Below are 144,179 nucleotides of genomic sequence, written 5' to 3'. Positions count from 1 at the left end.
GGGCCAAGCTTCCTGCCATCCAGGATCTCTATACCAGGCGGTGTCAGAGGAAGGCCCTAAAAATGGTCAAAGAATCCAGCCACCCTAGTCATAGACTGTTCTCTCTGCTACCGCAAGGCAAGCGGTACCGGAGCGTGAAGTTTAGGTCCAAAAGGCTTCTTACCAGCTTCTACCCCCAAGCCATCAGCTAATCATGGCTACCCGGACAATTTGAATTGTCCCCCCACCCCACCCCCTCTTTTACTCTGCTGCTACTCTGTTTATCATCTATGCATAGTCACTTTAACTCTACCCACATGTACATATTACCTCAATTACCTCGACTAATTATTACTCCCTAATGTTATTTTATTTCACTGTTGCTCTTTAATTATTTGTTATTTATATTTTTTTACTTAACACTTATTTTTTCTTAAAACTGCATTTTGGTTAAGGGCTTGTAAGTAAGCATTTCACTGTAAGGTCTACTCCTGTTGTATTCGGCGCATGTGGCAAAGAAAACTTGATTGGATTTGATAAGGTATTTCTGTTTTTTATTTGTAATACATTTGCAAAAATTTCAAAAAAAACTGTTTTCGCTTTGTCATTATGGGGTATTGTGTGTAGATTGATGAGGACTTTACATTTTAAAAAATCCATTTTAGAATAAGGCTGTAATGTAACAAAATGTGGAAAAAGTCAAGGGGTCTACTTTCGGAATGCATAGGTCCGCTATTACAGGACTAATAAAGGCCCAGTGCACTACTTTTGTGAAAAAATATTGTTTTCAAAAAAAAAATATTTTCTCCATATGTTTCAGGGGATGCTGCAGCATCCTCAGCACCCCTACTTCACGTGGCTATTGAAGGGTTATCTAAAAGGTTAAGGTTAGGGTTAGGTGATGGGTTAGCTAACATGCTAAGTTGTTGCTAATTGGCTAAAATGCTAAAATCGTCAGTGATGAGATTCAAATTCACAACCTTTGGGTTGCTAGGTTGCTAGACATTCACATTATATGCCCACCCATCTGTCTTATGTAACAATACCAAATGTAACAAATTATAGAAAATTGAGTGTCTTATGTATGTTTACTATGTGACGTCTAGTATATGAGACCAGGCTGTCCAGACCGGAAGCCTGGCACCTTTTGCTTGACAGCAGCTAGGAGAAGCAGCGAGCAGCGAAAGAAGCAGTCCGCAAACATTCAGGAGATATTATTGTTGGGTTATACAGATGGATATTTACACCGTTTTATGGAATCGTTTAAATTTCGTTTGGCGAGCTGAGGCGCAATTTTAAACAGCTTTCCTGAGATGTCACAGAATATCATCATTGCATATCTTCAATCGCATATCTTCCTTGGCTTCGTGAAAGGAATTTAGATAGAAATAACAGACGATCATTTTCACAAGAAATTTGCTCTTATTCATTCAAGCAGGATGGTGTCAAACAGTTTCATATTCACTTTGGTTATTGCTGTGGGATGGGAAGTTATAGGTGAACCACAAACTCTACCTTCACCCTCAACGCAGCTAAATTCAACATCATCCATCCACGGTGGAGATTTGTCAAATAATGGCACAGATCAGACCGAATCAAGAATTTCATCAATATTACAATATCTTCCTACTCTTAAAAATATTGTAATTATTATCTGCGCGCTAACAGCTGTTCTCATCACGTGCTTGGTAATCAAAGTGATCAGGTAGGCTGATTTATGTTTACACCAATAGGCTACCAATAACTCTATAGGCAACTGTATTATCCTAATTATATATATATATATATATATATATATATATATATATATATACATATACTTCTACTGTAATATACTATTCTTCTATGAAATCGAATTGAAGCATTCATAAAGATCTTACTTAGATAACCTAGTATGTGCGTCATTATTGATTCTGATCAGGCAGTATGTAATAGGCAAACAGGGGATGTGTCTTGGTGTTCTTTATATTGCAGCAACTATCATATTGTGTCAGTAATTGATTTGGTAATGTCTAAATATGTTAAACAACACTACATTAGGCTACATCAGCGATGCCATAATCAGTCCCCACACCAGGTGGGCAGTAGGCCTTAACCACAATGCAGGTTCACATTTATTGTCATGATTCTTACCCTGGAGGCACAACTGAGCGATTTCCGCTGGATGGGCCAGCTGCAAAGTAAAAATGGGCTATATTGTAAAAATGCATGAAAACAAGCTTTTTGGTCTTAATTTAAGGTTAGGCATTAGGGTTAGCAGATTTCATGACTTTGTGGCTGTACCAGCTAGTGACCACTCTGCAGAGCTGCCTCCAGAACAAGATTCATGACGAAAAACGCTAACCTGCAACCACAATACACTACTTTAATCCTGTCCATATGGCAAAGTAGCCATGTCAGGTTCGTCTTGGTTCCAAGTGAGAAACTGCACACCTCGGCTGTGTTTACACAGGCAGCCCAATTCTGATCTTTTTTTCTTACAAATTTTTATTTTGACCGATCAGATCAGCTCTTCTGCCAATAATTGGGGAAAATATCAGAATTGGGCTGCCTGTGTAAATGCAGCCCTCTTGTCATCATGTCATTATCACAACCCTTCTCTGTTTTGTCATAGATCTGGAAGGAGAATCAGAAAAACACGAAAGTATGACATAATCACTACACCAGCAGAGCGAGTAGAGATGGCTCCTTTGAATGAGGAGAATGATGATGAAGAGGACTCCACCCTCTTTGATGTCAAGTACAGGTAGGCCTACTCTCATCAGTTCAAGGCGGTCTGAACTTGAAGTGAGGGAGCACCAAAACTTTTCACAAACCCACAAGAGTGGTATAGCCACTGTTTATGAGGATGCTTTGTATTTTTGACCTTTATTTATAGCTCACTGATTATTCCTGTTTCAGAAGTTTCACAAATATTTCAGTGTCATTGATTAACTCATTAGATTAATGTTATAGATATGTTTTTGTCAGATCCGTGAATGGGTAACTTTCTCTGTGATATGTTCAGTTCGTAATGCAAAACGCATGTGCACTGAGCCCTTCTTCATACTATCTCAGTTAAAAAACATAAGGACAAAATTAGAGCATACGGAAATGCGTCATATTGGCTTTTTTGTGTAATCTCCACTACTTTCATTGCCAGTGCTTAAGCAAAATTAAACATTTTACAAGGTAACAATAATGTTCTTCCCTTAGATGTTTAATCATGAAAGGTTTCTGTGTGGAACTGCCACACACATTTCCCTTGCCATAATTGCAAATTTAGAAAATGTTTGAAACTGGGATATTTAGATTTTAGACTGTCTGCTTAATAAACACTAAATAACGATAAACATGAAAGTGGGAACTGTTTGAGCTCAACCTAATACGTTCAATATCATCCATCTAACATGGGCCGCGACCGGGAGACACATGGGCGGCGCACAATTGGCCCAGCGTCGTCCAGGGTAGGGGAGGGAATGGCCGGCAGGGATGTAGCTCAGTTGGTAGAGCATGGCGTTTGCAACGCCAGGGTTGTGGGTTCAATTCCCAGGGGGGGCCAGTATAAAAAAATATGTATTCACTAACTGTAAGTCGCTCTGGATAAGAGCGTCTGCTAAATGACTAAAATGTAAATGTAAATGTAATGGTTCGGGAAGTTCTTGGAGTTGACTGAAGCTATGGTTGCACTTTATTTCACGGTAAAGTATTTCATAGCTATTAGCTAAGAAATGACATACGAAAATGTTAATGACATAGTAATAATATATAAATTACATATGTTTCATTGTGAACAAGCACCACCATGTAACATTTGGTACCAGGTAGCCTAGTTCCAATGATACCAGTGTTAAATTATTTGAGGTAGCCTACTAGAAAGTATCCATTGCTACTAAAATACCAGGGATAATGGAAAAAGTACTGTAAAATAAAGTGCTACTGGTTTCTGCACAGCCTTACATATGTTGGGACTGCTCAGTCACATATGCTTTCATGTGTAGCAACATTTCAAGTGTTGACATTAGGGTTCTCCCATCCGTCCTTTCAATTGTTCTTTGACACAGTCCCAACTTCCTGTGAGGAAGATATGGCCTCCTGTTTACCTTACATTCTACAGTATGCTTATAAGTCAAACTCAGCTCAGCAAGGCTATTTCCTCCCACACCCAGTGGACAGTAGACTTACAAAAGCAAACAGATCAGTAGTAAATCAATAGGTAGTATTTCTAAACATTGTTCTTCTCCTGTAAGATTTGGGGTTTGTTAGAAACCTGATAGCTTATGTTGATTGAATAGGAAGCCAGGTCTGTCCGATTCTACAGTATTCACAACTTGAAATCATTTCACACTAAACTATATATGTAGGCTTATTCTGTATTTTCACTTGTTTTTCAGGTGAATGCCAGCATTAAACAGAGGATGTTGGATTTTGAAACCACCATTTTCTCCAGTGGGAACACAACCCAAGGATATGTGGCCTAAAGCTGTCTCCTAATGTATTCAGTCTTTGGTAACTTCTGTCAAGTCTAGTCAAGTTAAATCATCTCACCCAATATTTGCAGAAGAGGTTAACCCTGGGGATTTATTTTCTAGAATGTATTCTGATTGTAAACATGCTGGATTTACAATCCTTTTGTACACATCTTACACTTCTAACGCAGAACCCTCCTCATTAGAGGGATACTGCCCATAGCTAGCTCAGTAAATGCATTTATTCTTTAAGCTAAAGCTAAATACATAGAGAACATTTGATGGCTTCTGCTTAAAGGCAATCCTCTGTCTGTCCTCTAATGCTTATGTTATATTAGTCACTGTAATATTAGATGCATTCCTCAGATCATTATTTTCATATGTATGGTTTGCACACTGAAAAACAGTTATTTACTAGTTTGGTGCAAAAATAATTTTAATTGTCAACTATTCGGCTATTCCAAATATTACACTAACCACTAAAATGTGCATACACTGTATACCGTCTGAGGCTTTCTGTCCTCTGTCTCGTGGTTCGTTTGTGTGCATATCTTTTACTGTATGTGATTGAGAGTCTCTCATTTTGCTGCTATCTCTAACCTGGGGTTGGTTAAGGTTTTAAGTGCATATGTTTTGTCACAATGACAAACAAGTATAGTGGAAAACAGGTCATAGAATAGACTTTGCAGGGTTTTGAAAATAATTGTACGTTTCTCAAAAGCTGGATTGTAATATATATATATATATATATATATATATATATATACACACACTACTGTTCAAAAGTTTGGGGTCACTTAGAAATTTCCTTGTTTTCGAAAGAAAAGCTATTTTTTCCCCCATTAAAATAACATAAAATTGATCAGAAATACAGTGTAGACATTGTTAATGTTGTAAATGGCTATTGTTGCTGGAAACGGCAGATTTTTAATGGAATATCTACATAGGCATACAGAGGCCCATTATCAGCAACCATCAGTCCTGTGTTCCAGTGGCACGTTGTGTTTGCTAATCCAAGTTTATCATTTTAAAAGGCAAATTGATCATTAGAAAACCCTTATGCAATTATGTTAGCACAGCTGAAAACTGTTGTGCTGATTAAAGAAGCAATACAACTGGCCTTCTTGAGACTAGTTGAGTACCTGGAGCATCAGCAATTGTGGGTTAGATTACAGGCTCAAAATAGCCAGAAAAAAATAACTTTCTTCTGAAACCCGTCAGTCTATTCTTGTTCTGAGAAATGAAGGCTATTCCATGCAAGAAATTGCCAAGAAACTGAAGATCTCGTACAATGCTGTGTACTACTCCTTTCACAGAACAGCGCAAACTGGCTCTAACCAGAATAGAAGAGGAGTGGGAGGCCCCGGTGCACAACTGAGCAAGAGGACAAATACATTAGAGTGTCTAGTTGGAGAAACAGATGCCTCACAGGTCCTCAACTGGCAGCTTCATTAAATAGTACCCGCAAAACACCAGTCTCAACATCAACGGTGAAGAGGCGACTCCGGGATGCTGACCTTCTAAGCAGAGTTGCAAAGAAAAAGCCATATCTCAGACTGGCCAATAAAAAGAAAAGATTAAGATGGGCAAAAGAACACAGACACTGGACAGAGGAAGATTGGAAAAAAGTGTTATGGACAGACTAATAGAAGTTTGAGGTGTTCAGATCACAAAGAAGAACATTTGTGAGATGCAGACCAAATGAAAAGATGCTGGAGGAGTGCTTCATGCCATCTGTCAAGCATGGTGGAGGCAATGTGATGGTCTGGGGGTGCTTTGGTGGTGGTAAAGTGGGAGATTTGTACAGGGTAAAAGGGATCTTGAAGAAGGAAGGCTATCACTCCATTTTGCAACGCGATGCCATACCCTGTGGATGGCGCTTGATTGGAGCCAATTTCCTCCTACAACAGGACAATGACCCAAAGCACAGCTCCAAACAATGCAACAACTATTTAGGGAAAAAGCAGTCAGCTGGTATTCTGTCTTTAATGGAGTGGCCAGCACAGTCACCGGATCTCAACCCTATTGAGCTGTTGTGGGAGCAGCTTGACCGTATGGTACGTAAGACGTGCCTATCAAGCCAATCTAACTTGTGGGAGGTGCTTCAGGAAGCATGGGGTGAAATCTCTTCAGATTACCTCAACAAATTGACAACTAGAATGCCAAAGGTCTGCAAGGATGTAATTGCTGCAAATTGAGGATTCTTTGACGAAAGCAAAGTTTGAAGAACACAATTATTATTTATATTAAAAGTCATTATTTCTAACCTTGTCAATGACTACATTTCCTATGCATTTTGCTATATTTCCTATTCAAACTAATTTAATGTATGTTTTCATGGAAAAACAAGGACATTTCTAAGTGACCCCAAACTTTTGAACGGTGCATTCGGAAAGTATTCAGACTTCTTGACCTTTTCCACATTTTGTTACGTTACAGCCTTGTTCTAAAATTGATTAAATAGTTTTTTTCTACTTATCAATCTACACACAATACCCCATAATGACGAAGCAAAAACAGGTTTCTAGACATTTTTGCAAATGTATTAAAAATTAAAATCTGAAATATCATATTTACATAAGTATTCAGACCCTTTACTCAGTACTTTGTTGAAGCACCTTTGGCAGCGATTACAGCCTCAAGTCTTCTTGGGTATGATGCTACAAGCTTGGCACACCTTTATTTGGGGAGTTTCTCCCATTCTTCTCTGCAGATCCTCTCAAGCTCTGTCAGGTTGGATGGGGAGCGTCGCTGCACAGCTATTTTCAGGTCTCTCCAGAGATGTTTGATCGGGTTCAAGTCCGGGCTCTGGCTGGGCCACTCAAGGACATTCAGAGACTTGTCCTGAAGCCACTCCTGCATTGTAATGGCTCTGTGCTTAGGGTCGTTGTCCTGTTGGAAGGTGAACCTTCGCCCCAGTCTGAGGTCCTGAGCGCTCTGAGAAGGTTTTCATCAAGGATCTCTGTACTTTGCTCCGTACACCTTTCCCTCGATCCTGACTAGTCTTCCAGTCCCTGTCGCTGAAAAACATCCCCACAGCATGATGCTGCCACCTCCATGCTTCACCATAGGGATGGTGCCAGGTTTCCTCCAGACGTGACGCTTGGCATTCAGGCCAAAGACTTCAATCTTGGTTTCATCAGACTTGAGAATCATGTTTCTCATGGTCTGAGAGTCCTTTAGGTGCCTTTTGGCAAACTCCAAGCGGGCTGTCATGTGCCTTTTTACTGAGGAGTGGCTTCCGTCTGGCCACTCTACCATAAAGGCCTGATTGGTGGAGTGTTGCAGAGATGGTTGTCCTTCTGGAAGGTTCTCCCATCTGTACAGAGGAACTCTGGAGCTCTGTCAGAGTGACCATCGGGTTCTTGGTCACCTCCCTGACCAAGGCCCTTTTCCCCCGATTGCTCAGTTTGGCCGGGTGGCCAGCTCTAGGAAGAGTATTGGTGGTTCCAATCTTCTTCCATTTTAGAATGATGGAGGCCACTGTGTTCTTGGGGACCTTCAATGCTGCAGAATTGTTTTGCTACACTTCCCCAGATCTGTGCCTCGACACAATCCTGTCTTGGAGCTCTACAGACAATTGCTTCGACCTCATGTCTTGGTTTTTGCTCTGACATGCACTGTCAACTGTGGGACCTTATCTAGACAGGTGTATGCCTTTCCAATTCATGTCCAATCAATTGAATTTACCACACGTGGATTCCAATGAAGTTGTAGAAACATCTCAAGGATGATCAATGGAAACAGGATGCACCTGAGCTAAATTTCGCATCTCATAGCAACGGGTCTAAATACTTATGGTATAAATAAGGTATTTCTGTTTTTTATTTGTAATACATTTTCAAAATGTTTTAAAATAAACCTGTTTTCACTTTGTCATTATGGGGTATTATGTGTAGATTGATGATGAACATTTTAATTTAATCCTTTTTAGAATAAGGCTGTAACGTAACAAAATGTGGAAAAGGTGAAGGGGTCTGAATATTTTCCGAATGCACTGTATATATGTATATTTGGATACACAAACAGTATTTCATATTTTTTTATCAATACGACCTTGCAAACATGTTTCGAGTCCCCAAGGAATAGAGACAGGGTCATTTTGCATGTACAGTGCTTTTTAATTGGACCATACCTCAGTAAATGTACACTACCCCTAAACCTAAAACCCATTGTTGAACATAAATTACCATTGAACTCAGGTGACCTTGTCTGGTTAACCAGTTTTGTTATCTGAGAGCACACTACACTATCAACTACAGTACATATAGGGGTTTTCAGGCAACGCAAATGAATTCCATTTGAGCTGCCTGATAGTCATATCCTTGTATGCAAATAATGAACTTTCTTACATTTTTCAACAAGGTTAATGTGTAGTAACCAATATTGGATAGCAGCAGCGTTTTGCATACAATCATTACAAGTACATTTTCTATTATGAATATGTATAAAAAGCATATGTTATATTTTCAGAATACAATGTATTGGTTATATTCACTGTTATTATATGTTCAAAAGTAACACCATTAGGGAACATAACACTTTCTGTTCAGTCTTCCTATGCCACATTGACAGACGGCGCATGATTTAAAGCTGTTAACTTGTTTTCCATTTAGATTGATATATTTCAGAGTCCAGCTTGGATAGCTATTTCATATTTCAGTCATCAGAGTATTTTTATTTAGATAATTTGTGTGTGATTAAGTTAGCTTCAGTTTTCAGTAATGTACAATTGGCGTTTTGTTTCTTTGATTGTATTCTTGATGTATTTGTTTTAGATATTTTGTTGCTGGAACATTTCCAACTTTATTGTCCCTCTCCTTCTCAGCAATTTATCTCTTCTACAATATCCTCTCCAAAAGGATAATAGTGTGAATGTTTTTGATCTTCAGTGCAGTGTTTGAATGTACAAGCAATTTATTTTTGGGCTTATGTCTTGAAACAATGTTCATTAGAACTTTATTGAGAACTTTTATTTGAAATTAATCATCTGGTTTAGGCAGCTTTTCCTCTTGTAAATGAAATGAAATCTGCCATGCTATATGTAGACCTTTGCTAATTGCCCTCATCCCAACTCTAAGCCAAAAAAGCCAAAGTAAGAAAACCAATGTTTAAAGCAAATTTTGTATACGCTTGGTTTTTCTGTCACAGTAAATGTAATTGTTATCAACCCACTGGCTGGCTCCATGGTTTTCCATTTATATAAAACATTAACCAAATAAAATGACTCTCCCCTACCATCAACTATTGTCACGTACGTTAAGGAACGGGACGGACCAAGGTGCAGCGTGAAAGGTGTACATGTTTATTAAAGAATAAACACACGACACAGTAACCAAAATAACAAAACTTAACCGTGACGGTCCAAAGGCTAACACACAAGCCTAAACAGGAACACAACAAGATCCCACAACACAGGCAGGAAAACTGGCTGCCTAAGTATGATCCCCAATCAGAGACAACGAGCGACAGCTGCCTCTGATTGGGAACCACACCCGGCCAAACATAGAAATACAAACCTAGAATATTCACACCCTGACCAAACTAGCTAGAGTTCTATAGGCCAGGGCGTGACAGTACCCCCCCCCCCCCCCCCCCCCCCCAAAGGTGCAGACTCTGGCTGCACAAACCTGACTGAATAGGGGAGGGTCCGGGTGGGCTTCCAGCCTCGGTGGCGGCTCTGGCTCCGGAGTGGAGCCGCTGACCGGAGCTGGCTTGGGCACCGGTGGAATGGGCACGGGTCGTGCCGGACTGGCGACGCGCACCACTGGCTTGGTGCGAGGAGCAGGAACAGGCCAGGCCGGACTGGCGACGCGCACCACTGGCTTGGTGCGAGGCGCAGGAACAGGCTGGGCCGGACTGGGAACACGCACCACTGGCTTGGTGCGAGCAGCAGGAACAAGCCGGGCCGGACTGGGAACACACACCACTGGCTTGGTGCGAGGAGCAGGAACAGTCCGGACCGGACTGGGAACACGCACCACTGGCTTGGTGCGAGGAGCAGGAACAGGCCGGGCCGGACTGGGAACACGCACCACTGTCTTGGTGCGAGAAGCAGGAACAGGCCGGGCCGGACTGGGAACACGCACCACTGGCTTGGTGCGGGGAGCAGGTACGGGGCGTACCGGACTGGGAACCGATGCTGGAGGTCTATGACTGTCTCCGTCCTTTACACTCCGCGCCCCGTCCTCCTCCAGTGAGGACTCCTCCTTGAGCCCCCACGAGTGCAGTGGTCGGGGCTCCTCTCTGTCGCTCCCCGACCACCCTTTTAGCCCCCCCAAATTTTTTTATTGGGGCTGTTTCTCCTTCTCCACCCTGATCCCTTTCAGGGCCTCCATCTGCCTTGCCAGATCCTCTCTTATCTCCCGCCAAGTCCATACTCTCTGCTCCTCCTGGGCACGCTGCTTGGTCCATTGTTGGTGGGATCTTCTGTCACGTACGTTAAGGAACGGGACGGACCAAGGTGCAGCGTGAAAGGCGTACATGTTTATTAAAGAATAAACACACGACACAGTAACCAAAATATGATCCCCAATCAGAGACAACGAGCGACAGCTGCCTCTGATTGGGAACCACACCCGGCCAAACATAGAAATACAAACCTAGAATATTCACACCCTGACCAAACTAGCTAGAGTTCTATAGGCCAGGGCGTGACAACTATCTCCTGTATTGGTCTGTCTGCTAAGACATGCCATTGTTTTTATTGAATAATTGTAGTGAAATGTGACAAATTTGTACTTGGTCTGTACACATTTTTGCTAAACCAGGGTTGTATATCAACAATACCCTCCCTTCCTCTCTTGGGACTCTGTCACCATGTTATACACCTTTCCATTAACTTTTCCTCCTTCCTGTAACATTTAAACCATTCCTGTGATACTATAGATTCACTTTCTTAGAATGAACCATTCTGTTTGAAATGAGCCTATTTCAACATATTTACAAAGGCAATTTTAGTATGGTGTCCTTCCAAAACAAAAAGCACTTTCAGATCCAACACAAGAATGTGCATCAAAGAAATTTGAACAAAAAGTTGACTGTGTGTTTCAGAGGGTGTATATATAGACTTCAGAAGGGAAAACCTCAAAATAGAATACCAAAGAATGATCAAAGAATGATCATCACATTTCGACAGAAGGATATGTGAACATGTCTTCAGTATGTCCCACAAGCTGTGATCCCAAGGCCGTTTCAGGGGTAATTCATTTAGTAGTATTGGTCACAGACCGTTTCTATTTTTGCAAAACACAGACATTCTTTTAGGAATAAATGCGTCCATTACTCTGGATGGCCCTCTGACGTCTATAGTAAGACTATATCTATGTTTAACTTAATTGGCAGCGTAATAAGAGCAACATGTAATTCTACAGAAGCATCCTGTCAAAACAACACTTTTTTTGCAGACAGATCACATGTGTGAGCGCACATGAGAGGCTGCGACTGGAGTATGCCACACTACGAATATTTTAAATACTTCTACTAACTTCTATTAACAGAGGCATGTTCCCGCCGTGGAAGTAAACATTTTCTACAGTGTTGAACATCTTGCCAAACCTTTGAAACGACTTTTAGAATTAAATATAACTTTCTTCAACACAGCTCCCATGAGCTAGAGTTGCAGATAAACATGGTAATTCTGCACAGACTGCAAAATATTTACACACATTTCATCTGAAGTCCCAGTTTTGTTAAGAAACAATTATTTCCTTGCCTGAAAGATGTTCACATTATATGTTGATAACAAGTCATCTGATGATTATGATGTCCAGTTGATGGAGATATATTCTTCTCCAACACAATACTATAAAACATTTTCACAGGAACACATTCCTACTTATTGATGATTGGGGCATTTAGTAAAACAACCACAAAACAAGCACAACCTTCTGAATAACAGCAAAGCATTAGCCAATGTCAACCCAAGTTCTTAAACACACCTATATTTGGAAATTGTCTTAAGAGGCACATTCCAAAAAATACATGGTCAAAACCTGGTTGAAGATGTTTGCTGTTCCTGTGTTAACAGTAGTGTGTGAACAGCTGGGTGTGTTCCCTGTTGGACTGTGTTATCTCTTAAACTCTTTCCATACCAGTTGAGTGCCTCTTTTCAACATTACTGCGTTACACTGCCTCAGACTGAGCACCCTAGGTAAACTAATAATAGCCAATGTCTGCCCTGGATGACTGGAGTCCTGTGGCTTGAAGAGGTTCCTCTCACAAAGCAACTGGTTGTTGTCTACAACACTTGCTGTGGCCTCTGTAGATCCTCTATAGGATCAATTTAATAAGCTGTGAAGGTGCTGAAACCATCTTGTTTCTGTTTTGATTACAAATGTTCTTTCTTTTCAACCATTTAGCCATTTCTGTGTGCAGCTATTTCTTAACTCCAAATTGAATTAAATGAATACATTCATAAGTGAACACACTATATTCAAAGACTCATTATACACCAAACTCCAAACAGAACAGAAGGAAAGAAATGCAATTATGTCTTTCCCTGTAACACAAAAACAGTTTCCATGATGAGGAAGAAGTCAAGGCAAGATAAGAAACTAGGCCTACACCTACTGCTTCAATGATCAAATTCCCAATTTAAGGTGAGAGCTCACAAACCATCACAAATATGAAAATGATCATGTAGTTGAACCCATGTTCACTAATTAAAGGTACTATAGGTAACAATTCAACAATGAACTGTCTCTTGTTGTCAAATTGACTGGGGCCAGCAAATCTTGTGTTGTCAAATTGTCTGGGGCCAGAAAATCTATTTTCAAATTGACTGGTCCGTTGTTGAATTGACAACAAGAGATTTGCTGGTCCTAGTCAATTTGACAACAAGAGACGGTCTGTCTTTTATTGATCAATAGGAAGCCTGCACCATTAGAATGCAATTTTATGTGAGCCCAATAACATTTTTGGGGAAAATATTGTAAAACACTATCATTTCACTATTACTGTAGATATAGTAAGGATTATGTATTATGATGCAATTATATTACATATAGTTCCTTTAACAAATTATTGAGGATAAATGTACTGTTCATAATTTTCCCTGTGAAGAAGTGCTTCCATCTTGTGGTTCAACCAGTGCCCTGCAGGCTGGTGTTCCTGCCTTCAATCTGTCTAATATGATGTCATGATGTCTCCAACAGTACTGATGAAGTAGATTTATCGTATAATTCAAAGGAATAATGACCAAAATGTCAGGACAAATTATTGACAACTTAGTAGTTCAATTCACATTCACAATGCCCTTGGAGGAAGTCTTTATAAAAGTTGTAATTACATTAATTTTACATGACACACTCACCATGTAAATGCAGTAACATTTTCAGTCTTCTCATTGACACAAAAGCTGTCTACCAACAGCAATTAGGTTGATTTAACAATGAACAAAGCAACAAGTGTCTGTTTTAGGTAATTTTCACAGGTTACTGTAGAAATGTTTTAAAAATTATTCACTGCTCATGTCTCTTGTAGGGCAACAATGTGAGCAAATTAGACATGCAGTATCCTACATAGTGTCATTGAACTCAACTATAGCTTCATAAAAGTGTCCTGTAACAGTTTCATACAGGAAGTATTTCCTTTGAGATGTCCGTGTCTGACAGACATCAATTGAGCAAGAGGTATTTTCCCAGAAGCGTATGGGTCATTTTGATGGCAATATACACAGAGTATACAAAACATAATTATTTCCATGACAGACTGACTAGGTGATTCCAGGTGAAAGCTATGATCCCTTATTGATGTCACTTGTTAAATCCACTTAAATACGTGTAGATGAAGGGGAGGTGACAGGTTAAATTATTTTTAAGCCTTGAGACAATTGAGCCATGGATTGTGTATGTGTGCCATTCAGAGGGTGAATGGGCAAGACAAACAATGTAAGTGCCTTTGAATGGGGTATGGTAGTAGGTGCCAGGCGCACCGGTTTATGCCAAGAACTTCAACACTGCTGGGTTTTTCATGCTCAACAGTTTTCCTTGTGTATCAAGAATGGTCCACCACCAAAAGGACATCCAGCCAACTTGACACAATTGTAGGAAGCATTGGAGTCAACATGGGCCAGCATCCCTGTGGAATGCTTTCGACACCTTGTAGAGTGCATGCCCAGACTAATTGAGGCTTTTCTGAGGGCAAAAGTGGGATGGGGGGGGGGGGGGTTGGGTGCAACTCAATATTAGGAAGGTGTTCCTAATGTTTGGTATACTCAGTGTACATTCCTTGCTGCTTTTTTAGATTACATTCCTGCATCACAAGAGCCAGTGTTGAGCCGCAGCGCCCCCTGTCTGTGGAGTGAACTCAGTGTCCTGAACTCCAGTGGCATAGTATGTGGACTGGCATGGGATGTGTACTCGTAGGTCAGAGTGTCATAGTAATGGTACTTGACTGGTATCCCCTGTGAATCCCGAGGGAAAGGCCAGAAGCCGTACAGGTGGATCTCCTCACAGAAGCGGGTGGCCATGGTGTACATCAGCAGACCAGTGGTGGGTCTCTTGATCTGGACGTTGTTAGTCAGCCAATACCTGACGAGGAAGAATGAAGAGGGAGAGTAAACAATCAAAAGGTCTTTCATGGCACCCAAGAGACCTGACATCTGAGAAAGAAATCTCAGATGTCTTAAGAAGAATGTATAAAAATCTTAAGAATGTTTGTTTTAGGCTAGAGCTATTTCTTTATCAGTCAGTGTTCAAAATGTTCCTTAATATCTGAAAAATTATCTATAGAAACTATGAAACTAGCATACACTTGTAAAGACGCCACAGTCCTATGATGGGTAACACATTGCAATAATACATTAGTGCTAAAGACTATCTGGTAGACTTCATCCCTGATAAAGAGGATGAGTGCATTGAAGCCAATTTCCATTAGAAAGCACTGAACACTCTGCATTCTTAGCTCTACAATGGCAGTCCACTCACCCTTGAATAAGCCCCTACAATAAGCACCCTTCCCTCCCTATGTGGTGGCTTTCACTCAGATTTCTGGGTGGATACATGCTTAGGGGCCAGTGGGCTCGAGTAGAGGAGCTGAATTGTGATAAGACAGAGGGGTCTGGGGCCTGCAGTAACAAAGCAAGCCCCATCTGGTCCTCTCACTCACAGCCTGGTCTACCAGGACCTATAGATACTCTCCTAGCAGTGGACTCTCTGGACTAGCAGGAGGTCAATGGTGGAGCCAAAGGATGATCTATTTAAAGGGCATCTTGTGCTCAGAGAAGCAGAAGCCCGGGGGAAAGTATTCAGTTTGGCATACTGAGCATTTATCAAAAACCACTATAGCTAAAATGTCATAGACATGCACTGCATTTCATTAGCGTTTTCCCTGCATTTCAAAACATGTATTGCCCTTTCAGAGAAGATTCCAGGCTTTTTGCCTAACTATACTACAGAAAATACCAGCCCTGCTGATCCTGGCTAACTGTCCTCCTCCTTCAAATCCAACAGCAGGCTGAGAGACCAGCAGCAGTAAACAGCAGTAAGTTGGTCACCAACGGCCTGTTGAGTAGCTCTAATGCTGTGTTTAAAAATAGCAGGGGACCTGTGAACTGCTACTAGATTAGTGGCTACCAGGCCCTGGATTGAGGAGTTCACAGGTGTACAGACAGAATACATGCTGCAGTGTCACAAAGGGCACATGTGTTCCCTCCTTGTTTTACCCTCTGACAGCATGGAGAAGGCGCAGTGAGGGGAAGGCGGTGTGCACATCCACCGTGTGCAGCAGGATGAGACGGATGGCCCACTCCACCCTCTCCTCTCCTCCCTTGGCCATGAAGGCTGGGATCCACAGTACGCTGCCGCTGAGGCCCCGGAGCCGCTGCAGGAAGCGCTCCCTCCACTGCTCACTGGCTAGGTCATGGAAGGCCCGCTGAACCACCGACGGGTTCATGGTCACCAGATTGGTGCGCCGCCCCACATCCCCAGCATACTCCTCCACTGGCGCCAGGTTACATCTGCAAAGAGACATGCATATAAATTATTATGCTATCACTTAATCCATTTGATTAGTCTGCCAGAAATATTGAGGTCAAACCCCAGAAGTCATAAATTGGCCATATCCTACTGTCCTCCAGAAACTAAACTCTAAACTCCACATACACTCATTTAGGTAGCTTAGACATTGTTCAACATGCATTAGGGACATAATCAGTCATCTAAAAATAACTCCATACCAAACACACCTAGCACAGGGTTGAAAACCTTAATGAATGTATTCCATGTCATGCTGCTGTGTATTGGTATGGTGTCCAAGGAAAGTTACTTGACTGACCTCAGTAAAAGTGATTACTATACAGTACCAATGCACAGAGAGATAATGACCTAAAATGAAATAAAATGTCCTCTATCTATGAAAGTAGAATATGAGGCTACTGTGAGGCCAGAGGTGGGTGGAGCTGAGCACTGCTGTGAGTAGCGACATTATCTCCCTACCTGAATACCTCAGCAAATCCCTCATCACTCCCTCCCAGCTAACTGCCCTTGCTAAGCCATGTCTTTCTCTGCCAACTCATCCTGACCTGTCTTGCAATTTCCCTGTTTATCTGACACTCCAGCAGAAAGGGGGTTGGGGATTTACTCTTCAACCATAGATGGGTCGTTCCACGAAATTAGTGCCTTTTGCGTCCATTTGATAATGTATTAATTTTTTTGTACTTTTACCCCTTTTTCTCCCCAATTTTTGTGATATCCAATTGGTAGTTACAGTCTTGTCCTATCGCTGCAACTCCCCTACGGACTCGGGAGAGGCGAAGGTCGAGGGCCATGCGTCCTCCGATACAAAACCCTGCCAAGCCGCACTGCTACTTGACACACTGCTAGTTTAACCCGGAAGCCAGCCGCACCAATGTGTCGGAGGAAACACCGTCCAGCTGGTGACCGAAGTCAGCTTGCACCCAGCCTGACACAAGGAGTCACTAGAGAGCGATGGGACAAGGAAATCCCGGCCAGCCAACCCCTCCCCTAACCCGGATGACGCTGGGCCAATTGTGCGCCGCCACGACCGACTGTGAAACAGCCTGGGATCGAACCCGGGTCTGTAGTGTTGCCTCAAGCACTGCGATGCAGTGCCTTAGACCGCTGCGCCACTCAGAAGGTGTTCCTTTGATATTTTAAGTAGAAATTGTGAACCTGTTATATTAATTCAATAAATCTGATTTTTTTTTTATATGATTAAAGGCTTGCTAAAGTGCCACAATTCAGCATTTTGACATGTCCCTTCATCAACCCTGTGTCACTCCTAGGAACATTTCCACTCACTTAATACAGAAATGTCTCCAAGTTTCACCATCATTGTAAAGCCCTAGTTATTTTGTTTCTTTGACAAAGTCAGTTCTGAAGAGTATTATTTATTTCATGTGATTTGTGATTCATTTATGTCTGTCCCTCATTTTAAGGTCAACCCTGTTACGTGAACTAAACTCTTGTTTTAATATGGTGAAAGTATTCCTTTTTAAATATTTTATTCAAAAGAAACATTGAACATTTAATAGTCAAATCATAGTGTAAAAGCAAATGAGCTGGTTCTCCTCTTTTCTGAAATTTTCTATTGTTTTGTGGTGAAAAACAACGCGGGTCGAGCAAAACACATCAACCCTGTTACCCATAGATAGACAGGCTAGAAGTGTTACAGCAAATTCAATTTTTTGTGAAGCAATTGAATACAAGCTTCACAAAAAAAATGAATTTGCTGTAACACTTCTAGCCTGTCTATCTATGGGTAACAGGGTTGATGTGTTTTGCTCGACCCGCTTAGTTTTTCACCACAAAACAACAGAAAATGTCAGAAAAGAGGAGAACCAGCTCATTTGCTTTCCATTCCCCGTGTTACATGGGGATTTATGGCTGATTTTAAGATGAAATCGTCAACCCTATTACAGTCAAACCTGTTACTTTATTTGGTTCTTAATAGGCACTTATTATAGCCTTTTTTTTTTTTACTTCTTGAGATGGGATAACTTGTTTTTTATTAATTGAAGAAGTGCTCTTTATGACAGAATTTTTTTGACCAAGTTACACTTCTCAAAAGATACCGAATTGGTGGAACGACCCAGAGGCATATGGCTCTCAGTGGCGTGTATTCATGGTTGCCAAAAAACATCTAAAATAATGTATCTTTCGTCTCTCTGTGTTTCAAAAATGTTCTTCAATTCGCAAGAGGCTGAATGTACACTACCAGTCAAAAGTTTGGACACACCTACTCATTCAAGGGTTTTTCTTTATTTTTTTTATTTGTTACATTGTAGAATAATAGTGAAGACATCAAAACTATGAAATAACACATATGGAATCATGTAGTAACCAAAAAAGTGTTAAACAAATCAAAATATATTTTATATTTGAGATTCTTCAAATAGCCACCCTTTGCCTTGATGACAGCTTTGCACACTCTTGGCATTCTCTCAACTAATGCATTTCAATTAACAGGTGTGCCTTCTTAAATGTTAATTTGTGGAATTTATTTCCTTCTTAATGCGTTTGAGCCAATCAGTTGTGTTGTGACAAGGTAGGGGTGGTGTACAAAAGATAGCCCTATTTGGTAAAAGACCATATTATTAAGCAAAGAGAAATGACAGTCCATCATTACTTTAAGACATGAAGGTCAGTCAATATGCAGTCGCAAAAACCATCAAGCGCTATGATGAAACTAGCTCTCATGAGGACCGTCACAGGAATGGAAGACCCAGAGTTACCTCTGCTGCAGAGGACAAGTTCATTAGAGTTACCAGCCTCAGAAATTGTAGCCCAAATAAATGCTTCACAGAGTTCAAGTCACAGACACATCTCAACATCAACTGTTCAGAGGAGACTGTGTGAATCAGGCCTTCATGGTCGAATTGCTGCAAAGAAACCACTACTAAAGGACACCAATAATAAGAAGGGACCTGCTTCGGCCAAGAAACACGAGCAATGGACATTAGACCGGTGGAAATGTGTCCTTTGGTCTGGAGTCCAAATTGGAGATTTTTGGTATCAACCGCCGTGTCTTTGTGAGACGCGGTGTGGGTGAACGGATGATCTCCGCATGTGTAGTTCCCACCGTAAAGCATGGAGGAGGAGGTGTTACGGTGTGGGGGTGCTTTGCTGCTGTGATTTATTTAGAATTCAAGGCACACTTAACCAGCATGGCTACCACAGTATTCTGCAGCGATATGCCATCCCATCTGGTTTGGGCTTAGTGGGACTATCATTTGTTTTTCAACAGGACAATGACCCAACACATCTCCAGGCTGTGTAAGGGCTATTTTACCAAGAAGGAGAGTGATGGAGTGTTGCATCAGATGACCTGGCCTCCACAATCCCCTGACCTCAACCCAATTGAGATGGTTTGGGATGAGTCAGACGGCAGAGTGAAGGAAAAGCAGCCAACAAGTCCTCAGCATATGTGGGAACTCCTTCAAAACTGTTGGAAAAGCATTCCAGGTGAGAGGAGGATGGCATTGGCGTTTCTCTACAAGTAGGGCGAGTCAACATGTTGTTACTGTATTAGACTAAGCATAAGTGATTTGATGATGTTGAAATTATTAAGTTGAAATGGTGCTGGAATAGTGGAGGCAGCTCCTGTTTTCTTTGCGACTTGCGGTAACTCTCCGTGGTTCTAAATCAATAGTTATTAGTGGTCCAAAAATGTTGGAAACATTAACTTGTTGAGCATGCTGTAGGTCATGTAACTGTTTGCTACATGCAATATGCTTTGTGGACTTCACCGGACAGAGGTTGCTCTTCGGTTTTGTGATGAAACAAAGGTGTGGTTTAATTTATTATTCTTATTGTCTCGGCCTTAGGCCTACAGTTGAAGTCGGAAGTTTACATCCACCTTAGCCAAATACATTTAAACTCAGTTTTTCACAATTCCTGACATTTAATCCTAGTAAAAAATTCCCTGTCTTAGGTCTGTTAGGATCACCACTTTATTTTAAGAATGTGAAATGTCAGAATAATAGTAGAGAGAATGATCTATTTCAGCTTTTATTTCATTCATCACATTCCCAGTGGGTCAGAAATGTAAATACACTCAATTAATATTTGGTAGCATTGCCTTTAAATTGTTTAACTTCGGTCAAATGTTTCGGGTAGCCTTCCACAAGCTCCTCACAATAAGTTGGGTGAATTTTGGCCCATTCCTCCTGACAGAGCTGATGTGACTGAGTCAGGTTTGTAGGCCTCCTTGCTCGCACATGCTTTTTTATTTCTGCCCACAAATGTTCTATAGGATTGAGGTCAGGGCTTTGTGATGGCCACTCCAATACCTTGACTTTGTTGTCCTTAAGCCATTTTGCCACAACTTTGGAGTATGCTTGGGGTCATTGTCCATTTGGAAGACCCATTTGCGACCAAGCTTTAACTTCCTGACTGATGCCTTGAGATGTTGCTTCAATACAGTGGGGAAAAAATGTATTTAGTCAGCCACCAATTGTGCAAGTTCTCCCACTTAAAAAGATGAGAGAGGCCTGTAATTTGCATCATAGGTACACGTCAACTATGACAGACAAAATGAGAAAAAAAATCCAGAAAATCACATTGTAGGATTTGTAATGAATTTATTTGCAAATTATGGTGGAAAATAAGTATTTGGTCAATAACAAAAGTTTCTCAATACTTTGTTATATACCCTTTGTTGGCAATGACACAGGTCAAACGTTTTCTGTAAGTCTTCACAAGGTTTTCACACACTGTTGCTGGTATTTTGGCCCATTCCTCCATGCAGATCTCCTCTAGAGAAGTGATGTTTTGGGGCTGTCGCTGGGCAACACAGACTTTCAACTCCCTCCAAAGATTTTCTATGGGGTTGAGATCTGGAGACTGGCTAGGCCACTCCAGAACCTTGAAATGCTTCTTACGAAGCCACTCCTTCGTTGCCCGGGCGGTGTGTTTGGGATCATTGTCATGCTGAAAGACTCAGCCACGTTTCATCTTCAATGCCCTTGCTGATGGAAGGAGGTTTTCACTCAAAATCTCACGATACATGGCCCCATTCATTCTTTCCTTTACACGGATCAGTCGTCTTGGTCCCTTTGCAGAAAAACAGCCCCAAAGCATGATGTTTCCACCCCCATGCTTCACAGTAGGTATGGTGTTCTTTGGATGCAACTCAGCATTCTTTGTCCTCCAAACACGACGAGTTGAGTTTTTACCAAAAAGTTCTATTTTGGTTTCATCTGACCATATGACATTCTCCCAATCCTCTTCTGGATCATCCAAATGCACTCTAGCAAACTTCAGACGGGCCTGGACATGTACTGGCTTAAGCAGGGGGACACGTCTGGCACTGCAGGATTTGAGTCCCTGGCGGCGTAGTGTGTTACTGATGGTAGGCTTTGTTACTTTGGTCCCAGCTCTCTGCAGGTCATTCACTAGGTCCCCCCGTGTGGTTCTGGGATTTTTGCTCACCGTTCTTGTGATCATTTTCACCCCACGGGGTGAGATCTTGCGTGGAGCCCCAGATCGAGGGAGATTATCAGTGGTCTTGTATGTCTTCCATTTCCTAATAATTGCTCCCACAGTTGATTTCTTCAAACCAAGCTGCTTACCTATTGCAGATTCAGTCTTCCCAGCCTGGTGCAGGTCTACAATTTTGTTTCTGGTGTCCTTTGACAGCTCTTTGGTCTTGGCCATAGTGGAGTTTGGAGTGTGACTGTTTGAGGTTGTGGACAGGTGTCTTTTATACTGATAACAAGTTCAAACAGGTGCCATTAATACAGGTAACGAGTGGAGGACAGAGGAGCCTCTTAAAGAAGAAGTTACAGGTCTGTGAGAGCCAGAAATCTTGCTTGTTTGTAGGTGACCAAATACTTATTTTCCACCATAATTTGCAAATAAATTCATTAAAAAATCCTACAATGTGATTTTCTGGATTTTTTTTCCAAATTTTGTCTGTCATAGTTGATGTGTACCTATGATGAAAATTACAGGCCTCTCTCATCTTTTTAAGTGGGAGAACTTGCACAATTGGTGGCTGACTAAATACTTTTTTCCCCCACTGTATATCCACATAATTTTCCTTCCTCATGATGCCATCTATTTTGTGAAGTGCACCAGTCCCTCCTGCAGCAAAGCACCCCCACAGCATGATGATGGCACCCCCCTGCTTCATGGTTGGGATGGTGTTCTTCAGCTTGCAAGCCCCCCTCCCCCCTTTTCCTCCAAACATAACGATGGCCATTATGGACAAACAGTTCTATTTTTGTTTCATCAGACCAGAGGACATTTCTCCAAAAAGTACAATCTTTGTCCCCATGTGCAGTTGCAAACCGTAGTGGCTTTTTTATGGCGGTTTTGGAGCAGTGGCTTCTTCCTTGCTCAGCGGCCTTTCAGGTTATGATATAGGACTTGTTTTACTGTGGATATAGATACTTTTGTACCTGTTTCCTCCAGCATCTTCACAAGGTCCTTTGCTGTTGTTCTGGGAATTATTTGCACTTTTCGCACCAAAGTACGTTAATCTCTAGGAGACAGAACGCGTCTCCTTCCTGAGCGGTATGATGGCTGCGTGGTCCCATGGTGTTTATATTTGCGTACTATTGTTTGTACAGATGAATGTGGTACCTTCAGGCGTTTGGAAATTGCTCCCAAGGATGAAACAGACTTGTGGAGGTCTACAATTCTTTTTCTGAGGTCTTGGCTGATTTCTTTTGATTTTCCCATGATGTCAAGCAAAGAGGCACTGAGTTTGAAGGTAGGCATTGAAACACATCCAAAAGGTACACCTCCAATTGCCTCAAATGATGTCAATTAGCCTATCAGAAGCTTCTAAAGCCATGACATCATTTTCTGGAATTGTCCAAGCTGTCGTAGCCGGCCGCGACCGGGAGACCCATGGGGCGGCGCACAATTGGTCCAGCGTCGTCCAGGGTAGGGGAGGGAATGGCCGGCTGGGATGTAGCTCAGTTGGTAGAGCATGGCGTTTGCAACGCCAGGGTTGTGGGTTCGATTCCCACGGGGGGCCAGTATGAAAAATAAAAATAATGTATGCACTCACTAACTGTAAGTCGCTCTGGATAAGAGCATCTGCTAAATGACTAAAAATTTAAAAAATATGTAAATGTAAAATGTTTAAAGGCACAGTCAACTTAGTGTATGTAAACTTCTGACCCACTGGAATTGTGATACAGTGAATTATAGGTGAAATAATCTGTCTGTAAACAATTGTTGGAAAAATTACTTGTGTCATGCACAAAGTAGATGTCCTAACCGACTTGCCAAAACTATAGTTTGCTAACAAAAAATGTGTGGAGTGGTTGAAAAATGAGTTTTAACGACTCGAACCTAAGTGTATGTAAACTTCCGACTTCAACTGTATATATCATGGTGGCAAGGCATATGAACTAACAGGTTATAGAGCAAACAACGCAATTATCACGTCACATAGGTTGTAATATGGCTTTTTTTCTGACTTGGCTTCTCCAGTGATTTTACCGACACATCTCTACTGATGGTTCTGCATATCCAGAGGATGGTAGATCAATGACACAAAGGCCCTGTAATAACAGCAGCGGCAGCAGCTGAAGTTACACAAGGAGGATGGGGAAAAATCCCATCCCAATGTGATTAGTCCCAATTATTGTCCAGGAATCAAAAGATCAGAGATATGCTATGATTCCCCATCCAAACAATCCATGTACTATTGATAGGGTTTCACATATTTCCCAATTCCCATTAGTTAGTTCAGATACCTTTCTCTTCATCATAATCACAATGCCTTGCTGTACTGGGGACACAGTAAGGCAAACTGGATTTCTTCCCCCTGTAACATTGCAATGCATATCTGTACTTTGTTGTTACTGACAGACAAACCGGTGAGTAGCAATAAATAACCCACTCACAGAAAGTTGTTTGCTGACACACTAGCACAGAGCAGCATTGACGGATGGTTTCAGACAGACATTCTCCCCTGGTAAATGAGTGTAGCAGTCCTAGGAATTAATGGCAGTGCTTCTCTAAAGCACCTCATTACATTTTGGGTAGATAGCAGTAGCTTTTTAAAATGTCACATTTACCCAGCAGATATTTAATTGCTGTAAGTATTGCTGCTCATTTCTAAAAGCCTGCAAATCATCAAACAAACTTGAAGGTAAAAAAAGTAGCAGGTATTTCAAAGGTGTGGACAATGTGTGTTCTAGCACAGTGTTCAATCCAAGGGACTGTACTTACATAAAAGTTAGATGAGTATAAAGATGAATAGTGCTTTATAGAGAGTGCCTCATTGCTATCCTGAATATTTCCCTGCAAATGCAGCGATAAATTAACAAATATTTCCCATTTATACAAGAAGATTGCTTGATTAAATGGAGATGCCTTAACGCACTACTGAAAATCACCTGTATCAATTCAATTTATGGAATAGCTGTTATGGGAACCTCACCTGATAACAAAGTCATGGGAGTCTATCTCTGGCCCACAGCTGCTGTTGAGTAGGATCCCAGAGTTCCCTACGATGGCACAGCGTCTGTGGTGCTGGTTCTTCATGGGGGACGCAGTGGGTAGCAACCGGTACAGGTTCTCTGAGATGTTGGTAGTGCTCTGACGGTCAAAGATGTAGTGGATGACATCTCCAGGTTTCAATGTGCCTTTCAGAATAGAGATGTCCCTCTCTGGGTCAAAGAACCTCAGGATGTTCTTCCTATAGAAGGAAGAAAGTAATCCATGAAGGAATACCCAGTTTATGGGAGTGTGAGACCTAATGGAGACCAATACAGAAGAGGATTGTAGGCCTACCTGATGAGGCTGGAGAGGGTTCTGTTGAAGGTCCAGTTATCTGAAGAGAGCCTGGTGGTATTATTCAAACCTGAAGGAGAAGCAGGGCTCTTGTCCTCCCCTTCACTGATTAAAGGTGTAGGATTGGCTTTCACTGCTACATTTCTACAACAGGACAGCAAGGCATCCATTAGAAATGAAAGGCAACATGACTTTGATACATGTGATATGAGAACTCCTATCATCACTTGAAAAAGCAGTGTGAATGAACAACCATGTACTGTGTGTAAAGCCATCCAATGTGTAATGAAAGCCATATAGTCAATTTCATGCTTTTGTTAATTAGATACTTATTTTCAAACCCCAGGGAAGTTCTATGTTTCTATCACTTGTACATCAATTGTGTGATTTATCAATTATTTTAATTAGATACACACAATTCTGTAATCCATGCAGCTTTCCCAAATCCCATAGGTCTTACATGTTTCTATGGAAACAAGCAAATTCATGTTTTTTATTAGGTTTCTTTCTCTTGCTTTAGGGCAAAACCCAAACAGAGGATAATGAAACTGCTGATATGTTCATGTGTATTAAGTCTGTTAATTATTTTACATGTCTGCAAGCATATGAGCTCAGAATGGGAAGCAAATAAAAGGCTAGAATAACAGAATTGATGAGTATTATAAAACCAGAAGGCAATTGAAGAAGGAGCAGATCAGCCTGACAAACCTGTTGGGCTTGGGGATGAGGCTGTGCAAGTACAATGTTCTGGAACCTCCAATATTCCTAGACCAAGAAAAAAGTTATTATAGCCACCATCAGAATAATTCATAATATTATTGTCAGATGAATGGAATCGTGCAGAACATGAAGTGTGAGGGGCAAGAGGTGGTTTAATCAAATTCCAGGCATCACATATAACTCAGGCTGTCAGAATATGGTATCCATGACTATGCTCTTAATGTGTATCCAGATGAGCAGTAGGCTCATCACATTGACGTGAACGTGAAGGAGAAGAGCATGCATCAAAACGCAGTCAGACCGTGAAACAGAACAGCTATTACGTTGGTGTAACACTGAAACATGTGTGCTGAAGGCCATTCATGTCGTTAAAGAAGCATGTGAGCAAAACGTGTCATATGATCCCTGGTAGAGCTGGGTACCTCAATGTCTCAGGTGTCTTATGAATATACCTGAGGGGAAAAACAGGACATGCCAACTGATCTACCAATCTGACTGTTACCGGTGCTTGTGAGTTTGGATAAAGAGGTGTAGTTGGTCAACATTGCTTAAACATCCTCTATAAATATTGTATAGATCAACCTGAATTGTATATCATCGGTACACTATGAGTAGCATGGACTACTGCTCAAGATAAACTACATAATTATTGCCTTTTATGACCGCAACATAAATTTATTAAAGAAAATTCTATTAAGTTGGCTAACATATCTGCTTCAAAGTCCCAACTCTCACGGGGTGTGTAAAACTATAAAGCACCAGCAATTAAATTAGAGCAAGCACACAGTACCATAATACTACGGCTCAATTATGTCCAAAAGGAGGTTGCAAATGGAGTGTGTCTCAATTAAGTATGTACAATTGCATCTTGTGTTAGTTATTACAGAGGCAAGGAGAATCACTAATATGCCAGGCAGCGGACAAGGAGCCAGGAGCATTCAGTCTGCTCAAATGAAGGTGACAGGCCTAGCTGTGCTATCTGGGGAGCAACACAACTATTCTATTGTTCTTGGAGTGGAGAGATGTACCAATATAGGCAAGCTCCTTCATGAAACAAACTCATTCATAGGTTATTACTATGTAATTACCTTATACACATGATTATTATTGTGTAATTACCACCATCAATTTGTAATAAATACCTGGTCATCTCTCTACCGTAAAATAAAGTGCTACAGTACCAACTGTACCAGCTACTTAACATTTACAGCCACAAGAAGCTCGAGTCTTGTGCAATCAGAAGGCAGAACTGTATCTTCCAAGCTTCAAGAGTTGTATTTGTGTAAGATAGAGGATTTCTGATGCAGGGCTCAGTTATGTCTGGAGAAAGGCAAACTGTTTATTTAGTCTCCAGTCTGTTGCTCTCTCAGTAACAAATCAAACAGTAATCTCCTATCCACACATCCACCCACCAAACAGCCCTCTATACCATAACATGACTGGAGCTGGAGTGCAAACAGGATACACTGAAGTGTTGAACAAAACCACCAAGCGCATGCCATTTGTCAAGAAGCCCTGTGGTGCCTCAACTCAGCCTGATGATGCAATTGATTCAAGGTTTGATGTGGAAAGCAAAATGGGCTTCCAATTATTGGACTGGTTCCTTTTGATACAATGGCCTGGTCTATTGTGTTAGTACCTCTTCTAAAATAGTGACTATACACACTGTTTTTATTATGAAAATGCAATAGAATTAGAGCAAAATCCAGTTGACACAGCTGTTAGACAGTACATGTCACGCCCTGGCTCTGGGGACTCTTAAATGTTGAGCCAGGGTGTGTAGTTTCTATGTTGTGTTTTCTATGTTTAGTTTCTAGATCGTTTAGATCTATGTTGGCCAGGGTGGTTCCCAATCAGAGGCAGCTGTAGCTCGTTGTCTCTGATTGGGGACCATACTTAGGTAGCCTGTTGGCACTAGTGGGTTGTGGGATCTTGTTCCGTGTAAGGTATGTTGTTTGTGTGCTACCTTGGACTTCACGTTTCGTTTGTTGTTTTGGTTGTGTGTTTATTCGTTAAATAAACATGTTGGCATATCACGCTGCGCCTTGGTCCTTCTCGTTCGTAAACGATCGTGACAGTACAGTATTCTTCTCTGAAGAGAGTTAACAGTGTAGAGTTACACTTGAAACTATCTGATTACCAGTCCATTCTCTCCATTCTAGGTAGCCTACTTTTGATTACATTTTACATTTTAGTCATTTAGCAGACGCTCTTATCCAGAGCGACTTACAGTTAGTGAGTGCATACATTTTTCATACATATTTTTTGATCCCATGTGTTAGGACTACCCTAGTTTTGTAGGAATTATTCCATCCATGCACCCCATAAGTAAAGTGCCAAGATTACACACGCACACACACACACACACACACACACACACACACACACACACACACACACACACACACACACACACACACACACACACACACACACACACACACACACACACACCTAGGATCTACTATATAATGCATGGAGGCTACACTGCAGACAAATTGGTCTTTGTAGATCCAGGTATAGAGCGTCTGTTGAACATATGTCGTCAATTGCATTAGGCTATTATACTGAGATATCACAAACAAAGGGAAAGCTAAAGTGAAAGGTTCGATTAAAAATGCAAGACTAGATGTACAGTAAAGAAATAGGAGTAGAACGTATCAATACATGCACAGGGGTTTGTAACATTGAAATAGACACAAATTAAGAGTTTATTTCCAAAACGCTATATCCCCCAATTCTTCACATTTGTGTTTTTTTAACAGAAATGATTGCTCGTGTGTGTAAAATATTACTGTTCTCAGATGTTTTATTCATAGATTTTAAATGTGTATAATTGTATTTTTTGTTGTTGCAAAACGCTATATATCCATTGTTTAGCTGAAATTGAATGTTTGTATCCTGAATATTTGACTGTGATACTTTATGTGGTTGTCTCACCTAGCTATTTTAAGATGAATCCACTTACTGTAAGGTGTCCTGGATAAGAGCATCTGCTAAATGACAAAAATTTCAAATGTAAATGTTTTACATACAGATCTCATATTACTGTATTATTATAAAAAATAATAAGAGTATTGATGTCACAAATGTAGCCTATCATTTGGTACATTTATTTGTTTAAATGTAGTTATTTGTTACATTTGACTGTGTAAAACCTAGCAGTACTACTTATTTATTTGAGAGTTAGGCTGATATATAGCATTTTGCAAAAAAAAACATGATAATCTGAAATGAAACCATCAAGCAATAGATTTTAAACAAATACATGTCTGTCATTGAACAACCCCATACCATGATTAGACAGTGAAAAAACACACATTAATCTCTTTCATAATATCTTTAAACAATAAAAGCTAATTTACCAACGTTTCAGAAAATGTATAGCGTGTTTGGAATGAAACTCTGCAAATGTATCCCAACTGCCTGCAGCCTACTGGAGAAATGTTAATGTTAGAGGAGCACTCAATGTCTTCTAAAGTTCTACTGAATGAGTGAAGATAACGCAGAATCTAACATAATTTGAACATGAACATAAGATTAAATTCCTTTGAATAATGCATTTTCAGATCTAGATAACACGTGTATTGTGCAACAGAATTCATGAACAAAACGAATCAGAAAGCACCGCTATACTTACGCAATTTCTTCCTCGATTTCAGCAATATCAGCAATGATCAGAAATATGACCAGCAGTGTTACAATTCCAAACATCACCGTTCGGAATTCTAACTGCATGACTGAGAAGGCTGCAGAACTAATCCAAGCGACGCTCAAAAATCTAAATCGATTGATACATTATCCTTTTAATCTCTGAAATTTATAGATTTTACTCAATTAAACTAAATTACGTCAACCAATATTCTTCAACGTTAATCTTGAACGAAGACCATTTGTCTCGGAACAAATCCCAGGTTGATATATTTTTATAACGTATTTTTTTCTCTCCCTTTTTCGCAACCGCAGCAGCACTGCTTTCATTCTCACCTCAATTCCCCAGTCAAACTTTGAAAGCTTGTGGTTGAAACTACATTGCGATTGAGATACGAACAATATGGAAAAGACCATAAACCTTAAAGGTACAGGCACTTTATGGCTTTCTACGGTAGGGTAGCCTAAGGCTGCTCTTGGAGGCTTTAGGCTGCTATTGGCTACTATCTATTACCTTTGTCTGATCATCATTGAATTGGGACTCAATATTGTTGCAGGACTTTGATAACCAGGATCAAGGGACCACCTGGCATTAATAGACTAACATATGTCATCAAATTAATATTCACCTTCTATATTCAACCATTCATCATGTGAATAGCATTATAATAGACACATAATAATATAATATGTCATTACTGCCTTTGTGAGCTCAGGTTTGTTGAGATAATGTAAAAAATAATAATCTCATTTTGTATCATAAAGAGGTTTATTAGGTAGCCTTCTGGTGTCATCATATCATAAATTGTCCTTTGAATAGCTTTCTGTCCTGTCTGAGTCTTATTACTGGCCTCGCTCCAATATGATCAATGCAAAACCTTTCAGCTTTCAACTGCATGGTTGTCTTGTCTTATTTATAGTCATGTTGAGTCGGTAAAAATTGTCAGGCAGATGGATGGGTGAGGGATTGAAGACCTAAGAGAGGAATTAAATAGAGCAGGTTCTCAGATCATAAACATTTGCATATACATTTTGCCACTTTACTGGCTCAGCGTACTGGTACTCTTTATTTTATTTATTTCATAAACCAATGGTGCTCTTTCAGCACAGCATTCCAATAAATCTGTAAAGTGACATTGGAAATGGAATGCTCCATAAAACCTTTTAAGGATTTTGTTGCATGGAGTGATATGGGTTGTATGGGCAGTGGTACTGAGGTAAATGCATATGATTTTCTACAACTGTGAGTCAGCACATACACATCCTGCAAAGTATTTCTAAAAGACTGACAAAAAGTGTCTCCAAATTATTCAAAACTTTCAGCATTCTGATATTAGCAGACAGCCTGTCAATACTGCACCACGTCCGTTTCTCTGTCTGGTTTTGCTTCAAGTCCACCACTTTGAACACAAACAATATAAGATATTCAGCTGTTGTCTGTTATGCAGTGGGAATAACAACACTGACCTTGATTTAAAGTCAGTTATAAAATATATTATTTTTCATCCTGTCATAAGAATAAGGACAAAAAAATCAATTGACATGTAAAATGCACAATCACTCAAGCCGAGCCTGGTTGATTCTTCAACAGCACCTACTTGGCAGACTCCCAAACAACACTTTTAGAGTGATCAGTTTGTATGCATCAAAGTCAAGAGCAGGTATTGGGTAGCAATCAGGGTTGTTGGGGGGAGTAACTGTTGGGGAGTAATTGTTTGCGGAGTTATTCTAAGCAAGAAAGTAATCTCAAGTTGTCACGATCGTCGTAATAAGTGGACCAAGGCGCAGCGTGATATGCGTACATCTTTTAATTAGTACTTTACCACTATGAACAAAACAACAAAACGAAACGTGAAGTCCTCGGTCATAAAACACAAACCTACACGGAACAAGATCCCACAAATGACAAGTGCACAACAGGCTGCCTAAGTATGGTTCCCAATCAGAGACAACAAGACACAGCTGCCTCCGATTGGGAACCACCCCGGCCAACACAGAAACACACGATCTAGAAAAGAACACATAGAAAACAAAACATAGACACTACACATATAAACTAACACCCTGGCTCAACATATAAGAGTCCCCAGAGCCAGGGCGTGACACAAGTTTGTTGTATAAATTCAAAGTTCTGTTGTAGGATAGTGGCTTGTTAATGGGAACTCTATACAAATGATCTCATCAGCTCAGAGCAGTGCATGGTGGAGTAGCAGCTGTTTAATGTGGAGGGAATTTCATGATTAATTAGCCTCATTCAGGAAAATGAAATTGAGTCAAAAGATTGAAATAGAAATGAAACGCAATCAGAGGAACTTTCATGGCTGACCCAGAGAACAGCCACTTTATTTCATTGTCTCATCGTCCTAGCTGTTGACAATTAAAATGGTCAAGGGGATACACCAGTAAGCATTTTACGTGTCAGTTGTACCTGTGTGACATAACCCTGGCTACAGCCAAGGGCTGCTGTAGGGATTAAAGTTGTGGATTAGCAGTGTCCTCATTAAAAGACTTGCTGTCTCTTTTAATGTGTGCAAACATTAAAATATATTTGGAATCACATGCTTCGGGATTTAAAACGGAGCAAACAAGGCTTTCCAGATGAGATTAACTTGATATGTGTTTTTGAGCTTGGTGACAAAATATTGCAGGCATTCTTCTTATTATTCTTATTCTCTATGCATGTTGTGGTAACTTAAACTAGCTAAATAGATAATTTAAGGCATTGTAGGTAAGGACAGGTCAATTTGTTGCCTACCAGTAGACCATGTACCAGCTCAACATGCTTGAACTCCATGTTTGAATCATGTTTAGACCCTGTTTGAATCCCAAAACACTCATAGACTAAAGAACTGCTTGAGGAGGCTGAACTTAATTAATGAGATTCATGGATCTGTTTTCCAAGAGAGGAGAGAAATGCCAGTACCACAGAGCATCAAGTGAATATCCAGCACTGTGGTCGACTGCAATTTCACATTTTCTCTGCTCAGTCTCCATTGTCTTTCACGCATGTCCATCCAATTGTACTCCAGGGAGCAATAGGCATTCATTTCTTCAACTGTAGCTCATAGACCACATCTGATTTCATGAGGCACTCGTCCCATGGCTCTAAAGCAGACTTGGATTCAAGAACCAGCAATAACAGATGCAGTACATCGCCCAAACCACATACTGTAGCCAAAAACAGAGTGATGAGTCTTTCTTTACATCGCAACAAAGCCAGTTTACAGAATTTTGTGGGCCATATCTCAACTATGCAAACCTCTCTGAAATCAGTCTCTGACCTCTACAGTAACCCAATTAACATCAACCTCTCTTTCTCCTTTCTATGTCACCCAGTCAAGCTCCATTGGGCCAAAATATAAACATTATTTTGAATATGAACGCCTGAATTTAAGTGTGATGCTAAAAATGGTAGTTTATCCTTATTTTTTGTTTGCACTTTGCAGTTTGAAACGGTCATGTTTTGTGATGCTGTGTTTGATTCACAAGGGGAAGCATTCATTCGCTTGATAGCACCGGATGGGATAAACAAGCCTGGAGACAGGAGGCTTGTCATGCATGGGTTTTACTTTCAAAATACGTTTTGTTTGAAGAATGATAAGTGCGTTTGTGGGGCTTTGGTGTGTTTAACATCCCGAGTGTGATACATGTCGAGGAGTGTGTTCGTAATTGAGATGCCTATGATGCTGGAATCAATATCATTGGTATTCATGAGCCTCTCTCCTTTATTGAAGGGTCTCACTGGGGTGTCTGACAAAATGGTGGCTAAAACCCACAGTGGAGAAATCAACAATCTATATCAACAATTGGTTGGAATTACCAAAACATTTGACATGTTTACAGCAGCAATCAGTTGCTTTTAGCAGTGAACTCCAAGTTGAGAATATGATGATTGTTGTCCAAGGTAATGCACTGTGAGTGCACTCCTATAGCTCTTGACATTTGTAGCTCTTACAAATTATAATTACAATGAGATCTTTGATTACGAAAACACTTATCATAGCAGAAAATACTTAGTCAACAAAATCAAGGGGTTAATTAATGTAATTATCAGATACAATTGGGTGGTTTAAGATGTATTGTGTATGTGTAAAAAATACTAAAAACCAAGATAAAAGTTAGTGTTTGAAGAATATCCTGAAGATGAAATAGAATAGGCATTTACATTTAAAAAAAGTTTTTTTTGGGGGGGGGTGATTTGCAATCATAAAAGGCCTGGAACTACTTCAATAGGCTAGACTTGAGGGATATACTTCTGCTACATTACAGAGGCAGTAGTTTGATTTATATAAAAAAATGAAATATAGCATATACTTTCACAAACTAGAGGCGCAGGTCTTTGGAGAAATTAGCTTCTACGATGAATCCCCAAATGAATTATGTGCAGTGTGATACAATAGCCTAGCAGCTGATGGATCACCACACACACACACACACACACACACACACACACACACACACACACACACACACACACACTGTTAAAATATTTTTTCTCAGAGACCATATTACTCTACAGTGTTGGATGTCCACGGTGTTGGATGTCCATTGTAATCCTCGATTGCATGCAGTTGTTTACTGTGGTACAAGGCCAATGGTTTACACCTGAGGGAAAAAGCAAGATATCTGTCAGCAGGACAAAAGAGCTATTCCTTCCTGTCGATTCTTACAGGAAAACACTTTATCTTAAACCAAAGCAAATGTGTATGTGTGTAGAACCAATGACTGAATCCAATGCTTTACAGATCCAGTGGTAACAGTGTTGTGTTCAATACTTATCTGTGTATTGTAGTCTGACCGTAACCCTAATTTCCTATGGGTCTGGTCTTGTTTGTCGTTGATAGGGATGACAGGAATTGATGATAGTGACAGTTTGTGCTATAAAAATAAATAGAGTCGCTCGCTCTATAAAGTGCATTCGGAAAGTATTCAGACCCCTTGACTTTTTCCACATTTTGTTTCGTTACAACCTTATTTTAAAATGGATTAAATTATTGTCAATCTACACACAATACCCCATAATGACAAAGCAAAAACAGGTTTCTAGACATTTTTGCAAATGTATAAAAATAAAAATAAACAGAAATATCACATTTACATAAGTATTCAGACCCTTTACTCAGTACTTTGTTGAAGCACATTTGGCAGCGATTACAGCCTCAAGTCTTCTTGGGTATGACGCTACAAGCTTGCCACACCTGTATTTGGGGAGTTTCTACCATTCTTCTCTGCAGATCCTCTCAAGTTCTGTCAGGTTGAATGGAGATCATTGCTGCACAGCTATTTTCAGGTCTCTCCAGAGATGTTCGATCGGGTTCAAGTCCAGGCTCTGCCCGGGCAACTCAAGGACATTCAGAGACTTGTCCCGAAGCCACTCCTGCGTTGTCTTGGCTGTGTGCTTAGGGTCGTTGTCCTGTTGGAAGGTAAACCTTCGCCCAAGTCTGAGGTCCTGAGCGCTCTGGAGCAGGTTTTCATCAAGGATCTCTCTCTACTTTGCTCCGTTTATCTTTCCCTTGATCCTGACTAGTCTCCCAGTCCCTGCCGCATGATGCTGCCACCACCCTGCTTCACAGTAGGGATGGTGACAGGTTTCCTAAAGACGTGACGCTTGGCATTCAGAACAGAGACTTCAATCTTGGTTTCATCAGACCAGAGAATCTTGTTTCTCATGGTCTGAGAGTCCTTTAGGTGCCTTTTGGCAAACTCCAATGGAGTGAATGGAATGGTATTAAACTAATGGAAAACATGTTTGGTGAGTTCGACACCATTCCATTCATAGCGTTCCAGCCATTACTATGAGCCCGTCCTCCTCAATTAAGGTGCCACCAACCTCCTGTGATCTAGACTCTAAAAGGGTTCTTCGGCTGTCCCCATAGGATAACTCTTTGAAGAAACCTTTTTGGTTCCAGGTAGAAGCATTTTGGGTTTAACATAGAACCCTTTCCATAGAGGGTTCTACCTGAAACCAAAAATAGTTCCTATGGGAACAGCCAAAGAACCCTTTTGGAACTCTTTTCTAAGAGTGTAGAGTAGAGTGATGATTAGCTCTAGGGCGCCTGCCTTGCACTCTCTTCCCCTCCACCAGTGTTAACTCCGTTCATCTGTCATGGCTCAAAAGAGAATCTAAGCCATATCAATAAGAACTCTAATCTACTTAACAAGCAGACCAGATGAAAGCACTGTGCAGTTGTCCGTTCACATTTTCAAAAGACACTCAGCATAGATCAAGTACAAAGTACCAACACGTCATGCATATGCTCTCGGAAGCTATTTAAATATATTCTGACTGAAACCGCAATCAATCACTACACCTATATTTCTTAATCATTTTAGGACCTGGACATCAGTATAAAGAGGAGGACTGATTGAGTCCTTTAGACACATTAAATCTACAGATCATTCATTTCTCTGCCTACACGTACAGTGCATACGTTAGTACATACCTTTTCTCTGTAAATAAATAAAGTGAAAATGACACCATGTCTGGTTTATTTTCTGAAAAATATTTTTAATTCCAGAGTAAAATAAATGATATCTTGCCATACAAAAAAGTGTAAGAAAAGGGACAATGCCAAAACTTTAACTGTAGAGAAACTGGAAAATAAGAAGTTGTGCCATCAAGCCTTGAGGGTCTTCAAATAAATATGTCAAGGGATAACAAAATAAGATTATCACCCATTGCATGTAAATTACTCCAAGTACCTTTTGCTAGACTTCACATGCAGATTCTGCATGCCCTAAAGCAACAAGCAGTGCTACTCTGCCCTAGGAAAAGCACTGGTTTAGTTTTCTCTGCTCTTATTCATTGTTTGTTTCTTATTCCTTTCTTGTTATGACATTGGCTCCCATCTGATATGTGATGCAACTAAACATTTTTTAATAATTAAATCTCAAATGATTATATTATCATCTCAGTTTAGTTAACTCTAATAAAACATTCTGAACCTCACAAGTACAAATATATAAACTCTAATATTCATTGTTTAGCTTGAAGAGATACGGTATGTCATTATAACGCACACAAAAAGACTTGTTGATTTCTTATCTGGTAATCCCTCATATTAAGAAATATTAGGGTTTAATAAACTAAGCAAATAAAAAGTTAAGAAATGTTTACAACATGAAGACCCTTCAGAAATGAGTCTGCAAAAAGACAGACATACAGTATCTCTTTCACAATGATAGAAATGGATATGAATAATATAAGATAACTCATAGAAAGACTAACTGTATTCTATGTTCATATTCGAAAACAGTGTTTCTGTTCCAGCAAGAGCACTGTTTTTGTACAGTGTATGCTGACATTAACACCATTTCAGCTACTACCACTGAACTGCAATCTGACACTGAAAGCATACAGTAACTTTAGACTATCATCCTATATAAGCGTTCTACTTCCTCTACTATATAGAGTACATGAGAAAGCACTCTGTTCGTTTCATCAAAATAAAACGTAAATTACGCAACACCGAATGACACAACATCTCTTGATTTGTATATTCTTGGCAACGTGAAGAAACGTCCTATCATTTACACATATATATTGGTTCCCTGATGGAACGAGATGTAACACATAGTAATACTGACCGAACAGGACATGTCATTTTCACTGACTGGATCCATGTTATACTCGAGCAAGTATGGCGCCCATAACAGTAGCATAATACTGACCATCTAATCACCTAGGAGCAGGACAGAGCCAGACAGTAGTTCTCTTCTACTAACAATCACAACAGAGTTCACTGGCACTGGACGACATCCTCGCTGATAACACCTCTACAAACAAAATGGCCTCTATCAAAAGTTACCAATTTGGAGAAGAGAGCAGCAACAGTCTTCCAGGGCCTGGATAGGACTTCAGATAAAAAACGTTCTATCATTTAATAAAGAAAGAAAGACGATAATCCTTCAAGAGAATTATGAATGTAGCAGATAGTCCTGTTGATGGTTCAGAAACTATAAAACCGACTCCATATTTTCGCACCACTCATGGTCCTCTAGGTTGTATATAAACTTTGTCCTGTTTGGGTTCTGACTCCCATCCTTCATGTTGTCCATTGTGAGACTGGAGGGGAACAGTTCGGTTGGTGTCGTATAGCCCTCATGATTTTTGATGTATTTCTTATAGTTCTTGCGTAAACAGTACCAGGTGGTGGTGTACAGAATGAAGGCGGTGACCTTAAGACCGATGGCCAGGCTCACGTACAGATGTCTGTAGGCGATATTGTCGTACAGCAGGCAGGCTCCCTTATCCCCACACTCTGTACTCCAGAAAAGGCATGTTGAGTCAATCCCAGCACCAAAGATCAGAGGAGGGGGGATGAATCCTACAAAACAAGTGAGGAGAGGATTAGAGCAGCAGCACAAGCTTTTCATCTCTACAGCTGGAGAAATCAATACTGTATCCTTGACATCACACCAGTATTGGTTAACAAACTGTAGCATCTGAAACCTCAGTATGTTTGATTTATAAACAAAATAATGTAATAGTGCAACCTGACTAGTTCAGATGCAAGTATAACGGTACTGTAACTTACCAAGTAGTCGCAGCAAGAGAAACAAAACTCCAAGAGCATATGATTTCAGCTCAGGGCTCACAGTCCTAGGAAGAGAAGAGACAACAGTATTTGTTAGACACAGGAAAGAGAGAGCTGTCTCTGAGTAATGTAAACCCTCTCTACATTTTGACTGGGTTCTACTGGGCAAGTTTTAGCATGGTGGTAAGGTGAGTGCAAGTTGTGTTACCTGATGAGGATGATGACGGAGGGTGTTTGAGCCATAGAGCCGATCATGCAGCAGGCACAGATGACACAGAGGAAGGTGAGGAAGGCCTCCTGGCAGCCTGGACTGGGACACTTCCCTGGGACAGCTGTGGCCATCTCGCTGTCACTGGATATACACGTACACCCTGTCAGATTCTGAAGACAGGGGAATAGGTGCATGTGACAATAAGCAAGATTAAAACAGAGACAACAAAACAGTCTCCCATCTCTCTATCTGTAGGTTGTTGGGGAAATGTGGATTCACCAATGGTGGTGGCTCTGTTTGTGCAGTGTTAATAAAAGCCCAGAGATTTTATCTGTATAAAGGTACTGCACATGATAACACAAAAAAAATACCTATAATTCATAAAAGTGAGACGGGTGTGATGCACACTGAATGTGATATGAATGTAAAGAACATTCATCCACAGCCTGCTTCGGTTCACTACATGGGGAGAAGCATCTGACTACAGAGCAAGGTGTAACAATGGAGACCATATAGCCCAGGGATGGGCCACTTTGATGGGGGTGGGGGTCACAAAAGATCTGAACTCATCATGAGGGACCGCAGTGGCTCGCGGGTCTGTGTACCCACATCCATACCTACACATGCAGTCAACTGATTTGTGCAATCAATCTATTTGTGCAGTTAATCTACTTAACTCTCTTAGCTGCATAGAAAAAGTGTTGCAAGTTTTCTGCAGTTCTACATATTTTGGCATGGGGCGGAGATAAATTGGGCAATTTTATAAAAAATCTCATGCAATTCTACTAATTTTGCCATGGGGCAGAGATACTTTTCTTTCAGTTTTGTAGCTAATTTCCTGCAATTGTATCCATTTTACCATGAAGTGGAGACATTTTAGTAGTTCTAAAGCTCATTTCCTGCAATTCTACACATTTTGACATGACTTATGCCATGTTAATATGATATCTGAGTGAGAGTGTGTCACGTCTCCTCCTGTTGCTCCCCTCCGGTGCTCTGATTCGCTGGTCTACTGAGCCACCGGTCTGAGCGCACCACCTCGGCAACACCAGAATGGAAACCCAACGCACCCTAATCACCTCCAGTGCACCTGCACCTCATCATCTCATCACCACCCCTATTTAGCCCTGGACTGTTCTGTATGATTGTTTAGCTTCGTGTCGTTTACTCTATGTTTGTTATTTCTCTTTCTTATTGTTAAGTAAACCTTGACCTTGTTAATTCCTTCGTCTGCCTCTTCGTATCCTCAGTACTCGTCACAGAATCACACACCAAACGGAAATTGATGCAGCAGGAGTTTCCCAGTGCCTCGACCAGCACCAGCAGCAGCTTGTCCAGTTGAACGCCACCATGCAGGAAGTGCTCCAAACTCTGCATAATCTACCCAGCGCTCCGGTTCCACCTCAGGGAGCGGCGAGTGCCCCCAATCCACCTGTTCCCGTGCTATCACCCACTTCTGCGGGAACCCTCGCCCTACCGGAGCACTATGACGGTAAAACTACTAAATGTAGCAGCTTCCTGCTACAGGTTTCACTTTATCTGGCGTGTCAGCCTGGGGCATATCCATCTGACCAAGCCAGGATAGCGCTGGTGATTTCGCTACTTAAAGGAAAGGCGCTGGATTGGGCCACGGCAGTCTGGGAAGGAGAGGAGGCAGTGGCGTTTCCCTACCCCACCTTACTCGCTCGGTTCAGGGCGGTGTTTGATCATCGCACGGAGGGAAAAGATGGGGGTGAGCGTCTCCATCTACAACAGCGAGAGGGGCCCGCGTCCGAGTACGCGCTGAGCTTTCGCACAGTGGTGGCGTCTTCCGGCTGGAATGAGCGTGCTCTGCGCACGGCCTTCAGGAGAGGCTTACGGGAGGACATCAAGACGGAACTCGCATGTCGGGACGACGAGATGGACCTTGATACCCTCATCACCACGTCCATCCGTCTTGACGACTTGTTGAGAGAGAGACGGCGTTCCCAACACCTCCCGGAGCCTCGACGCTCACCCCATCTGAGCTATGGAAGCCGCCCTGCTTCTGAGTCCTCACCCATGGAGGTGGGCAGCACCTCCTACACCACCACGGACCACAGGTCTCCTGGCGGCTCCCTATCTAGGCAATATGACTCCCGTCGCCGCTCCGTGAGTGTTACGTCAGCTCCTATCACAAAACCATTGTTTTTAGTTCCCATAACGGTGACTGTTTATTCCTTCTCTTCCACTTCTACTGCTATGATAGATTCCGGATCAGCGGGGAACCTTATAGATAGGGAACTGGTCTCTGAATGGGGGTTGCCCACCGTGCCACTGCCATCTCCGCTACACGTCACCTCACTGGACAATAAACCCCTTGGATCAATCAATCAATTTTATTTTATATAGCCCTTCTTACATCAGCTAATATCTCGAAGTGCTGTACAGAAACCCAGCCTAAAACCCCAAACAGCTAGTAATGCAGGTGTAGAAGCACGGTGGCTAGGAAAAACTCCCTAGAAAGGCGAAAACCTAGGAAGAAACCTAGAGAGGAACCAGGCTATGAGGGGTGGCCAGTCCTCTTCTGGCTGTGCCGGGTGGAGATTATAACAGAACCATGCCAAGATGTTCAAAAATGTTCATAAGTGACAAGCATGGTCAAATAATAATCAGGAATAAATCTCAGTTGGCTTTTCATAGCCGATCATTAAGAGTTGAAAACAGCAGGTCTGGGACAGGTAGGGGTTCCATAACCGCAGGCAGAACAGTTGAAACTGGAATAGCAGCAAGGCCAGGCGGACTGGGGACAGCAAGGAGTCACCACGGCCGGTAGTCCCGACGTATGGTCCTAGGGCTCAGGTCTCTCAGTTGGCTTTTCATAGCCGATCATTAAGAGTTGAAAACAGCAGGTCTGGGACAGGTAGGGGTTTCGTAGCCGCAGGCAGAACAGTTGAAACTGGAATAGCAGCAAGGCCAGGCGGACTGGGGACAGCAAGGTGTCATCATGCCCGGTAGTCCTGACGTATGGTCCTAGGGCTCAGGTTCTCAGAGAGAAAGAGAGAACGAGAGAATTAGAGAGAGCATACTTAAATTCACACAGGACACTGGATAAGACAGGAGAAGTACTCCAGGTATAACCAACTAACCCCAGCCCCCCGACACATAAACTACTGCAGCATAAATACTGGAGGCTGAGACAGGAGCGGTCCGGAGACACTGTGGCCCCATCCGAAGAAACCCCCGGACAGGGCCAAACAGGAAGGATATAACCCCACCCACTCCGCCAAAGCACAGCCCCCGCACCACTAGAGGGATATCCCCAACCACCAACTTACAATCCTGAGACAAGGCCGAGTATAGCCCACAGAGGTCTCCACCACAGCACAAACCAAGGGGGGGGCGCCAACCCAGACAGGAAGATCACGTCAGTAACTCAACCCACTCAAGTGACGCACCCCTCCCAGGGACGGCATGAAAGAGCACCAGCAAGCCAGTGACTCAGCCCCTGCAACAGGGTTAGAGGCAGAGAACCCCAGTGGAGAGGGGAACTGGCCTGGCAGAGACAGCAAGGGCTGTTCGTTGCTCCAGCCTTTCCGTTCACCTTCACACTCCTGGGCCAGACTACACTCAATCATATGACCTACTGAAGAGATAAGTCTTCAGTAAAGACTTAAAGGTTGAGACCGAGTCTGCGTCTCTCACATGGGTAGGCAGACTGTTCCATAAAAATGGAGATCTATAGGAGAAAGCCCTGCCTCCCGCTGTTTGCTTAGAAATTCTAGGGACAATTAGGAGGCCTGCGTCTTGTGACCGTAGCGTACGTATTGGTATGTACGGCAGGACCAACTCGGAAAGATAGGTAGGAGCAAGCCCATGTAACGCTTTATAGGTTAACAGTAAAACCTTGAAATCAGCCCTTGCCTTAACAGGAAGCCAGTGTAGGGAAGCTAGCACTGGAGTAATATGATCAAATTTCTTGGTTCTAGTCAGGATTCTAGCAGCCGTATTTAGCACTAACTGAAGTTTATTTAGTGCTTTATCCGGGTAGCCGGAAAATAGAGCATTGCAGTAGTCTAACCTAGAAGTAACAAATGCATGGATTAATTTTTCTGCATCATTTTTGGACAGAACATTTCTGATTTTTGCAATGTTACGTAGATGGAAAAAAGCTGTCCTTGAAACAGTCTTGATATGTTCGTCAAAAGAGAGATCAGGGTCAAGAGTAACGCCGAGGTCCTTCACAGTTTTATTTGAGACGACTTTACAACCATCAAGATGAATTGTCAGATTTAACAGAAGATCTCTTTGTTTCTTGGGACCTAGAACAAGCATCTCTGTTTTGTCCGAGTTTAAAAGTAAAAAGTTTTCAGCCATCCACTTCCTTATGTCTGAAACACAGGCTTCTAGCGAGGGCAATTTTGGGGCTTCACCATGTTTCATTGAAATGTACAGCTGTGTGTCATCCGCATAGCAGTGAAAGTTAACATTATGTTTTCGAATAACATCCCCAAGAGGTAAAATATATAGTGAAAACAATAGTGGTCCTAAAACGGAACCTTGAGGAACACCGAAATGTACAGTTGATTTGTCGGAGGACAGACCATTCACAGAGACAAACTGATATCTTTCCGACAGGTAGGATCTAAACCAGGCCAGAACTTGTCCGTGTAGACCAATTTGGGTTTCCAGTCTCTCCAAAATAATGTGGTGATCGATGGTGTCAAAGGCAGCACTAAGGTCTAGTAGCACGAGGACAGATGCAGAGCCTCGGTCTGACGCCATTAAAAGGTCATTTACCACCTTCACAAGTGCAGTCTCAGTGCTATGATGGGGTCTAAAACCAGACTGAAGCATTTCGTATACATTGTTTGTCTTCAGAAAGGCAGTGAGTTGCTGCGCAACAGCTTTTTCTAAAATTTTTGAGAGGAATGGAAGATTCGATATAGGCCGATAGTTTTTTATATTTTCCGGGTCAAGGTTTGGCTTTTTCAAGAGAGGCTTTATCACTGCCACTTTTAGTGAGTTTGGTACACATCCGGTGGATAGAGAGCTGTTTATTATGTTCAACATAGGAGGGCCAAGCACAGGAAGCAGCTCCTTCAGCAGTTTAGTAGGAATAGGATCCAGTATGCAGCTTGAAGGTTTAGAGGCCATGATTATTTTCATCATTGTGTCAAGAGATATAGTACTAAAACACTTAAGTGTCTCTCCCGATCCCAGGCCCTCGCAGAGCTGTGCAGATCCAGGACAGCTAAGCCTTGGAGGAATACGCAGATTCAAAGAGGAGTCCGTAATTTGCTTTCTAATGGTCATGATCTTTTCCTCAAAGAAGTTCATGAATTTATCACTGCTGAAGTGAAAGCCATCCTCTCTTGGGGTATGCTGCTTTTTAGTTAGCTTTGCAACAGTATCAAAAAGAAATGTTGGATTGTTCTTATTTTCCTCGATTAAGTTGGAAAAGTAGGATGATCGAGCAGCAGTGAGGGCTCTTCGGTACTGCACGGTACTGTCTTTCCAAGCTAGTCGGAAGACTTCCAGTTTGGTGTGGCGCCATTTCCGTTCCAATTTCCTGGAAGCTTGCTTCAAAGCTCGGGTATTTTCTGTATACCAGGGAGCTAGTTTCTTATGACAAATGTTTTTCGTTTTTAGGGGTGCAACTGCATCTAGGGTATTGCGCAAGGTTAAATTGAGTTCCTCAGTTAAGTGGTTAACTGATTTTTGTCCTCTGACGTCCTTGGGTAGGCAGAAGGAGTCTGGAAGGGCATCAATGAATTTTTGTGTTGTTTGAGAATTTATAGCACGACTTTTGATGCTCCTTGGTTGGGGTCTGAGCAGATTATTTGTTGCGATTGCAAATGTAATAAAATGGTGGTCCGATAGTCCAGGATTTTGTGGAAAAACATTAAGATCTACAACATTTATTCCATGGGACAAAACTAGGTCCAGAGTATGACTGTGGCAGTGAGTAGGTCCAGAGACATGTTGGACAAAACCCACTGAGTCGATAATGGCTCCGAAAGACTTTTGGAGTGGGTCTGCATTACTAGCTGCATTACTAGCTGTTTGGGGTTTTAGGCTGGGTTTCTGTACAGCACTTCGAGATATTAGCTGATGTAAGAAGGGCTATATAAAATAAAATTGAAAATTGATTGATTGGTCTGTGGACTTCTCCATGTGAATATTAAAATCACCAAAAATTAGAATATGATCTGCTATGACTACAAGGTCTGATAGGAATTCAGGAAACTCAGAGAGGAACGCTGTATATGGCCCAGGAGGCCTGTAAACAGTAGCTATAAAAAGTGATTGAGTAGGCTGCATAGATTTCATGACTAGAAGCTCAAAAGATGAAAACGCCATTTTTTTTTTTGTAAATTGAAATTTGCTATCGTAAATGTTAGCAACACCTCCGCCTTTGCGGGATGCACGGGGAATATGGTCACTAGTGTAACCAGGAGGTGAGGTCTCATTTAACACAGCAAATTCATCAGGCTTAAGCCATGTTTCAGTCAGGCCAATCACATCAAGATTATGATCAGTGATTAGTTCATTGACTATGACTGCCTTTGAAGTGAGGGATCTAACATTAAGTAACCCTATTTTGAGATGTGAGGTATCACGATCTCTTTCAATAATGGCAGGAATGGAGGAGGTCTTTATCCTAATAAGATTGCTAGGGTGAACACCGCCATGTTTAGTTTTGCCCAACCTAGGTCGAGGCACAGACACAGTCTCAATGGGTATGGCTGAGCTGACTACACTGACTGTGCTATTGGCAGACTCCACTAAGCTGGCAGGTTGGCTAACAGCCTGCTGCCTGGCCTGCACCCTATTTCACTGTGGGGCTAGAGGAGTTAGAGCCCTATCTATGTTGGTAGATAAGAGGAGAGCACCCCTCCAGCTAGGATGGAGTCCGTCACTCCTCAGCAGGTCAGGCTTGGTCCTGTTTGTGGGTGAGTCCCAGAAAGAGGGCCAATTATCCACAAATGTTATATTTTGGGAGGGGCAGAAAACAGTTTTCAACCAGCGATTAAGTGCTGAGACTCTGCTGTAGAGCTCGTCACTTCCCCTAACTGGGAGGGGGCCAGAGACAATTACTCGATGCCGACACATCTTTCTAGCTGATTTACACGCTGAAGCTATGTTGCACTTGGTGACCTCTGACTGTTTCATCCTAACATCGTTGGTGCCGACGTGGATAACAATATCTCTATACTCTCTACACTCGCCAGTTTTAGCTTTAGCCAGCACCATCTTTAGATTAGCCTTAACGTCGGTAGCCCTGCCCCCTGGTAAACAGTGTATGATCGCTGGGTGATTCGTTTTAAGTCTAATACTGCGGGTAATGGAGTCGCCAATGACTAGGGTTTTCAATTTGTCAGAGCTAATGGTGGGAGCCTTCGGCGTCTCAGACCCCGTAACGGGAGGAGTAGAGACTAGAGAAGACTCAGACTCAGACTCCGACTCGCTACATAATGGGGAAAACCGGTTGAAGGTTTCTGTCGGCTGAATGAGCGACACCGGTTGAGCATTCCAACAGTATTTCCCTCCAGAAGCCATGAGAAAGTTGTCCGGCTGCGGGGACTGTGCGGGGGGATTTATACTAACGTTACTGTCTGTACTTACTGGTGGCACAGACGCTGTTTCTTCCTTTCCTACACTGAGATTACCCTTGCCTAACGATTGCGTCTGAAGCTGGGCTTGTAGCACAGCTATTCTCGCCGTAAGGCGATCGTTCTCCTGTATATTATGAGTACAGCGACTGCAATTAGAAGACATCATGTTAATGTTACTACTTAGCTTCGGCTGTTGAAGATGTTGATGAACCATGTCCAGATAAAGCGTCCGGAGTGAAAAAGTTGAATAAGGGAAAAAAGTTGCGATGGAAAAAAGGAAAATAACGTAAAGTTGGCAGCTAAAACGCACAGGAAAATGACTCTTCTGTCTCGGGATAAACGTCCGGGGTGAAAAAGTTTAACGAAAAAAGATGAGTGAGGACAAAACTAAAAAGTTGGTAAATTTGTTGAACACAGAGATTGATTAAACGTTTATTAAAAGTAAAACGTGAATAGTTTGGCAGGTAGCCAAGTAGCAACAAACAGCACAGCAGCACGGAGACAATGCGGAAGCGAGACGGAATGGCAGAGCACAGCAGCACGGAGACAATGCGGAAGCGAGACGGAATGGCAGAGCGAAGCACTTCTTCCACAAGCGATAGGAAGGATCAGGCACCATTACGCACGTCACTCTCCCCATCACCATCACCATTCCCACACTACCGGAGCACCACGAGGAGCTGTCATTCCACATCGTCACATCACCCCTTCACCGGATCGTCTTGGGATTGCCCTGGCTCAGACTACACAACCCCACCATCAATTGGAACACCTCATGCCGAAAGACCTGCCTGCCGGTGGTTTGTTGTTCCACGTCAGTGGAGAGTCCGGCCTCCATCCCAACATTCCACGTGAGTACGCAGATCTCTCTGATGTCTTCTCTTCATTAAAGGCTACGTGTCTCCCTCCTCACAGGCCCTGGGACTGCGCCATTGACCTGCTGGAGGGACAACACCCCCCGAAGAGTCGCATTTACCCCCTTTCCATGGCGGAGACTGAGGCCATAGAGAAGTATGTGGTGGAGACCCTGAAACAGGGGTTCATCAGACGCTCTACCTCTCCTGCCTCCACCAGCTTCTTCTTTGTGGCCAAAAAAGACGGAGGACTGAGACCATGCATTGACTACAGGGGGCTGAACGCAGTCACCACCAAGTACCGGTACCCCCTCCCTCTGGTTCCGTCGGCCATCGAGCAGCTACGAGGGGCCCGATACGTTACCAAGTTGGACCTGAGGAGTGCCTACAACCTGATCCGAATCCAGGAAGGAGATGAGTGGAAGACGGCATTCAGCACTACCTCAGGCCACTATGAATACCTCGTCATGCCCTACGGCCTCGCCAACACACCTTCTGTGTTCCAGTCCTTCGTCAATGACGTGTTCCTGGACATGCTGAGTAGACAGGTGGTGGTGTACATCGACGATATCCTGATCTACTCGGCTACGTTCAAGGAGCACGTCAGGGACGTCCGACCTGTCCTACTCCGCCTCCGGGAACACAGCCTGTTGGTGAAGGGGGAGAAATGTGAATTCCTCCAACAGGCCATCTCCTTCCTGGTATACCGGATCAGTCCTCAGGGGGTGTTCATGGAAGGAGTGAAGACGGACGCCGTCAGGTCATGGCCAGTTCCCACCACCATCAAGGGCCTACAGAGCTTCCGGGGCTTCGCTAATTTCTACCGGTGTTTCATCAGGTCCTTCAGCTCCATAGCCGCCCGCTCACCTCTCTCCTTAAGGGTGGGCCTCAGAAGCTGGCCTGGAACCCTCAGGCTGACGCTGCCTTCAAGAGACTGAAGGAGAGGTTCACCACAGCGCCCATCCTAAAACACATGGAGGAATGGAGACACTGGCTGGAGGGCGGAGGGCTCCTTCCCCCTCACTACCGTGTCTCACCCACTTTTCATGTGTCTCTCCTCAGGCCGGTGGTTCCTGGTCCTCTGGCGGATGCCGTCCCCCGGGGTACGCCTCCTCTGCCCCTGGACATTGACGGGAGTCCGGCGTATGCGGTGAGGGACCTGCTGGACTCCAGGTTCCATGGGGACGGCTCCATTACCTGGTGGACTGGGAGGGGTATGATCCTGAGGAGAGGAGCTGGGTTCCGGCTGGGGACGTTCTGGACCCCAACCTAATTCGAGACTTTCGACCGGCCCGCTCCTCGTCCTCGGGGTCGTCCTCCTGGCCAACGACGTCCAGCGGCTGGAGCCGCGTGTCCAGGGGGGGGTGGGGTGGGGGGGGGGGGTACTGTCACGTCTCCTCCCGTTGCTCCCCTCCGGCGCTCTGATTCGCCGGTATACTGAGCCACCGGTCTGAGTGCAACACCGGAATGGAAACCCAACGCACCCTAATCACCTCCAGCGCACCTGCACCTCATCTCATCACCACCCCTATTTAGCCCTGGACTGTTCTGTATGATGCTGTGTGTGATTGTTTAGTCTCTTGTCGTTTACACTATGTTTGTTATTTCTTTCTCATTGTTAAGTAAACCTTGACCTTGTTAATTCCTGCGTCTGCGTCCTGCCTCTTCGTATACTCAGTACTCGTCACAGAGTGACTAACAAAATCAATGGGGCCCGGTCAGTATTCGGCCATAATGACTACAGGTTTAGATAGTCTAGCCAGCTAACTTACCAATCTAAAAATTGTTAGCTGACATGGCTAATTGAGTGACTGTCAGTGACTGACATAACAAGAGAAACTACTGATGTACAACCACAGTAAGTTGAGACCCTGACTAAGCTCCAAAAAACACAAAGGGAGATGAGGATGGAAGGCTTCCAGGGTTATGACCTAAGCCGGAGTGGGGTAGATGCCTGTACTTACTGTTGTAGTGCAGCCTGCGAAGCAGGAGGACAGGTAGGTGACTCCGTTAGAGCCGCACACTGGGCTGACTGAGGAGGTGTAGCAGTTACAGTTACTCATGCAGGGGACCTCTGGTTTCTCGCCCACCCGCAGTGTCCTGGAGAGGGGGAGAGAGAGAGCTGTTTAGACTATTCTGTGTACATATCAGGAAGGAATAAACAGCACACGTTTCTGTAGCTACTATATATCTAAATGAGCAGGTTTTAATTGGTGAAAAGCACATTTATGTGGAACTAGACAGAATAAGCTATTATGCTAAATGTGGCTGACTTTGTTCCCACTTTCATCAAACACCCTTCCCCCAACAGAAGCACTGCTATTACATATGCTAAACCAGTGGTGTAGGTACAGGCTGTTCTTACTCGTTGCCATAGGCGACGGTCACCCCAGCGACAGGCCCTGTGTCACAGCCAAGGAAGAGGAAGGAGACGTAGCAGGCAGTGGAGATCAGGTTGACCAGCATGGCCATGCGAATGGCCCCCAGCGCTGAGAGGTTCAGCTTCTTGACCAGAAGCCCCCCCAGGAATATCCCCAGACAAGCACAGGGGATGGCCGTCATACCTGGAGAGAGTTAATACCGCCAGGTTAACCTAATCTCCTTCTCATGTACTGTACTGATGCCTCTCACTGTACTGCTCAATGTGTACTGTGTGGCACCAGGGGGCTGTGTGTATGTGTTGCGTATGTTTGTGTGTGTGTGTCGTGCATGTGCTTGCAACTGGCCCTCACCTAGTAGTTGATTGGCTGAGGAGGTGGTAAGGTTAAACTGCTGCTCCAAGTACTTCCCCAGGAAGGCAGCGAAGCCAGCCACCACACCGATCTCCATACAGGCTGCCAGCGTGATGCAAGTGAACACCGGGTTTGACAGAAGGTGCTTGGTAACCTTAGGGATCACTGAGAAGAAAAGATGAAGAGATCCTTAATATCAAAGTGCCACATGGACACAGACAACTGCTATCAAGTCTAACTATCTCTTGCTATTTCTGATATGCTTTAGAAAACAATATTCTGCCAGAGGATTTAATTCCCTTGCTTTTCTCATAACAGACAGCATAGATCATACACTACCCCAGATGGCTTATCAGAGAATAATCTATACCAGGGCTCTCCAACCCTGTTCCTGGAGAGTTACCCTCCTGTAGGTTTTCGCTCCATCCCCAGTTGTAACTAACCTGATTCAGTTCATCAACCAGCTAATTATTAGAATCAGGTTGGCTAGATTACGGTTGGAGTGAAAACCTACAGGACAGTAGCTCTCCAGGAACAGGGTTAGAGAGCCCTGGTCTATACTTTACAAAACAGCATCTGGAACTATGTTTTTTTAAATCTTCATTGCGGTTTTGAGAAAAACCATACATGCGGTAAAGAGGTCAATGGAACGCAGAATTGGCAGGCATTCAAAAAATGCATATTAGTCAAATCCATCATAATTGATGTGTTCTAACAGGCCCACAATGTGGTTACTAAAATCTGATTTTAATACATATGGCTTTTTTTGCTGCATAATATTTACAAGTTGTCCTTTTCAGGATTATAAAAAGGTCTGCTAAATGCTAACTCCCCTTCCTTTAAACTGGTAGCATGGCTAGCCATATAGAATCGGTGGTGGTAGTTGAAGCTGTTTTTACGTGTCATGCAGTTGATTGGTGACATCCATACAAACAGATTTTTACCCCAACATTGAGTGAAATACACACATAAACAATAGCCTAAATGTAGGGTAATTTTGATGGGCAGCAATGAGGAGATGCTGAACCTTTCCCCCACGGGGAGATGCGTAAGTGGCGTTTCTATTGTTTTGGTCGAATTCCATTGATCTCTTTACCGCACATATTTTCATAAAATACTTTCTTTCCCCCTACTGCAGTGCCCCTGATATCACTGTTCTCCCAGGTAAACATTGGATTTGTTCTATCACCAAAGTAAGGTTAAACATTCCCAGGCTCCCATTTGGTATCTCCTCTCTTGCACTGGTGTTAAATTCATACATAGTTTGTGGGGACTACAATATGTTTATTTGGCCTCATACTGAATGCTCCACCACTGACATGAGTACTGTATAGAACTATGTGTGGGCACGTAATAGCCAAACAAATCATGGTGGGATACAGATGGAGAACAAGTGATGTGCTACGGTATATACAATAGCATAACAAGTCTTAATTGAACTGCACAAATACTAAATGTACTATAAAGGGACAGAAAAAAGTATCCCCTCTAACCTCTGAGCTGCTGAAAGCAGGTGGGGCCATTGATAGGCTCATGGTTGTTGCGTCCCACCCCGTTGCTGGACTTGGGCATCTCAGTATAGTCCAGGGGCAGAGAGGTGGAGGGGAGCATGGCCTGCTCACTCTCCCCTCCACCGTCCCTGTCCTTCTCTCGGTCTGACAGGGTTTGGGGGAAGCCAAACATGAAGAGGGATGAGAAAAAGAGTAAGGCACCACACAGGAGGAAGCCCCCCCACCAGGCTCCGATCCACCGAGGGTCATCAGAGGTAATGTCCAGCTTACCTGTGGAGAGTGACAGAACAAACACATACAAGCATTATTAACATCAAAACACACATCACATCAATGTCAGTGATTTCCCCATAATCAATGTACAGATTAAAGTAATTTGGGGTAACCTTGAATAACACACTACTTAGCTCTAATTATGTGTCGCTAGTTCAATTAACTTCTTAATGAATGCAGTTTTTGTATAGTCTGTGTGGTGTTTGTGTTTTTTCCACAGTATTGGGGTGATGTGAGGTAGGTTGTATTTCCCAGTGACTTACTAGTGTCGATGAAGACAAAGTCCACATAGAACTTGGTGCAGAGGGACCCCAGGAGGAAACCACAGGCAGGTCCAAACACCAGAGTAGAAAAGACGATCCCTGGAATGACATGGAGAAATCAGTTCCGTAGACAACACAAGTGTGAACAAGTTATCACCAGTTCCTGGGTGAAATGTAACAATTCTTAATTTAACCACAAGGTGGCACACCTTGTTCACTAATCCACAGCCTTTTCCAGAGGGCAGCATGAGGCAAGCTCAGAGTGGATTCAAGGGACTATCTCATTGTACGGCTAAATGTTGGATTTAAGCATGCTATGTAAATAATTATGGACAACAAATGTATCAGAGTCAAGGAAGCTGAATTGAACTGCACTTGAATATGTGTATCACCTATGATCCTAACTAGCCAGATCTTGACAATCATCAACCCACTGATAATGCCATACAAATATATACTTGCGCTAGCTACATACATCATGAAAAAGATTCAGTTGACATACCAAAAGAAACATACTAAAGAACGCCCAAGTCTAACAGTGTGGACAGCTGGAGCAGCACTGTGTGACCACAAATCCTCATTAAAGTGCTGCCTGTCAGAGGGTGAGAGCCTGGCACAGGGAGTCAGACAGACAGGTGAAGACAAAGGGCCAGAGCTCATGAGGACCTGAGAGGCTCTATTTGGCCTCCAAATATCCTCTTTCACCTTTCAACACGTCTCATTTAGTGTAAATTGATTCATTCAAAGTGGAAAATAAAAACACATTTAAATGTGTTAGTGAGCCAGTGCTATACAAGGCATTGGATATTATGGATAACTTGGGTTAGAGCAGAAAGCTGCTCCTGGACCAACTGACACTTGCCAGACCCTCCTGCTGATCCCCCTCAGTCCTGCTCTGGCTTAGGCTCAGGCACAGGCCAGTCAGGTCTTATGCTGGGGAGGCTCAAAGCCCATGGTCATGTCATTACTGAAATAAAATCATGCTTTGCATAATACTGAGCTTTGGCAGGCGCTGTTTGAAATGCCTGACAGCCAGACAGACAATGGGAGGTGGGTAAACAGGCAGCACTTCAACTAACACAAGTCGATTCACAGCCAAAAAACAATAGATACTGTAAATGTCAGAAGATAGAAGTGTGGTTCTCTCAGTTTCATCAGGTCTGTACAAGATATAGTATGTTTGCAGATTGTGTTTCACCTTTCTCACTAATGCATGGTAGTCACATTATAAACTTGTATTTTTACAAATAATAAAATAAAATGTTTACTAATACTAGGTTACAGATGGTAAAAAGTATTTTCAGCCAAAAATGTTTAATATGCATTATGGGTTTAAGTCCTAAAATAGAGATGTTTTAATCCAGCAATGGGTTCACTGGAATTAAATTAGAAAATGGGCAAACAAAGAACAAATGTTCTTGATTATCACGAAACAATGCTCTCTAGCAAGTTCTGAAAACACTTAAGCGGAGGGTGTGGCATTAGGCCCTAGCTGGTTGACTAATTAGGATGATTCAGAGATGCTCAAAAGCAGTAGCACTCCTTGCTATCCCAGCTCCCTTTGCAGTTGTGCTCCATTAAAGTGAGGTGGTGGATAGGAACCACACACCTCGAGCAGCCAATGAATGGGTCAGTTTCATCATTCACTTAATTACACTGGCTCAGATCAAAGCTGTATATAATGTACATCACTGTGAACGCTGACAATGAGACCCTGCTTCCTGACCACACCACCATACTGCCCACCTATGTAGGAAATGAATATGCACATTCAAACACATTATATATCATTCTCAGTGGTCATTATATTCCACAGGCTATATGTTTAACTTTACTGCTTGTAAGGTTATCCTCTCAATAAATTACTATGTTTCTCCTAGGCAAGGGACAGCAATAAAGTACTGCACATTGTTCCTGTCCTAACACAGGACAAATCAGGTCACTTTCTCTGGATAAAGAGAGGGAAGTCTGGAGTGTTCGCTTTATGGTTGTCAAGCTGGGACAAAAATATATTGCTTCTTCCTGAGACCTAGGGCAAACCCCGGTTGTCCGGGAGGTTGGCGGTAAGGCCAACGTGGTCTGTTGGTTGAAGGCAAATATAGATACAGCCCACTGGGCAAAAACTGGTTCTGGGAAAAACTGGTTGAATCAACGTTGTTTCCATGTCATTTCAACCAACAAAATCTGTGATGACGTTGAGTCAATGTGGAAAACTGATTGGATTTGCAAAAAGTCATCAACATAAGGGCAATTCGTCTTTTTTTCACCCAACTTTTAACCTAAATCCAATGACATGGCGAAATGCTTTGTTGATTTCACGTTGAATTCACCTTAGTTGACAACTCAACCAAATGTAAATGAAAACTAGACGTTGAACTGACGTCTGTGCCTAGTGGGAGCTACTGTATGTGTACGTATCCCTAAAGCACTATTGTACAGCAGTATATTTTTCCTGTTCCAGAGTGACTATATCACTAAGTCAATCGTACAACATGTATCACATATAGGCCTCCTAGATGACTCTATGATCAATCACTTTGGTTGTAGTCTAGATGCTGACTCCCGTACAGTATGTTGTCTATTTCTCCAACCAGCTGTAAAACAACTCTTACTGGGATTGGATAGTCTAAAAGTCAATTCCAGTAAAACAATAATTTATGCACCAAATCATCACTGTTAGGTTCACCATGGTGTTCTACATTAAGTCTTAAAAATTACTACATGCATCTTGTGTATACATGCTAACTGGCCTGTTGTGCATCAAATTAATGCTGTGCAGGTGCTGTTTCAAGCGTTTCCTTAGAAACAGTGAGTGTTGTCTCCTTATAGCAACAACACCCCCATTGCTCTCACCACAGAAAACCTCAGAGGAAACTCAGTTAGTGAAATCACCTTCCAGGGGATGACGTTTAGAGTGAGTCCACAACCACCCACAGGCTAAAAGTTTCCACCAAACTCTCTCTCTGCCTCGGAGTGTTTACAGAAACACAGTACAGTCTCCTAATCACACTCAACTAACCTACAAATGTTGCACAGTACATGTCATGAACCTAACATATTTCAACCTTTCAAGGACCACACGTTCTGTGCATCTGACAGTTTCAATACCCTGTATTGAGAACATGTAATTGTCAACCTGCTGGTTTAAGCATTCCAGATGAGGGAAATAGCAGTGAACACAATATCTTCTTAGTGATAGGAAACTGGGACAGAAGCTACCCAGCTCTAGTCTGGCTAACACCTAACACAAAGTCCTGTGAGTCACAACAAAACACAGAGCTGCAGGACTTCTACAGTGCTCCAAGTCATTTCCCCCTCCTTTTGTCTCTGGGGTTTCAGCACTGTTCTCTCCCCACCAAGGGAGTCTTATATGGAAGACATTAGATGGCCAGATACTCAGGTCTAAGAGAGGTCAAAAATTTATAACTGTCATCCCCTAGAAGGTGATTTCACTAACTGAGTTTCCTCTTTGAGGTTTCCTGTAGTGAGAGCAATGATGGTGTTGTTGCTATGAGGAGACAACACTCGCTGTTTCTAAGGAAACGCTTGAAACAGTGCCTGCACAGCATTAATTTGATGCACAACAGGCCAGTTAGCATGTATACACAAGATGCTACAGTTTCTCCTAAAAAAGGCTGTCAGACTGCATAAACAACTTTATTGGTATATCTGCTCACTGTGCTAACTATCCTGTTTTTATTTTTTTTAATGTACAACTCAGGTACTCTTTTGGACAAAGTTTTGTTCCATGTAGTATTTTTTAAGACTGCTACTTACTGTAGAACACCATGGTGAACCTTACATTGATGATTTGGGGCATAAGTTACTGTTTCACTGGAATTTACTTGTCGGCTATCCAATCCCAGTCAGAGATGGCTTCAGATCAGCAGTTGTTGTTACAGCTGGTTGGAGAAATAGACAACATACTGTACTGGAGTCAGCTTCTAGACTACAGCCAAAGTGATTGATCATAGAGTAATCTAGGAGGCCTATATGTGATATATGTTGTACGATTGACTTAGTGATATAGTCTCTCTCTCTCTCTCTCTCTCACACTCTATTTGTCATCTCATGACAGTACGTGAAAAGCAAGTGATCCTTTCCCCTGTTGCTGACATCAAGTGGATAGGCCTCATTTCTACCTATTACATTTCTCTATCTCTCGCTTTCTTTCTCTCTCTCTCGCTTTTGCTCAGTCAGTTATAAGGTCTGCCGGTTGAACTCTGTGGGATGATGAATGTGGTGTGGCTGTATGGAGAGGTGTGATTTTGCATGGTTTATTTAGGAGATTCCCCACTAGGCCACTGACAAGCTTGTAAAGGTGTCAGCATGCTTCAGTTCGGCTGGCGCCTAACCGAACTCAGCTAGCCGAACCAAACGAGTGTGCTCACATACTCCCTTAAAAGACCTTCGCTTGAAAAATTTGTCAATTTTGAGACGCCGAAGACACTTCCTCAAAATAGTCAGAATTAATCTAAAATAAGTCAAGAAATCTGTCATTAATTTTGACGTTTTTGCAGAGGAGATTTTAGTTGCGCAATTTCACATCTAACAAAGATGTTTGGTGCAGTATTTCTCAATGAAAAAATGTGCATGAAAATGAGTCTTCTCTTGTTGAACGACAACAAAGACTTTATTGAAGAATCCCTACTGTTGACCAATCACAAACTAAGGGGCGTAGACTTCGGTCCGAACTTCGGCTTGCCTCCAGAATTTTTTTGGTGTGCCCGAACAGCCGAAAAACCCCTCACTGAAGTCCAAAAAGAACAAATACATCACAAAATGTTGTCTTAATATATGCACGAACTCTTCCGAACTGTTTCGGCTGGGAAGCATGCAGACGCCTTTACATTTAGCATGGCCTCTGGTTATTCCCCACCCATCTTGTGGGTGAAGCAGCTCAAATGTTTCCAAACCTCAAGTCTTTCCACTAATTCTGAGCATTGCTAGATGAATGTGATAGCAAGCATTTTACTCTGCATGGGGAGGTTACAGTACAAGCAATTGAGAATGAAAATCAGACACGCCTTAAACTAAAAAAATACTTCCATTGATTTCAAGTTTTATGAAAGCTGTTAAGACAAAACTGCTATATTATACTATCCTAGGGAAGTGATAGGCATTTTCATTTCATGAAATAAATCTTAATTAAGGCCATAATCAGAGCCAAATAATCGCGTTTGTAATCGTCCATGATAAAATCACTCGCAGGCCTGTTGCTGACCCCTGCTGTAGAGCATGTCTGACATATTTCAATAAAAACGCTGGGCTCTAGTGTTTCTGTCTTCCACTAATTTGCTTAGCGAGCAACAGAACCAGGCTGCACTGCCTGCTGTCTATAAGTCACATCCTTTAGTGATATTAATTAACCCACTGGTCCATCCCACTGACCTACAGCACAGCACCGTAGTGCTGAGCGATTAGTGCTTTCTGAGGTCGGTTTGGTTCCAGTTCGATTATTAAAAAATAATCACGGTTTTCGATTTCGATTATTTTTTCAACATTAATTCACTACGCAATATGTGGGTTGAATGGTGTAACAACACTGAATCAAACAATTAATACAAGTCCCATGATGACAGTGACTGCCCATTACTGCTTATCACTTATTAACCATAATCTATTCACATTACTTTAATAAAATATTTGTTTATTTTTGATGACTTTATTATTTCATTCCAGGTCATCATCTCGTCTCAATCACTACAGTATTTTAGTAGTTCTTCAAAGTAAATAAGGCATACTTTTATGACTGCTGAATACCAACTATCAATCACTTACATCATGTATTATCAGGCTATTCCTCCTATTCCTGTCGATCACGCATTCTCTCTTCTCGTGTCTACTCTGCACAGACCAGACAAGTTTAAACAGGCGCGCAATAGATTATGGTCATTGCAGTTAATTACCACATTTTCTGCACTAAACTATGTAGAATATTGGCCTGTTGGAAACTACAACTCCCTACTACATTGCACAGTTCAGGCTTCATCTGATTTATTTCTACAGAAACTACACATGGTGCTCACAGAAAATAACAGAACGAAATGTAATTCAAATAATTGAACCGACATCGGTCAATTAGTTGTTTAAAAAACGAAAAATAACCGAAATGTCGGTTAATCACTCAGCACTACAGCATTGTATGCAACTACATTTCATATAATTGACGACAAACTTTTCTTCCAAACGTCCACTGAGCTACACAAAGACACTGTTCAAATGTGTGCAGACTCGTTAGAATTTCAGCTTTATCTCAAACTGATTTCGTCCGTATGACGAAAGAGAAAGTGGTCTTGTTTCAATTCTATAAAGTTATTTTGTATTTTTTCCCGCTGAGAGCTATAAATCCATTGGAGAACATCACAGAGAGATTAAACTGATATTGTTGCATCAGCTAGACTCTCCCGTTTCATATGCGCTATTGCAGCTACGACATTCACAGGCACAGGAAATCGTTATTTTGTCTGGATAGGACAGAAAATGTGACGTAACGCTCCCTGTTCAAATAGACGATTCCCTGTGTCTATGAACCTCACAGCTGCGCTCGCAATAGTGCATATGAATCGGGACAACCAGCGCTTTTAGGCAGTGTAAAGCAATTGATGTTGGGCCATTCACAGAGGGCACTGTACACAGAAATATCAGTCGGGAACCGGTCCAGAACTGCTCAAAATCTCCTGTGTTTGATGTGTTTGATACCATTCCATTTATTACATTCCAGCCATTACTATGAGCCTGTCCTCACCAATTAAGGTGCCACCGGCCGCCTCTGCTCCAGAACCAACGTTTCAAAGCTATGCAACCATAAAACACATAAGTCTACACACTAGAGTTCTTCACGGGGACCCGTTCCGAAATGGACCCGTGGCTTTCCCACCCGACTCGATATGCATAAATGATAATTTTTTTAATGGACACACGTTCCGAATAGACCCGAGGGCAGTCAATCCCGTTCCGAAAAGGCCCATGGAAAACAGACCCAAACAGACCCGTGCTGGTTCAGATCCGAGAGACCCGGTCAGAAAGAGAGAGAAAAATAAACCTCAGACTGGGCGCTGCCAGCGCGATCAATAAACGAGCGATATTGGCAAAATGATCCACAGATACGTGTCCTTAAAAACTGCCTGTAACAAATAAAAAAATAAAACAAATGAATTATGTTTCGATGTGTAGCATATTCAAAACTTTATAGCCTATTGTTTTAATGGTTTTTACTTTCCTAAAACAATAATTGTCCACCTCACGGTTCAGCTTTCAGAGATTTGAGCGCTAAATGCATCAGGGCATTGCATGCATTTAGGCCTATAGGCCTAGGCATCCACTGTATGATATTAATATTTAACAAATAAATATAAAGGAAAATAAGCTTAGGCCTAGCCCTAAAGAGACTGAGAGAAAGATAGAGATATGACAACTCCATGTTCCCGACACCGACATTTCTTTATACTTGTCAAGATAAACTACTACTGCTATACAGATACAGTTGAAGTCGGAGGTTTACATACACTTAGGTTGGAATCATTAAAACTCATTTTTTAACCACTCCACAAATTTCTTGTTAACAAACTATAGTTTTGGCAAGTCGGTTAGGACATCTACTTTGTGCATGACAAAAGTAATTTTTCTAACAGTTGTTAACAGACAGATTATTTCACTTATAATTCACTGTATCACAATTCCAGTGGGTCAGAAATTTACATACACTAAGTTGACTGTGCCTTTAAACAGCTTGGAAAATTCCAGCCTGTCATGGCTTTAGAACCTTCTGACAGGCTAATTGACATCATTTGAGTCAATTGGAGGTGTACCTGTGGATGTATTTCAAGGCCTACCTTCAATCTCAGTGCCTCTTTGCTTGACATGATGGGAAAATCAAAAGAAATCAGCCAAGACCTCAGAAAAAAAATTGTAGACCTCCACAAGTCTGGTTCATCCTTGGGAGCAATTACCAAACGCCTGAAGGTACCACGTTCATCTGTACAAACAATAGTACACAAGTATAAACACCATAGGATCACGCAGCCATCATACCACTCAGGAAGGAGATGCATTCTGTCTCCTAGAGATGAACGTACTTTGGTGCGAAAAGTGCAAATCAATCTCAGAACAACAGCAAAGGACCTTGTGAAGATGCTGGAGGAAACAGGTACAAAAGTATCTATATCCACAGTAAAATGAGTCCTATATCGACATAACCTGAAAGGTCGCTCAGCAAGGAAGAAGCCACTGCTCCAAAACCACCATGAAAAAAGCCAGACTACGGGTTGCAACTGCACATGGGGACAAAGATCTTACTTTTTGGAGCAATGTCCTCTGGTCTGATGAAACAGAAATAGAACTGTTTGGCCATAATGACCATCGTTATGTTTGGATGAAAAAGGGGGGCTTGCAAGCCAAAGAACACCATCCCAACCGTGAAGCACGGGGGTGACAGCATCATGCTGTGGGGGTGCTTTGCTGCAGTGGCCTGGTGTACTTCACAAAATAAATGGCATCATGAGGGAAGGAACATTATGTGGATATATTGAAGCAACATCTCAAGACATCAGTCAGGAAGTTAAAGTTTGGTCGCAAATGGGTCTTCCAAATGGACAATGACCCCAAGGATACTTCCAAAGTTGTGGCAAAATGGCTTAAGGACAACAAGTCAAGGTATTGGAGTGGCCATCACAAATCCCTGACCTCAATTCTATAGAACATTTGTGGGCAGAACTGAAAAAGTGTGTGCGAGCATGGAGACCTACAAACCTGACTCAGTTACACCCACTCTGTCAGGAGGAATTTGCCAAAATTCACCCAACTTATTGTGGGAAGCTTGTGGAAGGCTACCCGAAATGTTTGACCCAAGTTAAAAAAATGTAAAGGCAATGCTACCAAATACTAATTGAGTGTATGTCAACTTCTGACCCACTGGGAATGTGATGAAAGAAATAAACGCTGAAATAAATCATTCTCTCTACTATTATTCTGACATTTCACATTCTTAAAATAAAGTGGTGATCCTAACTGACCTAAGACAGGGAATTTGTACTATGATTAAATGTCAGGAATTGTGAAAAACTGAGTTTAAATGTATTTGGCTAAGGTGTATGTAAACTTCCGACTTCAGCTGTATACACTACCGGTCAAAAGTTTTAGAACACCTACTCATTCAAGGGGTTTTCTTTATTTGTACTATTTTCTACATAGTAGAACAATAGTGAAGACATCAAAACTATGAAATAACACATGGAATCATGTAGTAACCAAAAAAGTGTTAAACAAATCAAAATATATTTTATATTTGAGATTCTTCAAATAGCCACCTTTGCCTTGATGACAGCTTTGCACACTCTTGGCATTCTCTCAACCAGCTTCATGAGGTAGTCACCAGGAATACATTTCAATTAACAGGTGTGCCTTGTTAAAAGTTAATTTGTGGAATTATTTTCCTTCTTAATGCATTTGAGCCAATCAGTTGTGTTGTGACAAGGTGGGGGGGGGGGGGGGGGGGGGGGTATACAGAAGGTAGCCCTATTTGGTAAAAGACCAAGTCCATATTATTGCAAGAACAGCTCAAATAAGCAAAGAGAAACGACAGTCCATCATTACTTTAAGATAAGAAGGTCAGTCAATACGGAAAATGTCAAGAACTTTGAAAGTTTCTTCAAGTGCAGTCGCAAAAACCATCAATTGCTATGATGAAACTGGCTCTCATGAGGACCGCCACATGAATGGAAGACCCAGAGTTACCTCTGCTGCAGAGGATAAGTTCATTAGAGTTACCAGCCTCAGAAATTGCAGCCCAAATAAATTATTCACAGAGTTCAAGTCACAGACACATCTCAACATCAACTGTTTAGAGGAGACTGTGTGAATCAGGCCTTCATGGTCAAATTGCTGTAAAGAAACGACTACTAAAGCTAAAGGGTAGAGCTGCCGCTTTCAAGGAGCTGGACTCTAACCCGGATGCTTATAAAAAATCCCGCTATGCCCTCCGTCGAACCATCAAACAGGCAATGCAGGACTAAGATTGAATCGTACTACACCGGCTCTGACGCTCGTCGGATGTGGCAGGGCTTGAAAACTATTACAGACTACAAAGGGAAGCACAGCCGCGAGCTGCCCAGTGACACAAGACTTCCAGACGAGCTAAACCACTTCTATGCTCGCTTCGAGGCAAGCAACACTGAAGCATGCATGAGAGCACCAACTGTTCCGGATGACAATGTGATCACGCTCTCCGTAGCCGATGTGAGTAAGACTTTTAAGCAGGTCAACATTCACAAGGCCGCAGGGCCAGACGGATTACCAGGACGTGTACTCCGAGCATGTGCTGACCAACTGGCAAGTGTCTTCACTGACATTTTCAACATGTCCCTGACTGAGTCTGTAATACCAACATGTTTCAAGCAGACCACCATAGTCACCGTGCCCAAGGACTCTAAGATAACCTGCCTAAATGACTACCGACCCGTAGCACTGACGTCTGTAGCGATGAAGTGATTTGATAGGCTGGTCATGGCTCACATCAACACCATTATCCCAGAAACCCTAGACCCACTCCAATTTGCATACCGCCCCAACAGATCCACAGATGATGCAATCTCTATTGCACTCCACACTGCCCTTTCCCACCTGGACAAGAGGAACACCTACGTGAGAATGCTATTCATTGACTACAGCTCAGCATTCAACACCATAGTGCCCTCAAAGATCATCACTAAGCTAAGGATCCTGGGACTAAACACCTCCCTCTGCAACTGGATCCTGGACTTCCTGACGGGCCACCCCCAGGTGGTAAGGGTAGGTAACAACACATCTGCCACACTGATCCTCAACACGGGGGCCCCTCAGGGGTGCGTGCTCAGTCCCCTCCTGTACTCCCTGTTCACCCATGACTGCATGGCCAGGCACGACTCCAACACCATCATTAAGTTTGCCGACGACACAACAGTGGTAGGCCTGATCACCGACAATGATGAGACAGCCTATAGGGAGGAGGTCAGAGACCTGGCCGTGTGGTGCCAGGAAAACAACCTCTCCCTCAACGTGACCAAGACAAAGGAGATGATTGTGGACTACAGGAAAAAAAAGAGGACTGAGCATGCCCCCATTCTCATCGACGGGGCTGTAGTGGAACAGGTTGAGAGCTTCAAGTTCCTTGGTGTCCACATCACCAACGAACTATCATGGTCCAAACACACCAAGACAGTCGTGAAGAGGGCACGACAAAGCCTATTCCCCCTCAGGAGACTGAAAAGATTTGGCATGGGTCCTCAGATCCTCAAAAAATTATACAGCTGCACCATCGAGAGCATCCTGACTGGTTGCATCACCGCCTGGTATGGCAACTGCTTGGCCTCCGACCGCAAGCCACTACAGAGGGTAGTACATCACTGGGGCAAAGCTTCCTGCCATCCAGGACCTCTATACCAGGCGATGTCAGAGGAAGGCCCTCAAAATTGTCAAAGACTCCAGCCACCCTAGTCATAGACTGTTCTCTCTGCTACCGCACGGCAAGCGGTACCGGAGTGCCAAGTCTAGGTCCAAAAGACTTCTCAACAGCTTCTACCCCCCAAGCCATAAGACTCCTGAACAGCTAATCATGGCTACCCGGACTTTTGCACTGCCCCCCCACCCCATCTTTTTACGCTGCTGCTACTCTGTTAATAATTTATGCATAGTCACTTTAACTCTATCCACATGTACATATTACTTCAACTACCTCAACTAGCCGGTGCCCCCGCACATTGACTCTGCACCGGTACCCCCTGTATATATAGCCTCCCTACTGTTATTTTATTTTACTTCTGCTCTTTTTTCTCAACACTTTTTTGTTGTTTTATTCTACTTTTTTATTTTAAATAAATGCACTGTTGGTTAAGGGCTGTAAGTAAGCATTTCACTGTAATGTCTGCACCTGTTGTATTCGGCGCATGTGGCCAATAAAATTTGATTTGATTTGATTTAAAGGACACCAATAATAAGAAGATACTTGCTTGGGCCAAGAAACATGAGCAATGGACATTAGACCAGTGGAAATTTGTCCTTTGGTCTGGAGTCCAAATTGGAGATTTCTGGTTCCAACCGCCATGTCTTTGTGAGACGCGGTGTGGGTGAACGGATGATCTCCGCATGTGTATTTCCCACCGTAAAGCATGGAGGAGGAGGTGTTATGGTGTGGGGGTGCTTTGCTGGTGAGACTGTCTGTGATTTATTTAGAATTCAAGGCACACTTAACCAGCATGGCTACCACAGCATTCTGCAGCGATATGCCATCCCATCTGGTTTGGGCTTAGTTGGACTATCATTTGTTTTTCAACAGGACAATGACCCAACACACCTCCAGGCTGTGTACAGGCTATTTTACCAAGAAGGAGAGTGATGGAGTGCTGCATCAGATGACCTGGCCTCCACAATCCCAAGACCTCAACCAAATTGAGATGGTTTGGGATGAGTTGGACTGCAGCGTGAAGGAAAAGCAGCCAACAAATGCTCAGCATATGTTGGAACTCATTCAAGACTGTTGGAAAACCATTCCAGGTGAAGTTGGTTGAGAGAATGCCAAGAGTGTGTAAAGCTGTCATCAAGGCAAAGAATGGCTATTTGAGAATCTCAAATATAAAATATATTTTGATGTGTTTAACACTTTTTTGCTTACTACATAACTCAGTATGTGTTATTTCATAGTTTTGATGTCTTCACTATTATTCTACAATGTAGAAAATAGTAAAAATAAAGAAAAACCCTTGAATGAGTAGGTGTTCTAAAACTTTTGACCGGTAGTGTAGGTGTACAGAACGAGGCTAATTTGTACATTTTCGATCACAATATTTTTTTTATACATAATGCTTATATTGCAAGATTAAAAGAGTAACTGTGGTAGGCCTAAAACATTCTTCCTCACCTCAAGTTCAACTGTCAGAGTCAGTTGGAGCGCTGGTGTGCACAGCCTTCATAGGCCTGCAGTAGCTAAGCCTAATAATAGCCATACCACACCAAACCTTCACAAAAGGTTCTTAATTTTATTAGGGTAATATCAAAAGTAAGTCAAGTCATTGTGTATAGGGAAAATACAAACAGGTTATTATATTGTGGCATTAAATTACGTTTTGGATCTAGCCCTTTGGTATTTCCTTTTCATGGTTTGAGTGTGAGTAGCCCTATAATATGCCTACTGGTAATTATATTGCGGCAAACACAACATTACATCAACTGTTTAGAGGAGACTGTGTGAATCAGGCCTTCATGGTCGAATTGCCACTTTAAGAAATGGAACACTAGTCACTTTAATAATGTTTACATATCTTGCACTACTCATCTCATATGTATATACTGTATTATATTCTATACTATTCTACTGTATCTTAGTCCATGCCGCTCTGTCATTGCTTGTCCATAATATGTATATATTCTTAAATTCCATTCCCTACTAGTTTTGTGTATTGTATTGGGTATATGTTGTGAAATTGATAGATAAATTGTTAGATATTGTCTCCCGATTGGCGCAGTGGTCTAAGGCACTGCATCGCAGTGCTAGCTGTGCCACTAGAGATCCTGGTTCGAATCCAGGCTCTGTCGTAGCCGGCCGCGACCGGGAGACCCATGGGGCGGCGCACAATTGGCCCAGCGTCGTCCAGGGTAGGGGAGGGAATGGCCGGCAGGGATGTAGCTCAGTTGGTAGAGCATGGTGTTTGCAACGCCAGGGTTGTGGGTTTGATTCCCACGGGGGGCCAGTATTGAATAATAATAATAATACTAACTTAACTGTAAGTCGCTCTGGATAAGAGCGTCTGCTAAATGACGTAAATGTAATATTACTTGTTAGATATTACTGCACTGTCGGAGCTAGAAGCACAAGCATTTTGCTACACCCGCTATAACATCTGCTAAACACGTGTATGTGACAAATAACATTTGATTTGATTTTTACAGATGGAACTTAATTTGGCCAATAAAAATGGCTCAACAGAATTAAACAAAACACTTGTTGCATATTTAAAGAACTGGTTTAATCAATCACAAACGTTTTGAACAGGCTTATATTGAAGCAATGACCAACAAAGGCAAGTGCTTACCGTAGGCCTACCCAACAAATGACAACAATAGGCTAATGCTATTTATTTTAGAACAGGCCTACTTGTAACCTATCTTAAGCTAAATACGTAGTAAAACATGTAAAAGACAGTTCAAACTTAATTTAGCCAACGAAAATGTCTCAACACAATGAAATAAAACACATTTAGCATATTTAAAGAAATTGTTTAAATTCTTAAACAGCCCTATAATAATAAAAATAATGATACACAATAATAGTAATTATAAAACAAATGATAATAAATACAAAAATAACTAAATTAAAGTTAGAACATTTCATCAAACCTGAATAGCGAGTTACACACACGCAGTCCATCTTTGTCCACTACAATTGTAAAACTTGTCCCAGAGGACATTCCATTGTCGGCTTCTTTTCACTATACTCTTTCTCCTCTATCTTTCCCTTTCTTCAATGAAAAAGGCCTCCATCTTCGCAATCAACAGTAGCCTAGGACAAGGCTCCTTCACTCGCTGTCTCTCTCTCTCCTCAGCAGCAGGAGCACGTGAGGTGAGCAGCCAGAACCAGTTTCAGCTGGACATAAACTATACGTTCTCATCACCTCACACAAATTAAATTAACAGAGGACGGGTTCAATCGGGTCCAGTAAGTAAATCAATTTTAATTGCACATACCCAAGACCCGTGGCAATTACTCAGACCAGACCCAGATCTGAGACAAAAGTCCTAATTTAGGACCCGGACTTGCTCGGGTCCTGGGTCGGATCTCGGAATTTCGGGTCTGTTGGACCCGTGAAGACCTCTACTACAGACAAGCACTCACCATGCCGCAGGTACACTGTATCACAATCCAGTAGCATGTAAACCAGTACCATGTTCTGTGCCTGGATAGTACGTACAGTATGCTAATGATATATGACATGAAACCATATGCAGTGACATAGAGTTGTGTAACTGCCAAAAATATACTGAACAAAAATATAAACGCAACATGTATAGTGTTGGTCCCATGTTTCATGAGCTGAAATAAAAGACCCCAGAAATGTTCCATACGCACAAAAAGCGTATTTCTCTCAAATAAAATGTGTTTATATTCCTGTTAGTGGGCATTTCTCCTTTGCCAAGATAATCTATCCACCTGACAGGTGTGGCATATCAAGAAGCTGATTAAACAGCATGATCCTTACCCAGGTGCACCTTGTGCTGGGGACAATAAAAAGCCAATCTAAAATGTGCAGTTTTGTCACACAACACAGTGCCACAGATATCTCAAGCTTTGAGGGAGCGTGCAGTCGGCATGCTGACTGCAGGAACGTTCACCAGAGCTGTTGCCAGAGCATTGAACGTTCATTTCTCTACCATAAGCCGAATCCAACGTCGTTTTAGAGAATTTGGCATTACGTCCAAACGGCCTCACAACCGCAGACCACGTGTAACCATGCCAGCCCAGGACCTCCACATCTGGCTTCTTCACCTGCGGAATCATCTGAGACCAGCCACGCGGACAGCTGATGAAACTGAGGAGTATTTCTGTCTGTAATAAAGGCTTTTTGTGGGGGAAAACTAATTCTGATTGGCTGGGCCTGGCTCCCAAATGGTCCCAAATCAGTCAATTGAAATAAAATCATTAGGCCCTAATCTATGGATTTCACATGACTGGGCAGGGGTGCAGCCATGGGTGGGCCTGGGAGGTCATACAGTAGGCCCACCCATGGCTGCACCCCTGCCCAGTCATGTGAAATCCATAGATTAGGGCCTAATTATTTTTTTTCAATTGACTGATTTCCTTATATGAACTGTAACTCAGTAAAATTGTTGCGTTTATATTTTTGTTCATTATTTATTAGTAAGGCTAGTGATCATTAACCTACACGTTGGGGAGAAAGACAAGGAAGTGTGAACACAATAAAGGCTGCTGAACCTAATAGCCCGTAGAGCTTATGCCTTTATTACATTTTACATTTTAGTCATTTAGCAGACGCTCTTATCCAGAGTACATACTTTTTTTTTCAAATCTTTTTTTTCCATACTGGCCCCCCGTGGGAATCGAACCCACAACAATGCCGTTGCAAGTGCCACGCTCTACCAATTGAGCTACACGGGGCCTCAGTTCATTTTCTTGCCTTGCTCTCTCTGCAGAGGGCAATCCTTGTTCCATCCATTAATCCTGCTCAAGTTTACTAAGCATCCAGGAGAGTAATCCTCCTGAGCCCTGTTAGAGCTTGGGGACACAGTGCAAGGTGGGAGGCCAAGCAACATCCTGCCCAGCCCAGGACAATTTCACAGGGGACCAGATTGAGAGGCAGAGATAGAGATCATTGTTAAGCTAGTGCCAACTACCAGTGTTTCAGAGTGTGAGACCTTTCTGAGTTAGGGTACACACCGAACGGGTATCACAAAAAACAACAACACAATCTTCAGGAGAGGAAGGGCAGGAGGGCATTTGTACAACTGCCCGGACTGGACACAAAACACATGTTAGTTTACTGTAACATTGTTTGCTTCAGTAATATCACTTTCTATTGACCTTCAGATAAAGCCATGTGTGTTAAGTACAGTGAACCCCTGCTGCCTGGAGTGATTAAAGGGATACTTCAGGATCTTGGCAATTAAATTATCTGCTTCCCCCATATCTTATGAACTCATTGATAACATTTTTATGTCTGCATCAAGTATGAAGGAAGTTAGCGGTAGTTTCTCAAGCCAATGCTAACTAACGTTAGCATGCTAGCAGTTACCATAGACTTCTAGTCATTGCGCTAACCCTAGTTAGCAATTGCGATAATGCTAGTTAGCAACGTCCTTCACACTGCACGCAGAGACATACAAATGTTATCCACAAGTTCATCTGACTCTGGGGAAGTAGGGGTCAGGGACTTGTTAACGCTGAGCTATGTGAGGCGAGAAAGCGACATATTTTCTAGAGATGTCACATATAGTTTACACAATGTGCTCCCTGGTCTCGCCCAACACGTTTCCTCTTCCCTCTCTCCACTGAGCTAAATGTGCACTGAAATTGCACCTTATTGTTCTGTCAAGGCATTTTGTTAAGGGTAGTCTCAGATGGGAAATGTAACTGAATACATTATGAGTCTTTGCTTTTCTAACAAGGAAAGGCAAAGCAATTGGGAAATTGGCAGTTGCCAAACTTCTGTATTCAACTGCTGCTGATGTTAGCTCTCCAACAATGCCCTACCTATGAAGTTATCTGTTGTTAAACAAAACATTTCCACCAATGTTATTCACATTCTAACAAGGGAAAATAGATATATTAAAAGCAAACTAAGACTCCTTCATTGAGTTACTGGATAATTGTCTTCAATCCCTCCATTTCTACCTGGTATACGCTATGTCCTGCTGCAAAAATACAGAGCAACATTGCAGTGCAATAACTGCAACATCTTAGGTATTGCTTATTGCCAAGAACGATAAAGCTAGTAACATAAATGTTGTTGTAGCCTACAGTTCTTTTGAACCTGGACCATTAAGGAGATGGGGTGTTTTCACATTTGCTTGAGTCTGTCCCATTCACTGGTGATTAAGTCAGCATCAGGCTTAGTGAAACATCGGTCTGTTTTCAGAGCTCACCAATGTATTAAGATATGTAAATCACACTGACATTGACTGTCAACACATAAGGCATCAAAAAGTCTAAACATCTCTGCATCATCTTCACATTACATAATTTACAAGCTGCTGCTCGCACCCTGGCTTTATTAGAAAATGTATTTCTATTTTCGATGGTCTTAGCAGCTCCACATTCAATCGTTTCTGAATGTGTCATTCATTAATAAGAAGGTGGAAGACGGTGTGATGCCATAACCTCTGGTTATCAAATGGTAGCCCCTAGAATAGTGTGGTAATATCAGTGCCGTTTCTAGACATAAGCGACATAAGCGACCGCTTTTGGGGTCTCAACTAACTGTTAGTTAGAATAGTAGAATAGACAACGTGCAACGTCCAACCAAATCTCGCTTAGGATACCCCAAAAAGCTACAAACAGCCCAAGATAATACCCATATTGGTTGGCACTTCAAATAGATTACTACACTGCTCAAAAAAATTAAGGGAACCCTTAAACAACACAATGTAACTCCAAGTCAATCACACTTCTGTGAAATCAAACTGTCCACTTAGGAAGCAACACTGATTGACAATACATTTCCCATGCTGTTGTGCAAATGGAATAGACAACAGGTGGAAATTATAGGCAATTAGCAAGACACCCCCAATAAAGGAGTGGTTCTGCAGGTGGTGACCACAGACCACTTCTCAGTTCCTATGCTTCCTGGCTGATGTTTTGGTCACTTTTGAATGCTGGCGGTGCTTTCACTCTAGTGGTAGCATGAGACGGAGTCTACAACCCACACAAGTGGCTCAGGTAGTGCAGCTCATCCAGGATGGCACATCAATGCGAGCTGTGGCAAGAAGGTTTGCTGTGTCTGTCAGCGTAGTGTCCAGAGCATGGAGGCGCTACCAGGAGACAGGCCAGTACATCAGGAGACGTGGAGGAGGCCATAGGAGGGCAACAACCCAGCAGCAGGACCACTACCTCCGCCTTTGTGCAAGGAGGAGCAGGAGGAGCACTGCCAGAGCCCTGCAAAATGACCTCCAGCATGGCACAAATGTGCATGTGTCTGCTCAAACGGTCAGAAACAGACTGCATGAGGGTGGTATGAGGGCCCGACGTCCACAGGTGGGGGTTGTGCTTACAGCCCAACACCGTGCAGGACGTTTGGCATTTGCCAGAGAACACCAAGATTGGCAAATTCGCCACTGGCGCCCTGTGCTCTTCACAGATGAAAGCAGGTTCACACTGAGCACGTGACAGAGTCTGGAGACGCCGTGGAGAACGTTCTGCTGCCTGCAACATCCTCCAGCATGACCGGTTTGGCGGTGGGTCAGTCATGGTGTGAGGTGGCATTTATTTGGGGGGCAGCACAGCCCTCCATGTGCTCGCCAGAGGTAGCCTGACTGCCATTAGGTACCGAGATGAGATACTCTGACCCCTTGTGAGACCATATGCTGGTGCGGTTGGCCCTGGGTTCCTCCTAATGCAAGACAATGCTAGACCTCATGTGGCTGGAGTGTGTCAGCAGTTCCTGCAAGAGGAAGGCATTGATGCTATGGACTGGCCCACCCGTTCCCCAGACCTGAATCCAATTGAGCACATCTGGGACATCATGTCTCGCTCCATCCACCAACGCCACGTTGCACCACAGACTGTCCAGGAGTTAGCGGATGCTTTAGTCCAGGTCTGGGAGGAGATCCCTCAGGAGACCAACCGCCACCTCATCAGGAGCATGCCCAGGCGTTGTAGGGAGGTCATACAGGCACGTGGAGGCCACACACACTACTGAGCCTCATTTTGACTTGTTTTAAGGACATTACATCAAAGTTGGATCAGCCTGTAGTGTGGTTTTCCACTTTAATTTTGAGTGTGACTCCAAATCCAGACCTCCATGGGTTGATACATTTGATTTCCATTGATAATTTTTGTGTAATTTTGTTGTCAGCACATTCAACTATGTAAAGAAAAAAGTATTTAATAAGATTATTTCATTCATTCAGATCTAGGATGTGTTATTTTAGTGTTCCCTTTATTTTTTTGAGCAGTGTATATTTGTGCAGTTGAGTCATACTGTACTGTAACATTTTGAAAGGAAACATCCTGTATGTCTTACCTGAAATACACTTGTCTACACACTGAGGGAGCAGGCTGGACCATCCCAGGAATCAGAACGGAATGAAAGCATTTTACTGCTGTTTGATACGAGGGCAAAGCAAACTGTCTTGAATCTTCCTATGGGAATGAGTGTGAGACTGTCCTGCCACTGGTGAGGTGATTCAGCAGCAACAACACTGTTTGGTAGACATAGATTTTTGATTGGGCTCTGTCTGTATGTTGCAGCTTCCGGCTGTCTTATTGATATTAGGAGATTCCCTGTTACTCATTAGCTATGCAAGGTCCCCTGACCAACCCCAAAGGATAGCTGTGCTCATTATAACAGGAATAGAGATGCTCATCTCATGCCCTGCTCAAGGACATAGGTATTCAGAGTTGCCACGCTCTCTGTCTCTCACAGTCGCTAGAATGGCTTCTCTCCTTTCTGTAACCTATATTGACCATTTCATACATACAACCAACCTGTCCAAGAACAGAGTACAGACTGAGGGAGATTGTCATTCAGTAGTTTGGCAAAAAGCAAAGCAGTGTATTTAGCTGAATTATCCCTTACAAAAAAAAGACTGCCGTTTTGAAACTGCAATAAAAGTGCAGTAACTGCAGTCGACTGTGGTATTTTGGACACAGTAATTGCAGAATAACTGTAGTGTACTGCAGTTGAACTGCAGTTATACTGCACTGTAACTGCAGGTTCACTGCAAAATGACCGCAGTAAATGTTGTATTTATTTTGGATGCAGTATTTGCAGCATACTGCAGTTATACGGCACTCTGACTGCAATATTTTTTCAGAAGGGATGTAAACAGTAACAGCTCAGACCAAGCAAACAGGACAAATAACGGACGAACCCGCTGAGTAAACTTAGGTGAGGACGTCTATTTTCATCGAGTACACCGTATAAGAGGGGATTAGGCCTAGCCCGATCTGCATCCTGTCCACCAGTCACAACTAACAGCATTACCCTGCCTGGACTGTAAAGCCTTCAGGCTATGGTGTATCACAATGTTAACATGTTGTTCTGCAGGCATCTGCTTTAAACAGAGCTAAACACAGGCAAATGTATCTTACTGATGTGTCCGGATATGCCTTCAGACACACATGGCCTTATACATATAGTCTGTGCAACAGTATCATTGTTTCAACAAAAGGATTTAGGTTGAGTTTCAGTCAGTTGTTTTGTAAACAGCACAGGTGTTAACTGAGAACTTCCTAACTGTACCATTTTGTGGTTGACTACACACCTTTTTCACATTTGGGATGATATGTTAATCAACTGTCATAATGTTACCAGTACAACACTCCACAACTATGTTGACCTAAATAACAAGCCAAAGAACTAAAGTAGGCTCTCAACTCATAGTCAAATGCCATTACAGTACATCAGGATAATCCTACTTACTGCCCCCCTAAAGACACCCCTCATGTCAAACCATCAGCATGTAAACCAGCCTACTGCTCAGATATGGTCACATTCCAGTTAGGGTGTTTTAGCTAGTTATTGTGTTGTATTGTGTTGGTCAGGAGGATGGGAGGGGGATGGAGGCTTTCTGTGGAAGTGATTGGTCTGGTATTTTATTTAGCTGACTGGAAAATAAAAGTGTAAATTTGAAATACATTTAAAAAAAAATCCAGATAAGCATACCTTTCAGCAAATGACCTGGCGTAGACAATTTGTGAAACGTCACACAGACACACACATACTGCAACACTGTACAAAATGCTAGAGCTGGGACGATAAACCCCAAATTATCGACACCGACCATACTTATCGCAAGCGGTTTTGCTTATATTGTTCATTACGATAAGTCACCTATACTAAATGTGAAGTTTTAAATGCAATACGTCTGCTAATATGGGTGATTGTTAATGGGGCAATTGATGGCTACAACAATCAAACTAGTAGTTTGGGTAAAGGGTAATATAGAAAAAACTGTGGTGCACATGAATGTTATAAACGTATCGTTCTATTAATCATTATCGCATCAATTCAGCCAATTTATCAAAAATATATTCTATGTCCTACTAAAACAGCACACTCCAACATGCCATTCCCTTGTAGGGCTATGAGCCTACATATGCGAGTGCCTTTGAGTGTTATAGTTCTCTACAACTTGTACCAGCTTGTACTTCCTAAAAAGAAAGAGCACTTTTGTGCATTAGCCTGAGGACACAAGTCTGGTTCAGGAATTTTGGGTGGAGATTTCAGGTGTTGGGCCAAACTAACCAGTCTCCTGCAGGCCCCTGCAGTCCAGCAGGGCTGTCATCTTGAAAATGTTTCTGGGTGGATCTACTGTAAACCTCAAAGCGATCACAACCCTGAATGGGAGTTCGGTGTCATGCCTTGCTGATGGGTTGAAAGCATCACATCAAGTGGACAACATCAGCTATTTTAAGCCCATATGCAGCACAGAGCAGCAAATGCTAGTCTGACACTTATGACTGTGCCCCTGTGCATTCATCATGCACAGAGTAATTCAACAGGACATGAAACAAATCACTGTTGTAGACAACTAAATATCTAAAGCTTTATGCAATATAGCCAGTCAAATAAATATAGCCAGTCAAATAAATATATACCCTTCTGTAAACAGCTCTTTTAAAGGGCAAATATTTTTAGCCACTTGAACCAATGTCCCATTTGAGGTAACCTAAGGAGAGGGAACATTTAGTGTGGCCTATATTTTGTCAAAATAGCCCCTCAACTGATCAGGTCTCCAATCAATTCTATAGCCATGAAATGCTCACATCATCCCAGACACCCTGGACCCACTCCAATTCACATACAGCCCTAACAGATCCACAGATTAAGCAATCTCTATTACACTCCACACTGCCCTCACCCACCTGGACAAAAGTAATACCTATGTAAGAATGTGGTTCATTGACTACAGCTCAGCATTCAACACCATAGTCCCGTCCAAGCTCATCACCAAGCTCAGGACCCTGGGACTCAACACCTTCCTCTACAACTGGATCCTGGACTTCCTGACGGGCCGCCCCCAGGTGATGAGGGTAGGCAACAACACATCCACCACTATATACAGGTACTCCCTGTATATAGCCATGTTATTTTTACTCGTTATTGCTATTTGTTATTCACTGTTTATTTAGTCCTTGTGTCACTATTTCTATTTTTATTTTATATTTTTTTATCTTTAACTCTGCATTGTTGGAAAAGGACCCGTAAGTAAGAATTTCACTGTTAGTTACCACATGTTGTTTATGAATCATCTGACAAGTAAAATGTTATTTGAATCAGTCCTATTTCATTGTTTAGGGGATGCAACACCATAGCTTGTGACCATCTTATGACAGTGTGGATGTCAATAAAGAATAAAATCACTTAAGTAAGACACAATTTATCGAATGGACACATGACACACTCTAGGACATTGTCATGGCAATAAATGCTCTTTGGATCTATAAAAGACCCTGTCCACTGAAGTCATTCAGAGACAATGTGAGGCCATTGCATTAGGATGTATGATATTGATGTACTTTGTGTGGGGCTTCCTTTAAAGGAGAATAATAATACGTAACAGGGACAGAAGGATTATGTAGCACTTAGATCCAGAGCAAGACAGAAACAGAGTAGCAGGCACGTTTTGTCTATATCATATCTATGCTATGATTAGAATTCACCTTCGGGTTAACATTCTAAACGTGGACTGTCATTAACATTTAATCATCTTAACTACAGGGAGCTTTGTTCCAGTTTGGGCGAAGACAGAGCTTGACACCAGCAACACGACCCTGTATAAACCAGAGAGACCATTTAAGGACAATAGCTTGCAGTCCTAAGCCTTTCCTCCCCCCTCACTGATGAGACCCAGCTAAGAAATTGGTTCCCAGAATGTTTCTGTTTGTTTGGTTAGGGATAGCGTTCTGTGAGCCATGGTCTCATCCACACACCCGGCTGAGGAACTGGAGGGATGCTTCAGTCACACTGGCTCCGGAGATGAAAATGAGTCACCCAAGTGTCATCCTGTGTGTTAATCTGGGAGAGTATATACTAAACCACATAGTTCCTAATTTGGTATTTCAAAAAGGTGTTTGTCTATGTATGCGTACTGTATGTGTGTATATGTCTGTGTGCGTGTTTCTGTTTTGTTTGTTGTCTGCCTACATACGTGTGAAGAGTTCTATATTTTTCCACTGCTAAACACCGTAAGTCAACAGCATTAATCTACCTGACCCTGACATGTAGTTGGATAATCTGTGGGTCGTAACCTTGTGTCAACACACTCAGGGTTTCCGAAAATCGGTCCTGCCCTCCCCTAGCACTACACAGCTGATTCAAATAATCAAAGCTTGATGATGAGTTGGTTATTTCAATCAGCTGTGTAGTGCTATGGCAAAAAACAAAACGCGCACGTCCCTGCTGAGAAATACAAAAATATATATTCTCTTGTTTACAGCCTATGATTTGCAATTACTTCAATAATGCTAGGTTATATCCCTTTCACAGTGATAATTATAGTATTTCTGTGCTGTAAGACTGCATAAACAGATTCAGCATGTTTGCAAACAGGGCATTGATGTGGAACTGGAACCTCGGTGGACTCTGCCAGACTGCCGCCTCTGTGTCAGCACCAGGTCAGGGAGGGAGGGGGCGAGAGAAGGAAGAGAGAGAGAGAGAGAGAGAGAGAGAGAGAGAGAGAAGAGAGAGAGAGAGAGAGAGAGAGAGAGAGATGAAGAAGAAGGATATAGAGGGAGGAGGGCACCGTCTAACATCCATAGCAACCCTGTGCTGGGCCGTGTTGTAATTTGTGTGATCTGTTTGTTATGCTGACTCAGATGTTTTCCTGAGGCCTGGAGTGTGACACACACACAGTGGCCATTGTGCTTATGGGTGGAGGCAGGCAGGGCAGAACATCAGGCGGTCTATGGGAGGCTAAGGCGGGGTGCAGCGCTCTGCTCTCTTCTACTGGAGTGCCCCCAGCTGCCCCATAGAAGGAGAGAAGGAGCCAGTGCAGGGTAAAGGGATCAGTGACTGACTGCAGCTGGTAGCAGCTCCTTCAGCAGGTGGCTTGGCCTAATTACCAGGCTAGAGATGCCAACAGCATGGCTCCTCCTTCCTCAACCAGGCAAATATAATGAAGCTGCTTGGACGAGAGAATATCTGCCATAAAATACAATTAAGTAGTAATTGTTCTGCATCCTGAGGAAGAGGGTAAATTGATGGGGTTTGCCAAATGTGAGGCTTGTTCAATGGAGAGGGAGAGGTTGGCAGTGATCTGTAATGTGGAGAGCGTTCAGCGCTATTGACTATCCACAGTGAGCTCATTTTTGAAAGTGAAATATGGAAGCGATATCATAATGTGGTGAGGCCAGAATATTTTTCCCCAAGGCATTATTGAATGGAAAATAGATATGCCTATAGTTCATCAGGTTTTGTATCACGTATAATTTTTTCTCAGATGTAGGGATTACACATACTAAACTCCTGTGAATTCATTGAAAACCAACAGAATACAGGAAGCCAGCGAGAGAGACCTCCTGACCCTGGCTACTTAATAAAGGTTGATTCAATCAAACATCTGATTGTTTGTAATAACTATTGCCACCCTATTGATTCAAGTCCATTTAATTAGGCAATGTTATCCTGCGCTCCACGTCAGCATTGATACAGGGATAAAGTGCTGAACATGCTACTGGGTAATCCTAGGAGCCTGCAGAGCCACTACTTACAGACCACTCAATCAATGATGTTGGGGATTTGTGCTAATGCCAGGAGAGGACAGTGAATCTGCACATTTTGACCACCAACCACAAGGTCAACCTAACCTCAGAAAATGAACAGCTACTGTGCGTCCAAGAACTGATCTAACCAGAGGCCTGCGTGGATCTCGCGTTCTTCTAAAGCGGAAGGGCCAGTTCCTGGGCTGTGATTTGTGAACACTTCTCTATGTCACTGTGTTGTGAGCAGAGGCTCATTTCTCACATCAGCCTGAGCCCTCTGACAGCTGCATCCTTCCCAGCAGGCATAGGGCCAGAGCCGACAGCCGTGCCAGGGAAAGGCTGAGCATCTCAATCCAATAGTCAAAACCAGCTAGACAATAAGGTGTTTCCGTGGCAATGGCTTGCTGATGTTGTTGTGTTGATGATCTGCCTCCGCCCCCTCTTATCCACTTGACCCTCCCACCGACCGGAAATAAAATTCCCCTTTTTAATCAGCGGAAGGTGCACACAGCCAGAGAGGATGAGGCGAAGCGAGAGGTTTCAAATCTGTCCAAAATAAGCGTTTCTTTGGGCTTATTTTGGACATAAGCTTGTCACCTGCCTTCCCGCCTTTGGAACAACGACTCCCATTGTTAGGGCGGCGACATGAGCATCTCATCATTATATGCAGACCTCTGACACAGCACAGAAGGAGTGAAGGAGACGAGACCAAAAATCCAATATGAGAACAAGCGGACATAAACACTCAAAAAAATTAAGAATAATAAAAAACGTGATTCTTGCGATACAGGCATTTGGAATATTGCGCAAAAAAATAAATGCAAACTAATCAAATTAATTGTATATATCGGCCAGATCTACGACAGGGCCTGACCCAGATTGCCTTGAGAAGGCCGCATGGTGACAGGTTTACTGAGGCGATGGGACTAGAGACAGAGAGGGAGAGGATGAGGTTATGACGACCACCCCTCTGCCTAGCCCAACACACATCTACTCTACCTTCACTAAGCATTCAGACAAAGAGCTGGCCCGGGCCTTACAGTAACAGGGCTCAGAGTGATACAGTAGGGGCGGGGTGGTTTGGGAGGGGCAGTCACTCTGGAAGGGCAGTGAACCAGGCCACTGGCCCTACTCTCCGGTGCTGCAGATGGCGGCCTACACTGTACAGTGAGTGATATGCTGAGAGGCAGGCCATGAGTAGCAGGCAGCACACTGCTCTGGTGTTAACGTGTTAAGGCCTCCCTCTGGGGCTCTGGGCCACGTCTGTTATCCAACACTGACCCACTTCATTCAGAGGTCTGACCTATTTTGAGGCTTCAAACTCAACCTCCACATCCCTCTCCGGTGAGACCAGCTGGAATTCAAGGGACGGATGCATGGTGCTCATATGGCTTGCCCAGCGCCCGTGGGCCACACTGCAGCTTTTAGGCTCTGAGTAAAGTGGCTCAAAGTCTCAGAGGTCCACACTCTCCAAAGCAGAGATATGCCAGGGCATCTGGGCAGCAGCATGACTGGTGCAGCTCTTTCCTTTGCTCTGATGAAACTGCCCTGCCAAAGCACACACATGGGTCAGTGCTCAGTGCTCTGGGTCTGGTGAAGGCAGGGGAGCAGGGCATGGTCCCCACTGCAGACACCCTGTTAACACCAGTGCAACATGCTCTGGTCAGTCAACTGTAACTCTTCATGGTTGACTAGACTCTAACTCAAATGATAGAAGCACTAGCAAGAGCTACAAGGGAGATGACAGTATTGGCACACAGACAACCCTTTAAAGCATCATTCTAAGGCATGTTAAAGGACATCTTTTAGATACATAGCTATAAACATTGGCGATAAAGGTGCTGTGTTATATTGGCATCAATAAAGATATAGTAACATAAATGAATAAAGAAACCATCCAGCTCTTATCCCTAACCTTCAGCTAAATTTACACAGAGTACTGAGACATCATTGCTTGGGTGACAAGTTAATGCCCACATTTGTCATGTATTCATGGCCACTCAGAATGTATAGCCTTCACACAATGTGGTATCACATAAGGGACAACAGCAGAAAGCAGGTTCATACAGCGGATACAGGCCTTACTGCTGCAGCTACCCTTAAATTTTTTTGATGATGCAGTTTCACATGTGAAAAAACTTTCACACGCAAAACCATATTTTCACATGTATTACATTTTGAGTTCACATGTTAACACCACCTTTTCATATGTGAAAAGTTTCATGTGAAATTGTTCATGTGATTTGTTCACATGTGTATTCTACTGATGGGGGAAAAAATCGATACAGTTACATATCGCAATATTATTTTGTGACGATATTATTGCGATATTTGACTCAATTATTGATTCGTAAAAAATACAACTTTATTTTATTTGTATTTTTGCTACTGTAGGTAGCGTTAGCTAGCACTAGTCAGCTGTACCTGCGCCAATACTCTGGTATTTTTCATCCTATAGCTTGTTCTCCATCTTCTTTTTAAATAGTGAGTCTTTTATTTCCCTGATCAAACCTCGTTTTCTCATGCTCTCTCTTGTCTCTCTGTAGCAGACAAAATGTTTGGAACATCAAATCGCAATAAAATCGCAGTATCGAATCGCAATACATATATAATTGTGAGAATCGTGAGAATCACAATACATATCGTATCGGCACCTTAGTATCATGATAATAATGTATCGTGAGGTCCATGGCAATTCCCAGCCCTAGTGTGTTCCGAAAACCATGTGTTTTTTCCCGTGATTTTTCCATGTGGTTTTTTTGTAAGGGTATCCCAGGCTTCATCTCATTCAGAATCTGTGTATTAACAAGTATGCAGCAATACTGTGTCCAGACACCCTAACAGCACACAAAGACACATCTGACATTTAACTAAGAGCAGCCAAACCAGACACACAACAACAAAGTTGTGCCATAGGCATTTGTAATGAATCCTTTATAAACAATTGGCTTGTATAATCATAGTGTTGGAGAACTTAAGGATAACATGAAAAGGCCCAAATGGCAGCTGCTACACACTATATTATAGTCTATTCCTGCTTAATTGATACAGGGCACAGGAGATGACTCACTAGCACTGCATGGCATTTGTTTTGCTTCATCAGCAGACAGCATTGATAAATGCTATCATTATGTTCACGTAACGACATCAGAGTCAACTAATGAAAATGATGTTATCCTCCTGCTCTATTTTAATGACGACTCTTAATAATGGCTATCACTTATCAATCACTGTAGTACAGGTTGCCATTTACCAGCATGTGTGCTCTTTTGAGTACAAGATATCCTGCTTCTTATTGTCTTAAACACAACATTATGTGATTGCTTTCCATGATTTGATTTTCCAATGTATGTGTAGCTGTAATTTCTAGGCACTCTCCTGACATGCTAGCATGTTGTTGAGCAGTTAGATCCAATTGACATGGCTCATAAGGCCACTGTGCTCTGACAACTGTTGTGGAGTTACTATAGCGGTGCCTCTGAAGCATCCAGGGAATTATGCAGCCAAGCAGGTGGTGACAAGACTGCCATCAGGCTAGTGGAAGGGCAGGTCCACATAGAACAGAAAGATGAAGAGAACTTCTCTGCTGCCTGTTGATGAATCCATGCTGTTTATTGCCTTGGAATAAAACAAACTGGTGTTGCTAGGGCACTCTCAGCATGGAGCTTATCACAGAGATGGAAAAACCCATTTAGAATCTAATCCTTCAAGATGACATAACAGTGCTGAGTTTAAGTAGCTTTTAAACATGCCCTGCGGAAGCCACTGATTGGATTCAGAAAATTTTAGCAGAATGTTGACGTGTCTCTCTAGGATCCCTCCGAGGTTTATACCACTGCAACAACAGGCAGACTCCTTACAGAACCAAAGCCTACGTTGTGTCGCAAAATGTGATGGATGTTGATACTGTAAATACAGTACTATACTATATAGATACATTACAATATAAGAGTGAAATTGTCTGTGAAGTGACTTGATATCTCAGGAGAGTACAGTGCATTCAGAAAGTATTCAGACCCCTTGACCTTTTCCACATTTTGTTACATTACAGCCTTATTCTAAAATGGATTAAATTGTTTATTTCCCTCATCAATCTACACACAATACCCCATAATGACAAAGCAAAAACAGGTTGTTAGAAATTTTTGCAAATTCATTAAAAATAAAAAACGTAAATATCACATTTACATAAGTATTCAGACCCTTTACTCAGTATTTTGTTGAAGCACCTTTGGCAGCGATTACAGCCTTGAGTCTTCTTGGGTATGACGCTACAAGCTTGGCACACCTGTATTTGAGGAGTTTCTCCCAATCTTCTCAAGCTCTGTCAGGTTGGATGGGGAGCGTCGCTGCACAGCTATTTTCAGGTCTCTCCAGAGATGTTAGATCGGGTTGAAGTCCGGGCTCTGGCTGGGCCACTCAAGGACATTCAGAGACTTGTCCCGAAGCCACTCCTGCGTTGTCTTGGCTGTGTGCTTAGGGTTGTTGTCCTGTTGGAAGGTGAACCTTCATCCCAGTCTGAGGTCCTGAGCACTCTGGAGCAGAGCATTATGGATCTCTCTGTACTTTGCTCCGTTCATCTTTCCCTCGATCCTGACTAGTCTACCAGTCCCTGCCGCTGAAAAACATCCCCACAGCATGATGCTGCCACCACCATGCTTCACCGTAGGGATGGTGCCAGGTTTCGTCCAGACGTGACGCTTGGCATTCAGGCCAAAGACTTCAATCTTGGTTTCATCAGAACAGAGAATCTTGTTTCTCATGGTCTGAGAGTCTTTAGGTACCTTTTGGCAAACTGCAAGCGGGCTGTCATGTGCCTTTTACTTAAAAGTGGCTTCTGTCTGGCCACTCTTGGTGGAGTGCTGCATAGATGGTTGTCCTTCTGGAAGGTTCTCCCATCTCCACAGAGGAACTCTGGAGCTCTGTCAGTGACCATCGGGTTCTTGGTCACCTCTCTGACCAAGGCCCTTCTCCCCAGTTTGCTCAGTTTGGCCGGGCGGCCAGCTCTAGGAAGAGTCTTGGTGGTTCCAAACTTCTTCCATTTAAGAATGATGGAGGCCACTGTGTTCTTGGGGACCTTCAATGCTGCAGAAATTTTTTGGTACCCTTCCCCAGATCTGTACCTCGACACAATCCTGTCTCGGAGCTCTACGGACAATTCCTTCGACCTTATGGCTTGGTTTTTGCTCTGACATGCACTGTCAACTGTGGGACTTTATATAGACAGGTGTGTGCCTTTCCAAATCATGTCCAATCAATTGAATTTACCACAGGTGACTCCAATCAAGTTGTAGAAACATCTCAAGGATGATCAATGGAAACAGGATGCACCTGAGCTCAATTTCGAGTCTCATAGCAAAGGGTCTGAATACTTATGTAAATAAGGTATTTCTGTTTTTTATTTTTCATAAATGTTTTCACTTTGTCATTTTGGGGTATTGTGTGTAGATTGATTATATTTTTTATTTATTTAATACATTTTTGAATAAGGCTGTAACGTAAACAAAACGTGGAAAAAGTCAAGGGGTCTGAATACTTTCCGAATGCACTGTATATGTTTTTAAATAAGAAAGTGTTAAATTAAACAGAAATCTGTCTTGTCCTCAGAATGTTCATCATATGTAAACATCTCCTTCTTCCTCTTTGGGCGTGTTTTGAAGTGATTAATCCCAGGATGATTTGAAGTAAAGGTCTTGAGTTTAAATTTCAGAAACTATAATGTGAGGGACTAAAGTGGGAGTGTCTGCCAGTAAGCACAGGCAGATTGCTTAAAGCTGGAATCCTTAATGGTGAAACAGCCATGTCGGTTTGGGATATTACAACTACAACGAAGTTACTGCAAAAGACGAACACTGTGTTTTCCCCCTCGGACATCATTGCATGATAGAAGAGCAACAAAAACAATAACAACGGTGGTGGGGTGACCAGTGACACTGTCTTCCCCTAATGCGGATTCTATCTTTAAAGCTGCAAACATTCTCAGGTATGAATCGAATATTTGTGGCTTTCCACAGGGTGGACACTTGTTTTGTCTGCGGCCACAATAGAAAAATGACCTTTTTGTGTTCCCCTTCAGTAGCTAGTCTGTCATTTCTAGTTTGGCTTGACTTTCTGACAGAGCCCAGGGATTGTGCGTGTGTGTGCGGGTGTGAGCGTCTGTGTGTGTGTGCGGCCTGTGCCTGCACAGCTTGTGTTGGCCAGGGAGAGACTGGCGTACCTTATACGCTGGAACAGACAGAGCATTCTTCCCTTCTCCTGGTCTGCTCTGCTGGGGCCTCGGACTGAACATGAAGTCTCAAACTTCAGACCAAAGCCGATGTCACATGAAGCAATCTGGACACAATTTATGTTGATTGCAACAAAGTTGCATCTGGGTTGCTCAGTGTGTCACCCCACTATATTGCCTGCAACTTAGTCACATTGCATCCTATTTCACGCAACTGACGGTACAGTATGCAATGTCCAATCAGTGAGCTGAAAAAAGTTTACATGACTCGTCATATCGTTCCGTTTGGAACACCTACCCAGTTGTCATATCAACACAGCTGTCAGTGCTGCTGAAAACCACGACAAAAGATACATGCCAAATGGGATATGTAAACAATTATAGATACCATGGTTAGTCATGGTTTATGAACATGGTCGTCAATAAATGTAATTTGAAAAGTGAACCCAGACCCTTCTTTGTCCAGTTTCAACTGTCAATTTTCCAACATGAACTGCACTAGCTAGCTAGCTAGCTTGGCTCATCGCTAGCTTGGTTAGCTTGCTAGCTACAGTGCCTTCAGAAAGTATTCACACCCTTTGACTTTTTCTACATATTGTTGTGTTACAGCCTGAATTTAAAATGTATTACATTGAGCTTTTTTTGTCACTGACCTACACACAATATCCCATAATGTCAAAGTGGAATTATGTTTTTTGAAATTTGTACAAATAAATAAAAAATATAATCTGAAATGCCATAACAAAGGAGTTGAATACTTGTTGACTCAAGTCAATAAGTATTCAACCCTGTTGTTATGGCAAGCCTAAATAAGTTCAGGAGTACAAATGGGTTTAACAAGTCACATAATAAGTTGCCTGGACACAATAATAGTGTTTAACATGATTACCTCATCTCTGTACCCCACACATAGTGTCGAGAAGTGAATTTCAAACACAGATTCAACCACAAAGACCATGGGAGGTTTTCCAATGCCTTGCAAAGAAGGGCACCTATTGGTAGATGGGTCAAAATAAAAGAAACTGACATTGAATATCCCTTTGCACATGGTGATGTTATTAATTACGCTTTGGATGGTGTATCAATACACCCAGTCAATACAAAGATACAGGCGTAATTCCTAACTCAGTTGCCAGAGAGGAAGGAAACTGTTATGTTTGGGGCAAATCCAACACAACACATCACTGAGTACCACTCTTCATATTTTCAAGCATGGTGGTGGCTGCATCAAGTTATGGGTTGGTTGTCATCGGCAAGGACTATGGAGTTTTTTATTTTTATAAAAAGAAATGGAATAATGCTAAGCACAGGCAAAATCCTAGAGGACCTGGTTAATTCTGCTTTCCAAAAAACACTGGGAGACAAATTCACCTTTCAGCAGGACAATAATCTAAAACACAAGGCAAAATATACACTGGAGTTGCTTACCAAGATGACATTGAATGATGCTGAGTGGCCTAGTTACAGTTTTGACTTAAATCTTGAAAATCTATGTCAAGGCTTGAAAATGGCGGTCTAGCAATGATCAACAACCAACTTGACAGAGCTTGATGAATTAAAAAAATAATAATGTGCAAATGTCCATTTTGAATTCAGGCTATAACACAACAAAATGTAGAATAAGTCAAGGGGTATGAATACTTTCTGAAGGCACTGTAGCTTGGTAAAAAAGCTGAAGAATATAGATGCCTGATGAAGACCTAAGGGTCGAAACGTTGTTATAATAAAATCTCCTGGGAGTATGAGCAACAGTGTGCAGCGTTTTCCTTTTTATTTTACTCTAGCTTAGTAAAACATGGTTGGCAAATAGGCAACATTTTGGCTTACTATCGAAATTGTACAGTCAGCATTTTGTCTATATCGATGCTGTTACAATTACCAAACATTTGGTTAAACAAATCATTTATGAAACCATGATGTGATTTATGACAGGATTGCATGTTGCATTCAATTTCAATTGCATTTGAATTGCTTCGTGTATCAGCAAAGTTGCTTGAGATGATGTCACTTGCAACTAGCATCTGCAACAGAAATTGCGTCCAAATTGCTTAGTGTGACACAGGCTTAAGAGTGCCGATTTGACACACTCACACATTAATGGAATTGCATTTCAAAAGGCCACGTTTCACGACACCTCTCTGATAGAGGCTTTTGTTTGAACTTTATCTTTATCAATTAAAATGCATGAAGCATGAATTGAAAAAGACAAGATCGAAAAGATCCAAGCTTGAGTGTTCATCCTATTATGGCCTCCCCTCACATCTAGGAAAACATCTCTGAAACCTGTGAAGTTAATATGATCTTCAGTTACACGATGGAGAGCAGTGATAACACTTTTCCAATCATCAAACAACCATCTGTTATAGACCCCAGATCATAGAAATACAGCCTTTTAAAACGCACATCAATAATTGAGCCCATCATAACCAATTTATACATTGACACTGAATAAACTAATGTGATCCTTTCAGTCTTTATCTAGGTCCTCTCGTGTTACAGGAGATTACCCAGGCTGGAAAACGCCTCAAAAGCTGTGAGAGGTGGATGGGTGGGGTTAAATTAATGCTTTATGGAGGGAGCATCATTGCTAAGCCACAGTCTGTACATACATGTATGTATGTTTTTGCAACCTGAGGCTCTGTGGGAAGAGCCATAGTTAGAAGGTGATGGTGAAAGATCATAGTGCAGTGGGAACGGAGGGATATCCTGTTGACACTAACTCGCTAATCATATTTGTTTCCTTTGGCCCAAACGACATGGAAAACAAGATCATGTCGTAAAACACAGTGTTTATCCGCAGCACCACTTTCAACATCATGTCGTGATGGAAGCCATTTCACTCCTTCCTAGACAAATCCTTTCAACCCTCAGTATTGCATTTGAGCAAAATAATACAATGTTCAGTGGTCAACATGACTGGACCTGCAAATTCAACAGTGACAGATCACAAAACTGAAAGTAAAGAAATATATAAAATGCTAACATAGTTTGAATCCGTTTTATCTGCTGTTTAAGCACTATAAATCCTGCCTGGTAGACAGGCCAGCCCAGCCCTGTCGCCGAGTCAGTAGGAGTTGTTTTTCACAGAGATATGTAGTATGCATGTGCAGTCGGGCCGCTCGGACCCACCTCACATTGACTGGTTGGCATTCCTGCCTCACTCTGTAATTATGGCTCCACTCCTACAGACCACTGCTCTCTCTGCTCTCACTTCTCCATAGCACACTCTCACATTTACACAGGCCTTCCACTGATGTCATCCTGCCATTACCTGAACAGTTTATCCCAGTGGCTATTTACAGTGATCCAAGATGGCGTAGCAGTGTGGTCGTGTTCTTTGTTGTGTGTCCGTGTGAATAGCCTGTTTTTTGTATTTCTTTTGTATTTTTCGTACATATTTCCCTATCACACTTTTCATCCTTCTACTAAATATACTTTCCTGCAACCCGCCTCACTCAATGTGGAACGGATTATATTATTTACTCACCTTTATCTAGAATCTCCAGTTGAAACTAGCTAGCCAGCTAACTAGCTACTTGCTATTAGCCACCGTTAGCGGTTTTCACCCAGAACATCTGATTTTCTGCCGGAATAACTGAATCACTGGACCCTAACACCGGATCGCAACTAGCTAGCCGCAACCGAATGGATGTTGCTGTAGGCTAATCACCACTGCCCCCGAAGCAAGCACCAGTTAGCCTTGAGCCAGGCCTATATCCCGGCTATCTACCTCTTTGTCTACCGGACAGGAGTAGCCAGCTAACTAGCTACTTGCTATTAGCCACCGTTAGCGGTTTTTCACCATTGTCCGTGGCCTGCACTACCTACCAGCCAGCTCTAGCCTGGACTATTATCGGCCAGTCTGCACTGTCTGCACAGCGCGTTATCGACCCAGAACATATCGGATTTTCTGCCGGAATCACTAAATCACTGGACCTTTAACACCTGATCATCGCAACTAGCTAGCTGCAACCAAATGGATGTTGTTGTTGGCTAATCAGCCTTGAGCTAGCCTCGAGTTAGGCACATATCCCGGGTATCTACCTCTCTATCAACCGGACGGGACCTCCTAGAGTCGACACGGAGCCCTGCCGATCCATCACGACTGGTCTGCCGACGTAATCGCCTGATGTGGTTTCAACAGGCTTCCCGTTGCAAAGACCACGAAGATCCATCTGCTAGCCCCGGCCCGCTAGCACACGCAAACAACAGCCGTGCTTCCTGCTCGCTGTGCTTTAGCACCAATTCGAACTGCTCTCGGACTCACATATTGCTGTTCACTGGACCTTATGATCACTCAGCTGCACAGCTGATGCCTGCTGGACTGTTCCTTTACACGGTACCCTGTCCTGTTTATCTCTTTAGCCTCAGCCCAAACTTTCATCGCCATTACCAGTTCTTGTCTTAGCTCTCTCTAATAACACCTGTGATTGCTTTATGCCTCTCTCCCATGTCAATATGCCTTGCCTATTGCTGTTCCAGTTAGTTCTTATTATACAATTTCAATATAGAACCCCAAGTCATTCTCAAACTGCCTCAAATAGCTCCTTTGTTCCACCCCCCATACACGCAGAGACCAGCTCAATCTGTGCCTCCAGTGATGCTATCTCTTTCATTGTTACCCAACGCTTAGGTTTACCTCCACTGTACTCATATCCTTCCATATCCTTGTCTGTACATAATGCCCTGAATCTATTCTACAACGCCCGGAAATCTGCCCCCTTTATTCTCTGTACCCAACGCTCTAGAAGACCAGTTCTTAAAGCCTTTAGCCGTATTCTTATTCTAGTCCTCCTCTGTTCCTCTGGTGTTGTAGAGGCTAACCCAGGCCCTGCAGCCCCCAGTATCACTCCTACTCCCCAGGAGTTATCATTTGTTGACTTCTGTAACCGTAAAAGCCTTGGTTTTCTGCACGTTAACATCAGAAGCCTCCTTCCTAAGTTTGAGTTATTCACTGCGTTAGCACACTCCGCCAACCCTGATGTTCTAGCAGTGTCTGAATCCTGGCTTAGGAAGGCCACCAAGAATTCAGAAATGTCCATCCCCAACTACAACATTTTCCGTCTAGATAGAACTGCCAAAGGGGGTGGAGTTGCAATATACTGTAGAGATAGCCTGCAGAGCTCTATCATACTATCCAGGTCTGTGCCCAAACAGTTTGAGCTCCTACTTCTAAAAATCCACCTTTCCAGAAATAAGTATCTCACTGTTGCCGCTTGCTACAAACCCCCCTCAGCACCCAGCTGTGCCCTGGACACCATATGTGAATTGATTGCCCCCCATCTATCCTCAGAGTTTGTACTGCTTGGTGACCTAAACTGGGATATGCTTAACACCCCGGCCATCCTACAATCCAAACTAGATGCCCTCAATCTCACAAAAATTATCCAGGTACAACCCTAAATCCGTAAACATGGGCACCCTCATAGATATCATCCTGACTAACTTACCCTCTAAATACACCTCCGCTGTCTTCAACCAGGATCTCAGCGATCACTGCCTTATTGCCTGCGTCCGTAATGAGTCCGCGGTCAAACGACCACCCCTCATCACTGTCAAACGCTCCCTAAAACACTTTAGCGAGCAGGCCTTCCTAATTGACCTGGCCCAGGTATCCTGGATGGATATCGATCTCATTCCGTCAGTAGAGGATGCCTGGTTGTTCTTTAAAAGTGCTTTCCTCTCAATCTTAAATAAGCATGCCCCATTCAAAACATTCAGAACTAAGAACAGATATAGCCCCTGGTTCTCCTCAGACTTGACTGTCCTTGACCAGCACAAAAACATCCTGTGGCGTACAGCATTAGCATCGAATAGCCCCCGCGATATGCAACTTCTCAGGGAAGTTAGAAACCAATATACACAAGCACTTAGGAAAGCGAAGGCTAGCTTTTTCAAACAGAAATTTGCATCCTGTAGCACTAACTCAAAAAAGTTTTGGGACACGGTAAAGTCCATGGAGAATAAGAGCACCTCCTCCCAGCTGCCCACTGCACTGAGGCTAGGAAACACTATCACCACCGATAAATCTACAATAATCGAGAATTTCAACAAGCATTTTGCTACGGGCTGGCCATGCTTTCCACCTGGCTACCACTACCCCGGCCACCAGCTCTGCACCCTCCGCTGCAAATTCAGACAGCTGATGTTCTGAAAGAGCTGCAAAATCTGGACCCCTACAAATCATCTGGGCTAGACAATCTGGACCCTTTCTTTCTAAAATGAGCCGCCGAAATTGTCGCAACCCCTATTACTAGCCTGTTCAACCTCTCTTTCGTAATGTCTGAGATCCCCAGAGATTGGAAAGCTGCCGCGGTCACCCCCCTCTTGAAAGGAGGTGACACTCTAGATCCAAACTGTTACAGAGCTATATCCATCCTGCCCTGCCTTTCGAACGTTCTTTAAAGCCAAGTTAACAAACAGATCACCGACCATTTCGAATCCCACCGTACCTTCTCCGCTATGCAATCCGGTTTCCGAGCTGGTCATGGGTGCACCTCAGCCATGCTCAAGGTCCTAAATGATATTATAACCGAGATCGATAATAGACAGTACTGTGCAGCCGTCTTCATCGACATGGCCAAGGCTTTCGACTCTGTCAACCACCGCATTCTTATTGGCAGACTAAATAGCCTTGGTTTCTCAAATGACTGCCTCGCCTGGTTCACCAACTACTTCTCAGATAGAGTTCAATGTGTCAAATCGGAGGGCCTGTTGTCTGGACCTATGGCAGTCTCTATGGGGGTGCCACAGGGTTCAATTCTTGGGCCGACTCTTTTCTCTGTGTATATCAATGAGGTCGCTCTTGCTGCTGGTGACTCTCAGATCCACCTCTACGCAGACGACACCATTTTGTATACATCTGGCCCTTCATTGGACACTGTGTTAACAAACCTCCAAACGAGCTTCAATGCCATACAACACTCCTTCCGTAGCCTCCAACTGCTCTTAAACACTAGTAAAACTAAATGCATGCTCTTCAATCGAACGCTGCTGGCACCCGCACACCCGACTAGAATCACTACTCTCGACGGGTCTGACCTAGAGTATGTGGACAACTACAAATACCTAGGTGTCTGGTTAGACTGTAAACTCTCCTTCCAGACTTACATTAAGTATCTCCAATCCAAAGTGAAATCTAGAATCGGCTTCCTATTTCGCAACAAAGCCTCCTTCACTCATGCTGCCAAACATGCCCTCGTAAAACGGACTATCCATTCGACTTGACTTCGGCGATGTCATTTACAAAATAGCTTCCAACACTCTACTCAGCAAATTGGATGTAGTCTATCACAGTGCCATCCGTTTTGTCACCAAAGCCCTATATACTACCCACCACTGTGACCTGTACTCTCTTGTTGGCTGGTCCTCACTACATATTCGTCGCCAAACCCACTGGCTCCAGGCCATCTATAAATCACTGCTAGGCAAATCTCCACCTTATCTTAGCTCATTGGTCACCATAGCAGCACCCACCCGTAGTATGCGCTCCAGCAGGTATATCTCACTGGTCATCCCCAAAGCCAACACCTCCTTTGGCCGCCATTCCTTCCAGTTCTTTGCTGCCAATGACTGGAACGAACTGCAAAAATCTCTGAAGCTGGAGACTCTTATCTCCCTCACTAACTTTAAGCATCAGTTGTCAGAGCACCTTACCGATCACTGCACCTGTACACAGCCCTTCTGAAATTAACCCACTCAACTACCTCATCCCCATATTGTTATTTATTTTGCTCATTTGGACCCCTGTATCTCTATATGCACATCATCTCTTGCACATCTATCATTCCAGTGTTAATACTAATTGTAATTATTTTGCACTATGGCCTATTTATTGTCTTACCTCCATAACTTGCTCCATTTGCACACACTGTATATATATTTTCTGTGGTATTTTTGACTTTATGTTTTGTTTTACCCCATATGTAACTCTGTGTTGTTGTTTTTATCGCACTGCTTTGCTTTATTTTGGCCAGGTCGCAGTTGTAAATGAGAACTTGTTCTCAACTGGCTTACCTGGTTAAATAAAGGTTAAATAAATAAAAAATATGTTATGCTATGCCTGGGGCTATAGGCGGTGTCATTGCCATCATCATCATCATCATCATCATCATCATCATCATCAGTTTGTGATGATGATCATTTAGAAATGAACATATCACAGCAGAACATTAATCTGAGCAGAGACTTCTATCAATGGTGTGATAGTGGTAGTATATTATTCTAATTAGCATAGTTTCACCTCACACACTGGGTCCCACTGCACTACAAGGAGACAAGGCAATGTGTTACTGTGAGCTGCAGATGAATATTCATGTCTCCTGACACATTGATGTACAGTATGAACTTGGTTGTGTCAGACTGAGAACAGACTCAATACAGTGATACATCTTGCAAGCAGCTTTCTTTAACATGTTCAAATAGCACATACGCCTTCATCACCCTTTACAAGGATCACACTGTATAGTTCTGCAAGAGTACTATCCTCTCTCACTGCTCTCTGACTGCCTATACTACTACCACCTCGTCCTCCTCTGTCAACTGTTTCTATGCCCTTTAACCCTTTAAATGCACCGCACTGCTCCATCCATTTCATGGACAGTATGTGAGGCTGTTAATTCAGGTTATCCTTACAGCATCAATGTATTGTAGTGAAATATAAAGAGTAAAATCTGACATAGCGAGCATGTAATAGAATTGTTCAGGCTGGACAGACGGACAGACAGACAGACAGACTGCGGGAGACGGGAGACTAGGGGGCTAAAGGGAAATCACTATGCTGACTGTCTGTTTTAGTCATTAAACATACAGAATCAATTAGGCTACCATAACACCAGCTATTAACCTTCATACCGTGGGCCATTTGGATGTATTAAGCCCATATAAAACAACATATTCAGCCTCCCCCGTGCAGGTGCTGTATGTTGAGGTGGTTTTTCTTTAGTAATGTCTATGGGTGTGTTTGGTCTACATTTGTCAACAATAATATATATCTGTATGTGGAAATATAGAAGCATCTACAGTATTTCAGCTTTTCGAGGCAGTGAAATTCAACGCTGTCATGCTGAATCCGGAGTGTCTTGTAAAAGTGTTAGAAAACTATTTAGCAAAGGAAAAAGACTGTAAATTACAACTAAAGTAAAACTTTATCTGATTACCTTAACAATGTGTATGTTCCCTGCGTACAATGATGTGTACATTAATGAACAATCATCGAATACATTATCAGTATGTGAAAATAAATCTTAGAGAGGTTCAGACAATCTCGTCCATTCATGCTGCTACAAGCACATGACATGCCCACAGCATGGGGATTAGAACGATCAGCTGAGCACATGCTCCCAACTCAATAACACATTGTTCTCCAACGCTCACCACTTGTTTTCCTCCAACTCTCCTTGCAGCTTATCTGAGGAGAACAGCACCAAATCTCCCTCTGTGCCTGCCAAACTTTAATCAATGAGAGTCCACTTCCTACTGTACAGTGTTAACAAGGCGCTGCAGTTCTGCCTTACGTCAAAGCTCTTTTGTTCTGCGCTTGTTTGTTTCTGTCACTTATAGAAAAACCACAACGTGCTGTGAAAAATAGCTAGGACTTGAAACAAAGTACATATGACTAAGAATGAAAGTTAGGGAGGTCTACGCTGTTGGCCTAAGATCACACAAGACACTGAAGGCCTTTATCCTTGAGTTTGACATTCACATCCTAGTTACACTAACAAATGTCATCCCCATTACTAATGTTGTGAGTGTTTCCGGAAGTTTGTTTGCAACGTGGACCTTGTCTCCTCTTCAGCCGTCCTTTCAGTCTGTTGTACTGCTGATATATCAAACATGGCCACGTATGCAGCCAGTAGCTGATACACAAAGCCACGTCGTCTCTATCAAATCAAAGGCTACTAATGTGCATGCAAGGACAACACGTTACAGCCATGCCTCTTTCAAAATAGGAAACCTGCTTGCTTTGATGATAATTGGTGGCTGTATATACCAGGTTAACAATGCTATCTCTTTCATTATCAACAAAAAATACGGAAGAAAGAGCACATGTTGGGCGCAGTGGTCTAAGGCACTGCAGTGCTTGAGGCGTCACTACAGATCCCGATTCAATCCCGGGCTGTGTCGCAGCCGGCCATGACCGGGAGACCCATAAGGCGACGCACAATTGGCCCAGCGTCCGTGTTAGGGGAGGGTTTGGCCGGCCGAGACGCTCTAGCGTCTCCTGTGGCGGGCCGGGCGCATGCACGCTGACACGGTCGCCAGTTGTACAGTGTTTCCTCCGACACATTGGTGCGGCTGGCTTCCAGGTTAAGCGAGCAGTGTGTCAAGAAACAGTGCGGTTTGGCAGAGTCATGTTTTGGAGGACGCATGGCTCTCAACCTTCGCCTCTCCCGAGTCCGTACGGGAGTTGCAGCGATGGGACAAGACTGTAACTACCAATTGGATATCACAAAATTGGGGAGAAAAAGGGGTGTAAAAAAAAAACTATATATATAATTACAAAAAAGAAAGAGCACATGTTGCAGGGAAATGTCCAATAATCCCTCAAAGATTTGTCACCTTGACAACTGTAGGTCTTCAAAGTGAGCTGCAGTCAGAGAAATTAGTTCTCAATTTGTAAGATGACTGTGAATTATCTCTGTAGGGGGTCTTCCTCTTGCAGCAGATTTGAGCCAGCAGCCTACATCTAGCCTAATGGCTGTGCTATAACATGCCCTGTGTACGCCCTTCAGCCAATCAGAATGGAGTATTAATCTATGGTGTGTAATTGTGATCATACAAGGTGGTCTCATGTTAAAATTACACACACTGAATGCTCAATGTACACCAGACAGCGTACAGCTAGGCAGAAACATATCAGTGATCATGTGCCTTCAACAATGTTGTCAAAACATGGGCCTTTACAGTATCCTTAAGGTACATTCACAAATAATAATCTGCTATTTAAGGTTATCTCAGAAAGTGCTTTGAATGCACTGTTAAAACCTTGAAAAGCCACATCAGCAGTGAAACACCTGTGTGAGAGAGCAAGCCAGCTGAGTGGAGATATTTTGCACATTAATGCTCCTTTGCCATCCCTGGCGTCTGCACTTGACTGTGATTCCAGCACAAATGTAATTGAGAATATAAACCCCTCACAGATCTGCTCACCTGGCGGTGAGCACAACACAGAGAATACATTCACGCTGTATTGACTCAAAGGCAAGGATGTGTAACCACTGTTAGTCCTTCCACCATACAGAAGTACCAATTTAGGTAGTCTTGTGAATCCCTTGGCGCTGGAACAAATTCATTTTGAAATGCCAGTGTGACAACAATCTCCTTCTCTTAAATATTATTTCAATATATAATATAATATATGCCATTTAGCTTTTATCAAAAGCGACTTACATGACGGACTGCGTGTTTACATTTTTTAAGTATGAGTGGTGCTGGAATTCGAACCCACTATCCTGGCATTACAAGAGCCTTACTCTACTGAGCTACTGAGGACCACACAACACTTCTTGCAGTTCTGAAGCAAATTTCCAGCAATTCTACACCGTTTGGCATGGAGCTGAGAGACAATTTTGCAGTTTTAAAGCTAATTTCCTGCAATTCTATGCATTTCTCCATGGCTAATACAGTGTTCCTCTGCTCAGACATTATAAGAAAACCAATGGGAATGTGCCCTGAATGCAAGGTTTTGGGAATTTTCAGATTCTCCCTGATTATTATTATTATTATTTATTTTTTTACGGACCCCCTGCAGTACCTCGGCAGACCCCAGTTTGAAAACCCCTGCATTCATGCATCTAACTCACTTACCTATATACAGAGAGGAGTCTTTCCTCTTCACATGGTCGTCTATGTATGACACACCCAGGGGCTGAACTGGGGTGGCTCCAATCCCCAGCAGCATCTGGGCCCCAATCAGCAACAGGTACATCATGTTGGTGTTGGCCTTGTTGGAACACATCTCCTCTATGTACTGCCCACCATTCCTGGTACTGTTGGCGCACCCATTCCTGCCCACCTCAGTCCTCCATGTCTGCCCTGGCTGGTACTCATATTGTTTGGTTAGAAATTCTGGCAGTGCTGACAGAAGAGCTCCTAGCGCCATGACGATACCCCCACAGCCAATCAACCTTGGCCGGTGTGCTTTGGCCCCGAAGTAGCTGACGAATAGGATGAGAGCCAGGTTGCCAATCTCAAAGCTGCTGGCGATCACACCCACGTCGGCACTTTGGAGGTTGAATCGTCGCTCCAGGGTGGTCAGGACACTTACCTGTGAAAGCAACAGCAGAGGAAATATGTTACTCATAAAAGGCAATCATAACTAACTTCCCAAAACTGATTAACTCCGTAAATTACAGGGTATTATCATTGTGAGGCTGAAATATTACCAGGCTTAAAGCCTATTGTTTTCACACTAGCTGAGAATTATGTCATTGAGAGGAACATGAAAACACCTAGCTTACAAATAGCAACTACAGTTTTACCATGAGTAAGAAAACTAGAGTCACTTGAAATATTTGATGCATTTGAATGAATGGCCTGTGGTATACTGAATCACATCACAGATGTGTGCAGTATTTTACAGTTGCCATTGAAAAACAAATAACCGAGACTGTAGGCCTAAACATTGAGAAAAAAAATACATTTGTATTTAGGGTATTTTTTAGGGGTGTAACGATTCGTTTTAACAACGATTCGATTTGTATCACGATTCGTGGTTGTCGATACGATTCAAGGACGATATTGGTTCATTTAGAACGATACGATCCGAAACGATTCAGTGACTTGAAATCGATTCAGTAACCTTTTAGCCAAAAATTCAACCAGTGTGACTGAAATAAATACCTGGATACTGGACAGTGCAGGTGAAGTTTCCTAGATTCCTGTTTCTTGTAAGGACCGCAATGGTGGCTTGATAATTTCTCGCTCGTCGGCTTCTCCTCTGTCGTCCGCCATGCTATGTTTTGTTGTCTTTGCGCCTTTGCGCTGCTGCTGGCGCGGGGCGATGACGTCACGGATAGGCAGACTGAATCGAGTAATGTTTAAAGCCTTTATCATTAAAAGTGCTAAGAAAAAACATCCATATAAAGTCTGACGTGCTTAAATCCAATGGGTTATTTCCTAGTATCGATACAATCGATTTATTACATTTTAAAACGATGTTAGATTGATATATGTTGTCCAAAAGGCCAACTCGCCGAGCACAGATCGATGTAGTTGGATCATAGGAATATAAATCGATACATCGATGTAGTAGATGGATCGTTACACCCCTAGTATTTTTGTATTTATTAATTTGGATTAAGTGTCATATCATTTTGGTTATTACAGAACAACGTTATATAAGTCAAATGAACTGTTTCTATATTATACATCTCTGAAATAATTGATTATACCAAATGTAATACAAAATAATTACATAAAACTCTACATATTGGAATTATAAGGGGTAAATGAGAAAAAAATAGGATATTATTTGCATGGTGGAATTTTGAATGAAGTAGCATGCAGACCACAAGAGGGTTTAGAGCAGATGAGAGAAATAAAGCACAGCCTTTTACATAATCCCTTTCCTTTGGATATACTGACTCACAGACCTCTTCAGATGTTTGTTATTGTGGTCCGAGTAAAATCCTGTCTGCCAAGATCCATCCCTGTATTTCATTAGTTGGGCACTGCAGCACTTACTTCTCTCTCTCTCTCTCTCTCTCTCTCTCTCTCTCTCTCTCTCTCTCTCTCTCTCTCTCTCTCTCTCTCTCTCTCTCTCTCTCTCTCTCTCTCTCTCTCTCTCTCTCTCTCTCTCTCTCTCTCTCTCTCTCTCTCTCTCTCTCTCTCTCTCTCTCTCTCTCTCTCTCTCTCTCTCTCTCTCTCTCTCTCTCTCTCTCTCTCTCTCTCTCTCTCTCTCTCTCTCTCTCTCTCTCTCTCTCTCTCTCTCTCTCTCTCTCTCTCTCTCAGCATTTAATGCATACCACTGTCTCTAGATGGAAGCTGGGGCAGCAGGGGATTTTGTCTCCCTTCTGCCATTGTTGGTATAATACATGGAAGTCAGACATTATGGATTGCATTTCAGTTCATCAGATAGGATCCTAACTAAGTATAATGATACAATGTATCTCCATTTCATTTAGATTTTTTTTCATGTGATATGCACCCCATCACAGACTTACCAAACCCAATTTGTAACTGCCACGAAAGCAGACAGTGAATCACCAGGTTTTTTATAAGACACTGATTTCCATGATGAACGCAACTTGAATGATAAACAACTTCACACAGGCTCAGGAGGACTGTACATAGTTTGATAGCAATGACCTTGGTGAATCTGGCCAACTGAGTCTTCTGTTTTTGGTACATGAATGTGGTTTAAGCCCAGATACCTGCATTGGTTGTCTCCTAATAGGGTAGAAAGATTCTTAAAGAACATAGCCAACCAACCACCCACACATATGTATCAACACTGTAAAGGCAACAACGATGTATGGAAAGACCGAGACAAGACTCTGAAACAGACATGCATGGAATACACACAAATGCTCTACCATAAAGAAGAGGAACAATATCCCTTACTCGGCAGGAAGTATAATATGCTGCCCATTCTCAAAGGAGTGGATCCTCCGATTTATCTAATTTTGCATGCAGCATCCTCGTCTGCCTTTACTTCAATTGGTAAGTATTGCCTGGAGGGATTTCACAAAAAATAATGTGGGTTTGTAATGTCTGAGAACCAACTGCTGAGCCATATCCCACCAGTCACATTTTCACAAATGTATCAAACTATTTTCAGATGTGTCCCAAAATGCCCTTGAAAGGGCATGGTCCTGTTCCATTCCCACAGCGATGTCGAACAGGCTAATAGGCTAAGTTAAGCTCCTCTAAGGACCTGTGGAGACAGGAAAACAACAGCTAACGTAGATGCCAGCAGGAAAATTGTTATTCTCTCTGTGACTACAAAGTGACTTAAATTACTTTAAATGGCAGGTGTGGCTGAGTAATAACTATACTAATACAACTAGCTACACTTTGATTAAATGTGAACACAACCACAGGTGGATCAATGTAGTGATGTCATCCTTTGCACAAGGCCTATTATTATAAAATGTTTTATTCTCTTAAAACTACAGCTCAGCAATAGGGATGCTATGTGTGTCCAAAATGGGCTTGCAGTCTCATTTGAGTTGCCAGAGAGTGTAACGTGGCTTCCCAGCAATACTGGAAGAGCGAAGAGCTGGGCTGGAAACATCACCATCTGCTCTTGTCCTCAGAGCCCATGCCAAGCCAATGCAACCTGTTCACGGCACAGCTGGAGCTCTCAGCACTCAGCAGAAACCAGCACAGGCTACTGAACCTCCACCTCACCACCACGCCACAGCAGAGGAATGGCAGCCAGGCCAGGTAGACCATGTCATGTCATCTTCTGCCCAGGCCAGCTTAGTGAGCCCTGAAAAGTGCAGTGAATTTAGAAGAGCACCCATCCCCTAAATTCCAATGTGTGTACATAGTTAAAGATAGACCTGGAACCTTGAACCCAGGACTAAACAGTCAGTCACGAAAGTTTGTTTTATTTATTGCAGCATGGTTACAATGCAAACTTGTCTGGCAGTGTTTTCATGAACAATGTGACTGTCGCATCAACATTACCTCAGAGGAGCCAAACCCCACACAAACATCCCTTTTTTAAACAATAGGATAAGGTTTGTGTAAGCACAGTATGAGACATAATTATAGCCGTTTGCTAAATAAAACTCTTGAAGTGTGTCTCAGGTTCCTATTCTGTCTAAACGCCCTTTCAAAAGGACAATTCAGTGTCTGTCAGAGGCCTTTTTCTGACAAAACCCTATCTAATTCCAAAACATGAAGTTGATCCCTTGGCAATTAAATATTTCACTGTTTGTCTGTACTCTCTAAACTTTACCAATCTGCAAATTGCAAGATTGGATACTGCATGGTAGTAACAACAAACTTTAACTATCACTTAACCTGAATGGATTAAAGTCTCAAAAAAGTTGGTGTCTAATTAACATAATCAACTACTAAAGCTGGGTTCGAAAATCTAATATATGAGGGGGAAATGATAAAATACATAGATAGTTCAGCCTGTTTTCCAACGAGTAGATGGATCACATAACAGGAAACAAATTCACCACTGTCAATCATCACCACAACATACAAAATTGGACTACAAAGGCTGAAACCACATTCAGTTGAATTTCCGAGAACTGAGAACTAAAGGTAGGCCTACACACCATTTCCAGATAATTCTCAAAATAAACTAGGGAAGCTGACAGTCATATCACAACCCCACAGTTTTGAGAGTAATTGTCCATGCAGTTTTGTGCACTGACTATTTACCCAGAGACTATGTTGCCTGGAAAAGAGTCTGTCCATTGAAAGCGGCTAACGTGGAGCAAGAGCATAGGCCATGACCCATGACTTCCAGGCTGGCTCCCTGGCTGCACGCACACACTTTAAGTCGCCTCATCCTATCATAGACACAACAGTAGCTCTGACAGGAGAACATCTGATGAGGTCATGACAGGGTCATCAGCTTGTCCCTGTAGCTGGAGCTGGTGCCTGGTTTCCAGCCCATGCAAATGGGGCAGGTGCCATGTTAAAGAGACTAGCTGTGCTTACGGACGATAGAGCATTGCTGAAGTCCTGTTTGCTTACGCAAATCATGCGCATCCCTCTCTGATCCATCATTTGCAAATCCCTGCCTGACCCAGAGTATACTTTACAAGCAGACATACAGTTTAAGTCGGAAGTTTACATACACCTTAGCCAAATACATTTAAACTCTGTTTTTCACAATTCCTGATATTTAATCCTAGTAAAAATGTGGTTTTATGTCAGTTAGGATCACCACTTTATTTTAAGAATGTGAAATGTCAGAATAATAGTAGAGAGAATGATTTATTTCAGCTTTTATTTATTTCATCACATTCCCAGTGGGTCAGAAATGTACATACACTCAATTTGTATTTGGTAGCATTGCCTTTAAATTGTATAACTTGGGTCAAACGTTTTGGGTAGCCTTCCACAAGCTTCCCACAATAAGTTGGGTGAATTTTGGCCCATTCCTCCTGACAGAGCTGGTGTAACTGAGTCAGGTTTGTAGGCCTCCTTGCTCGCAGACGCTTTTTCAGTTCTGCCCACAAATGTTCTATTGGATTGAGGTCAGGGCTTTGTGATGGCCACTCCAATACCTTGACTTTGTTGTCCTTAAGCCATTTTGCCACAACGTTGGAAGTATGCTTGGGGTCATTGTCCATTTGGAAGACCCATTTGCGACCAAGCTTTAACTTCCTGTCTGATGTCTTGAGATGTTGCTTCAATATATCCACATAATTTTCCTTCCTCATGATGCCATCTATTTTGTGAAGTGCACCCGTTTCATCAGACCAGAGGACATTTCTCCAAAAAGTATGATCTTTGTCCCCATGTGCAGTTGCAAACCGTAGTCTGGCTTTTTTATGGCGGTTTTTGAGCAGTGGCTTCTTCCTTGCTGAGCGGCCTTTCAGGTTATGAGGATATAGGACTCATTTTACTGTGGATATAGATACTTTTGTACCTGTTTCCTCCAGCATCTTCACAAGGTCCTTTGCTGTTGTTCTGGGATTGATTTGCACTTTTCTCTAGGAGACAGAACGCGTCTCCCTCCTGAGCGGTATGATGGCTGTGTGGTCCCATGGTGTTTATACTTGCGTACTATTGTTTGTACATATGAACGTGGTACCTTCAGGCGTTTGGAAATTGTTCCCAAGGATGAACCAGACTTGTGGTCTACACTTTTTTTTCTGAGGTCTTGGCTCTTTTGATTTTCCCATGATGTCAAGCAAAGAGGCACTGAGTTTGAAGGTAGGCCTTGAAATACATCCACAGGTACACCTCCAATTGACTCAAATGATGTCAATTAGCCATGACATCATTTTCTGGAATTTTCCAAGCTGTTTAAAGGCAGAGTCAACTTAGTGTATGTAAACTTCTGACCCACTGGAATTGTGATACAGTGAATTATAAGTGAAATAATCTGTCTGTAAACAATTGTTGGAAAAATGACTTGTGTCATGCACAAAGTAGATGTCCTAACCGACTTGCCAAAACTATAGTTTGTTAACAAGAAATTTGTGGAGTGGTTGAAAAACGAATTTTAATGACTCCAACCTAAGTGTATGTAAACTTCCGACTTCAACTGTACACTACCGGTCAAAGGTTTTAGAACACCTACTCATTCAAGGGTTATTATTTATTTTTACTATTTGTTACATTGTAGAATAATACTGAAGACATCAAAACTATGAAATAACACATATGGAATCATGTAGTAACCCAAAAAGTGTTAACAAATCAAAATATATTTGAGATTTGCCTTGATGACAGCTTTGCACACTCTTGGCATTCTCTCAACCAGCATCATGAGGTAGTCACCTGGAATGCATTTCAATTAACAGGTGTGCCTTGTTAAAAGTTAATTTGTGGAGTGGGGTATACAGAAGATAGCCCTATTTGGTAAAAGACCAAGTCCATATTATGGCAAAAATAGCTCAAATAAGCAAAGAGGGTCAGTCAATATGGAACATTTCAAGAACTTTGAAAGTTACTTCAAGTGCAGTCGCAAAAACCATCAAGCGCTATGATGAAACTGGATCTCATGACCACCACAGGAATGGAAGACCCAGAGTTACCTCTGCTGCAGAGGATAAGTTCATTAGAGTTACCAGCCTCAGAAATTGCAGCCCAAATAAATGCTTCACAGAGTTCAAGTAACAGACAAATCTCAACATCAACTGTTCAGAGGAGACTGTGTGAATCAGGCCTTCACGGTAGAATTGCTGCAAAGAAACCACTACTAAATAAGATGAAGAGACTTGCTTGGGCCAAGAAACACGAGCAATGGACATTAGACCGGTGGAAATTTGTCCTTTGGTCTGGAGTCCAAATTGGAGATTTTTGGTTCCAACCGCCGTGTCTTTGTGAGACGCAGAGTTGGTGAACGGATGATCTCCGCATGTGTATTTCCCACCGTAAAGCATGGAGGAGGAGGTGTTACGGATGGGTGTGCTTTGCTAGTGAGACTGTCTGTGATTTATTTAGAATTCAAGGCACACTTAACCAGCATGGCTACTACAGCATTCTGCAGAGCTACGCCATCCGATCTGGTTTGGGCTCAGTGGGACTATAATTTGTTTTTCAACAGGACAATGACCCAACACACCTCCAGGCTCTGTAAGGGCTATTTTACCAAAAAGGAGAGTGATGGAGTGCTGCATCAGATGACCTGACCTGGCCTCCACAATCACCCGACCTCAACCCAATTGAGATGGTTTGGGATGAATCGGACCGCAGAGTGAAGGAAAAGCAGCCAACAAATGCTCAGCATATGTGGGAACTCCTTCAAGACTGTTGGAAAAGCATTATAGGTGAAGCTGGTTGAGAGAATGCCAAAAGTGTGCAAAGCTGTCATCAAGGCAAAGGGTGGCTATTTGAAGAATCTCAAATATAAAACATATTTTGATTTGTTTAACACTTGTTTGGTTACTACATGATTCCATATGTGTTATTTCATAGTTTTGATGTCTTCACTATTATTCAACAATGTAGAAAATAGTAAAAAATAGAGAAAACCCCTTGAATGAGTAGGTGTTCTAAAACTTTTGACCGGTAGTGTACCTGCTTAGTGACTAGCCTCCCACCAACTCATCTTTGCTTACCAGTTTAAAGTAAACCCTTATTAGTTCAATGTTTGTTAACTTTCTATAGAATAACCTCCTGTAAAGTGTAGTTGAAAACATTGACATAGTAAAAGTGAAACAGGGCTTTAATGGTGTGTAAACATTCGAGCTAAGCTAAGCTATAAGTGCCTATGTATAAACAAGGACACAAAGCCATCAGTTCCGTGGAGGCACTGCTGCAGATGAGCCATATTCCATTTCAACTACATTTTAATGAAATGAGTCATGACTAGACCAATTATCACACAGAGGAATCCTGATAGACCCATTTCCCTGCCCCTGTGACTGGCAAGTAAATACATAGCAGAGACACATCACAGAAAAATGACTGCAATGTTCCATCCAAGTGAGAGAGGAAGGGTGGAGACTACTGTTTATAGGCCTAATTTCACAAGAACTTTACTTCACATGCATGTACTGTTATAAAGTTAGTCAATCCAAATAGATTTAAGAAACATGTTATAACAACATGCTCTAAAAAATATAATAAATAGATCGGGGAAAAAACAAAGTACCAAGTACTTGGGGAAACAATCCACTCAATAATTTGGGGTCATTAAACTCCATATCAAAAGCAGGATGTGATGGATTCTCATTAATTGTACTTTTGGCTCAAAAATCAAAGTCCAGGGGAAATTCTGACTGGATACCAACATGCTTCATCCACGTAGGCAACACTATTCCCATGGTCAGGAGGAGGCTTGTGGTTCAGTGCGACAGAATAGATAACATGTTCCACTCCAAATAAGGCTAAAGTATTTCAGGTTACATCTTTGAGTTCGCTGGGAAGTACTAGCCCAGCATGTGACCTAAAATAACCTACCATAAAATAATTAATTCACTCATCCATCATTTGTTGTTTCATTTGATATGAGAACTGTGGTAGAAATGTTGATCACCATAAAACCACTGAATTAGAGAAGTGAGTATGGAAAATAATTATGCACTGATGGCCTACAGGACTAAAACGATTTAAAAGCTTCAACCAAATAGGCCTATAGAATATCAGACGCATCAAGTTTGAACTAGAGATAAAAGAGTTGAATAGCCTTGCCTGCTCTTCTTAATCAAGATAGCATTGCTTTCAAGGGTGGCACTTTGATAATACAGGTATAATACAGGTACATTTCACTGATCTACATCAATAGATTGTGTTATTGCAGTACATTACACGTACTGTATATTACAGCTATAGGAGCCCTTTGCCGCATAGACTACTAACAAGTCACCTGTTCATTCTTGTCCTCTACGGAATCTGAGTGTTATTTTGGACAATTGGATTATTTAGGTGCGGCATTAGGAGATTAAATCATCATTAACGGTGTTGTTGACTGAGGGGATATAGGCTACGTTTGCTGTTGACAAATGGACAATGTTAAACTCTTCAACCAGACGAAAATGTGTTTCCAATTTAATATTGCATCTCCCACATGTGTATGGGCACTGGCTACTGCGTATTTAAAACACCCGTGGATGTCAAGCCTTCTTAAACCGGTTAGCTACAAATTATCTCACTAACGTTATGTCATAGCTGTTGCACGTTTCATGACAAACACTTTGCTTACATGCACAGTACTGGCACGGATATAGAGTTATAGCTACGATAAAATGGCCCAAACTACTAAAATGCATATGAAACATGCGTCTGGCAAGATGTTCTCATGAGAGACATGACAGACAATGACACAGCTTAAAATGTTTCACTCACCAGGTAGGCTCCAACAGTGCCCTGTGCCAACATCAGGGCACATTCCGATATCAAGAATATCTTGATGTTTGAGAAGCATGATGACTTTTTACGAATGCCCTCTCCAGGGCTCATGTCCGAACCCATTTGTTTTTTCACCTGCATCCTTTGGAGCCGCTATTTTGTATCACAGCGAGAAACGAAAGCCAGAGGGTAACCGGCCAGCCCGGAGATAAACATAGAAGACACCGACTATGTTTCCACTGTAGGCTACATTAAGCGAGTGTCTGACGCACGGTCTCGGTCTATTTGCTAGTTCAACCTATGCTTTACATCTGACAAACTATGACTGTAAATATACAGCCAGACTCCAAAGGGCTTCCGCTCCACAAGCTTTAAACATTGCCACTTCGTCGAATAAGACACATGAACTCACCGACGATTTTCTCAAATGCTTACGAGAATTAGAGACGCCGGGATTTCTCTCAAATAACATGATTTCCGAATCTTGACGGTCGTTCACCAATGTTAAGCTTAACAATGCATAGATTCAAAAAAAAATCGATAAGAATCTTGCCACAGCGTCGCTGCTCCAGCTTTACTTGGCATGGTCCTTGTAGCCTACTGTACAGTATGTGAGCATGCACTCACTCCCTTCACCACTTGTGTAGCCTACTAGTATGTTCTGACTCCGCGCCTCTTCCAACCACTGACAGCCGTGGCCTATAGTGGTCATGTGTAGCATGCACCAAATTCTATGCTAACTTGCGTTCGAATAGACTCTCTCTCTCGCTCCGCTCTCTCTCGCTCTCTCTCTCGCTCTCTCGCTCTCTCGCGCTCTAAAACATACACATTGAGATAGGGAATTTGTTCATTCTAATTTATAGGCCTATTTAAAATAATAATAATTACTATTATTATTTCACATATTGAGCTCAAAGCAAAAGGGCCGTTTCAAAATATTATCAACACATTGTGTGTTGCCATGGATTACTTAATGTTGAACAGAAAATGTGAACGACATGATTAAGTAAATGGCCCACATGATGCCAACAATTACTATAACAAATCCTTCCTGTATGATATACATGCACACATTAAAACATCCATTCTATTATTCTGTTTGTCCACATAACTGAGTTCTGAGATGATTGTATTAGTTTTAGCTTAGTCAATGGTCTTTAAGCGAGAAGAAGTAGACAGGACTGAGGACCATGACCTTTTGCCTCTACGTGGTATCACAGCTGGCCTTCCATGAGCAAAAAAATACCAGTCTTATCTGACACTCCAGCAACCCCTAACCTCTACCTTTCACACTGTCATTATGTGTACCCAAGCCCCCAAGCAGTGGACATCCGTGTGTGCAACAGAGAGCCATATAACTAATATTTCATAAGGAAGCATGACAGGTAATAATCTACAAAGGGAAAATATATAGTTGTTTAGTCTTGGTGGTTCAGTAAACCTGGTCAGTATAACTACTGCTTGTTAAAGGGATAGTTCACCCAAATTGCAAAATGATACATTGGTTTCCTTACCCTGTAAGCGGTCTATGGACAAGGTATGAGTCACGACTTCGGCCGAGGCTGCCTCCCCTCCTTGTTCGGGCAGACTTCGGCGTTCGTCGTCACCGGAGTACTAACCACTGCCGCCCCAATCATCATCACAATTATCTTGTCTCGTTATCACACACACCTGGTTCTAATCCCCTAATTAGTCAGTGTATAAGTGTTCCCTCTGCCCCCGTGTCCTTGTGGGTGATTGTTTATTGTGAAGGTTAGTGAAGCTCGGTGGAGCTCGTGTATTTTGTTCGACGGGAGTATTTTCCTGTGTGCCTTGTATTTTCCAGTGCACCTGTTTTGTGCCCAGGAGTGTGTTTGACGCAGTTCTGCGTAAACCTGTATTTTGCGGATTAAAGCCTGTTATTCTGTGATATGGAGTAAGTGGGAGAAGAGCGCATGCCTGGAGTCGTGGCACCGGTCCAGGAGCATTCAACGATGCTGGCCAGCTTGGGGGAAGCGATGGATCGGGTTCTTCAGGTCGTCCAATGCCTGGAGAGGAGAGAACCCGATCTGTCGAGACCAGCTGGCCAACCGGATCCAGCCACCTACACCCCAGCACCTGGAAGGGATCCAGATATCCCGACCACGGGCGTTTGATGGGACGACGGCGCTGTGCCAGGGATTCCTCCTCCAATTGGAGCTTTACTTCGCCAGCATCAGGCCGGAACCATCGGAGCGGGAGAAGGTGTCCGTCCTCGTTTCCTGCCTCTGTGGGAAAGCCCTGGAGTGGGCCAACGCGGTGTGGAACAAAGGAGGAGCCGCATTGGAGGACTACAGGGAGTTCGCTCGCCTCTTTCGGGCGGTCTTCGATCACCCGCCCGAGGGTAGAGGCGGGTGAGCGACTGGTCCATCTGAGGCAGGGGACAAGGACCGCGCAGGACTTCGCGTTGGAGTTTCGGACGCTGGCAGCGGGGTCCGGGTGGAACGAGCGGGCCCTGATCGACCATTTCCGGTGCCATCTGCAGGAGGACGTCCGACGGGAGCTAGCCTGCCGAGACACCATGTTGTCCTTCAAAAAAACTCGATGGACATCCGCCGAGAGAGCGGAGGAGGACAGCAACAGTGCCATTCTGGTGGCACGAAGGGACAATACACCACACGTCGTAGTCAACGTTCTTTTGGGCTGGGAGGTGGCAGGCAGGGCACTCACGCATCACCCCAGGTATCGAACACCCACACTTGTTCAGAGCCCTCTGCTGCGCACTGTACCCTACCTATCCACTTTCCCGATCTCATGGTAGTTCCCCAGTGTAAGGCGCTAGTCGATTCAGGCGCAGCTGGGAACTTTATGGGCATTCGCACGCCGTCAAGGCATAACATTGGTTCCCCTATCCATACCACTCCACATCAGAGCACTCGATAGTCGACCAATAGGGTCCGGGTTTGTTACGGAAGTCTCGATTTTTGAATATCCTGCTTTCCCTGTGGTGTTAGGTATCCCTTGGCTAGCACTCCACAACCCCACCTTCTCATGGCCGCAGAGGGCTCTCACGGGGTGGTCGCGAGAGTGTCAAGGTAGGTGTCTAGATGTTTCCGTTGGTGCAACCACGGTGGAAAGTCCAGACAGTACCTCCACCATGCGCATTCCCCCTGAATACCTCGATCTGGAGCAAGCGTTCTCTAAAATGCAGGCGACTAAATTACCACCTCATCGGGCGGGGGATTGCGCGATAAACCTCCGGGTAGACGCTGTACCTTCCAGGAGTCATGTATACCCCCTGTCACAGGCTGAAACGGTGGCTATGGAAACCTATGTTAACGAGTCCCTGCGCCAGGGGTATATACGTCCCTCCACTTCACCCGCCTCCTTGAGTTTCTTCTTTGTGAAGAAGAAGGACGGAGGTCTGCGCCCGTGCATTGATTATCGACCACTGAACAGGGAGACGATAAGATTTAGTTATCCTCTCCCCCTCATTCCTTCGGTGATTGAATCAATGCATGGGGCGCGCTTCTTCACCAAATTAGATCTCAGGAGTGTGTACAACCTGGTGCATATCCAAGAGGGAGATGAGTGGAAGACAGCATTCAGCACAACCACGGGGCATTATGAATACCTGGTGATGCCCTATGGTTTGATGAATGCCCCCTCAGTTTTCCAGTCCTTTGTGAACGAGTTGTTTCGGGACATGCTTGGTTGCGGTGTAGTGGTCTACATCGATGACATCCTGGTTCTATTCCGCTACGCGCGCCGAGCATGTGTCCCTGGTTCGCAAGGTGCTGGCCCGACTGTTGGAGAATGACCGTTATGCTAAGGCAGAGAAGTGTATGTTTTTCCAGCAGTCCGTCTCCTTTCTTGGATACCACATTTCCACCTCAGGTGTGGAGATGGAGGGAGATCGCATTTCAGCCGTGCGTAATTGGCCGACTCCAACCACAGTTAAGGAGGTGAAGCGCTTCCTTGGCTTTGCCAGCTACTATCAGAGGTTTATCCGGGGCTTTGGCAAGGTCGCAGCTCCCATTACCTCCCTGTTGAAGGGTGGGCCGTCCCGGCTCCGCTGGTCTGCTGAGGCTGACCTGGCCTTCAGCAAACTGCGGAGTCTGTTCACCTCAGCCCCAGTACTGGCCCACCCCGATTCATCACTACCGTTCGTAGTGGAGGTGGATGTGTCCGATGTTGGGATAGAAGCTGTCCTGTCTCAATGCTCGGGTACGCCACCCAAGCTCTGTCCCTGTGCCTTCTTCTCTAAGAAGCTCAGCCCGGCGGAGCAGAACTATGACGTTGGTGATCGGGAGCTGTTGGCTGTTGTCCGAGCCTTGACCATGTGGAGGCTTTGGCTCGAAGGGGCGAAACACCCTTTCCTCATCTGGACGGACCACCGCAACCTGGAGTACATCCAGGCAGCGAGGAGGCTGAATCCTCGCCATACCCGGTTTGATTTTACACTGTCATACATTCTGTGTACGAAGAACGTGAAGGCAGACACACTGTCCCGGGTGAATGACACAGAGGAGAGGCCCAGAGACAACACCCCCATACTCCAGGCCTCCTGCATTGTGGCGCCGGTAGTATGGGCGATGGACTTGGATATAGAGCAGGCATTACGCACAGATCCATCTCCACCGCAGTGTCCAGCTGGGCTGCGGTACGTGCCTGCTCTTATCTGTGATCGTCTGATCTTCTGGGCACACACGTCACCCAGGTATCGGCCGTACAGTGCGCTGCTTGAGCGGAAAGTACTGGTGGCCTACCTTGGCTAAGGACGTGAGGGTGTACGTCTCCTCCTGCTCGGTGTGCGCCCAGAGTAAGGCACCTAGGCACCTCCCAACGGGTAAGCTACAACCATTACCAGTTCCACAATGACCATGGTCTCATCTTAGTATTGATATTCTGGCTGATCTTCCCCTCTCCCAAGGTAACACCACCATCCTGGTCGTTGTGGACCGCTTCTCCAAGTCCTGCCGCCTCCTTCCTCTGCCCAGTCTCCCCACGGCCCTGCAGACTGCGGAAGCCCTGTTTACTCACGTCTTCCGGCACTACGGGGTGCCAGAGGATATCGTGTCCGACCGAGTTCCCTAGTTCACGTCCAAGGTTTGGAAGGCGTTCATGAAAGTCTGGGGGTCTCGGTCAGCCTGACCTCTGGGTTCCACCCCGAGTCAAATGGGCAAGTGGAACGAGTAAATCAGGATGTGGGTAGGTTTCTGCGGTCCTTCTGCCAGGACCGGCCGGGGGAGTGGTCGGTGTTCATACCATGGGCAGAATATGCCCAAAACTCTCTCCGCCACTCCTCTACTAACCTAACACCATTCCAATGTGTTTTAGGTTACCAACCGGTTCTGGCACCGTGGCACCAGAGCCAGACCGAGGCTCCTGCGGTGGATGACTGGTTTCGGCACGCGGAGGAGACACTGCCCACGTTCACCTCCAGCTCGCCGTGCGTTGTCAGAAGGCCAATGCTGACCGTCACCGCAGTGAGGCCCGGTCTTCGAACCGGGGGATCAGGTCTGGCTCTCGACCCGGAATCTGCCCCTCCCCCTGCCCTGCCGGAAGCTGAGCCCGCGGTTTGTGGGGCCATTCAAAGTCCTGAGGAGAATCAACGAGGTTACGTATAGGTTGTTATTTCCCCCTGATTACCGTATTAACCCCTCGTTTCATGTGTCTCTCAGGCCGGTGGTGGTTGATTCGCTCCAGGAGTCTGAGGTGCAGGAGTTCTTCCACCTCCTCTGGACATCGAGGGGGCCCCGGCGTACTCTGTCCGTGCCATCCTGGATTCAAGGTGTCGAGTGGGGGTGCCTTCAGTACCTCGTGGAGTGGGAGGGGTACGGTCCGGAGGAACGGTGCTGGGTCCTGGTGAGGGATATCCTCGATCCCTCCCTGTTGCAGGATTTCCACCGTCGCCATCAGGCTCGCCCTGCTCCACATCCTCCTGGCCGTCCCCGAGACCGGGGTCGGCGCACTGCTGGAGCTGCGCGTCCGGGGGGGGGGGGGGGTACTGTCATGATTTCGGCCGAGGCTGCCTCCCCTCATTGTTCAGGCAGGCTTCGGCGTTTGTCGACACCGGAGTACTAACCACTGCCGCCCCAATCATCATCACAATTGTCTTGTCTCGTTATCACACACACCTGGTTCTAATCCCCTAATTAGTCCATGTATAAGTGTTCCCTCTGTCCTTGTGGGTGACTGTTTATTGTGAAGCTCGGTGGAGCTCGTGTATTTTGTTAGAATGGAGTATTTTCCAGTGCACCTGTTTTGTGCCCGGGAGTGTGTTTGACGCAGTTCTGCCTTAACCTGTATTTTGCGGATTAAAGCTTTACTCTCATGCGCCTGACTCCTTCAACACCACCTCATCACAGTATAACAGCAATCCATGCTTTGGTTTAGTTTCCACATGCTAACGTTTTAGCGTTTGTGGTACAAATCCCATTCAAGTCATGGGACCGATATTCTATATTTTTTTGCATCATGTCTAAATCATCTGAAAGTATCTCAAATTGATTGTGAAGCTCAACAAAGTCACTTATATTTTACATTTTTTGTCATTTAGCAGACGCTCTTATCCAGAGCGACTTACAGTTAGTGAGTGCATACATTTTCATACTGGCCCCCCGTGGGAAACGAACCCACAACCCTGGCGTTGCAAGCGCCATGCTCTACCAACTGAGCTACAGGGGACTTATAGATGATTTGAACATGATATGCAGAAAAAGCTAATATCGGTCCCATGACTTGTTTCTTTGTGAGGGATGTGATGAGCAGGGGCTTCAACAGTAGCATTTCATGGTGAGAGAAGTATACAAATGCTGGTTATCATTCTACAACAGTATATATCCATTGCTTTCCTGTGTGCCTGTTCCTAAATAATAATGCTCTGACCCTTTGACAGCACTCAAGGAAATGATAGAGATACGAATGGAATGTATGCAATTTAATTTACAATTCTATAGGTGAGATTTTGTAAATTAAAACAGTGTGTCACAGTCCAACTGAGATTATGTTCCACTGCTATGCCTGCCTATGTGTGATTTCACAGTGCGAGGTAATTTATTTTAATCTGTGTACAGTTCCTTCAGTGAAACATGTTGAAGCAAATGTTGCAAATAACGGTTTGAGACACTCAGACCACAAATCAATGCTGTAATTTAGAACACATGGACGTCCTCCTTCCCTCTACCCTTTTTTCTGCATGAGTAACAACATCACTGAGGTGAATAGAGGGAGGTAATTTGTTTCTACCAGCAATTAATAATTGCCTGCACACCAGAAGATCATATTCTGTTGGATGCCCATTCATTCAAATTAAGTTATGGTGTAGAGGGCATGGAGAGAGAGGTGAAGTCAGGCAATGCTATATCATTTAAAACAAAACACAGGTGAAAGATTGACCTTCTTTAATAAACATTTCATGAACTCATTGCCAATTACTTGTGTATTTAAATCACTTACTCTGGGTCAACGTTTGGGAACATTTATCAAGTGGGACATCTATCAATATTCAACATATTCTGCATTTAGTTTTTCATTAATATAGAGTCCTCACAAGTGCTGTTCGATGACTAGCTTCTGGCAGTCATTTCACTTGTCAGGATCAACATTATTCAACTACAGTTAATCAATAAGAAGACACCAATAGATCATTTGGTGTGTCAATAATCAATCCATAGTTCCCTGATTTTGTCTGTCACTTAATCAATTTGTCATTTGTAATTTAACCTCTAATTTTAGAGGGTTAGACTTTCAGCTTGTTTGCTGTTGATGTTTGCTGCTTGTTTTAGTGGTTAGATGTATACATGTAATAGAGAAGATAATGAATGAATGAATGAATGAGAGTATGTAAAATCATAAGATAGTCTGTGTCTGTTTGCATATGGGTGTGGTATGCCTGCCTATTTGCCTGTGTGTGTGTGTGTTGTGTTCAAGCCACACACCCTTTACCAACAGTCTTTCTCAGAGCATGAGTCAGGTTGGAGGTGCAGAAGTGAGTGAGTGGACTTATAACATAACATGCCACTTAGCAGACGCTTTTATCCAAAGCGATTTACAGTCATGCGTGCATACATTTTTGTGTATGGGTGGTCCCGGGGATCAAACCCACTACCTTGGCGTTACAAGCGCTGTGCTCTACCAGCTGAGCTACAGAGGACCACACTGGTACTGCAAGGAATGTATGAATGGAAAATTGTGCTGCTCTTTGGAATAGCTGTTATTTATAGGATTTGGAAAAGGCAGACTGCCAAAGAACAGCCCTTCTGTCCGGTCCCATTAGGGAAAAGCAGGAAAGGGAGGAACAATGAGTAAATAAATACTCATAAAGTACTCTGAAAAACACAGTGATTTTACATACAATTGTAAGCTTAGAATTAATTAATCAACTAATTAATACATCCTCTGTCATTATTTGTTATTTAAAAAAACATAATAAACAGAACCAGAATTCCTAAACACAGTTGGTATTAACTTGCGCAGAGTTGTGTGGCAGCATGATCAATAATCAAAACAGCAAGATAGGTTGCAATGCATTGATTCTGTGAATGACATCACTGCTCTTATGTTATTGCTATGGTGGCTGTGGTTAATGTGCCCATGGGCTCTATATTTCAGCTGGAGTGTGAATGGGGAGAGAGCACTGAAATTGACATTTTCAGTGGCTTGCGAAAGTATTCACCCACCTTGGCATTTTTCCTATTTTGTTGCCTTACAACCTGGAATGAAAATTGATTTTTTGGGGTGTTTGTATCTTTTGATTTACACAATATGCCTACCACTTTGATGTTGCAAAATATTTTTTTTTTGTAAAACCAACAAGAAATAAGACATAAAAACAGAAGACTTGAGCGTGCATAACTATTCACCCCCCCCCAAAAAAAATCAATACTTTGTAGAGCCACCTTTTGCAGCAATTACAGCTGCAAGTTTCTTGGGGTCTCTATAAGCTTGGCACATCAAGCCACTGGGATTTCTGCCCATTCTTCAAGGCAAAACTGCTACAGCTCCTTCAAGTTGGATGGGTTCCGCTGGTGTACAGCAATCTGTATGAGAGGTGTTGGGTTTGCGCCAGACATAGCGTTTTCCTTGATGGCCAAAAAGCTCAATTTTAGTCTCATCTGACCAAAATACCTTCTTCCATATGTTTGGGGAGTCTCCAACATGCCTTATGGCGAACACCAAACGTGTTTGCTTATTTTTTTCTTTAGGCAATGGCTTTTTTCTGGCCACTCTTCCGTAAAGCCCAGCTCTGTGGAGTGTACGGCTTAAAGTGGTCCTATGGGCAGATACTCCAATCTCTGCTGTGGAGCTTTGCAGCTCCTTCAGGGTTATCTTTGGTCTCTTTGTTGCCTCTCTGATTAATGCCCTCCTTGCCTGGTCCGTGAGTTTTGGTGGGCGGCCCTCTCTTGGAAGGTTTGTTGTGGTGACATATTCTTTCAATTGATTTATAATGGATTTAATGGTGCTCCGTGGGATGTTCAAAGTTTCAGATATTTTTTTATAACCCTGATCTGTTCTTCTCCGCAACTTTGTCCCTGACCTGTTTGGAGAGCTCCTTGGTCTTCATGGTGTCGCTTGCTTTGATGGTGCCCCTTGCTTAGTGGTGTTGCAGACTCTGGCAGTGTTGCCAACTCCTCAGTAAGGAAAGTAGCTATTGGCTGTCCTAAAAGTCGCTAGATGTCGCTAAATGACGTCATCACATAATTTGCATAATATGCCATGTGCATGTAATTGTGATGGACGCTGTAGGAGAGAGGAATAACGTTGTGGGAGAGACAAAAAGTGAGTAAAAACACCCTACATTTACATCCCGCCCTGAATGTAAGCCAGGGCGGGATCAGCCAGCGGCGGCTTCCCACATGCGCGATTCATTTGCAGTCTGGACGCGGAGGGGTGAACATCTCCTGCTCTGACTGCAGCTGGGAGGGACTGCTGCGCGAGGACTGGGCTGCCTGTGAGTGCTTTGTGACGGGGGTAACAAAGCACCTGCTGCTCGTTGAGAAGAGTAAGAACGATACGTGCTTTCACGTCAGAGTCTCCAAAAGTCTCCAATAACACCAGAAAAAGTCGCTAGATTTATCGCTAGTCGCTTTTTTGAAAATGTGTCGCTAGAGGGGTCTGAAAACTCACTAAATATAGCGACAAAGTCGCTAAATTGGCAACACTGGACTCTGGGGCCTTTCAGAACAGTTTTATATATACTGAGATCATGTGACAGATCATGTGACACTTAGATTGCACACAGGTGGACTTTATTTAACTAATTATGTGACTTCTGAAGGTAATTGGTTTCACCAAATCTTATTTAGGGGCTTCATAGCAAATGGGGTGAATACATATGCACGCACCATTTTTCTGTTATTAATTTTTTTGCTTTTTTTGAAACATTTAATTTTTTTCATTTCACTTCACCAATTTGGACTATTTTGTGTATGTCCATTACATGAAATCCAAATCCAAATCCATTTAAAGTACAGGTTGTAATGCAACAAAATAGGAAAAACGCCAAGGGGGGTGAATACCTTTGCAAGGCACTGTACTTCAATGATCTATGGCAATATGGGCCAAAGTAAGGTGCTCTTTATTGTATCACAGTTACCACACAGATTATGTGCTTCATTAAAATTATGAATTTAACATCATGAAAATCATTGCTACACACGAAGAAAAGAGGGTTCAAGGTTTCTTTGGGAAGGGTGATGGTTCTATGAGGAACCATAATGACTCAAATCATTGATTCCTCATAGAACCATCACCCTTCCCAAAGAACCCTTGAACCCTCTTTTCTTAGTGTGTAGCAATGGTTTTCATGATGTTAAGTTCTTCAATGGTTCTTTGCTGTCAACAAAAGGGTTCTTTGCTCTTTTTATGATAATTAAAATGTAGGGGTGGTGGCTCATTAGAATATTTGGGGGTTTGGTTTGCTCAAGGGTCTTTTTGTGCAACCGTGAGTGAGAGTGTCATTCCAGTTCATCTAATCTGTTGTGTTGTGCAACTAAGTCTCATATATAACTATGACCAGTGAAGGTGTTTTGTGAAAGACTGTCGTATGGCCTTGTGTCAGTTGAGAATGGTAGACTAAGTCAGTGGTTCTCAATTCTCTCCTCAGCAACCCCCAGCTGTTGCAGAGCTAGCATACCTAATTCAACTTGTCAATTAAAACAATAATAACACTTATGGAATTGTAACAATATAATATGGCTAACCAGAACAAAATACCCTGTATGGTTCTTCAAAAGGATCTACAAAGAACCTTTGAGATTGAGAAATGTTTTTTATAGAACCATTCTCCATAAAGGCTCTATAAAGAACCAGAAAAAAATGGTTCTATATATTTTATGTAGCCCCAAAAATGGTTGTAACCATAGCATAAACCTTTTTTAGTGCTATATAGAACCTTTTTTAAAGATTATTTATAGAACTTTAGGAAAGGGTTCTTTATAGCACCATACAGGTTCCATTTAGAACCTTTTGAGCATGGTTCTTTATAGAACCTTCAAAAAAAGTTTATATAAAGCACCAAAAAGGGATCCTCTCTGGTTACAAGCCAAATAACCATTATTTGGTACTATATAGAACCATTTGTTTTTAGTGTGTATCTCTTTTTGATGGCATTTTGTGTTAAACATTGAAAGGGAAAAGGACATTTTTTAAAACTATGCCATAAAGTATGTAGGTAAGTAAGGCATTGTGATTCCCCGACTGCTCTCAGGCGGTGTCAGGTGAATTACTGTTGTCTTTATCTGCACGTCTCAGACTGATGCTGAAGAGAAGGCAATTCAACACAGTGCCTTTTGGGGTATTTTTCAGGAGCAGCATGACCCTGGAGATATGAAATTATAGAAGTTAATGCGTTCACAAAACACACTCTGCTTCTGAAGGTGTTTCTTATTCACACACAGTCCCGGGGGCTGTAAAAGTAGTGCCAAGAAAAGCATGTATCCCCTTCTCACGGCATCAGTTGTTGTGGTCTATGTGCACACCCAAACCACTACCATACCTGTAAGATGATGCTTAACATGTCCTTACACTATTAATCAAATCAACATAACAAAGAGAGTATATTAAAGTGAATGCTTTATATTCAATTGCACAAGAGGAACAATAGATGGAAGTCAGGGATTGACAAACTACGGGATGTACTGTAACAGCCACTATTCTGAGATAACACAATGTGGAGTCTAGTCTATGCATGCATACTGTTTCTTATTATACAACGGGTGGGTCTAATCCTGAATGCTGATTGGTTAAAACCGCATTCCAGCCGGTGTCTATTCCACAAGTTACCACCGGCTAAATCTATGACGTTAAAATGCCTATTTACTCTGTTCCATCTGACTGCGCAATCCCCTGTCTCATCAGCCCAGCCAGGCAACTTATAAACTTGATCTCCACTATAAAAAGCATGTAGGCATTATCTCACATTTCTTTTAGAATAACATTTTGTTTTCAACAGCAGAGATTTGTATAAACCTTGCTGTCTGTCTCTCCAATATTTGCAACATTGTTTCAATATTCAAATTCGATTTCCTGATGTCCCATAGTAATGAACGTGTCGGGAGTCGGGACGAGACAGACAGGCAAGCAGCATTTCTCAGCCAGTAGAAATCATGAATCAGCTGGCATCATCTTTATGGATATATACAGAAACGCAGCTAATTTGCAGTCTTTCCAGCTTCAGTTTGAAGTGATTGTGTAGATCAGCTTAATATTGCAGATAGATTGTAACTTCCATCAATGTAATTGTCTGCATCACTTCCATTCCCCCATGTTATATATATATATATATATATATATATATATATATATATATATATATATATATACATATATATACAGTGGGGAGAACAAGTACTTGATACACTGCCGATTTTGCAGGTTTTCCTACTTACAAAGCATGTAGAGGTCTGTAATTTTTATCATAGGTACACTTCAACTGTGAGAGACGGAATCTAAAACAAAAATGCAGAAAATCACATTGTATGATTTTTAAGTAATTAATTTGCATTTTATTGCATGACATAAGTATTTGATCACCTACCAACCAGTAAGAATTCCAGCTCTCACAGACCTGTTAGTTTTTCTTTATGAAGTCCTCCTGTTCTCCACTCATTACCTGTATTAACTGCACCTGTTTGAACTCGTTACCTGTATAAAAGACACCTGTCCACACACTCAATCAAACAGACTCCAAGCTCTCCACAATGGCCAAGACCAGAAAGCTGTGTAAGGACATCAGGGATACAATTGTAGACCTGCACAAGGCTGGGATGGGCTACAGGACAATAGGCAAGCAGCTTGGTGAGAAGGCAACAACTGTTGGCGCAATTATTTGAAAATGGAAGAAGTTCAAGATGACGGTCAATCACCCTCGGTCTGGGGATCCATGCAAGATCTCACCTCGTGGGGCATCAATGATCATGAGGAAGGTGAGGGATCAGCCCAGAACTACACGGCAGGACCTGGTCAATGACCTGAAGAGAGCTGGGACCACAGTCTCAAAGAAAACGATTAGTAACACACTACGCCGTCATGGATTAAAATCCTGCAGCGCACGCAAGGTCCCCCTGCTCAAGCCAGCGCATGTCCAGGCCCGTCTGAAGTTTGCCAATGACCATCTGGATGATCCAGAGGAGGAATGGGAGAAGGTCATGTGGTCTGATGAGACAAAAATAGAGCTTTTTGGTCTAAACTCCACTCGCCGTGTTTGGAGGAAGAAGAAGGATGAGTACAACCCCAAGAACACCATCCCAACCGTGAAGCATGGAGTTGGAAACATCATTCTTTGGGGATGCTTTTCTGCAAAGGGGACAGGACGACTGCACCGTATTGAGGGGAGGATGGATGGGGCCATGTATTGCGAGATCTTGGCCAATAACCTCCTTCCCTCAGTAAGAGCATTGAAGATGGGTCGTGGCTGGGTCTTCCAGCATGACAACGACCCGAAACACACAGCCAGGGCAACTAAGGAGTGGCTCCGTAAGAAGCATCTCAAGGTCCTGGAGTGGCCTAGCCAGTCAACAGACCTGAACCCAATAGAAAATCTTTGGAGGGAGCTGAAAGTCCGTATTGCCCAGCGACAGCCCCGAAACCTGAAGGATCTGGAGAAGGTCTGTATGGAGGAGTGGGCCAAAATCCCTGCTGCAGTGTGTGCAAACCTGGTCAAGACCTACAGGAAACGTATGATCTCTGTAATTGCAAACAAAAGTTTCTGTACCAAATATTAAGTTCTGCTTTTCTGATGTATCAAATACTGATGTCATGCAATAAAATGCAAATTAATTACTTAAAAATCATACAATGTTATTTTCTGGATTTTTGTTTTAGATTCCGTCTCTCACAGTTGAAGTGTACCTATGATAAAAATTACAGACTTCTACATGCTTTGTAAGTAGGAAAACCTGCAAAATCGGCAGTGTATCAAATACTTGTTCTCCCCACTGTATATATATATATATATATATATATATATATACACACACACACACATACCTACATAGATACATACATACACATACATATCCTTTAAAAAATATATATTCCCCTTTATTACTTTCCAACCCCGCCACCCTTTGCCTACTTGGAGTAAACTAGTGAACAACAATGCTTAGGCCTCTATTTCCAGATTATACTTACTATCTACATTTTTTTACAATAATTATATATTTTGTTTGTTTTTTTCTCCTGAACTTCTTCTACTCTCAACCTCTCCGATCATTTTCATGATGTCCATCCGGTTTGCTTCTATATGCCATATCTTTCTAACTGTGCTCTTTCACAAAAGCTCCCAACCTACAACCTATATACTTATTATGGACACAGTGTGCTTACATTATTAGTTATCTTGTTATTATTTGTTGTTAGTTGTTATTAGTCCCATCCAACTCCATTCAACACCTCCCATCTATCTCTTAACACCATCCATATAGGATTTATATTTGCAATATATATTTCAACTGTACTGTGATGTCTTACAAAAGTTCTGAACCTTTCTATTCTCATTGTTTCTACAGATTGTGAATTGAAAATAAACATTTTTGCTAAAAGTATTATTATATTATTGATTGATTGACTATGACTTTTCAGATCACCCAGTAATGCTATCTGCAAGGTTAGCTCCAGGTAAATATTGCAATCCTTTAGCCATTCCTGGACCTGTGTCCAAAAACAAGCTACAAATGGACAGTACCAAAACAAATGATCGAATGATTCTGTCTCTTCGCAGCAAAATCTGCAGAGCTGGGAAGATTGTATCCCCCATATAAATAACATTCTATTGGTAGCAAGAATTTTATATAATAATTTAAATTGAAAGATTCTAAGTTTTGAATCCGGTGTCGTTTTGCGTATCAGTTCATAAACACTATGCCATGGGATCGGTACGTCAGAAATCTCTTCCCAACTATTTTGCAATCTATATGGGATGGCTGTCAATCCTTTGGTCCTTAAATGAAACTGATATACTTTTTTATTTATCACAGTTTCCCTTAACCAATTATGTTCTTTAATGCAAGGCCGACAGACACGTTCTTTACTTTCTCCCCCTTCCACTTTCCTCTTCCATATTTGCAGTAAGGCTGCAATTATTTGGTTGTAATTTTGGGTAGAGCAGACATTTCCGTATGTTTTTGTTAGCTGCATGTGCGACATAACTCCACCAGTCCTACCGATGATATCATTTATGAAGATTATACCTTTTTTAAACATTTTGTCAAAAAAAAGTTTTTTTGTCAATTAGTATATTTGAGTTTAACCACAATATTTGTTGCAATATTTGTGCTGTCGTTTCTGGAGGATTAAATTGAAATTGTAACCAACTTTCTATTGCTTGTTTTAGAAATAGTGATATTTGGGAGATGATTTCCTTTTCAAATAACTGAAAGTGAGTGGTTGTAATCTGACTAAAGGGAAAAAGGCCATTATTGAACATTGGGTGAGACAATCTTACTAATTTGCTAGAGAACCAGTTCGGATTTAAGTATAATTTATGTATGACTGAAGCTTTTAGTGATAGGTCTAATGCATTAATATTTAATAATTTCTGTCCTCCGAATTAATATTCATTATATAAATAGGCCCGTTTAATTTTGTCTGGCTTGCCGTTCCAAATAAAATGGAATCTTTTTTTCTCATATAATTTAAAAAACTGTTCGCTAGGCAAATAGGTAAACTGGGATAATACTAAAGAGATAATCAGGGTGATTTTTCCACAAATTGACAGATATTTACCTTTACATGGTAGCAAGATCTTATCTATTTTTTCTAACTTTCTATTAAAATGTATTGAAGTGAGATCATTTATTTCCTTTGGGATATGTGTTCCGAGTATATCCACATCACCATCAGACCATTTTATTGGTAAACTACATGGTAATGTAAAAATAGTATTTTTTAGTGATCCAATACGGAATATAGTACATTTGTCATCATTTGGTTGTAATCCAGAGAGGTTAGAAAATGTATCTAGATCCTCCATGAGGCTGTGGAGGGATTCTAGTTGTGGATTTAAAAGAAAACATGAATCATCAGCGTACAATGACACCTTTGTTTTTAAGCCCTGGATTTCTAATCCCCTGATATTATTGTTGGATCTGATTTTAATAGCTAACATCTTGATGGCCACAATAAATAGAAATGCTGATAGTGGACAACCTTGTTTCACTCCTCTTGACAGTTTAAAACTTTCTGAGAAATAGCCATTATTTACTATTTTACACCTAGGGTTACTATACATGATTTTGACCCATTTTATAAGAGATTCTCCAAAATTGAAATGCTCCAGGCATTTATATATAAACCCCAGTCGAACTTTATCAAATGCCTTTTCGAAGTCTGCTATGAATAGCAGGCCTGGTTTCCCAGATTTTCCATAGTGTTCTATTGTTTCCAATACTTGCCTTATATTATCTCCAATGTATCTTCCATGTAAAAAACCTGTCTGATTAGAATGAATAATATCCGACAATTCTTTAATTCTATGCGCTATACATTTTGCTAGAATTTTTGCATCACAACAGTGATTGTGTTACTGTAGCTGTGTTGTTGGCTAGCTCCTCTGAACAACAGTGTCCTGACGAGTGAGCACATTTTCTATGCCAGGCGAAATCGCGCCTCATTAGCTCATTGTTATGGATGTATCCAAATAAATGTAACTAGAAAACAACTTAAACAAAATGCGGCTACTTTGCTTTTATTCTGGCTGCACTTTCTGACATGACTGTAAGTTAGCCGTAGTTGGCTAGCTAGCATGCAAGGGATAAGAATGTTGCCAGCCAGTATGGCAATGGAACATTTAGAACGAACGACTGGGTCGCGTCCATAGATACAGAACAAAAAGACTGAACGACTGGGTCGCGTCCATAGATACAGATCAAAAAGACTGAACGACTAGGTCGCGTCTCTAGAAACCCTAGATTTGTGTCAGGACTATATCTTGTGGAAGGATGAAATAGTATGAATAAATTAATCAAAATAACGATTTTTAATGAAAATATGTCAATCATTATTTGAATATGTTGGTAACCCATTGTATAAAAGTGATAATACCCTCGAAGCCGGTGTTTGGAGGATATATTGGCACAGTTTGCCGGCCAATAACAACACCCATGCCAATATATTCTCCAAACATCGGCTTCTCTGGCATTATCACTTAAGTATATCATATGTTAGAATATTCTCTCTTTTGTATAAGAATACAAGAGTCAGAGAGTAAAGAGGAGACATTCTAACAATAACATCACTAACCTTTTGATGATGCTCCATATGGCACATGTATGTTTTATGTGAGTTAGAAGAGGATGTGAAAGAGTTGTCAAAGAGATGACAAATAGCTTTCAGTCTCTGGGGTCCAAGTAATCTACTCCTGTGTCCACACACATCCAGATTTTTTACCTTCTATTTCCAATGGAGATGGTGTGTCATACACATAATTGGAGCAACTCACATATCATTACGCTTGACTGACATGACTCATGATGTATATGCATTCATATTTATGTTGCTCTCATCAATTAATATAACCTGGAATCTGTTTACATTATTTATGTGATTGTCATTCGAATTCACAGATGAGTAAGATAATAATGCAAAGGGTAGAAATGTACCTACAAGCTCTCACAGTCTCACGTCAGAATTAGACGTTCATCCATGTTTCTCAAACGTCAAAGTTCGAAGTTTGTTTTAAACGTCAAAGTAAAGTTTAGGCATTTACTCCAAATTATAAAGGTTTATCCATGTTTTTCAAACGTCAACGTTTTAAGTTGTTTCAAACGTAAAAGTTAAGGCATTAACTCCACATTTTTAAGGTTAGGCATTAACTCTGAATGGTTAAGGTAAGGGTTAAGGTTTGGGATAGGCTTAAAACAAAAATAACATTCTATCGCTGGATTCGAACATGCAACATTTGGAATCAGAGGCAGTTACTTATGCCCATCCGCCATCTCCATCCACAACACTGAAACCTACTTGAAGGTAAGAGCACTCACTGTTGCCCCTAGTGGCCGGTTTCCACTTCAGCACTCGACATCCTCAGACATGGATGGACTTCGAATATTGACTTGTATCATGGGTGAACTGGCAGATTGTACAGTCTCCGCAAATATTCATAACACTTTCAATGAAGCAAAAAGGGCATAATTTATACAGTGTTACTATAAACCTCAACATTCTGTTTCCAATTGAGTATGTCAGCAGTATCCACAAGAGAAGCCTAAAGTCCCTGCATACTATGCCACTGCCCATCCCCTCCTAGAGCCATCTCCATGGCAACTGCTGTGGCATTACAGCGAGGGAGGCTGAAGATTTTCGGGTGGATGCTGGGATCCTGTGACAGATGAGATAAGGATTATGGAGCATCCATTTGGTTGTTAAATATTTTAGAGGCCAAAATACATACAGGCTGCAACATGGCTTGGAAATTACAGCTTGTGCTGTAAAATTCCCCTAACTGACCATCCGGGCTTAATGCTGCCAAAGTTATAGACAAATTACTGTACATTTAAAATATTTGAGTTGACAAAATAGGAGGGGTCATACAACAAGTGTATTAATGCTGATTACAAAATTCCAACAGAATGTTATATATGTGGCATACAACCATCTCAGCTCTGCAGATTTTGCTGCAAAGAGACAGAAACATTAGATAATTTATTCTAAAAAGTTGGAAGTCAATCAATCTGCCATCATTTACACAATAGAAAAATCAAACGATTTAGTATTGAAATATTGAAACAGCATGGGCGACCGAGAAAACAATTTTGGTACAATTTAAGGCCAAGTGGCAAACAATAATGCAGGTAGTAGGGATGGGGATATGAGCATGCGGGTCTGGGCGGATTAAATGTAGTCATCGTTTGTGTGTGTCTGTAAGTTGTTTTTCATATGTATAAGTTTGTTTTTGGAATGTAAAAACAAAACAAAAACAAGGACTAATGAAATATTATTCTAATAATAATAATAAAAAAAGATATGTATATATATTTATTCTGGTATTACCCCCCATATAACTTGTATATGGCACTTGGAAATCAAAACAGGGTGTTCTACGGAGATACACTACATGACCAAAAGTATGTGGACACCTGCTCGTCGAACATCTCATTCCAAAATCATGGGCATTAATATGGAGTTGGTCCCCCCTTTGCTGCTATAACGGCTTCAACTCTTCTGGGAAGGCTTTCCACTAGATGTTGGAACATTGCTGCGGGGACTTGTTTCCATTCAGCCACAAGAGCATTAGTGAGGTTGGGCACTGATGTTGGGTGATTAGGCCTGGCTTGCAATTGGCGTTCCAAAGGTGTTCGATGGGGTTGAGGTCAGGGCTCTGTGCAGGCCAGTCAAGTTCGTCCACACCGATCTCGACAAACCATTTCTCACTTTGTGCACGGACAGGGGCATTGTCATGCTGAAACAGGAAAGGGCCATCCCCAAACTGTGGCCACAAAGTTGGAAGCACAGAACCGTCTAGAATGTCATTGTATGCTGTAGCGTTAAGCTTTCCCTTCACTGGAACTAAGCGGCCTGAACCATGAAAAACAGCCCCAGACTATTATTTCTACTCCACCAAACTTTAGAGTTGGCACTATGCATTGGGGCAGGTAGCATTCACCTGACATCCTCCAAACCCAGATTTGTCCGTCGGACTGTCAGATGGTGAAGCGTGATTCATCACTCCAGAGAACGCATTTCCACTGCTCCAGAGTCCAATGGCGGAGAGCTTTACACCACTCCAGGCGACGCTTGGCATTGTGCATGGTGATCTTATGCTTGTGTGAGGCTGCTAGGCCATGGAAACCCATTTCACGAAGCTCCCAACAAACAGTTATTGTGTTGACGTTGCTTCCAGAGGCAGTTTGAAACTCGGTAGTGAGTGTTGCAACTGAGGACAGACAATTTTTACTCGCTACGTGCCTCAGCAATCTGCGGTCCGGTTCTGTGAGCTTGTGTGGCCTACCGCTTCTAGGCTGAGCCATTGTTGCTCCTAGACATTTCCCCTTCACAATAACAGCACTTACAGTTGACCGGGGCAGCTCTAGCAGGGCAGAAATTTGACGAACTGACTTGTTGGAAAGGTGGCATTCTATGACGGTGCCACGTTAAAAGTCACTGAACTCTTCAGTAAGGCCATTTATTTATTTATTTATTTTTATTTTTTATTTCACCTTTATTTAACCAGGTAAACCAGTTGAGAACAAGTTCTCATTTACAACTGCGACCTGGCCAAGATAAAGCAAAGCAGTGCGATAAAAACAACAACACAGAGTTACATATGGGGTAAAACAAAACAAAGTCAAAAATACAACAGAAATACATATATATACAGTGTGTGCAAATGTAGCAAGTTATGGAGGTAAGGCAATAAATAGGCTATAGTGCAAAATAATTACAATTAGTATTAACACTGGAATGATAGATGTGCAAGAGATGATGTGCAAATAGAGATACTGGGGTACAAATGAGCAAAAATAAATAACAATATAGGGATGAGGTAGTTGGGCGGGCTAATTTCAGATGGGCTGTGTACAGGTGCAGTGATCGGTAAGGTGCTCTGACAACTGATGCTTAAAGTTAGTGATGGAGATAAGTGTCTCCAGCTTTAGAGATTTTTGCAATTTGTTCCAATCATTGGCAGCAGAGAACTGGAAGGAATTGCGGCCAAAGGAGGTGTTGGCTTTGGGGATGACCAGTGAGATATACCTGCTGGAGCGCAGACTACGGGTGGGTGTTGCTATGGTGACCAATGAGCTAAAATAAGGCGGGGATTTGCCTAGCAGTGATTTATAGATGGCCTGGAGCCAGTGGGTTTGGCGACTAATTTGGCCATTCTACTGCCAATGTTTGTCTATGGAGCATGCATGGATGTGTACTCGATTTTATACACCTGTCAGCAACAGGTGTGGCTGAAATAGCCGAATACACTAATTTGAAGGGGTGTCCACATACTTTTGTATATATAGTGTATGTGGGATGGGAGTAGCTGAGGGGTGGGATTATAGGATCATGACGTGTAATCGTTATGACTGAAAACACTATAAATAATGTATACCGCATATGTTAGAGTACTCTCTATCCAAATATAATATATATAAAAAAGCTATCTTTGTTAGGTAACTACTGTGTAAAAACAGTACAGTGTATGTAAAATGTGTGTAAAATGTATATGCAACAAAGAAACTGTAAAAGCAAACATGTCAAACAAAGTTACTTTTGTCCTCTGAAGTGCTGATTCTCAAATGCTGATTTCTCAACACTGGCATAATAAAGTATATGCAAGTGCTGCACAGCCAGACATTAGGCATACAGCAGACTATGTCAAATAGATCCAACTGCTGAACTAAGATGAACCAAAAACCAGCTACTGGTGTGCCTTTTTTGCAACAATGTCCGCTATAAAATTGGCAGTAAAAGTCTCAGCAGTCCAGGTGTTTGCCATGTGCAAGCCGACATGTTTTTGTTTGTGTGTGTTTCCTGGTTACCATGGTTGCAGAGGCAAACACAGGGCTGACAGCTGAGGAGAGAGGGATAAGGGGAGGAGAGGTTGACTGCTCTGTCCCGCAAGACTCTTTAGGAGGAGACATCTTCCAACCTCCTAGCCTCCCTCTGAGAACTTTATAGTGCAGTGAACCATGTGCAAATGGTTCCTGGGCTCTTTCCATCAGTGTTGATGGCCTGACAGCTGCAACTGTTCAAGCACCTACTGTACAGCTAAGAAGACAAGCAGTGACTCATACCTTGTGTGTTCATAGCTTAGAATTGGGAGGGTCAGTAAAGTTCCCCTTATCTCTGTGTGAATGTGAAAAGGTAATCACACCCTGCTAATGTTTGACAATGTCATAAAACAGGAAGTGTAGTGTTATGAACAACACATATAAACCTGTCCAAAATTATGTGTTTTATTATTTTTCTCAAATGAGAAACTTCAAGGTCTTGACCCTACTATACATTTGGATTAGCCCATTTGACAGTCAACAGAGATCATTAACTTAAACATTGGGCGTTCACAAGTACAGACTAATGACAATCCAGATATGTGGCTCTACTGTACCATTACACTAATGTGTTCCATGGAGCACAAACACAATGATGCTATTCCCAGCTACATATCATATTCTCAGAGCCAAATGGAGCCTCGTAAACAAAAATCAATAAACACTTCATCAAAGCTTCACTCTGCTGTCACTGATCACAAAACAAACACTTCTCCATTCCATAGAAAGAACGTGAGCAGTAATAAAATATGCATTTAATATGTATTATCAGTTAGTCACATACCTGAGGTTTATTTAGAGACCGTTAAGATTTAAGATTCTGTGGCTTTTTAGAATGTTAAAATTTTTGGTTGAAAAGGACTCTATTGCATGTTCATGTGCAGACTATGACAGCTACCCCTCTCTGCTGTTGCACTGAGGTACTTGGCCAATCTGGCCTCAGGCACTACATAATCAAGCGCTCCAGAGCAGAGCTGGAATTTCACCTGGAGGGAGGAGTGAGCCAGGTCCAGGCCCCCATGGACAGTGTTCACACCAAGCCAGGCCTGGGTCCCCATGGATAACCAGCACAAAGCTTTTAGTAGGAAAACCACAGCAGCAATCCTACCTGCCTCTAACTCCCCACAACTCCCCTTCTCCCTAAGAATTTTCAACTACACTCATAACCATGCATGTAAATGTTCATGGCATGCATTGGCCACGGTATATTGTTGTACATTCAACTATGCTCTGTTTCTGCCTGCAGCAAAGCGTTGCTTAGACAAACTCATCAAAGTGGTATCTTTACAAATACCACTTTGCTGTATTGTTATTACAAACCTAACAGTTAAGGCACCATCTGGCACCATTGTGTAAGTATAAAGACTGCTGTGTAGCATGTCAGTGCAGAACTGCAGTATTTCAACTACTGGAGTGAGTTCTAGTGGCCTTGGACTGCAGCTTACAATTAAAGATCACTGAGTGCGTGGTGTACAGTGTGCACGCCCTTTGCCACAGCACTCATGAACAGCCTCAATTTGGCGGGGCATAGAATCTACATGGTGTCAAAAGCGTTCCACAGGGATGCTGGCCCACGTTGACTCCAATGCTTCCCACAGTTGGGTCAAGTTGGCTGGATGTCCTTTGAATTGTGGACCATTCTTGATAGACATGGGAATCTGTTGAGCGTGAAAAACCCAGCAGTGTTGCGGTTCTTGACACAAACCGGTGTGCCTGGCACCTACTACCATGCCCTGTTCAAAGGCACTTTTGTCTTACCCATTCACCCTCTGAATGGCACACATACACAATCCATGTCTCAATTGTCTCAAGGCTTAAAAATCCTTCTTTAACCTGTCTCCTACCCTTCATCTACACTGATTGAAGTGGATTTAACAAGTGACATCAATAAGGGATAGCTTTCACCTGGATTCACCTGGTCAGTCTGCCATGGAAAGAGCAGGTGTTCATAATGTTTTGTACACTCAGTGTATAACGCAGACAATAATATCAGATTCATAGTACAACAGTGTGCTGCCCTCCCTTTGTACCCAATTGTATAATATACAGTACTGACCAAAAGTGCAATTACATGTGGAGTTCAGCTTTTTTCTTTCAGAAATCAGAGAGTTCTGCGAGGTACATAAATACTCAATGATTGTAAAGACAGTGAAATGGTATTTGCAGCTTAGCTTCAGGAGTTACTTTAAAAAATGTTGGGAGGCTTAGTGATTGTGGCCTGTCTAAAAATAGTGTGTCAGTGTCTGTTCTATGTTCAAACCATGGCACACTGAGGCTTTTCTATCTATTTTTACACTAGTATCAGTAAAAGGGGCAGCGTGTGCGTTTGAACTTCTATCGCCTGCACTGCTGGGGAGAGTGTTTCAAACATGGCACATACCCTGTAGCTCATATGAACTACCAATCTGGTCTGATTTCTTCCCCAGGGTAGGTTAAGCCATGGGATTCAGTGCTTATTTCCAGATGCAGGCCAGCTCCACAGAGATGGGGCGGCCTGCTGTTTACTCATCCCAGCTCCCAGTGATCTGGCTGGGCTACTGAACCCTGACTGAGTCCTCACAGTTTACACTCACAAACATCTCGTTGTTGTACTTACTCTACAACGGCTGTGGTGCACTATAAGCCCAGCTGAAATCATCAATAAAATGCTTGTATGTTTGTTTGTTTTGGCTCATAGCCAAATGCTTGTGGGCATTCTAGCTCAGCACATGCCTGTTCAATGGAAATTGGATTGAGAAATGACAATGATATAATGAAGCAGCCAGAAGAAAAGGTGAAATGCAAAGCCACTGGACTAGAAGGACAAGTTGAACTGCATATGTAAGGAGTCAAAGTGAACTGCTAAGCTAAGAGGAAAGTCCAGGACCTAGGAATAAACCTGTTTGTGTGGTACCTTGAATTACCAGAGGGCCTCAGTGAAAGCCGCTTTGGAAGAGCTATTGCTGTAACCTCATTCAGATCTGTCATATATTACTGTCACACTGAGAATTATACAGACAGACACTACTCTGGTCCAGCGATGGTAAAAAAAGACTGATGCATGAACAAGGCCCTCAAAGCTCTCTTAACATGGTTGTTCCACTTGATTCAGGTGGCAATACATGCATATTACTGGTTGAAGTCTATAAATCAGTTTTATTTCTTATAACATTTAGAGGCAATTAATAAGAAACAAACGTGTGTTAATTACTATCTAGGGTTTGTTTATTAAGGTAAAAGGTAAGTGTTCCTTGGAGAAAACCCCCATGCTTTGAGACTTAACTACCGGGGTCATCTCTTTTGAAGTGCTGTAATTGCTGCAGAATTAAAGGGGGAAATGATGTCCCAATCAACGCTGCTCTTCTCTGCTTTTGTGTACTTTTGGCTGCAGTAAAGAGACATCAGAATGGTATATCAGAGCTCTGGATAAAAATGATTAAGAGGGATATTGAAAAATCTGTCGATGTGCCCTTGAGCAAGGCACTTAACCCTAATTGCTCCTGTAAGTTGCTCTGGATAAGAGCGTCTGCTAAATGACTAAAATGTAAATTTAAAATATTAGTATATATATTACTGCAGGAACGACACTTCCACAATGTGGAGCTTGGAAGTATTCCCCAATTATTATTTTTTACAGACCAATAATCTCTTTAATTAAACCCTCCCCACCCAGCACACTGAGCACAGTTAGAACTGGCAACTGTGGAGAAACAGACTTATAAATCAACTGTCTCCTCAGCCATCCAAGGGATTCAGAGGGGAACTTAGCTTTTTGTGAGACTGATTGCATTATCCACCAAGTGGGTGGGATTTCACAGTCTCTCTGGGAAGAGGTGTCAAACTACCACTGCCACATGCAATATAGTGTTAGATCATAAGAGGGTATAAAATAATTATGAAGTTGTTGAGTTTTGAAAGGTTAATCATCACCTCGGTAACAGAAGATTCCATGTCCTGAGTATGGTCTATAAGTCATCGACTGACAGGCAGTATGCATTTCGCGTGTGACATGAGGGGTGATAATGAATGTCGAAAAGCTGTTTAAGAGGACACCAGATCCAAAAAGCCCACTGTCACAGTAGACACAAAACCCTGCAGGCTGTCCAGTGCGCTGCTTAATGTTTCATGAGATTTTCTTGACTAATTTTGCTCAGCTGCAGTCCATTAAAATAACTGGAAATGTATGATTTATGTCTACTAGCTTTGCTATTCCTGGACTTCACTGTGTCAAGAATATTCGTGTTGCGTTACTATGATGTCAAACTTGGCTATTGGCTGTATAGCAGTTGTACTGTAGATTAAGAAAAATAGATTGCCAGAGTAACAGCAAGCCTGTAACATATGTTCACTTAAAGTATGGAAATAGATCTTGACCCCTCCATGTTGACACAAGATGAGTTTCAGTTCAATGTACAATCTGCCTACATTTTAACACAAAGTGACTAATCTTTGCATCAGTATGTAATTGTAGATTTGTAACAGGGCATTACTGATGCTGAGATACCACACAGAAATACTACATTGTGAAGTGCAAAGAAATACTATAAATTCACACAGACTAAACTTCCAGTTGGTAGGATTGCTGCTAGCATTGAACATGGAGACTAGACTAAGAGAGGGAACTGGAGGCAAACATGCCTAGTGATTCAGGGGGTTCTATCTCCAGAAAATCTGCTATAAATTTACAAAGAGCTTTCAAACCTGCTGACTGTGCTCCCTTCGCCTCTCTCTCCATGACTACAGTGCAGAGAGGATTGTCAACCCAATCCATTCCAAACCATTTAAGTAAAATTATCTAGATAAACGGGAAGGCATGCGTTAGAGAGCAAGGAGCCTCCATTGTTTACAGTGTGACAAGAGTCCAGGCTGCCTTCCATCCACAATCACTCCTCTGCTCTGTTCTATTAGCAGGCTCAGTGGTGCTTGGCTGGGAAGACAACATGGAACATTTCATTACTCCCACCATGACTTACTATAATCTAGTGAGTGGTAGTTAACTGAACCTCTTCCTTTTTATTCACCATGTCAGAAAGATCTCTATGCAGGACAGGGAAGGAAAACACTTAGCGAAAAAGGCAGCGTTCGCTATCTTTAGTTTCTCGACTGTGTTGAGTCTCCTCCTGATTACCTGTCAAACATCTATGCAAGTTTCAATGTTAGTGTTTAGGTTTACACCACTGAGAATGTAGTGTTGGGGAAGCTACTCTGAAAGTATAGTTTAACAAGCTACAAGTTACTTCACACTATATAATACGTTTTAAGCTACACTAAAGCTACCCTTAACAAAAATGTAGTTTACTTAACTAAAGTTACTTTGAAAAAGAAGTTCACTACATCCAAACTACTTTGTGAAAAATTATCATATCTAAATCTGAAATGTCACAGGCTACAAATTGCAAGAACAAATCATTTTGGAGTCAGCTGTTAACAGAATGTGTCATTTAGCCTATTAAACACAAAAACAATGTTTCAAGTGTGAATTAGGCAGTTCTGATCTAAAAACAAAGAAAGGAAATTATTGCCTACTTCACCCATATTTTTTATTTATTTTCAGTAGTTCCAGTAGATAGCTACACCGCTACATGGCAAAAAAAGTAATTAACTACTGAAAACACTACGAAGATTAGAATTTAGTAAAACTACCACCAAGCTACTACAAAATGTAGTTAAATTACTAGTTGAACTACATGTAGTTCACTACTCCCCAACACTGTGAGAATGTCAAACAGTACTAGCTTAAAGTGACTGAAAATAAAAACTGGTGTTTACTGGTGCAGTAAATCAATCACACAGCCTGTCTGATGGAAATCAACCTGAGAGGGAATGTGGGGGAGGGCATTATGGGTAATTTTAGGGACCGTTTAGGGACCATTATAAACCACTTACCATATTTACGCCATAAAATATTCATTGGCTGCTTTTCCCTGATAAAAAACCATTTCAGAAGTGAAGTGCAACTGAACTAAAGGCAACAAGTGAAGTCAGCCAGGGAGAGCTTGACAGCATGGAAGGGGGATTTCCTTGAGGTAATTTAAGACTACATCAGTAGCAAAGCAGCGTTCAACAGTCTTCATGCATTCTGACTTCATATTATCTGTAATTCATTGCTGAAAGTATTCATCGTAAGTATGTTATACAGCATTTTACAATAGCTTTACCATAACCATTATAATCCTATCAGGTAGATGGTTCTGAGTGCTGAGATCACCCTTGTTCAATTCACTACCCACAACCAGAATCCCTCAGCTATTATAATATGTGGACTCATCTGTATGAGTTTTGCAGAAAATAATAAAAGTCTCATCGCCACATGAACAGCATATTTACACACTGAAGATACTGAGTCTCCTCCCCCCTCTAGGAGAAAGAGTTTATTTTCAGCTGCATATGAAAAGACATGGTGGTCCAGTCCTTTCTGCTCAGCCTGTAATCCTGAGGTTGCCAGTTGGGAGAGCTTCCTTCCTGATGGGGAAATAACACGCAAATAGCCTCCTCTTCCCTCCCTTACATCCAACCCTGCATGTACTGCAGCTGTCTAATGAAGGCATCAGTGCATCAGCTGCCTCTGATGAATGATGCCTTTAAAGGGGCAAGCTGCAGTAGAAACAATTACAAAGCGTTCTCCCTGACTCTTGCTTTGGTAAAAAGCTGAGGGATGGGCCTAGAGAAATGTAACCATTCTCAAATTCATAAACAGAGCTATGGATGCAAGGACTGACCATCCATGAGATCAACATTATAGTTTTAACCATGTTTTGAGGCCATATAGTGGTTGTTTACATTTACATTGTTTACTAACATTGGAGTAAAACAAGCTTATATTTTGGTGTATGACAGTTGGGCTAAGCTCATGAGGCATTTATAAGTTATATTCTTCAATAGTCAATGAGTACATATCATTAATTTATAAGTCCAAAAATTAATGTAGCAACTGGTTTAAGTCTGTGAAGAGGCCCTCCAACATACTGCATTACTGCATAATTAAGTCCAACCATTTTAGCATCTTTATCATGAAATAATACAATTTCAAAGATACATTTTTGGCTTCATACCTCCTCTGAGATTTTGTTGAATAACTAAACAAACAGCAAAAATGACATTTTGCATGGAGGTTTACAGCAAGTCTGTTGGCTAGACTCCAATAGAGCCGGAGAAGGAAGCCTGTAGCTAGAATCAGATAGGAATGGAATCAGATGTAAGCCTACAGTATATGAGATTCAAATGCCTAACAAATTATCCTAAAGACATAAATCAAAAGGGCCTGGGAGGATCTGTGGGGCTGTCATTCACTCTGCCTGTCTGAAGCTCCAGCTCTCAGGAGGACAAATGGCCCCAGCCAGGGCTGCAGTGATAAAGAACTCCCTCTAGTTTATGGCTCTGCCTGTGTACAGTGCAGTCAGGGACCAGGCAGAGGTGTGATGTATAGCAGGGGGCTACACTCAGTTGTCCTGGCTAGTCGTGAAATAGTGCATGTCCAATAATTCAGCATAATGCACCATCCATTATGGCAGCCGTTAGATCAGTTTGTAAAGACGGGCAAACACATTGCTTTCCCTAGACGCATATTTATCTTAAAGGCCCAGGCCTAACCCCTTCAGACATTGCGATATTTCAGAGAAATCAATGGTTCCTGCAAATCGGCTGGCGAGGAAGCCCTGCTGAATACGTCAATGAAAATATACAATCTAATCTATGGCAACAGAGAAAGCCACAGAGCACACTGTTCCGGACTCTGACAGATTCTAGATTTTTACAGATTCTTGCATATCTAGCCTTTGTCGTCAAAAGTATCACTTGGAAGACAGAACATAACTATACTACTAAAATACTGTTGTCAGTGAAATGTCTGTGTAAATGTAAGATGTCCTGCAGGTGTCACTGCCCTAGTGTCCTTACAGGATGGTTTGGACACAGCCAGTCAGGTGTGTAGCCTACAATGGCAGTTAAATGTGGGATATCTGAATATGCATTGCCTGGTTTCAAAAGAACATCAGGACTGTGAAATAATTTCATTGAAGCCAAGGCTTTACCTCTAAGAAATGAGTATGGCATCATTTCACGGCTGCAGTTGGCTCAGTTTCAGTGTCTTTTATTTGCAGCAGGATATTTCAGAGATAATTACAAATCCAATGTAAATTTCAAACAGGCTGGCTTGCCACTGTAGGCCTTTCATTTCCTTTTCATTCTATGTTTCTTAACACACCCTTGAATCAGGGGTAAGTGGAATTATCAAACATGTAAAGTAAGTGTGAGCTAAGTCCATAAGAAGATTTATTTGCATAAGCACACACACAGCGGAGGGAGCTTCCGGTCAACCGGCGTTCCATGAAAATGTATTTTCACTGGAGAGTAGGAAGTAGGCTATGTTCTCACTGTTGATAGTTGGATACTGTATGTGACAACATTTCTTTAAACTCTGAAAAAGCAACATTACCATACTGATTTTAATATTTACCATATATGTAAATGCAGAATTAAGCTGTATGTCTGTATATTGGTTCAGAAATCTAAAATAGCAGCAGCAGCGGTTTCCCATGAACAGAGAGCCAACCACAATCAGTAGGTCTACTGTATATGTTAGATAGAAACAATTGTCATTAAAGCAACCAATCTTCTGTTTAGGAGACAACCAACCTCTTCTCTCAGCTTTTAGCCTAAAGCAATCACCTCAGAAACAATGAGAAGTAGAGAAAAATACTGTATTACTTCCTTAATCTCTGCCCAAAGTACTTTTAACCATAAGGGACCATTAGCACTTACAGCAATTAATGAATTATGAGCTCATGTTTACAACGTGTAGTTTCCCTATGCTAAATGACCATGTTGCCATAGGTTGTCTTTTACATTCCAAATAAAACCTGTCTAAAAGGAATACAATAGTAAGAAACACATGGTCCAAACCCCTTTTAGCATTCTTAATGTGTTGTTAAGGTAAGGAAAGGAATTTTTATAGTGGATTTACCAGCTGAAATGAAATGCATGTCTTTATTGCAACATAGCTTTCTCAAACGGGTCATACAACATCATACAACGGGTCCTTTGTTATTTCTGGGCCTGTGTTATCTACAGTTAACTGCAGTTGTTATGAAGAATTGTTGCAACACAGACTGTAGGCCTACTTTAACATTTAGAGACAATGTCAGTTCATACATCAATAACACTGCCAGCCAGGTCAGAGAATATACTGTAGATCCACTGTCCACACAGCAGATGAATCGAGGTCCCTTTTTTCCCTCACACTCAGTTTGCTATCTACACAGATTCCAATCATTGCACATCATCCAACACATTTGGCTGTGCCTAATGACTGTCACACTAATGAATAATCAGTGTTATGCCATTTAAGTGCTTCAGTTGACTTCAAGAGACAAATCTGACAAAAATAGACTAAGACTCCCATGGGTACACAGTTAAATGGACTGTGCCATGCTAAATTATGGAAATCTATTTCAGGAAACATTCATAAAATTAAAGTTCATAATCAAAATCATGGGTTTGTTATTATAAAGTCATTACACAATCATAGTGACTTTCTATATTTTTTATTTGCAGAATACCCACTGACTACAGAAGTCCACTGACTACAGAATATTCAGCATTGACAATGAGAGGCCGATAATGTTGTCTCCAAATGGTGGCTAACTTACAGAAGCCTTCCAATGACTTCTTTAGTGTAACTACAAAACCTGATGAAAATGACATCATTGACCTCTATCTACTATGTAGAAATGACAAGATGATACGCGCGAGTGAGAGAACCCAGCCTAATCCCAGGACTCCAGTTTATGTCCACGAATAACTCTAATTATACAACGGGTGGGTCTAATCCTGAAAGCTGATTGGTTAAAACTGCTTTCCAGCCAGTGTCTATTCCACAAGTTACCACCGGCTAAATCTATGATGTTAAAATGCCTATTTACTCTGTTCCATCTGACTGCGCAATCCACTGTCTCATCAGCCCAGCCAGGCAATTTATAAACTTGATCTCCACTATAAAAAGCATCTAGACATTATCTCACATTTCTTTTAGGCTAACATTTAGTTTTCAACAGCAGAGATTTGTATGAACCTTGCTGCCTGTCTCTCCGAAATTTGCAACATTGTTTCAATATTCAAATTCGATCTCCAGCTGTCCCATAGTAATGAACGTGTCGGGAGTCGGGACGAGACAGACAGGCAGGCAGCGTTTCTCCGCAAGTTGAAATCATGAATCAGCTGGCATAATTTTTATGGATATATACAAAGAAATGTAAATTGAATAAAGGTAAAATGAAACAAAGTGCAGCTAATTTGCAGTCTTTCCAGCTTCAGTTTGAAGTGATTGTGTTAGCTGTGTTGTTGGCTATCTCCTCTGAACAACAGTGTCCTGACGAGTGAGCACATTTTCTATGCCAGGCAAAATCGCGCCTCATTAGCTCATTGTTGTGGATGTATCCACAGCTTAAACAAATGCAAATGCAGCTACTTTGCTGTTATTCTGGCTGCACTTTTTGACGTGACTGTAAGTTAGCCGTAGTTGGCTCGCTAGCAAGCAAGGGATAAGAATGTTGCCAGCCAGTATGCCAATGGAACATTTAGAAAGAACGACCAGCCGGCTTGGGTAGCAATCCTCGATTTGTGTCGGGACTATATTTTGTGGAAGGATGACATAGTATGGATAAATTAATCAAAATAACATTTTTAATGAAAATATGTCCATCATTATTTGAATATGTTGGTAACCCATTGTATAAAAGTGATAATGCCCTCAAAGCCGGTGTTTGGAGGATATATTGGCATGGTTTGCTGGTCCTCGACTTCGTCTCAGGCCTAACAACACCCGTGCCAATATATCCTCCAAACACCGGCTTCGGGGGGCATTATCACTTAAATAGGACCCTTTTTCATCTGAGAAAGAATGTAGCACTTCACTGACAGGGAAACAAAAGTGCCTCTGACACCCATGTTGTATTTCACACACAGGTGCGATAATAATAATAACACCTATGGTTTTGGCTTCTGACAGCATGGGAAATTAAATAATTGTTTTCAGGGGGAAGACAGTGGCAACTGAATTCTCAATGGTAATCTTCAGCATATATAGTAGGTCCAATAAACCAATTTACTAGTTCATAAAATACCTGAGAGTTGTGTATATATAATATTATTTTTTCTGATCCTATTTTTGTTATCCATTTTGTATTTGTTGCCTTTTTAAGTGCACAGAGTATGATCAGATCTGTTATTGAGCTACTATTTTCAAGTATTCTGATTTATTGTGTGGCAGTATGCAGTGTGACTGGTGGCTATCATCTAATTTCCAACACCTTTTTTCAAACTAAAATACATTTGATCCAGCACATAGCATGTTACTCTTAATTACCTGAAATAAATTATTCATAATCATATGCTCTGTGTTGATTGACTCCATCTGTTGGCCTAATTTCCAAATGACAAAACAAGACAAGAGTATGGAAAATGTATGCACTCACTAACTGTAAGTCGCTCTGGATAAGAGCGTCTGCTAAATTACTAAAATGTAAAAATGTGCGGATACTTCAGTTCTGAAGAAAGTAACATAAGGCAATGGCATATTATATCATGACTGACTATTTGATACAGCTAGCCTACGACCTTTTCAAAGAAAAGCTTACAATTCCTACCAAAGTACAAGGCAGTTGTATTAAGAGGCCTATTTTCAGCAAGGTTCCCTTTCATGTAACAATTTGCAGAGCTTTTATTTCATCAGCAACATGTCATGCTAAGGTACTGTATCTCAAGGGATCCATAATGATTTATTTGCATGGACAAATATGGTGTATTTATTTCAAACATGTTGAAAGGCTCATATGAATATGTTAATCTGCTTTATTAAAGTTTTGGCATATTATCAAAGAAAACAATTTTTTCTAAATGTACATGTGTAAAACAGACGTTTTCAGTATGTCAGGGCATCTATCTTATCTGTAATATGGCCATTCAATACTAGACTAATACAAGAAAGGGAAATAACTGCATCCGAGTACAATTCTACTTGCAGAGAAAAAATAACTGCTATGTACAAAAAGCCAATTACATTATACAGTTGAAGTCGGAAGTTTACATAAACATGGAGTCATTAAATCTCGTCTTTCAACCACTCCACAAATTTCTTGTTAACAAACTATAGTTTTGGCAAGTCGGTTAGGACATCTACTTTGTGCATGACACAAGTAATTTTTCCAACAATTGTTTACAGACAGATTATTTCACTTATAATTCACTGTATCACAATTCCATTGGGTCAGACGTTTACATACCCTAAGTTGACTGTGCCTTTAAACAGCTTGGAAAATTCCAGAAAATGATGTCATGGCTTTAGAAGCTTCTGATAGGCTAATTGACATCATTTGAGTCAATTGGAGGTGTACCTGTGGATGTATTTCAAGGCCTACCTTCAAACTCAGTGCCGCTTTGCTTGACATCATGGGAAAATCAAAAGAAATCAGCCAAGACCTCAGAAAGAAAAGTGTAGACCTCCACAAGTCTGGTTCATCCTTGGGAGCAATTTCTAAACGCCTGAAGGTACCACGTTCATCTGTACAAACAATAGTACGCAAGTATAAACACCATGAGACCACGCAGCCGTCATACCGCTCAGGAAGGAGACGCGTTCTGTCTCCTAGAGATTAACGTACTTTGGTGCGAAAAGTGCAAATCAATCCCAGAACAACAGCAAAGGACTTTGTGAAGATGCTGGAGGAAACAGGTACAAACGTATCTATATCCACAGTAAAACAAGTCCTATATCGACATAACCTGAAAGGCCGCTCAGCAAGGAAGAAGCCACTGCTCCAAAACCACCATAAAAAAGCATGGGGACAAAGATTGTACTTTTTGGAGAAATGTCCTCTGGTCTGATGAAACAAAAATAGAACTGTTTGGCGATAATGACCATCATTATATTTGGAGGAAAAAGGGGGTTGCTTGCAAGCCGAAGAACACCATCCCAACCGTGAAACACAGGGGTTGTAGCATCATGCTGTGGGTGTGCTTTGCTGCAGGAGGGACGGGTGCACTTCACAAAACAGATGGCATCATGAGGAAGGAAAATTATGTGGATATATTGAAGCAACATCTCAAGACATCAGTCAGGAAGTTAAAGCTTGGTCGCAAATGGGTCTTCCAAATGGACAATGACCCCAAGCATACTTCTAAAGCTTAAGGACAACAAAGTCAAGGTATTGGAGTGGCCATCACAAAGCCGTGACCTCAATCCTATAGAACATTTGTGGGCAGAACTGAAAAAGCGTGTGCGAGCAAGGAGGCCTACAAACCTGACTCAGTTACACCAGCTCTGTCAGGAGGAATGGGCCAAAATTCACCCAACTTATTGTGGGAAGCTTGTGGAAGGCTACCCGAAACGTTTGACCCAAGTTAAACAATTTAAAGGCAATGCTACCAAATACTAATTGAGTGTATGTAAACTTCTGACCCACTGGGAATGTGATGAAATAAATAAAAGCTGAAATAAATCATTCTGTCTACTATTATTCTGACATTTCACATTCTTAAAATAAAGTGGTGATCCTAATTGACTTAAGACAGGGAATTTTTACTAGGATTAAATGTCAGGAATTGTGAAAAACTGAGTTTAAATGTATTTGGCTAAGGTGTATGTAAACTTCCGACTTCAACTGTGTTTACAAAAGTATGTGGATACCTCTTCAAATTAGTGTATTCGGCTATTTCAGCCACACCCGTTGCTGACAGGTGTATAAAATCGAGCACACAGCCATGCAATCTCCATAGACAAACATTGGCAGTAGAATGGCCTTATTGAAGAGCTCAGTGACTTTCAACGTGGCACCGTCATAGGATGCCACCTTTTCAACAAGTCAGTTCGTCACATTTCTGCCCTGCTGACTTCTTTAAAAAGGTTCCCAGAACATTTAATTAGGTTGTGGGAACAGGGGGTACATTACAAAAAACAGAATATGCTCAGTTGTGCAATGTTTAAGTTAGGCTGCACAGGACATTCCTATAATGGTGTTAAAATGTTGACAGAACACCTAGTCTAAGTTCTTTAAAGGTTCCCAGAACATTTAATTAAGTAATGGGAGTTGTCTGGGATGTTGCAATAATATTTTTTGTGATATTCACATAGGTTTCACAGGTTGCACAGAACATTCCCAAAATGTCCAAATTAGTCAGTTATGACATTCATTGCATATTTGTTTTAAGTTTAACATAATATTCCATTTAAACAAACTTCTGGCTGTCTTTGAGTGGGTGAATGAAGGTTGAAATCTCATTGATCAACATCACAACCAAATATTACCCAATTTTCCACGTTGAAATTACATGGCGTGCGATAAATTAATAAAAAATAAATTACATGAGATAAATTAATCAAAAAATATAAAGTATAAAAGTATAAAATCCACGCATTAGTTGGATAGTGTGTTTCCTTTGAGTTCAGATGAAGGTCTTGTAATATGGTCAAAGTATGGGACAAATCCAGTTCTGCATTCATAACCTGAATATCCACGCAAATCCGCCTGTGTATTATATGCTTCTTAGGCTTTTCTGAATAAAAACTGTATAATGCACTTACCATCCTGTTGTTTTATTCTACAATGATGTGCTACTGAGATTTCCTCCCTGTGGAGAAACTACCCACTTGGCACAGACATCAGTTCAACGTCTAGTTTCGATTTACATTTGGTTGAGTTGGCAACTAACGTGAATTCAATGTGGATTATACATTTATTTTCACAGTGTCATTGGATTTTGGTTAAAGGTTTTGGTGAAAAGAAACTCAAAATTCCCTTATGTTGATGACTTTATGCAAATCCAATCAGTTTTCGAAGTTGATACAACATCACCACAGTTCTTTGGTTGAAATTACGTGGAAACAATGTTGTTTCAACCAGTTTTTGCCCAGTGGGTAACCACAAGATGTCCAAATTAGCATAGATAGAAAAAAGCTGTTATTAAGCATTCATCCCATAGCCAAAGGCCCATCTACATACAGTAAATGATCAGGGACTAGAATGTATACTACTGTGGCCCAAAACCCTAAAGAAAACTAGTCTATGTAACATGGGGGATTTAACATAAATATCAATTCCTGTAGCCGTACTATGCCACCTTTTTTTATACGCGAGGTGGGGTCCTCGGGTCTAAGCTAAACATAACACAGGTAGGTTCTTTGCATCAAGGAGTGGATCATAGGAATCGGACAACAATATCAGGATGCAACAATGTATTTTCGTTTTCAGTGTCATAAGGCACAATCCCCATAGGCCTACATAATTTCCACACATCTTCAGCTCCAGGAGCTCCATACATTTACATTTTAGTCATTTAGCAGACGCTCTTATCCAGAGCGACTTACAGTTAGTTTATTTTTCATACTGGCCCCCCTTGGGAATCGAACCCACAACCCTGGCGTTGCAAACGCCATGCTCTACCAACTGAGCTACATTCCATACAACTGTCCTACAAGCCAGACAGCAATATCACCCCTACAAAAAAATATTGCAGTTTTGAAACTGCAGTAAAAGTGCAGTAACTGCAGTCGACTGGGGTATTTTGGGTGCAGTAATTGCAGAATAACTGCAGTGTACTGCTGTTGAACTGCAGCTATACTGCACTGTAACTGCAGTTACACTGCACAATTACTGCAGTAAAAAAAATGTGTTATTTTGGACGCAGTATTTGCAACATACTGCAGTTATACTGCACTCTAACTACAGTTATACTTCAGTGTACTGCAAAAATACTGCACTCTGACTGCAATATTTTTTTGTTAGGACAGACTACTCAAACAAATATCACTAGGTTTATACATTATATACACATACTCAGATAATTATGTGTAGAAACCCTCACGGAGGGCATGCCCAGGGAGAAGGAGAGCAGGTCTAGGTGGAATATGAGCACCAACGCCTATAAAAACACTACATTTACAATAATTCCTATTGCTCATATTTACTTTGTTAAACCGCTACCATCACTACTCCCATTCTCCCCAGGCACACAGACCAGAACATAGTAAAGGGATCCCCTGTATGATATGACACAAACAGGAAGGCTTTTATACAAAAGGCCACGCCCTTAATTAAAAATCACATACACCTGGCACAGGGCAGACCAACAAGAGTGAGTTCAAAATAGGTCGACGTTTCTACCCCGTTAAATCTACAGTGGGCTACAGTCATACAACTGTAGGTGCCAAAATTATCAAATGTTCTGCTTCCATCTAGTGGTTGGTTGTAATATCACAGCACACGTTTGGTTACATAGTACTGTAGATATTACAAACGACTCAATAGTTTAATTGAGTTGTTTGCAGCTCGTTACATATAAACAAAAAATAGTTTCGCATTTACATTTAGATAATCACATTCAGATAGTAAGTATGAAATGCACTCTTGTAGGCCTACTGTATACGCACACTTGCAAAATATTAGTTTCCACTCCCCCTTTGCATGCAAACACGTTTTTACGTTGTCCTTAAAAAACGAATGATTATCTTTGGTAGCAAAGTAATCAGACTTTAGCTTACACCACTCAATAGTAAAAGCACAATAGAACAGTTTCCCCACTACTGTATGCAAACCCTCACCAGACATATGCGTAATTGCCATTTGGAAGATACCATTTATATCCACACACTTTAAAAAGAATCTGAGGTATATATTTTGTAAATACGTGTGCTGCAAACGTGTTGGTTATTCAAAAGTCGGGTTAGGGTTAGACATTCTTCACGCTAAGACAATAGTTTTCTTCAGTCTGTAGGCTATGCTAAATAAATGGAATGTTCCAGAATTGAATGGTCCAGAGTATATCTCCACGCCCCCTTAAACTAGTGCGCGCAACACTCTTTGGGGCATAAAACTCCTCTCTGCTATTCAACATCTCAGATGGTCCTGAGCCAGTCGGACCAATAAACAGCAGCAAGAACCATGACAGGTCTCAACGCTTTAAAAATGGATGCTAATGTAGTAGTTCTTGGGACAGACAGTGTTGGTAAATCTGGTGAGACCAAATCTCTCATTATTTATAATTTGTGCAATGTATTAAAGTCTACAGTGCAATGGTCAGTGGACCATTCTGGCATTTCTAACTGGATCCATTCCTTTCCTCAACATACTTAGTAGGATGATGATGATGATGATGATGATGATGATGATTATGATAATTGTTTCACAGCACTGACAGTCCGCTTTTTAAGTAGAAGATTCATTGGAGAATATGGGAATATTGGTAAGTTTTGTTTGTCATCTCCAGATATTGTAATATCAAGCAACCATTTAACTATTGTAGGCCTATACAGTACAACTAAATTAATATTTGTCTGTTAATTCCTTTCAGAATCAATCTACAGCCACAATGTTATCATGGATGGAAGGGACATAACTTTTAACATCTGGGATTCGCCATATTGTCAGGTATGACAAAATGTTAACATTTAAGCTGTTGTAATGCAGGTTAGCTTTTTTCTTTATGAATCTTGTTCTAGAGGCAGCTCTGCAGAGTGGACAATAGCGGTCATAGCCACAAAGTCATAAAATCTGAATTTAAACCTAACGCTAACCTTAACCCTAACCTTAAACACACTACTAACCCTAATGCCTAACCCTAAACTTAAATGAAGGTCAAAAAGCTAATTTTTTTCATGGATTTTTACAATAGAGCCAAATCTGACTTTGCAGCTGACCTATCTAAGGGGAAATCACTCAGTT

At 42.2% G+C, this 144,179-nt stretch overlaps 3 protein-coding genes across 3 annotated transcripts in view; 1 reads left to right on the top strand and 2 right to left on the bottom strand.

Moving 5' to 3' along the window:
• Nucleotides 1–14,673: 14,673 nt before the first annotated feature.
• LOC311137514 (alpha-2,8-sialyltransferase 8B-like) lies at nucleotides 14,674–29,602 on the bottom strand (the record flags this gene model as incomplete). The annotated part of the gene is made up of 6 exons (XM_084172041.1): nucleotides 14,674–14,959; nucleotides 16,093–16,386; nucleotides 24,792–25,049; nucleotides 25,145–25,288; nucleotides 25,853–25,909; nucleotides 29,505–29,602. The coding sequence occupies 6 exons, from the start codon at nucleotides 29,600–29,602 to the stop codon at nucleotides 14,674–14,676; spliced, it is 1,137 nt and encodes a 378-aa protein (XP_084028167.1).
• Nucleotides 29,603–36,000: 6,398 nt separating this feature from the next.
• Nucleotides 36,001–105,188, bottom strand: LOC311136909 (solute carrier organic anion transporter family member 3A1-like). The gene is made up of 10 exons (XM_084171224.1): nucleotides 104,543–105,188; nucleotides 94,916–95,375; nucleotides 51,474–51,572; nucleotides 50,920–51,207; nucleotides 49,427–49,591; nucleotides 49,060–49,258; nucleotides 48,659–48,794; nucleotides 38,261–38,433; nucleotides 38,053–38,117; nucleotides 36,001–37,842 (listed from the first exon to the last, which is right to left on the bottom strand). Exons 1-10 carry the CDS (start codon nucleotides 104,684–104,686, stop codon nucleotides 37,472–37,474), a joined length of 2,100 nt encoding a protein of 699 aa, XP_084027350.1. The 5' UTR covers nucleotides 104,687–105,188; the 3' UTR covers nucleotides 36,001–37,471.
• Nucleotides 105,189–143,379: 38,191 nt separating this feature from the next.
• Nucleotides 143,380–144,179, top strand: part of LOC311137178 (ras-related and estrogen-regulated growth inhibitor-like protein) — a 2,280-nt gene continuing 1,480 nt past the window's right edge. The window contains exons 1-3 of the mRNA XM_084171533.1: nucleotides 143,380–143,472; nucleotides 143,647–143,700; nucleotides 143,809–143,885. Coding sequence (XP_084027659.1) covers nucleotides 143,400–143,472; nucleotides 143,647–143,700; nucleotides 143,809–143,885 — 204 coding nt within the window. The 5' untranslated portion in view covers nucleotides 143,380–143,399. The remainder of the gene's footprint in view (nucleotides 143,473–143,646; nucleotides 143,701–143,808; nucleotides 143,886–144,179) is intronic.

The sequence above is a fragment of the Coregonus lavaretus genome (assembly GCF_964263955.1).
Source record: "Coregonus lavaretus genome assembly, chromosome: 11".
Taxonomy (NCBI): domain Eukaryota; kingdom Metazoa; phylum Chordata; class Actinopteri; order Salmoniformes; family Salmonidae; genus Coregonus; species Coregonus lavaretus.
This window is presented reverse-complemented; position numbering and strand designations above follow the sequence as displayed.

Bases quoted from the DNA above. Each gene is read 5' to 3' on its own strand.
- LOC311136909 (XM_084171224.1), bottom strand. From the start codon at position 104,686: ATGCAGGTGAAAAAACAAATGGGTTCGGACATGAGCCCTGGAGAGGGC. The intron at 51,208-51,473 runs GTAAGTCACTGG...CACTCTCCACAG, and splicing joins CTTTGTCTTCATCGACACTA to GTAAGCTGGACATTACCTCT. The intron at 49,592-50,919 runs GTTAGAGGGGAT...TTTTCTTCTCAG, and splicing joins CTGCTTTCAGCAGCTCAGAG to TGATCCCTAAGGTTACCAAG.